The sequence below is a fragment of the Orcinus orca genome, chromosome 13 (assembly GCF_937001465.1).
Source record: "Orcinus orca chromosome 13, mOrcOrc1.1, whole genome shotgun sequence".
Classification (NCBI taxonomy): domain Eukaryota; kingdom Metazoa; phylum Chordata; class Mammalia; order Artiodactyla; family Delphinidae; genus Orcinus; species Orcinus orca.
Genome location: NC_064571.1, coordinates 1,662,702 through 1,806,880, shown reverse-complemented (window position 1 = coordinate 1,806,880; position 144,179 = coordinate 1,662,702). Strand labels below are relative to the sequence as shown.

The following is a 144,179-nucleotide window of genomic DNA, read 5'->3' as shown; positions in this document are numbered from 1 at the left end:
TCATTCCTTTTTATGGCTGAGTAATATTCCATTATATATATGTGCCACATCTTCTTTATCCATTCATCTTTTGAAAAAGAACCCTTAATTCTTAAGCTCAGAGGCACTGGTTTTTTTTTTTTGTTGTTACTGTTCTTCAGGATAACTATCCCAATATTGAAGTAAAATAAAATAAAATTAAAATCTATTCAAAGGTAAAAAAGGAATTTGAATTTTCCCTTAAAGGAATTGAGAATTTATGCTGAAAATATTTAGCGAATTGACAGAGAGATTTCTATTCTCATGGAAGTCTGTGCCAAACCCAGTATTAGCTGTTTTTCAGTATATCTGTTTTCAGAGAAAAAAGTAAAGGCTATTCTAAGAAGCAAAGATAATTTTAGGTCATTATCATCTTATGATCTGGGGAGAAGAAAGACATAAATCTGACAGATAACTCTTTGCAACCAAGAACAGTTACCCAGGGCAGCACTTTCTAGAATGAGGGTAAGTGACATAAAGAAAGAGAATTACGTTAGACCAAGAATTTTCTCCTGAGCAATGTGAAGAGTATGGACTCACCTCCTACACAGATACTGGCTCTAGAAACTACTAGTTTAGAGGAAAAGTCATTTGTGTGTCAATGATCTGAGACTGGCTTTCTACAAGTCCAGTTGTGTTGACATTGGGCAGGTAGGGGCCGGAAGGAGGATGGGTGAGGTGATACTAATCTTATTTGCCCCGTCATTTAGGTCACAAGTCCTCATTACTGATAAACACATACCAGGCAGAGTTGCGGAGTGCCTGGCCGGACAGTTTATCATGGGCCGTGCTGGCTGCAGAGCCAGGGCACCAACCTTTTGGCATTTGGACTCATTCATCTGTTAAGTGGAGACTCCCATCTCTTAGGATTGCTCTGAGGACTCAATAAATGAGGATTAAAAAACTAATAAAGTACAGCGCTTGGGACATAGTAGCTACTATCATTGTTCTGCCTTTTTTTCTAAAGGTTGACCAAAAACGATCCTAAATTCACCCAACCTGAATTACTGGGCAAAGTAAGTAAGGTTTAGATGTCAAAAGCCAACTCAGACCTTAAAAATGGGCATAACTATATTTAAATTTAATGAATGTGTATATCTTTCCCTATTTATAGTTATTTTTATAGCAAATTCAAATGTTTTACATGCAAAATAGGTCCCTGTTCTTTTAAAAACCAAGTGAACCTCTGCCCCACAAATAAATAGCAAAACAAACAAGCAAACAACAGCTCCCATCTGTGAAGCAACAGACTCTACAGGTGACTTAATTCTGTAGTAAGCGTTTTTAAAACTGCTCTGGCTTAGATGTTCAGAAATTCTCAAGAGATAAGAAAAGGAATACAAATGTGAAAATTTGGTTTTGATTTGATTTCCAAGACTTAATCAATTTTTAGATGGAAAGTCTAGGTGAGCATAGATCATTTCCATTTACTTTGTCTCACTGAACAGGTAAAGACTGAAGTGATCATCTGTGGTGTTACACAGTATTCATCAAAATGATTGAAATAATGAAACTTTGTATCCTGTATCTGTGAATTTAAATTTTTGTTAGATTTGTTAAATTTTGCTTAACCTATTATTTCATATATACATGTTTGGATTACTATTTTTTTAATATATGTGTGTGTGTGTGTGTGTGTGTGTGTGTGTGTGTGTATAAATTGATGGTTCCTAGAACCAGCGCCTGTGAAAGAGGTGAATCTTCTCACTGTCATACAGAAGAAAACATACTCCTTCTAAATCCTTGGTCTCATATACTTTTTTTTCTTTCAAGTGCTGACCCTTGCTCTGGAAAGCAACATCCTGGGTGATTCTCCCTGTCTGCAAAGAATCGTCTCTCAGATAGACTGATGTCTTTTTTCCCCCTGAAGCATATGACTTGAAATAGTGAAACCTTGAGTTCAGAAGGTGCTTTCTTGTGAGTGTGACAAAAATGCTAAAAAGCATAAGTACCCTAAGCAGCTGGGATGGTAAGATGGAATCCTTTGTTATGGAAGGAGGGGCTGGGAGCAGGGTCACTGAGGTGTAGGAAAGTCATGATGATGATGATGGTGACGGTGGTGGTGAGGACGATGGTGGTGGTGATGGTGGTGATGGTGATGGTGGTGAGGGAAGCCAGCTGCTCTCCTGGGGACCCTTACTGTGCCCCTAGCCTGTGCCTGACACCAGGTCTACATCAGTGTTCCTTGGTCAGCACAGTGTTTCTCAACTGGGGACAGTCCCAACTCTTTCCTCCGTGTGACATGTGACAATGTCTAGAAACATTTTTGTTTGTTTCTGGGGGAGGGGCACTGCTGATGTCTAGTGGATAGAAGTCAGGGATGATGCTAAACGTACAGGGCAGCCCCCAAGAAAAAGAACTTTCCAGCCCAAGTGTCTCTCATGCTGCAGTCAGGAACCCTGGCCCTAGTGTGGGGCGCTGGCCCCCATTGTGTGGGTTAAGATTGTGAGGTAATAAAAGACATCTGGGCCCCAGGTAAGCCCTTTAGGATCCCTGTAATGAAAAGATACAGTTTTTCACTCTTTGCTCTTTTTATTAGTGTGTCCCCAAGATATGAAAGCTCATAGCTTTTAAAGGCTTTTTTAGGGCTGTTTTAGAAGGCATCAACGATCTTTTTTTTTTTTTTTTTTTTTGCGGTACGCGGGCCTCTCACTGCTGCGGCCTCTCCCGCCGCGGAGCACAGGCTTCGGACGCGCAGGCCCAGCGGCCACGGCTTACGGGCCCAGCCGTTCCGCGGCACGCGGGATCCTCCCGGACCGGGGCACGAACCCGCGTCCCCTGCATCGGCAGGCGGACTCCCAACCACTGCGCCACCAGGGAAGCCCCCATCAACGATCTTTTTAAGAAAATTGCACAAATGAAACAGTGTGTGCTACTAATGTTATATGAATAACCTAATATGAGCTGTCATTCCGAGTGAGCCTGTTAGAAATAGTGTTCTCCTGCCCATCAAACAAAAGAGGAGTGTTTTTTAAAACCAACGTTCAGTGGAGGATGTGCTACTTCGCAGGCTCCGGGGACATGCTGGTAGGTGAAAAGATGCGTTCGCTGACTTAGGGGAACTAGTAGTCTCAGCGCAAGGACACCCTTGACTCAAAAGCCTTGATCTGTATAAAGTTGCAGCGAGCCAGGTGCTGTGACGGAGAGAACACTGGTCTCCAGGAGCAGAAGGTGGAGAGATTTTGGGTGGAGACAGACGAAAGCGCAGGTCAGGAAGGACCAGTGTGGCTGGGGGGGCGGGGAGCAGCTGGAAGGTAGAGCTGGGGAGCAGAGGGGCAGGCCCTGCTAGGACTGGCGATCTTTATCATAAAGTAGGAAGAAGCATTAATTTAATTGGAAGCATGGCATAATTGGTTTTTTCTTTTTTTTTTAATCACTCTGGTTGCAGAATGGAGAATAGATCGAGGGAAATCGTTTTATTGTTCTTATTCCCGTTATATAAGTGATATCCAGTGTCTCTCCCCAAACAGGCTTTGGTCAGATGATGGAGAGACCTCGCCTATAATATCCTGGGTGTGATTGAGGTGGCTTCTTAACTGGTTGATGTTTGGAACCAACGCGCAAATTCTAAACGCAGCGTCCTGAAGAGGGAGCGACGTCTGAGTTGGGGCAAGTGATCCAAAAGCAAAAATCCAGGGTTTAGATGAAAAGCGGAAACCCGGGTGGGCACTAAGGCAGGAAACTCAGTGCTGGAGGACAGGAAACTCAATGCTGGAGGACACATGAACAGCGGAAGAGGAGAGCCTGGAAGGGTCCGACTGTGGCGGGCACGCTCCCCGTGACTTTCCCTGGACACAGCAGGGCAGGTTCCCTTCCCTCAGACAGCCTCTGTCTCACGAAGGGGGAAACCAGAGGCTCCTTGGGTTTGAGCAGCAAATCCTCTTACTTAGTTCTTGTAAATTTCCAAGAACTTTACAAGAATGTGGAATGTGAATTTCCCAAACCACCATCCCAGCCAGCGCCCTCCCCACTGTGCCCCTGCAGGACCCGGCCATGGTATCACCATGTAGAAACAAATAACAGAATACAAATCATGTGAGTTGGGGTCCAGGAGTGTGGGAAGTATGGAGGGAAATTATTACTAACCTTTTTGTCCTGTTTGGGAAGACAATAGAGATATTGATTTATTGATTTATTTCCTCTGACCTTTATTATTTCCATCCTTCTGCTGACTTTGGGCTTTGTTTCTTCTTTTTCTAACTTTTTTAGGTGGTAGGTTAGGTTGTTCATTTGAGATTTTTCTTGTTTCTTGAGGAAAGCCAGTATCGTTATAAACTTCTCTCTTCAAGTTGCTTTTGCTACATCCTATAGATTTTGGAAAGTTCTGATTCCATTTTCATTTGTCTCAAGGTATTTTCTGATTTCCTCTTTGATTTCCTCATTGACTCCTTGGTTTTTTAGTAGCATGTTAATTGGTCTCCACAGGTCTGTTCTTTCCCCCATTTTTCTTTCTGTGGCTGATTTCTAGTGCCATACCATTGTGGTAAAAAAAAAAAAAAAGCTTGATATTATTTCTGTCCTCTTGAATCTGTTGAGGCTTGTTTGTGGTCCAGCATGTGATCTATCCTGGAGAGCATTCCATGTGACTTGAAAAGAATGTGTATTCTGCTGGTTTTGGTTGTAATGTCCTGTAGACGTATATTAACTCCAACCAGCCTACTGTGTCATTTAAGGCCACTGTTGCCTAGATTTTCTGTCTGGAAGATCTTTGATTTCGGTAGTGTGTTAAAGTCCCCTACTGTTACCCTACTATTATTGTCTTATTGTCAAGTTTTCTCTTTATGTCTGTTAGTATTTGCTTTATTTATATATTTAGGTGCTCCTGTAATGGTTGCATATGTGTTAACACGTGTAATATCCTTTTATTGCATTGATCCCTTTATCATTATATAATGCCCTTCTTTGTCTTTCTTTATGGCCTTTATTTTAAAGCCTGTTTTGTCTGATATGAGTATTGCTACTCCTGCTTTCTTGTTGTTTCCATTTTCGTGAAATACCTTTTTCCATCCCTCGCTTTCAGGCTTCGTGTGTCTTTAACCCTGAAATGAGACTCTTGCAGGCAGCATTAATAACTATTAATGCATTATTATTAATAATAAACACATACCTTTATAATATAATATATAATTGTATACCGGTACAGTATACACATTTTCTTGAGGGCCTTTTATATGAGTTGGGAGGAACATATCTTTACTGTGTACGTAAAGAATTTGAAGCTACGGATCTAATAATGAAACAGAAGACGGAATAGGTACACCTGGTACATTCCAAACATGGTCTGTAAATCACTTGTTTAAAATTTAGCATGTATTTTTCCAAAACAAAAATGTTATAAAAAGCTGTTGGGTTCCCCAGCTAACTCAAAGACACTAATTAAGTTGTTAAGTTTTGGGAACTAGAGTAAAGACTTATTAAACCAGACTAGAATGGACTATAGAATTGGAAGTACTAAAATCGAATTACCCTTCACAACAATTTATTTTTAATATTTATTTATTTGGCTGCGTTGGGTCTTAGTTGCGGCACATGGGTTCTTCGTTGTGGCACGCGAGCTTCTCTCTAGTTGTGGTGCGGGGGTTTTCTCTCTCTAGTTGAGGTGCGTGAGCTCAGTCGTTGTGGTGCGCAGGCTTAGTTGCCCCATGCGGCATGTGGGTTCCTAGTTCCCTGACCAGGGATCAAACCTGCGTCCCCTGCATTGCAAGGCGGATTCTTTACCACTGGACCACCCGGGAAGTCCCACAACAGTGCTTTAGATTCCTGCGGGGACCAGAAATTGATTTCTGCTGACACATCTTCCTTCTTCTTTGTTTCCTGATGAAAGGCAGAGACGATCCTTTGGGGTGTATTTTCTTGCTTTGGAAGGAAAAAATGAGACATTCTCAATGTGGGAGAGGGCTGGGACTCTGGCAGCTGGGCTAAGAAAGAAGTACATCTCACGGTCCAAGTGGTAATTTCTCATTACAGGAGTGACCAAGTAGAATAAAGCTGTGGTGAGAATCGTGAAATAAGAAACACCAAAAGAGGACTTACCTGGTGGCGCAGTGGTTAAGAATCTGCCTGCCAATGCAGGGGACACGGGTTTGAGCCCTGGTCTGGGAAGATCCCACATGCCCTGGAACAACTAAGCCTGTGAGCCACAACTACTGAGCCTGCACTCTAGAGCCCTCAAGCCACAACTTCTGAGCCTGCGTGCCACAACTACTGAGGCCCGTACACCTAGAGCCCATGCTCCACAACAAGAGAAGACACTGCAATGAGAAGTCTATGCACCGCAACAAAGAGTAGCCCCCTGTGGCCGCAACTAGAGAAAGCCCACGCGCAGCAATGAAGACCCAATGCAGCCAAAAATAAATAAATATCCTTCTGGAAAAAAAGAAAAGAAAAGAAAAGAAACACCAAAAGAATTGAAAAACAGTGAAGTGGCTCAAAATATGAAGTATGAGGAGTAAAAGATATTGAGCGACTTTCTGGAAGCAACTATTCCTTTCCTTACGAGGTGGTAGAGATTGCCAGTGAAAAGCTCCTGTCGCGCAGAATACGGTGTACGGTTCCGGAGTTTCCTGGTTTTATGAACAGAATTTTGTAGCTGCATCACCATTTCTATTTTAGAATGCACACCTGTAGAGTAATTAAATCTTATGAAATCAGTTTGAGATTCTTGGCGGTTGTAATTGTTGGTTTCTAGGCACTGTGTAAAGTCTTATCAAACCACAGGCTTCTATAAGTGTGTTTTAGATGCCTCTTTCCAGAGCGCACACACAGAGTCGCCGACACCAGGGTGTTTGGAGCCTCCACTTCTTCTAGGCTTGGTCTTATAGGACCAGACACATAGCTGATTTGACTCTCCAGCAGAATAATGAAGTGAATTCACTTCTGGATGACTAGCAACTTTTTGTGGTGACTATATTGGCTTAACAAGGACGGGAAGCCGTATGTGTGTGAGCATCTGCATGGATAGAGATTAAGAAAATGGGGGAAAGCGAAGGCTGTGTTATGAGACTGGACTGTTTTGAATTCATATTATCTTCATTCCACTCCAAGCAAGAGACTGGGCTTTGAATAGCTCAGCTAATCGGCTTAGGTAATAAAGGTTGTGAGTACTTATCTTACATTTCATTCTTCCAAAACAGAAGTAAACAGCCGTGCTGCACCCTATTGTAATTATCCACAAGAGCCCAAGAATCTGATGCAAGTGAAAATAAATGACAATCAAATAACAATATCATTTTATATTTTCAGCAGACAGTTGGGGAAGACTGTATGGTACATTTTCTCTCAAGTTTCTAGAATTGTAAAAATTTTATTGACTCTTGACGAAGCATGTTGTTATAGACCTTCCATCCTTTGATATGTGACTATTTGATTATTTATTGCCATGTTTGGCTGTGCGTATGTTCTTTTCTTTTGTAATCTCGTGGGTGGATGGGGAATTGGTTATAATTTCGTCACCTCTAAGACCTTGAAACAAAATGGAGTCCCTGGTGTTATAGCTTGTTCTTTTCTTATTTTTTAAAAATTGAGATATAATTGACGTATAACATTATGTGGGTTTAAGGTGTACAATGCACTAATTTGATACAATTATATATTGCAATATGATTAACATCTTAGTGTTAGCTGGCACCTTTATGGGGTTATGTAACTGTTATTTCTTTGTTGTGGTGAGAATAGTTAATATAGTCGCTTAGCAACTTTATAGTACAGTATTGTTGCCTGTAATCACTACGCTGTGTTAGCCCTTCAGGACTTATTTTCAACAAACTTGCAACTAGTAGATAAACGAGTCCTGTTTATTTACCAAATAGTACTTCTAGTTTGCTTTTACATTCTTTTTCCTAAGCATTCTTATTTTGACATGTTGTGTGTGTGTGTGTGTGTGTGTGTGTGTGTGTGAGATAGACACTTGAAACAATAATTTAGTCGGCTCTGAATACAGAATCTACCTTGTTAATGTAGGAATTTTCTCAATTTCTTCTGTATTTGAGTTCCCTTCATGTTTAACAGGGCTCTAATTGTGCTAAGGCTTTATTTATTTATTTTAAAAATAAACTTATTTTATCTATTTATTTTTGGCTGCGTTGGGTCTTCGTTGCTGCACGCGGGCTTTCTCTAGTTGCCCCGGGTGGGGGCTGCTCTTTGTTATGGTGTGCGGGCTTCTCATTGCAGTGGCTTCTCTTGTCACGGAGCACAGGCTCTAGGTGCGGGCTTCATTAGTTGTGGCACACGGGCTCAGTAGTTGTGGCTTGCGGGCTCTAGAGCTCAGGCTCCGTAGTTGGGGCACACGGGCTTAGTTGCTCCGCAGCATGTGGGATCTTCCCGGACCAGGGCTCGAACCCGTGTGCCCTGCATTGGCAGGCGGATTCTTAACCACTGCGCCACCAGGGAAGTCCCTGTGCTAAGGCTTTAGAGGAAGAACATTCCTCTGGTACAAGATGAAAGAGTGTGTATTTGTGTTAGGGCTGTGTCTCTGGCCGGGGCCATTGAATTATGCATATCCTGTTACACCAAGGGTGAAAGATTTATTTTTTATCTGTTAAATTGCCACCATATTTCTTTGTGACATATTAAATGTTTAATATATATTTTTGTTTAAAATGTAAATTGTGGCCTGAGTTAGAAGCCCAAAGGATTACATACCCATTTTTCTTGGGGTGGGGGGAAGGCATACATTCAAGTCAAGAAGTAGAGTCTCAAAAAAAAAAAAATAGAATCTCTCCAGCACCCCCCCAAATCCACCCACCTTCCACCACGTGCTTTTCACCAGTCACCACACCACCCACCCCTCTAGATGTGACTGCTGTCCTGAATTTCATGGCAATCTTTTCTTGCTTACAACTGGATAAGCTATGTATAAATCTGAAACCAAATAGTTTATTTTGGAACTTTCTATAAGTGGACCCATGCTAGATGTATTTTGTGTATCTCGCTCCTTTTAAAGTTTTCTTTGCAAGTTTCACCCATCATTGCATTATTGTATTGCATGTAGCTGTGGTTCATTAAATTGTATTCGATATTGTTCCATTCTGTGCCTTTACTGCAACTCAGTGGTTCTCTTGTGGGTGCACACTGGCCTGGTTTCCATCTTTTGGCCATTATGAGCCCTGCAGCCGTGAACATGCCAGCAAAGTACTGGCCCCGGCTCCTCTTAGGTTGAAGAATTGGCAGCCGTGACAACCACTATTTTGAATGTTATCTTTGTCGTATCTTTGATTATCTCATTACATTTCAAATTTATTTCACCTCCCTATCAATGATGTGATACTGTGTGTTTACCTTTTTTTAAATTAATTTTTATTGGATTATATTAATTTTTATTGTATAGTTGCTTTACAATGTTGTTTCGTTTCTACTGTACAGCAAAGTGAATCAGCTATACGTATACATACATCCCCCTTTTTTTGGATTTCCTTCCCATTTAGGTCACCACAGAGCACTGAGTAGAGTTCCCTGTGCTCTACAGTAGGTTCTCACTAGTTATCTATTTTATACATAGTATCAATAGTGTCTATATGTAAATCCCGGTCTCCCAATTCATCCTCCCCTGTGTGTTTACATTTGCTTCTTATGTTTTTCTCTCAACTTCATCTACAATGTATACAGTTGTTGTTGATTTGTTTTCACTGAAATAAATTATTCTGTGCAGATTACATTTTATGACTACGATACAATTTTATTCTCCTGTCCAGGGACATTTGGATTATTTGCAGGGCTTTTTTCCATTACAAATAATTTTGCTATGAACATTCCTGTGCATGAAAACGTTGGCACCCGTTCAAGAGGCCCTCAGGATGGAACTATGAAGGAAAATGGCTTTTCAGTGTAATGCTTGGCTTTCGGCAGCAGCACAGGATGATGGGCTTAGGTGCTCCGTTATTTATTTTTTTAATAAATTTATTTTATCTATTTATTTCCGGCTGCGTTGGGTCTTCGTTGCTGCGTGCAGGCTTTCCCTAGCTGCGGCGAGCGGGGGCCACTCTTCGTTGCGGTGCGTGGGCTTCTCATTGCGGTGGCTTCTCTTGTTGCGGAGTTCGGGCTTTAGGTGCACAGGCTTCAGTAGTTGTGGCCCGCAGGCTCAGTAGTTGTGGCTCATGGGCTCTAGAGCGCAGGTTCAGCAGTTGTGGCGCACGGGCTTAGTTGCTCCGCGGCATGTGGGATCTTCCCGGACCAGGGATCAAACCAGTGTCCCCTGCATTGGCAGGAGGATTCTTAACCACTGCGCCACCAGGGAAGTCCCTGATTAGTACTTTCTTTGCCACCCTTTATTTCTCAAGTTTCTAGTTACGGGTAAGTTTGCTCCTGGTGCCCATGATGTGCCGCTGATCCATTTTTCTGTCTCTAAGCTGACGTGACACCATTTTCACTATTGCTTTAATACATCTTGGTATTTGGCAAGTTCTCTGATCTTGTTCTTCCTCTTGGTCTGAGGGAGGACATGGCATATTTTGCAACTTTATTATAACTGCTAGCATTAACCTGTCAAGTTCCACGAAGAACCCTGTGTGTCGTATCTTTCAACATGGACACACCTGACAACAGCATTCTAATTTGAGGTGATGGGTACTGACTTGTACTGACATCATAACCTCCTGATAGGATGTGCTCTCTGATCCGTCAGCCTCCTGTGTTGCCCCATCCACACCCTTCCTTCCCTAAAGCCGGTGGTTCCCTATGGCCCGTTAGGAATCGGTTCAGAATCCTGAGTCTGTCCCTTCAGGCCGTCTGCGGTAGACCTCTGCTTATCTCTCCAGTCTCCCATCTCCTTCCCCCTTCTCCTCTAGCCACACTTTGAGTTCCTTCCACTCCTGCTTGGAGCTCTGTCATGCCTCAAGCCCCCAAGTTCCCCTCTGGAAGAGCTGGGAGACTGTTGGTCTTTCTTTAAAGCACCTCCCGTCTCTCCTCCGTCCTCCTCTCTGCTCCCTATCTCCCTTGTTTCTCACACTACAGCCTTGTCCACCAGCAGGTGCTCTAAGGGTCTCATTCAGTTTGGAAACAGGATTGTAAGCAACAGGATACCAATGAAACGTGGCTTCAACAATTGGGATTTGTTTTTCTCACAAAATAAAAACCCCATAGGTTGGTGGACCCAGGGTTGAATTCAGCTGCTTGATGATGTCAGGGTTACGCTTCTTTCTTTTCACTGTTCCCTCATGGTGACAAGAGGGCTGCCAGTGACAGGAGGGCTGCAGCAGCTCCCTGCATCAAAAAGAGGAAAAAGACCTTCTCTTCACTATAATTCCTTTTATCAGGGAGGAAAAGATTGCCTCAGAAATTCACCACGAGACCCTCTTTCCTGTGCTATTGGCCAGTGTCCCAACTGCAAGGGTGGCTGGGGCAGTTTGGACTTGATATCACACACTGATGCCAGCAGGGAGGAGTGGACATTGGAAATAGTCTGACTCAGGACCTTCCTGCTTGTGAACACAAATGGGCCTGAAGTTCACAGATGAGTTTGCATATTACACACCTTTGGACTTGGGGTGCACTGCATTGAGCGTGTGTCAACTTTGCTGCAGTACAAAGAGCTGTGTGGAACCGTTGAGTTTACTGTTATACAATAATTGAGTTTTACTTCCTTTTTTTCATACTTATACATTAGTAAGGATAACTTCAACTCTACAAAATTTTTTGTACTTTTTTGGGAAAAAATATGTGTTCCTCCTTTTTGCTGTTCTCTTTCTGGAAATCCTATTACATGTTTGATCTTTGGTGTTCATCCTCTATGTCTTATCTGTCTTCTCAAATTTTGTGCCGTCTTGTCTTCTGGTCTATTTGGTAATATGTACTACACTGTCCAATATGGTAGCCATAGACACATATAACTGTCAAAAATTAAATTTAGATTAATTAATATTAAGTAAAAGTTACAATCAGGCGTCTTAGTTGTAGCAGGTCATATTTCAAGTATCAATAGCAACAGGTAGCTACTGTGTTGGACACCACGGATGAGAAAGATTTCCACTGTCAAGGAAAGTTCTATTAAATATCACTGGTTCAGAGCCTACTTAGAAAAGCTTTCTGAGCACGGATCCAGACAGAGTCTGTGAGAGTGTCTTCAACAAATATTTACTAAGTTAAAAGAAATCAGAAAAATTGTGTAAAATAGATTTAAAACACCGGGGTCCACCGCTCTTTGCTCTGCTTCGTTATAGGAAACTTTGTTCTAGTAAATTCCCGTTAATAAGTAATCATAAAATCAATCACATGACATATTTTATATCTGCTTCTTCTACTTTGTTATTTAGTAAACAGCAATTTTAAGTGGTCATGCTTTTGAAAGATTTAAATACAAAATTAAATTGTCAAATAGTGGTGACTTGTATTGCAAGCAGAATTACTGTAAAGATATATATATATATATGACAGTTAATTATTCAGAACACTTAATGGGTTCCATTAATGTGAGCAAATTCAACTCATTATTTTCCCAGCAGTTATCCTTACTAATGTGTAAGTACGAAAAAAAGGAAGCAAAACTCAATTATTGTGTAACAATAAACTCAATGGTTGCACACAAGCTCTTTGGACTGCAGCAAAGTTGACACACGCTCAATGCAGTGCACTGAAATCCAAGAGTATGTAATATGCACACTTTGTGTCTTCATTATTTGTTTGACTGTTTTACTTTTAAAAACCTTAGTTTTAGGGACTTCCCTGGTGGTCCAGTGGTTAAGACTCCATGCTCCCACTGCAGGGGGCATGGGTTCAATCCCTGGTCAGGGAACTAAGATCCCACATACTGTGTGGCATAGCCAATAAAACAAAAAACAAAAGAGACCCCCAAAAACCTTAGTTTGGAATCATTACAGATTCACAGGAAGTTTCAAAGACAGTACAGAGATGTCCTATGTACCCTTCACCCAGATGCCCCCAATGGTTACCTCTTATAGAACAGTATCAAATATTGATAGTTACAGCATCACAACCAGGAAGTTGACATTCGCACAATGTGTCATTTCATCCCATGTCTAGTTTCACGTAGTTGCTATAATCAACTATTGTACTAGATTACACATTATACTATATTAAGGCTATTCCATCACCACAAGACTCTATTGTGTTAGCCGTGTGTGGTCCCCACTGCACCCTGACAACCGCTAATCTGTCCTCCGTCTCTGTGACTGATCTCGAGAATGTTACGGAAATGGAGGCTGACTGTGCAGCCTTCCATATTAGCTGTTCACTCGGCATACTACCCTTGAGATTCGTTCAAGTTGTTCCTTCTACAAAAGTTTCTTTTTATTCCTGAGGGTCACGGTATGCATGTCCTACACTGCGCCTAACCTTTTGTAGGACGTTTTAGTTGTTTCCGGTTTTGGGGCAATTACAAATAAAGCTGTGGTGAACATTCTGGTAAGGATTTTGTGGGAGCCTAATGTTTCAGTTCTCCAGGATGAACGTCAAGGAATAGGACTGCTGAGTTGCGTGCTAAGTGTACATTTAATCACTAAAGAAGCTGCCAAGCTATTTTCCAGGGTCGCTGTACCATTGTACGGTCTCAACAGCAAGGTGTGAGAGGTCCGGTTTCTCCACATCATTGCCAGCGGTAGGCACTTTCACTGTTTTTAATTTCAGCTACTCAGTGGCTGTGTAGGATAGCTTGTCATGGTCTCTATTTGCATTCCACTAAGGGCCAGATGTTAAACATCTTTTCACACGGTTCATTTGCTATCTGTACGTACCCCTGGTGAAATGTCTTTTAATGTCTTTTGCACATTTTCCAACTTGTTTGTATATTTGGTTTTTACTGTTGAATTTCTAGATTTCTTTATATATTCTAGACGCAAGTCCTTTGTCAGATATGTGGTTTGAAAATACTTCTTTCACCTTCTTAACAGGGTCTTGACATAGCAAAAGATTTTAATTTTGGTGAAGATCAATTCAGAATTTTTAAATGGAGCATTCTTTTTGTATCATGTCTGAGAATTCTTCACTAAGCCCTAGGTCCCAAAGCTTTTCTCCCATGTTATCTTACAGGAATTTTTTAGTTTTATAGGTTGATATTTCATATTTTAATCTATGATCCATTTTGAGTTAATTTCTATATAAAGACTAAAATGTATTGAAGTTCATTTTGGTGCTGATGGAATTACTCTGGCACCATTTGTTGAAAAGACTATCCTTCCTCTGTTGAACTGTGTTTGCACATCTGTCAAAACTCAGTTGACCATACTTGTGTGGGGCTATTTCTGGGTTCTCTCTTCTGTATCTTTGATTTGTGTGTCTATACCCTTCACTAATGTCACACAGTCTTGATGACTATAGCTTATAGTAAGTCATGAAATTGAGGATACTTTCTTCTTAGATCAAAATTGATTTAGTTGTTCTAGTTCCTTTGCCTTTCCATACAAATTTTAGAATAATTTCGTCTATATCTGCAGAAAGTTTTGCTGAGATTCTGATAGGAATTTCATCAAACCTATATATCATCTTGGGGAGAATTACCCTCCTTACTACATTGAATTTTCCAATCCACGAACATGGCTCGTCTTTCCAATTATTTAGATTTGGATTTCTAAATTACTAATGGATTTCTTTCATTAGTACCTTACAGCTTTCAGCATGCAAATACTGTATGTGTTTGGGTAAGTATTTTTAAGTATTTTAAGTATTTCTGAGCAATAATAAGGTGTGTTGTATTTTAAAATTCCACATGTTCATTGCTAACATATAGAAATACAGTTGAGTTTTGCATATGCTGATCTTCTGCAAGACTTGATGAATGCACTTACTAGTTCTATGAGTTTTTGTAGATTTCTTGGGCTTTTCTACACAGATCATGATGGCATCTGCAAATGGATATCTCTTATCTGTACACCTTTGTTTTATGTTTTCACCATGTTTCCAGACCTATGTTGCGTGTGGGTGGGAGAGCGGACACCCTTGCTTTGTCTTGTTTTGGTATCAGGGTCATACTCACATCACAGAATGAATTGGGAAGTGTTCCCTTTTCTTCTCTTTGCTGGAATACATCATGTAAAACTGGTGTTAATTCTTCTTTAAACATTTGGTAGAATTCTTCATTGAAGCCATCTGGACCAGGAAATTTCTTTTTTAGTATCTTAAATTATGAATTCAATTTTCTTAATAAGACTCTTCAAATGATTTCATATTGGGGAAGTCATTCTTTCCAAAAACGTGCCTCTTCCTCTGGCCTCTGTTGCTTCCAACAGGAAATTTGCTGTCATTTTAATAGCTTTTCTTCTATAGGTCAGGGGTCCTTTCTCTCTCACTGTTTTCTTTATCTTTAGTTTTCAGAAGTTTGACTATGATGTGTCTTGTGTGGATTTCTCTAAGTTTATCTTGCTTGGTAATTGCTAGGCTTCTTGAATCTATAGGATTTTGGCTTTTATTACATTTGAAAAAATTTCAGCAATTATTTTTTAAATGCTTTTCAGCCCCAACCTATTTCTCCTCTTCTTCTGGGACGTCAATGACATGAATATGAGACTTTCTGTTATCAATCTGCAGGTCTCTGAGGCTTTGTTCAGTTTTTTCATTCTACTTACTCTGTGTTCTTCAGATTCGGTCATTCTTATGTCTGAACAGACAGCAAGGGTCACCAGACATAGGCGGAGGTCTGCAAAATGAGAGAAAAGCGAACAGAAAGAGAAAAGCAGAAAACTAGTAAGAACTTAAGGAAATGATTCATGAGTGAGGGAAATCCCAAAAGATATTATGTCCATTCAGTAAGCAGTGGGCGCTATAGAAAGAAAGGACAAGAGAAAACTCATAGAACTTAAAAATATAATGGTCAAATAACCAAATTCAGTAGGAGCCTGGAAGGTAGATTTAAGGAACTCTCTCAGACCAGAAGATGAGAAGGTACAAAATCAGAGAAAGAAGATAAGACATCAACACCAAAGATCAAAAGTGTGATAGGATTTCTGGAAAGAGAACAGCAAAAAGGAGGAAAATATATTTTTTCCAAAAAAATAATACAAACATTTTTATATAGTTGAAAGTAGCCCAATTTCTCAACTGGAAGGAACCTACCATGTTTCAAATAGAACAAAAAAGCCACAGGCTTAGGCGCCTCAGAATTTGACTATCAGGATAAAGGCTTTTTCAGGAAAGAAGGTCACCTGAGAATCATTTCTGACAAGAGTTCTCATCAGGACATTAGCTGCTAAAAAAGGGAGGGCGCTTCCTTTTTGTTTATTTCAAGATTTTGCTGGTGTTGTTCACTGTTTTGTCTGTTGTTTCTGAACTCTGAGGAGGGTCCATGAGTACTTGAACGTCCTTTTAACAAACAAATGAATGCAGGAGTTGAGTGAGGGCGGGAGAAGTGTACACCTTCCCATCAGGAATGAGCTTCTTTGTCAAGCCAGCGTTCTTTAAGACATGTTGCTCCCATGGTTCCCCCTCCTGTAATAGGGTGTGGGTCTGGCTGGAGTTCGCTGCTGGGTGGCTTGATGGGACAGTGTTGCCGGTGTCCGTCCTGCTCTGAGTGTAAAGTGAAGAACCTTTGTATCCTATTACCAGTTAATCACTAAAGGGACGTTGCCTATAAGCTTGAATTCTACACAATGGCCCATCTCGGACCCTTGCCTCCAAGAGATTAAGGTAATGAGCATTCAGCAAAAATACCTGTGTTTAGCGCCCAGGAAACCTCCTAAACAGGCTCACCTGTGAATAACTGCTTGAGGGAGAAATTAACACCCCCCCTCCGGAGGCTGCCGGGAACCAGGAAGTGCTTGGCTTTAGTCCCGCCCCTTTTGGTATAAAAGGAGCCTGAATGCTGACTCAGCTAGATGGTTCTTTGGGCGTCTGGCCCGCCATCTTGCTCTGCTGGCTTCCCAGGTAAACTCACTCTTCTTTGCCCCGGGAGCTCGGCTCTCAATTTATTAGCCTGTCGTGTGGCGAGCAGTACAAGCTTGGACTTGGTAACAAATTTTGATGAAGCCACCCAGGAGCCTTGCTGCTCGTGGCCTGCCAGCCCTGGCTGGGGAATTCTGGGGTAAGACCCTAGCAGCTGCCGGGACCCCTTGTCCTGGGGATCTGCCTTCAGAGTTCTCTGAAGCAGCACCGGCCGCCCCAGCGCTTGGCAGTGGAAGGAAGGAATCACGTTTGGGAGCCGACGGGCTGCGTACGGTGGGGTAAGTGGCTCCGGTGTGTACAGCCGGGAACTGTATTCCTCTCCGTTTGGGGCTTTTTGTTTTGTTTTTGCGGCGTTTGGGGCTTTTTCTCTGGAACAAGCCAGTTTGTTTCGTATTGGAGTGGGGTGTACCCTGTTGGAGAGAGGAAAGAGTTGTTGGACTTTGACCCGATTTGTGAACTGGTTCGTTTGCTTCTCTGAAGGCTAGCACTTGTATGTGCTGTTTGTGTTTTATCTTGAATTTCTGTTTCCAAAACTGGGGAATGTTTACTACCAACTAAAGATTCTAAAGAACATCCATCGCCCCCGTTCAGTAGGAAATAGCCCGGGCAGCCTTTGTGCCTCTTCCCACAACTGTGGACTGGACGTTGACAGTGGGTAACGGTAATCGGGAAGAACCTCTGTATCCTGTTACCAGTTAATCACTAAGGCGAGGCTGCCTATAAGCTTAAATTCTCCATAACGGCCCATCTCTGGGACCCCTGCCTCCCAGGTAATGAGCATTCAGCTAAAATACCTGTGTTTAGCTCCCAGAAAACCTCCTGAGCAGGCCCACCTGTGAATAACTGCGGGAGGGAGAAATTAACACCTCCCCTCCGGAGGCTGCCGGGAAGCAGGAAGTGCTTGGCTTTAGTCCCGCCCCTTTTAGTATAAAAGGAGCCTGAGTCTAACTCAGCAAGATGGTTCTTTGGGTGTACGAGTCCGCCATCTTCTTGGTCTGCTGGCTTCCGAATAAAGCCGCTATTCTTTGCTCCAGCAACTGGTCTCTCGATTTATTGGGCTGTCGTGCGGCGAGCAGTATGAGCTTGGACTCGGGAACGTGAGGTCTGAGAAGAGCGTCTCACGGCAAAGGTGAGAACCGAGCTGAAAGGGGGCTCAGCAGAGAGGCGCACCTTGGCCCCCGGTGCGGTTCCCACAGCTGGGCCAGTGAGCGGGAGCTGGCTCCAGGGAGGAGGCAGAAAGGACCCCAGGGGTTCCTCTTGGTGCGGGGAGGTGGTTGCGGGGGGCTTCCTTTCACGAGGCCCTTTGCATTTTAAGGGCATTGGAAGGCGGTTTTAGGGGGTCGTGTTTGTTCCACGTGTCCACCCGTCACACAAGGGAAACGCTTCAGGAGAAGAGCAGGGATGCTCAGCTGAGGCTGCCGGAGAGGAGGAGCTGAAGCCAGTGTCTCCCGGCCAAGAGCCGTAACATCCAACCAATGAATGACAGGCACGGGGCTCTGATGCCCACGTCTAAGTCTTTCCAGTGAAGACCCAGTGAGGCCTCAGCAGGTAGTGATCCCTCTTCCACTTCGGTGCAGATTTATTTTATTACTGCGTAGTCTGGGTTTTGTTTTGTTTGTTTGTTTTTTTGCTGTGCGCGGGCCTCTCACTGTTGTGGCCTCTGCCATTGCGGAGCACAGGCTCCGGACGCGCAGGCTCAGCGGCCATGGCTCACGGGCCCAGCCGCTCCGCGGCATGTGGGATCTTCCCACATGCCCGGGCAGCCTTTGTGCCTCTTCCCACAACTGTGGACTGGACGTTGACAGTGGGTAACGGTAATCGGGAAGAACCTCTGTATCCTGTTACCAGTTAATCACTAAGGCGAGGCTGCCTATAAGCTTAAATTCTCCATAACGGCCCATCTCTGGGACCCCTGCCTCCCAGGTAATGAGCATTCAGCTAAAATACCTGTGTTTAGCTCCCAGAAAACCTCCTGAGCAGGCCCACCTGTGAATAACTGCGGGAGGGAGAAACCCGTGTTACGAACCCGTGTCCCCTGCATCGGCAGGCGGACTCTCAACCACTGCGCCACCAGGGAAGCCCAACTTTGCATTTTTATGTAGGTCTGTGACCCACTTTGCACTAAATTTTGTGGAAGCTGTGAGGGCAGTGTCTAGATTCTTACTAATCGTTGTTTGGTCCGTGGATATCCAGTTGTTCTGGCACATTTGTCGAGAAGACACCCCACCCCCCGCCTTCTCGTTCTGCTGCCTTTGCTTCTTCTCAAGGGTCAGTTGACTACTGCTTGTCACTGGGTCTGTGTCCAGGCTCTCTGTCCTGTCCTGTCCGTTTGTTCCGTTCACGATTATGTAGCTCTGCAGGACATCTTGAAGTCAGGTCCCACTGGTCCTCGTTAGAAGCTTTGGTTCCTCGTGTGTAACTCTTGTTTCATTCTTTAACCTCTGAGATGACCACAGGGCGCTCGGTGCGGCTTCTTTTTTCTTAGCTTATTTCCCACTTTTTATTCCATGGTTAAATTCCTTGTAGATGTGTTGTTGCAATTTTAATTGTGGTGCCCACCCCTGCCTTACTGCGTGGTTATTTCTTCACGGTCGGTTCGGCAGGTAGGTGCGTTTTCGGAATGGACATGTCTGAGCGCGGCTGTCGTGAATGGTCTTGGACAACCTCAAACAATTTCCTGTGTTTGCAGAGGGCCTGCGTGAACGTGGCGGTTTAGCATAACCAAGTGTAAATCAGCAAACTTCTGCAGATGAGCTGCAATATATCCTATTTCCTTTTTGATAGTTGTGTTTCATAATATATAATACTATTATTATTTAAATGACATCGTACATGTTCATAAAGTACTATTGCATACCTAATGTTAATATAGACAAAAATCAATGATGTATTCAAATTTGAAAGGGATGGAATATGAATCTGATTTCTGGGGCGATGACAAGATGGATCAATAAAAAGTTCCAAAGATGGCATCACTTCACTGATATACTCCATGTTACTCAGAATAGGTCCCGCAGTTTTTGAGACACAGATGCAGATGCTAGAAAAGCCTGCTGAGATTTGCATTTTAATATTTCCTGAAGATTCAAGTACATCCAGCTAGAATTTGCAGGAAGAGACTTTTGTTTGAGCTATGCTTTATCCGATGGTCCCTAGGCCTTCAGTGTTAATAATTGCTTTGAACGTCGCTGCTCTCTCTCCAGTTGCCTTTTTAATCACCATTTGTGCAGCTGCATCATCATAGCTATTTGTCTGCTGCTCTTTCAAGCTGGAACACTTCAGGCCCTCTCTTTTTATTTTGTTTTTCAGAGTCAGCTTTGTGTTTGCAGTGTCAAGATTTACATTTGAAAGAGACAGGCAGGGAAAGGAGAGAAGATAAAACCCTCTTTTCAGAGACCCCTCTTTTTTTTTAATTGAAGTGTAGTTGATTTACAACGTTGTGTTAATTTCTGTTGTACAGCAGAATGATTCAGTTATATATGTATATATGTATATTCTTTTTTGTATTCTTTTCCATTATGGTTTATTTCAGGCTACTGAATATAGTTCCCTGTGCTCTACAGTAGGACCTTGTTGCCAAGGGGGAGGGGAAGTGGGGGAGGGACGGACTGGGATGGTTAGGGGTTAGCAGATGCAAACTATCATATAGAGAATGGATAAACGACCTCATTTTCTTTGCGACGAATTTCACAGTGACAAGGATGTTGGGCACTGCTCCTTTTCACTTCTGGAAGCTTTCAAGAGTGTGATTTTAACAAGGTCTCGTTTTTCTTATTGTCTTTTCCTTTTTTTATAAACATGAATGTAGCCGGGTTAATTATTTCATTCTGTCAAGTGAACATGCAGGACCAATGCCTGGATAACATGCTGCAGAGTATTTTCACAGGGATGTCACCTGTCTTTCAGTCCCTCAGGGTGACCAGGTGTGCTTTAGCGAGTGATGGTGTTGCTTCTCAAGGATGCCATTTATACCACTGACAGCGTGGGTTTTCCTATTTTTATAACCAGAGTTTTCCAGCCGGTGGAGGTAGTATTTTACCCTAATAAGATTAATGTGTCATGGGACGTTTCCAGTTGTGGGGGTAAAGTGTCTCATGCAACGGGCGCCTCTTTTTAAATCTGTGCAACTAAGGGGGTGATTCTGGCCATCAAGGTGAGGCTCACTGGAGGCAGAACAATTTTGGAAAAAAGGAAAGTTCTTGGGTTCAATTTTTTTAAAATAAATTTTATTTAATTTTTGGCTGTATTGGGTCTTCGTCGCTGCACGCGGGCTTTCTCTAGTTGTGGCGAGCGAGGGCTACTCTTTGCTGCGGTGCGCAGACTTCTCATTGCGGTGGCTCCTCTTGTTGCGGAGCACGGACTCTAGGCGCGCGGGCTTCAGTAGTTGTGGAGCGCAGACTCAGTAGTTGTGGCTCGTGGGCTCTAGAGCACAGGCTCAGTAGTTGTGGCGCACGGGCTTAGTTGCTCCGCGGCATGTGGGATCTTCCTGGACCAGGGCTCAAACCCGTGTCCCCTGCATTGGCAGGCGGATTCTTAACTACTGCGCCACCAGGGAAGCCCGGGTTCAATTCTGATCTGTTAAAATTGTGCAGTGGCAAAGTCAAGAGGACAATTGAATATATTCAACTCACATTCGGTTAGAGATGAAGATATAGGAAGAAATATCACCTAGACAACGACACTGATGTGGTAGCGGATGAAACCCCCCAGGGGCAGAGTGTAGAGTCGCAGGAGAGGTCCAGCATTGGAGGAAATCCGGAGTTTCATATGGGCCTGAGGAGAATCAGCCAGAAGACTGGGGGGGGGGGGGGGCGACCAGAGTCAGGAAGAAGGGTGCAGGTGTGTGATTTCAGGAAAGTCAGGGAAGAGCGAGCTTCCAGTGGGAAAGAGGCATCCTAAGTGTGAAGGCTGCTGAGGGGCCAGGCTGAGAATGGCAAAGGGTCCCCAGCATTCCGGAGCCGCCGTGAGAGCCAAGATGCAATGTCCTGGGAAGTGCCTGAATGGTGGACAAGGGGAAACTCTCAGAGACAGTCACCTGGGGGGGAAGGAGAGTGAGGGGTGGTGACTGAAGGGGGAAGGGGGTCAGGGGAGTGGGTTTTCTAAGCGATGAGAAAGATTGAAGTAGCTGTTGGGAGACAGCTCCTTACGGCTCTCTCAAATGTCTCATGTCTGCAGGCAGAGGCGTTGGCTGCCTTTGCTCTGAACTGAGTAGTGAAGAGCTTTGCAAGGCGCAGCATTTTCCTCTGAGCCAAGGACACATCTGTCCAGTGTCCACTACAGAAGGTAATGTCTCCCTCTGGGACAAAGCTCAGGCAGGCGTCATGCCCATCATAAAATACCTGGGCTCCTGAAATGCATCCTGTGATGAATGCAGGTATTACTTGAGCCTCTCCACCTGGCCCTGTGAGAATCGGGGTTTGGGGAACAAGGCGAGTAGGCCAATGTTTATGTTGCCTGCTGTGCTCTCAGTGATAAAATCATTTGTCTTGGACCCAGGAGTTTGTGTCTTCTTGCATCATCTGTAAAACTGTGGAAAGCTCGTTTGTTTGTAAGACGGACCTAGTTATAGAAAGCGTTTGGCATTTACTACTTCAAAGAAATAATTTTCCCTCAAAGTCTTATGTCAGTATCTGTGTGTGTATGTGAACTTCTCATTTTCCGCCAACCGGATTACTCTGAAGGAGGCTCTCTTTCATGTATTGCACATTCTGCTCTTGAATTAACTCTTCAGCCACTGTAGAAAACAGTATGGAGGGTCCTCAAAAAATTAAAAATAGAATTACCATGTGATCAAGCATTTCCACTTCTGGGTTTGCATCTGAAATAAACAAAAGCACTAGCTCAAAAGGATCTCTGCGCCCCCATGTTCATTGCAGCGTGATTCGTAATAGTCAAAATGCAGAAACAATCTAAGTGTCTACCAGTGGCTGAAAACACACACACACACAGATATAGATATATAACATTTTCTTTATATATATGAATATTATTCAACTATAAAAAGGAAAAAATCTTGCCATTTGTGACAACATGAATGGAACTTGAGGGAATTAGGCTAAGTGAAGCAAGTCAGGGAGAGAAAGGCAAATACTGTATGATCTCACTTATATGTGGAATAAAAAAGAAAGAGTTCATAGACACAGAGATAGGTGGTCGCCAGAGGCAGGGGCTGGGGGAAGGGGGTCAAAAGGTACAAAATTCCTGGGGCTTCCCTGGTGGCGCAGTGGTTGAGAGTCCGCCTGCCGATGCAGGGGACACGGGTTCGTGCCCCGGTCCGGGAAGATCCCACATGCCGTGGAGCGGCTGGACCCGTGAGCCATGGCCGCTGAGCCTGCGCGTCTGGAGCCTGTGCTCCGCAACGGGAGAGGCCACAACCGTGAGAGGCCCGCGAACCACAAAAAAAAGTACAAAATTCCATTTACAAAATAAATAAGTCATGGGGATTTCATGTACATAGTGACTATAGTTAATACCATCTTACATATTTGATATGCTAAGAGAATAAGTTTTTGAAAGTTCCCATCACAGGAAAAAAAATGTCTAACTATTTGTAGTGACAGCTGTTAACTAGGTCTATTGTCGTGACCATTCTGTAATATATACAAATATCAAATCATTATGCTGTGCATCTGAAACTAGTAATCGTGATCCTGCAAATTCATTCCCCCACAAAATTTATCATTTGCCTTGAACTGAGAAGTACTGTCATAATTTTCAGAAAAATAAACTTTTTTGTTCATTTTCAGTCAGAAAAATAAACCATTAAAAAATTTTTTTGCTTTCAATTTGGAGTTTATTTATTTAGTTATTTAGTTATTTTTTGCGGTACGCGGGCCTCTCACTGTTGTGGCCTCTCCCGTTGCGGAGCACAGGCTCCGGATGCGCAGGCTCAGCGGCCATGGCTCACGGGCCCAGCCGCTCCGCGGCATGTGGGATCCTCCCAGACCGGGGCACGAACCCGTGTCCCCTGCATCGGCAGGTGGACTCTCAACCACTGCGCCACCAGGGAAGCCCATAAGTTGATTTTTCTTACTTGTGAAAAGTATATTCAGTCACTCAGTAATACTGATTTCTGTTCAAGAACCCTATAGTCGAGTTGGAGAGAAAAGATGAACACACAGGAGGAGAGGCAAAGAATTTTCCTCTGAAAACTGGTTGGTATAGCGTGCTCTAGGATCTCAGGGAAAAGAATCAACAGAGGGTAGTCCTGGAGGGCTTTACGGAGGAGGTGGGAATTGAGCTTGTTCTTAGCGGATGGTTAGTATTGGAGCAGCTGGAGAGAACAGAGGGAAGGTGTTGTAGATGTGGAACAAGATGGATAAAGCGTGGAGGTGAGTAGAGGGCTGCGTGCTTGTCCTAGCCAATCCTGATGAACTCAAGTGATTAGTTCAAAACCGCTCCCATGGGGGTGTCATCTCCATCCTCAAGGACCCCAGGAGTGGAGGCAGAGGACAGGTGGTGAGGAACGAGCGCAGCCCTGTGCCACGGGAAAGGTTCACCCACTGCACCCGGATGCCGAGGGGGAGGGGCTCCGTGGAGGGAGGGATGCTCAGGCGGGGACAGCGCTGCACAGATGCAGGGAATGGGGGCGGGGCTGGTGTGAAAGCTATTAGAGCTCAGCCCCGCGCGTGCCCGCACAGAGAGAGGCTGCCCCACCTGGGTCCCTGCGCAGGACAGGCAGGTGGAGAGGGCCAAGCCAGAGACGCACGCCCAGTACTAGGGCGCGCCCCTGTATTTCATTAATCCTTTAGCACTTCCCCTAAACAGGTCAAACCCCTCTCCCCCAGTCTGCGGGGTTTACCGATTTTTGTGGTACAGAATTCTGCTGAGTTACTATAAATCCATTTCCAATTTATAGGAGCGAGATACGAAACAGCTGTCACTCAGCGTTTCTTTATTGACCGAGGAAGTGGAAAAAAGCCTTCAGAAAACAGAGGAGAAAAGGAAGAAATTGCGTGAATTCTTCAAACCGTAGACCGTACAGACAAAGCCTTTTTCCTGCTCCACTTTCCAGGTGTTTGGTGGAGGCCAGGAGATGAGGTTTTGTCTGCTTCCATTTCATTTTCCCTGAGTCTGTTTGACTCGGGTGCTAGAGGTGGGCTGAGCTGGTAATTTATGCTTTTGGAAGAACATCAAACATCAAGTAGCTCGTTCCCTTCCGTCTCTGAAAGGACCAGGCAGTTCATTAGGATGGGCCTGTGGCTTTGATGTGAAGCAGGGAAATCTTAAGGAATTCAGGACTGTTCAATACAGAGAATTTTTCAGAAGGAGATCTGGTTCACAGTTGTGCTGTGAGTGGTTCTAAATAGCAAAACCAGCTGGACCATCAAGGCCACTGATCTGAGAAGTGCGGCTTCAGATGTGGATGGCGGCCTGAGCGCTCATCCCTGAGGCCCCCTCCACCTCCAGCCCCCTCCCTGTGCGAGCCTGTGGTACTTTGTTGTGTCGGTGTATCGGGCTGGTACTTACATCACGGGAGAACTGGACACCGAGACGCTTCCTTGGAGGCCCACAGCTTGGGACAACCGCTTGCCCATGGGCCGGCTTGTCCACTGCGGCTTGTAGAGTGGGAATTGCCTAGCCTCCCAACACTGGCTGGTTTCTTGAGAGATGGTAACAGCTGAGACTATTAATTCAGGGCTACATCCAGCTGTGAGTAACAGAAATCTGATCTAGGGCGGCTTAAACCAATTAGGGGTTACATTTCCCCTGTAACGAGACGACCAGAGGCAGCATCCCAAAGCTAGTCCAGAGATTCACGATGTCATCAGAGACTCAGGCTCTTTCCGTTGCTCTGGTGACCTGCGCAGAGCAGGTGACGGGCTTTTTCCCTGTGCTTAGAATGTGGCTTCTCTGCCTGCAGCATCGGGTACCATTCCTGCTGGTAGAAAGAGTAGGGAGCCAGCACCTGCCAGCGATCTTGTCCGCCCAGCACTCCCACTCTCACCCGCCGGCCAGGACGGCGCCTTCCCTCCTGAGGCAGGCTGGGAAACTTGGTGCCTTGGGGGCGCACACCAGTGCCCCCAACAAAATGAGGCGGACACAGGGAAGGCAACTAGCAGTGTCTAACCAAAAAATAAAAGAACTCACAGAGCCAAACGCAGGCAAGAGGGAAACAAAAAGCAAAAGCACAAACCCCTCCCCTAGCAGATGTGGCCATCAGAGGGGGGAGGCTGGGTGAAGCACTTGGGCGGGGGGAGGGCTGCCACTGAAACTCAGCCGGTAAAGACGTTACAGCTTTCGGGCAACAGGAAGGACCAGGAGCGATTCAGGGGGTTTGATTAGGTCAGAACAGAGGGTTCTCGAGCTAAGACACATGATTTTTAAAGGATTTATTTCATAAAATGCAGGAGAGGCTATTCACGTTACTCAAAAGAACTGGCTAGAATTTGAGTGTTCCAGAAGAGAAAAGAAGGACTTGGGGCGGCGTGTGGAAAGGGCTTATCAGCTCCCAGTAGGATGAACTTCTTTGGAAAATCCTGAATCACAAAGAAAATCTTATAAAAACAAAGATCTGGACAGAAAAAGTTACTCACCAGGACAATGGCCTTGGGGAAGCATCTGCAGGACCGGAAGCCAAAAGGTAGTGGGTTCACACCTGCAGGCCTCACCCCCCTATCCTGGCGGGAGTGAAAAGGGCTTTTGCAGATGTGAAAGGATTCCAGGAGGATATCATGGAATATATTTAGGGAAGTACACTAATCAGATCAACTGCTTGTTTCATAATTAGGAGAAACTAGAAATTATGAAGATTGTGAGTTTAAACTAGCAATTACAGTAAAAGTAAATCATTGAGGGACTTCCCTGGAGGTCCAGCGGTTAGGATTCCACGCTTCCAATGCAGGGGGCACGAGTTTGAACTAAAATCCCACAAGGTGCACAGAGTGGCCAAAAAAAAAGAAAAGAAAAAATAGAGAAAAAAAAATATTTAGAAACTTCCATTGATCATTAAAGGGGAAATACAGTGAAAATTTCAGTATTGCTCTGAGATGTTTTTACAACCAATTCAGTTGAAGCTTCCCACCTAAATTAATGGGACCGTTTCTTCATATGCTCAGATAAGAATTCTAGGGATTCGCTGTGACAAACATTCAAACAGAGAAAAAGCCCTCAAAGTCAGGGTGAATGAAGAGCACTAGATTGCAGAGGTTCGTGGGAGAAAATGAAATGCAGAATTTAAAGTAGGTAAAAGACGTAAGGGAGAAACATAAGGGGAAACAGTTTCATATTCATCTGCTGGTCTTTCCCGAAGACCTGGTCCATGTGAGGCAGGGAACGGGCAGGAAAGGAGAGGTCGAGGATCAGGGGAATTCAGGGGCTTGTTGATGGCTAGTCACCCTTGACGCGGGGTTCTGGAGATCCCAATTGGGGGGTTGCATCTGAGGAGCTGAGAATAGGAGCCGTGATGGCAGATGATGCAGGAAGTGTAGGCTTTAACGCACAGACGATGAATGGCAAGTGTAGGGTACACCTGCTACCACAGCCCGCACCAAGTCCAAACGACGCTAAGAGATCACAGAGCTCTTTCCGCTGAGCCCAGTCTTAGCCTCAAAGTCCTTTGAAACACGTGTCCAGGCAGCCCCTACTAATTGGTCAGAATTGGCACAGAAGATGAAAGATTGACCACAGTTGCTATAAATGATGGGCAGCCACTGAAGATGAAAAGTGACACAAACACATCTTTGTCTTCACTACGTTGGTCCAAACTCATGGCATCCAACTTTCCCATCAAATGCAGAAGTGCTGGCCCTCTGCCTGCTCGCCCTGGGACTGGGCCACCCCCTGCTCTGCATCCCAGGGAATCATGTTCCCCAGGTCTCCCTTCCTCTGGCATTTATGCAGGTTCAGCCAGTGGGAGGCACCTGCCCGAGACTGGAGGGCAGGTGGGGGGTTGGGCGTGATGCCGGGGTGTTTTCCCTCCTCCCCTCGGCTTTGTGGCGTTCCTGGCAGGACCAAGTCCCCTCGATGGGCCTGGGCGCCCTGGGAAGGCCCCGGCTCTGTGGGCTCAGGTCTCACCTGCTGGCCGGCTGCAGTTCTGGCCTCTGGATCCTGGACCCCATCCGTCATCCCTCTGGCCCAAGGAGGGACAAACCGCCTGGTTTGTCTGACCACACCCACGCTTTGGGTCCTCAGCTCTTCTACTGCCCGCGTAACTGATTCACAAAGTTCAGTGCCTCTGTTTGAAACGTCTTCTCGATGACCCCTGGCTGATTCACCTGTGTCATTCCTCCCCTGTCTGGATCCACTTTCCTCTCTGCTCACCGGCAGGTGACCTCCCATCACGCGTCAGTACTGAGTCTATCAGTGTGTGCAGTTGTGGGCCCAGGAGAAGAGGGATGGATTAGGGACAAGAACAAGATGGAGGCTGGACTTGAGAGAAAAAGACTTTTCCATCCCTGTTGACGTTCCAGGCAGTGGCTCTGGACAGCGTCCCTCAGTGGAAGTTTCCTTCTGAAGACACGACGCTGTCACCTTCCCCTCACTGGCCCAGGCAGGCTGGAACTGTGATTAGTGCTCTACATGAGCAGAGAGAGCTAATGAAAATCTAGAATGTACTGGGGAAAGGACTTTCCATTCCTCTACTTGATGCCCATTTCACAACTTCTTGGAGAAAGACAGAGTAGTGGGGACCATGGTGTCAGCTCATAACTGAAAACTGTCTTTCTGTCTCTCTCCCTCCACCTCCACCCGCTTATTCCATCACAGCTGGAAAGGGTCCGAGATAAAGGTAACAAAGACAACGGCCTAGACGTTCTTCAAGTCCACCTGGAAATTTTCCTTCTGGTTAAAAAAGCCCACAGGAAGGGCGATGACCTTCTGGTATCGCGTTTCCTTCTGCGTCTCTACGCGGTTCTGATTGTGTGCAGATAACTTTTTAGTGGGTTTTGAGGCACCTCATATTTTATTTGCTAACATATAGAAATGTGGTTTCTAAAAATTCATTATCCCTAAAGGATGAGGTTGACGATGTCAGCTGACTTTGATTTTAGGCAACAGTGAATAATTCTGCTACCTCAGCTTCTGGAATGATCCTTCATATCTGCAAATTCTCTTCTAAATCAGTTATTCTCCATACAAGAATAAGTTTTGCTTTATTTTTCATTTTAGGAATAGCATTTCTCACTTAATAGAGCTTTCCTTTTCACACGCATTATTCTCACCCCCCCCCCCCCCGCCCCAAAATCAGAGGGACTAGGACGCTTGAAAGAGGAAAATCGCATTTGTCTGACTCATCTCCTGAGGGCGTTTCTAGCCAGTGTGGCTCAAGGGCGAGGGAGCTCCTGCAGAAGGTCTTATTGGGCTGAGGAATCAAAGGTCAGAACTTGAATATTGGAAAAAATTCAGTTTATGTTTGCAAAATTGAATTTGAGATACTTAAATAACATGAAAGAAGTAACTTTGTATATGTTATGGTTAAAAAGGTCCCGAGTTGTGTGTGTGTGTGTTTTGTTTCGTCATTGGGCTTTTTTTTTTTTTTTTTTTTTTTTTTTAGTCAAACTGATCTGGTTTTGAACCCCAGTCATTTTGCCAACATCTCAAACATCACATATGTGCTTTTCACACTCATTCTGCTAAATTCTTCTGGGATATACAGCCAGGTGTCTGTGGGAATTTGAATCCAGGGGGAGCGGGGAGCAGCTTGTAGGAGCCCTTGTAACTTTATTAGTAAAGGTCTTTCTCCCTTCTGTTCTTTTATCCACTTACGGGACATTAAAATATTGACATATATCATCAGCTTCAAAATAGCTGATGATAGTTTCCAAACAGCCTTTCTAATGAGGAATGTGACCCCAGGTGCTTGCCACAGGGCGTGATGGCAGCTGGCGGTGACAGCGCTGGGTGCCGGGCGCTGAGCCAGCCTGTACTGCTGCGAATATCTGGGGGCTCTGACCCCCTGTCATACCTGGATCACATAAATGAATAAACACAAAGCAGGACATGGATTTTCTTCTCTGCCCAGCCACTCTGTCAAAGCCCATCTCTTCCCACTAGAGCACAAGACCTCCTAAATACTTTTAAAATTTGCTTTTTGTAATTATATTCAATAGATCTTTTAAAAATGTGTAAAATTAAGCACAATTAAGATAAGTAAGGTAAGATCATAAGATATAAACCACCCATTTTCCCACCATGCAGATAATCGCTTGTTCTGATTATTTTGGCATATTAAAATGTTTTTAAGTCATCTGTGTATTTACATATGGCTCATATGTGCATATGTATATAAATGTGTAAGTAATATATGCGTATGTGTGTGTACATACATGAGAAAGAGATTTTAATTATACAGTTTCTGTCCTATTTGTTGACCTTAACATTATACCATGAACTTTCTCCTATCTTATTACTTGTCTTTTTAGCCATGGTTTTCATAGCTGTGTGGAATTCCCTGAGGCTTTGTACTCGATGGTGTGTCAGCAAAGTTGGGTTGTAGAAGAGTGAAGGACATTTCCTTGGAAATACTATGAATTCATGGTGAATGTCCCCATGTCTTCTGCATAGGGCAAGCCCCAGTGTTTTTCCTTGGAATTCATTTTGTTCCTTAGACAGAAAGGTTAGGTGAAACAATTACAGACTTTGGGTTGAGAGGACCTGAACTCAAACCCTGCTCTGTCACGACGAGCTTCGTCCAAAGTCTCCTGGGGCCTCAGTTTCCTTGTGTATCAAGTGGGGGTGAGGATCCCTCCCGAGGGTGTTGTTGAGGATTCACGGGATCACACTGGCCCAGTATCTGCTACACAGCGGGCGCTCAGCGCCAGCTTCAGTGCTGATTCCTTTTTCCAGATTTCTTTTTCCTTGGGGAAGGGTGAGGGTGGCTGGTTTTCAGAGTCTGATTATTTGTCTCGTGACGACCGTTAAGTGTGGTGGCCCAGTGGGCCTGGCAGCTTAGTGGGGTCCTAGCGGCCTCCTTCACGCAGCCAGTGACACAGAAGCATCCCAGCAACATGAGTAAGGGCTGTGGAACCAGCGGCTTGGATCAGATCACGGTCCTGTCATGGACCAGCTCTCTAATTCTTATTAAGTTATTCTGCCTTCCAGTCTCTCGGAACCACGAATACCCCTTCTATCTCAAATTTCATTTCAATGTATCAATATAACAAAATTATTGAGATATTTTACATTCATCTTTTCACACTAAGTCTTAGAAATCCAGGGTGTATGTTACACTCCACGTCTCAGTTCTGATGAGACTCAGCTGTTCAGTATCCTCCTGTGGCTTGTGGCTGCTGTGTTCACAGCACACACCGAAGGGTCCACTAGTTTAATGACAGCATTATTTTTATTTTTTTTTTTTTGCGGTACGCAGGCCTCTCACTGCTGTGGCCTCTCCCGTTGCGGAGCACAGGCTCCGGACGCGCAGGCTCAGCGGCCATGGCTCACGGGCCCAGCCGCTCCGCGGCATGTGGGATCCTCCCGGACCGGGGCACGCACCCGCACCCCCTGCATCGGCAGGCGGACTCTCAACCACTGCGCCACCAGGGAAGCCCTGATGAAAGCATTTTTGTTTGTAGTGGTTCACAAAAGACAGGTGCATCTCATGCTGAATGATGTCTTAGATTAGATGAAAAATGGTAGTTTTCACCTTGTGTTGAGAAGGGGATTCAAGACAGAAATTAAGTTTAGTTACGGAGAAAATAGTTACAGTTCTTTTTTTTGTAACCATTTTTAAATGGGAAGAATAGTTGGTTTGCAATGTTGTGTTAGTTCCAGGTGTAGAGCAGAGTGATTCAGTTATATGTATATATTCTTTTTCAGATGCTTTTCCATTACAGGTTATTACAAGATATTGAATATAGTTCCCTGTGCTCTCCAGTAGGTCCTTGTTGGTTATCTATTTTACATATAGTAGTGTGAATCTGTTAATCCCAAACTCCTAGCTGACCTCTCCCCTCCCCTCCCGAGTCGCATTTCTTCTACCTACCTGGGGTGTAGTTAGATGACAGCTGTCCAGATGCCTCTGCCTGCCCGTTATTCCGGATGAGCTCCGAGTCAGCCTCTCTGGTCCCTACAGAGAGGCGGCGGCTGTACCACCTCTGCTGGCTTTTCTTCTCCTGGGGCCCAGCGTGGCCGCCAAGGCCTCCGAATGTCTCCTCCGGGTTTGCCAGTGCCCTGCTGGGCTCCTTCAAACAGGCTTCGTAGATGAGAGCAATCCCGCACCCCTTCGTGCCCGCATCGCGTTACAGCAGACAAGGGCCACGCTGCTCTTCTAATCCTTTTTCCTCCGCCCTCCTGTGTACCAGTAAGGCAGCCGGGGCAGGAGACGATGTATTTTCAAAGTCATTGACTTTTCTGTCCCTTTGACTTTTGTGATCATTTCACACCTAGTGTCTCATTTTCCAAGTCTGCTTCTCCGGCACGACACCGTGTAGTTAGGACGGGAGCTGGGAGTGGAGTTTATGGAAGCCAGTCCCCTGTGCTGGCTTTTTCTCTGTGCACAGCAGACCTCCTCCTTCCACTGGGCTGTGACAAACAGAGACTGGCTTCTGACCGCAAGATAGAAATTGCCCTTGACACGTGCTGCTCAGATACTGTCAGTGTCCCGGGGATTTAGAGAACTCTGCTCCATAAATTTCAAAGCACAATTTCTCAAAATATTCAAAGTATAATGAGCCTCCCAGAGCTGAGCCCTTGGAGTCCGTGGGGTATCTGAGAAGCAGAGCAGTGCCTCAGGGAGAGGCTGCTTTAAGAAGCCCGTCCACAAGGACCTACTGGAGAGCACAGGGAGTACTAATCAAAAATCTGTAATGACCTATATGGGAAAAGAATCCGGACGAGAATGGGTAGACGTACATTTATAACCGAGTCTCCTTGCTGTACACCGGAAACTAACACAGCATTGCAAATCCACTATACTCTAACATAAAATAAAAATAAAATAAAATAATTTTAAAAAACCTGACATAAGGGTTCCAAGCAGGGGCTTTGAGTCAGACGGGGACTGCAAGCCGGGCTCTGCCTTTTCCTGGCTGTGGGATTGCAGGCTGATGGATAACCTCGCTGACCCCAGCTTTCCTGCAGCTAACATCATACCTACCTTAGAAGGTGGTTTGTGAGGACTGCCTGCCGGCCATCTGCCACAGGGCTCGCCTAACTGGTCTCATATACTGTGTTTACAATCGGGGCTCCGCAGATCCTCTCTGTAAAGGACCAGTTAATAAATACTTAGGCTTGGCGGCTACACGGCCTCTGTTGCAACTGCCCGACTCTGTATAGCGCAGCCGTGGCCAGGATGTCAACACGCGAGCATGGCTGCGGCCCAATAAAACTTTATTGACAGAAGAAAGCTGTGGCCACAGTTTGCCAACCCCCGCTCAGATGAGGGGTCAGCGGAGGTTTGCTGCCGGAGGGCCTTTCTGCTGGATTCTGTGCACCTGGGGTTTCGTGAGCACAGCACGGAGCGCCCAGGGCCATCACCCCGATGCGTCGCCAGCCTGAGGCAGAGGTACTCAGCCCCCCTGCTCCTCTGTTTGCTGCCGCATCTCCTGTGCACACACCTCGATCCCGGGCTGCCGCATCCCAGCATCCTTCCAGGGGCCCCATCTTCGGTGCTTGTGAATCCGGCCTGCATCTTAATTACCTGGAAGCAGGCATCTTGCGGGGAAAGAAAAATGATGGCAAGCCAAGGTGTGGGTGTCCCCTCTGAGCCAGCACGTCCTGCAGAGGGGGTTTGGGGCCCCCGGCTCCCCAGCTGCTCACATCCTTCCTCACACAGAACCCTGGACGCTCCCCTTCAAGGATTCCTCACATTCTAACCGGAAACAACAAGCCTCTGGGAATTCCCTTCTAGGAGCCTAATTAACTGATTTCCCTTCACGTGGCAAGTGTGAAAATACCAGGGCTAATGTGACATGGTAGTGGGTGAGTCTTCCCTCTAATAACTTACTTATATTCTCTAAGCCTAAGAGCTCTGCCTCGCTGGCAGCACCCCTCAAGGCGATAAGTTACTCAGAAGCTGGCCGACTAAGTCAGCATCAGGACCTGCTAGCCTAACTTTGCCTTTTCTGCTGGATTTCACTGTGGCCTTTCTCCTGGTCTGGTAGTGAACCCTTGGGTGAGGAACACTGACCCAACCTCTGTTTCAGGCCGGGCTGTGTCCACACTCAGTGTTTGAAGGCCTGCTGGTGGTGGTATTTTTTTTTTTTGCGGTACGCGGGCCTCTCACTGTTGTGGCCTCTCCCGTTGTGGAGCACAAGCTCCGGACGCGCAGGCTCAGCAGCCATGGCTCACGGGCCCAGCTGCTCCGCGGCATGTGGGATCTTCCCGGACCGGGGCACGAACCCGTGTCCCCTGCGTCGGCAGGCAGACTCTCAACCACTGCGCCACCAGGGAAGTCCTGGTGTTACTCTTTTTTACAGTCTTCCAATTAGGTCTCAACTTTGTGCCATTTTTTTTCTAGGGGTGGCTCATTATTTTGTGCAACTTCTACAAATTAAAACAGAAACTTCTAGACAAATGAAAACGTTTTATTTACAAGAAAAAAGTCTGTACACTGTGTACACGTAAAAATATACAAAACCAAACTAGAAAATATCCAAGTGTTAAAATGTGTACAAACACTTTTAAAAGGTGACTCCTGGAAAACCTCAAGCCTTAATTCGTTTGAAGAGTACACATCTCAATTTTAAAAATTATACAAAAAAATTCCCTAAGCTGTTAAAAAAGTTCACTGGTTTCCACCGGAAAAGCTTCATAAGGATTTTATCTAGAGTAAAACAGGCTGTGTGGTATCATGAATGTTAGGTTTTAACAGTTCCGATGCAGTTAATTTGTGTGAAACCTACCAAGTAAGAAGACTATTTTCCATAGAACCAAATAAGTGTTTCTTCCCCTAATCTTGCAAAAGCCATGAACTCTACATCAATTACCCATCAAAGGTCAGAGTTCAACTAGACTTCTGGCAATGATACAACCTTCAGGTCATAGTTCTACCCTCAGCACCTTTTCAATATTTCTGCCAGACCTTTAAATGTAGCCGGAATGTGTGAAATACAGTGCGTGGGAAGACTGGATTTCTGTTTGACAGAAGGACATGTAACATTTGCTTACTTCCCTTAAAAAAATTGGTGTTTGCATAATTAAAACAAAATTTATTGTAAACGTTTCAGAAATAAAGTTTGATGAAAAAAGACAATATAAAAGCAACCATGTGTGTAGATATGTATATATACAATTATATAACTATATCTACATGCACACTTTTTATAACGAGTAAGAACTCTAGCAACGTCTTTAATTCTTTAAATTCCATTAGCCCAAAGCCTGTAGAGAAATTTGGTGGATTTCCTCTTACTAAAAAGTCTTCACTCACTTAATAAAGCAAGAATCAGAACTTACAGTTTATTTCCTTGAAAGATAAATACCTTTCATTTACCAATTGTGTAAAATAATGCCCGAGAGATAGAAACATGCAGAATAATTTCACAAAGGAGATATCTGGAGTACAAAGCACGAGCCTGGACTCAGGTACACTTTCCCTAAGCACTGAATTCCTACACTCAGCTGCCCTCGTCAGCTGTGGAACCACTGGGCAAGAGTCCTAAAGGATCAGAAAGTGAGAAGTCGACACAGACAACCTGAGTGAATGTATTCAGACCCCATCTGGCCTGTGCATTCAGTCACGTGTTCCTCGATAGTCACCCCACCTCCCAGCTCCGTTTCTTCCCACAGCTAAGCAGCAATGAGACCAGGTCACTTTGGCTACCGGTCTCAGCCACGCACGGTGCCTTGATCTCTTAAGAGAAAGGCTGGAGAGAGAGTGCTTTCATTATGTCATTTGTGCACACGAAATCCCTCCATCACCTACCATTACTCACGTGAGCCCGATCCCACTTCCGCAGCCAGATGGGACCTAATTAATTCAGTGATTGTAAGTGGTCCTGCCCGGAAGGGTCAGCCCACAACAGCAGGTATTAATCTGTTCCACCAGAATGAACCGGCTCATGATCATGTAACAGAGTAACCCGGGGCGGCTTTAAACCCTTGACTTCATTTCCCGATTTGGAAAAGGCTAACGCTCGTTTCAGCATTGCCTTGTGCAGATGCTACGGCTACCATGACAGAGGATTACTGGGGAGCCCAGGGGGGATTGAAGGTCGGGCTGCCGGCCGAGGGCGAGGGACACGTGGGGAGGAGGGGACCGAGGTTCCTTGAGCCCTGCGTCCCGCAGACGAGGGTAGACCCCGGGACGGACCAAAAGGTGAGCCTAAGCCCCGCGCGGGCTCTGAGGGGAGAGGATGCTTCCTTGCAACTCCTACCCGCCAACCCGCGGGCCCTGTGCCCTGTAAGGTGACACACAGGACCAGCACGGGTGTCCCTGGGGACAGTGAGGGCGCCACATCTGTTAGACCTTCCGCTTGTACCTGGGCAAGGGCTGGGGAAGGGCCTGGATGCAGGCGAGTTGTTATTCTTGGTCCATGTTTGTTTCATTGTGGCAGTAGCAGCAACAGAAGATCGAGTGAAGTTGCCTCGAGATGTGAAGCAACGTGACCTCCTTCAGTCCTGAGAGTGAAGGCCACCTAACGGCTTGGGCTTATCAAACATCCCTCCTCAGCAGAGGGTGAAGGGCCTTGGAAGAGGCGAAGCCTGGAAGAAACGCAGCCGGGCGCCGTTCCCTGTAACTGGTCCGCGGAAAGCCGGGCGTTTATTGCCGTTCGTGGCATTTGAGGGCTTCGTCAATGTCTGGGAAAACACTGCCTCTTAGGGCCGATTTCATTCATTCTAGAAGCAGCCGGCACATCAACTAAAACCTCCTAACACTTTTAAGGAGTTAAACAATTTAAACTTTTAAATAGGAGAATGCCCAGCCCGCGTTGTATTAATACGTGTACCCCATTTTCTCAATGTTTAGCAGACCTTGGTTCCCAAGGGTCTTTAAGGCCATAATAAATCCAAAACTTTTAATAAAATTTTCTTTACTCTCTTCAACCTTGTAACCTTGGTGACACTGAAAGTATGTTTTAAAAGTACATGTGTCACAAAGGGTATCAATACTTAAAGATCTTTGCAGTGTTTTCTGGGGCTTTTGAACTTGAATATTTACATTGACCCCCCCATAAATTTTCTTCTACCCATGATCTCATGCCATCAGAGGGGGCTGCCCTGGACATAAGGAGGCCAGTAGGGAAATCCAGTAGGAAGATTATTACAGAACCTTCAGCGTCATGGGCCTCTGAAGGCAGAGCCTGGAGGGTCTGGGGGGGAACAAGGGTGGCTGGACTGCTCACCCCGTATCAGCCACTTCCCAGTGCCCAGAGTCACTGAAATGTTACTCACCGGACACTGGACAGGAGCACGCTCTTTCAGGAAACCAGGAAGAAAAGTGGCCTGGCCACATCTCAGACGTAAGCCAACGTGCTGAACAGAATTACCATCCCTCCTCACAGATCCAGAAGCAAAGCTCGCAAAGTGGGCTTTGGTGGATATAGTCAGGATTGAAGTTTTTCAGTGACACCCTCCTTCACTGTAACAATAAGCTGTAGGAGATGCTTGGGACCCAACCCGATTTCTGCTGAGTCGACCAGCCAAACACAGCGTCTGGTTTCTGTCAGCCACTGTTGCTCAGGAAAAAACCCATCCTGGAACAGAAAACCCTGCGCAGTAAACTCTCCTGACGTTCACACAACTGCGAAAGACGACAGATTTAATTAAGCTGCTCTCGTCATGGCCAAGAAGTCTGAACTGTACCACTCAGATAGGTTTTAGTTATAGATTGAAATCGCATGTTTAACTAAAAGGTATTCCAAAGTGTTTCTGTTTCACTACATTTACAGCCAAAAAAATATATTATTTTTTGATGTATCAGTGACAAAAGTTGAGATCACAACAAAAACAACTGACCCAGCCAACACACTGGGATGACACTCCTCCCTCTCCCTGCCTCTCCCTCTGAAGCGTGTATTAATACTTATTTTCCTATTTGTTAAAGAGCGATGCTTTCACACAACTGTATTTAATTACATGGCTTTGTTATGTTGCTGACATAAAACAGGTAGGTGAAAACAAGGGTGGGATTCCTAAACATCTGTCTGTAGGAAGAATTAGTGAAAAACCGGTGTATCACCGTCAGGATCCCAATAGCTGATATTAACCTGCAAGAAAAAAGCATGAGAGAGACAGGTGTGCATCCCCAGAAGCACAGGGTGAAGCTAGAGGCTGGAAGCCACCCCCCACATCCCCCAGGGGTGTCCTAACCGTCAGCGCCTGTGGTTAGAAGGCTATGGGGAGGGCGGGCAGGTGAGGCGGCCAGAGAAGTGGCGGCCCGGGGCCGTCCTGCCCTGGGCTACCCTGCAGCCCCCGATTTTGCATTTACCTGCCAGGGATGTTCCTGTCCACCTGGGGGCGTTCCTAGTCGAGAAAGGAAATATTGCAGGAAAACAAAGTGCTTCCCCTGTGCTGCTCTTCCGGGTTGGCTTTTTCTTGGATTGCGCAGGAGGAAGGCTTTATGGTTTTAGAAATGTGTCTGATACACAAAGAGCAAAGCCTTCGGTGGCAGCTGGGAGCAGAGATGGGGATGCCGAGGGCTAGAAAGCCCTCAAAGGATATACCGCGGATTCTGCTGTTGGTGTAAGCATGCCTGGGCGCTAATCCAGACGTTCGTCATCAACTCTAGGCTCTTTCGTGACAAGTGCACGTACAAGTGGCACAGTTGATGGGACATGTGCTGTCCCTCAGCATGGGTGCTTCCAGGTACAAACTGTGTCATCTATCAGGTGTATCCCTGACACCTGCTGCTGAAACCAGCCCTAGTAAAGAGAAGACTAACATTTTCGAGCTATTTACCCATTTGTTATACATTTGCTTTTTTCCTAAATATTCTTTACAAAAGTTTTTTGCAACTTTCTTGAGTTTATTTCTTTGAGTTCCACTTCTATATTCAAAGCAGTCGTAAATACTCAATGGCTTAGAAAGGGAAGGACCCCCGTGGCCACCACGAAGTCACAGCTGGCGACCGAAGGCTGCGCCACCTCCAGGGCACCTTCCAGCATCTCCAGGACTCGGAGCCCGGCCAGCCCCTCAGGCTCCCGGTGGGCAGCGCACGGCCCGCAGCCCGGGCAGCACGACCTTGCCCTTGCGGTGCAGGTCGCCCTGGGCGCCCGTGTTGAGCCGCTGCACCAGCAGCTTCTCGTAGAGCAGCGGGTGGTAGGCGCCCAGCGTGCAGGCCGCGTCGTAGTAGGGCTCGTGGTAGTGGCACAGGTCCGTCTGCCTCACGGACGGGATGTACTCGTACACGTGCACCTCGCCGCACAGGCTCATCATAAGCAGGATGCCTGCAGGAGAGACCGGAGCCGTGAGCAACGCAGGATCCGGATTCCGCGCTCGTGTCTTCCCTGTCTGTCTGCGCATCTCTGTGTCCTTCTGACCGTGACACTGGAATTGTCTGTTTACAGCCTGTCTTTCCCACCAGACAGCAGAGGATCTGAGGGTTAGGGCTGGGCCTCGTCCATCTTTCTGTCACTAGTGGCGAGCACAGTTATCTGGTGGAGAGTTGGGGGCCCGTGCTTGTTGAATGACTATATGACCTGCTTTCTTGCTTTTTTAAAGGTAATGAGGTGGGGGACGTCTTTGAAGGGGCGGGGGCAGAGGGGCACGGCTGGGGCAGGAGATTCCTGCTCTGTGCCCCCTTCCTTGTCGGCTTCACTTTGTGGCTCTAACTTCCAGTGAGGGGCGTGCATGCGGTTTGGGGGCTGGGGGCGTGTTAAGACGTGATGCTATGAAACATTCACTCGTCCACTTGACCGCTGGGGGCCCAGGAATGTGAGAAGAAAAGACAAAGTGATCAAACTTAAGGAAAGGACAGTCAGCGCCAGATCTGCTTCCCCAAGTCAGAATATCATGTACCACCTTCGACATGCAGGTCCAACTAATGTGCAGCAGGACTGTGATATAACAAAGAAACACATGTTATAAAAAAACAGATGCAAAAATAGTTGCTTCAACGGAAAGAGATGGAGATACAGAGTTCAAAATTAATATTAAAATTATTTTTCTCACTGGAACTGTCAATATTAAAGTTGCTTTCTTTTTTTTTAATGTTCAAGATAGCTATAAAACCATATGACCATTGAGCAGATCTCATTCTGGATCTATACTAAAGAGTTTTCTTTTCCTAGCTCCACCATCATCTTTGTTAACATTCTTTAAACTTAAAAAACATATGGACTTCCCCGGAGATCCAGTGGTTAAGACTCCATGCCTCCAATGAAAGGGGTGTGGGTTCGATCCCTGGGTGGGGAACTAAGATCCCACATGCCGCGTGGTGTGGCCAAAGAAAAAAAAAAAACCCCAAGAGGAAAAGAAAAGAAAAAAATAATGCTTAGCACTTTTATGAAAGGATATCCCTTGTTATGAAAAATACATGAAGTCACACAGCTCCTGTTACAGACAAGGCCTCTCTGCAGAGGACGATTGTATTTCTAATTAATCAACTGTGCATGCAGCATGGAAATCCCCACAACTGGAGAAAGTGCGGCACGAGGGGCCCAGGGGAGCAGTGGGAAGGGCCTGGTTTGCCTGGGGATCCAGAAAGGTCCCCAGGGAGGTGAGGCCTGAAGCCGCAGGGACCATGTTGGGCGGGGCGGGGTGGGGGGAAGAAGAGGATGGGAAGCAGAAAGGACGACAGAGGGGACCCTGGGGTCCCGCTGAGAAGACGTTAGGATGCGCCTTGCGGGCCACGAAGCTGCTGTGGCTGAGAGTAAACCACGCTCCTAACGAGAGATTCTTCAGGTCAAGGGCTAGGAAGTGACGCTGTTCCCAGCAGCTGCGTCGAAACTTCAAGCCCCTGCTCAGTCCCTCTCTTCCTCCCAGCTCTGCGGGCTCCCTTCCCCCCTCCCGCGTCCGTGGGCCCCGCCCACCGTGACCGTGATCCAGGAGAAGCCAAGAGAGAACCGAGGACCAGCGCCTGCTTCAAGTCACCGAGGGGGTGGGCACCAGTCCAGCCTCGCACAGGCGATAAGATCTCTGCCTCTTTTGTTTTTTTAAATTCTTTTTCAAATTCTTTTCCCACTTAGGTTATTACAGGATACTGAGTAGAGTTCCCTGTGCTCTACAGTCGGTCCTTATTGGTTATCTCTTTTAAATATAGCAGTGTGTACCCGTCAATCCCAAACTCCCGAACTATCCTGCCCCCTCCTTCCCCCCGGTATCCCTGCTCTGTGTACGTTTCTCTTCATCATCACAAAATCACCCGTGAGGAATTGACACAGTGGATGAGAAAGCCACGTGCCTGGAGAATTACATTCGTTTATTCCTGTGACTGTAAACCTTTGATGAGCAAGGCCGCCTCTGCCATGTGTGTCTCTGGGTGAGAGTCACAGGCCTGTGTCTGTGGAGCTGAGGACGCTTCAGTGTTTGCCCATCAGGGCTCGCGCTGGCTGGCCGCCCGCCCTCCCCTCCCTTCCCTTCCCTGGGCATGGCGTGTGGCCAGCTGTGCCCGAGGAACCACATCAAAGCATCCCAGAATTCTTCATGAAGGATTCATCCCTGAACGTCCTCCCTCCGTATATTTATTACAACGGTTTTCCTGCAGCGCAGTGAAGAGGCTTCAAGGGTATCTTTTTTTTTTTCTTTTTAAAATATATTTATTTATTTATTTTTGGCTGCGTTGGGTCTTCATTGCTGTGCACAGGCTTTCTCTAGTTGCGAAGAGTGGGGGCTACTCTTTGTTGCAGTGCACAGGCTCTAGGTGCGCCGGCTTCAGTAGTTGTGGCACGTGGGCTCAGCAGCTGTGGTTCGCGGGCTTAGTTGCTCCGTGGCATGTGGGATCTTCCCGGACAAGGGCTCGAACCCGTGTCCCCTGCATTGGCAGGCAGATTCTTAACCACTGCGCCACCAGGGAAGTCCCCTTCAAGGGTGTCTTTTGCACAAAAGCTTCTGATAAATGAGCGTGGAACTGTGTCTGGAAACCACACTCCCGTTACTGTCAGCCCAGAACACAGCCTCATCCACGGGGGCTGCGACGTGCGTGCACTAGCCGTCGCCTTTGCAACTCTGGTCTCCAAGTGGGAGAAGCCACTGTCATTCCTGAGAGACGTTGTTATCCTTCCTCAAAAGCAGTTCTCAGCCTTCAGCGTGAAAGGACGACCTGGCAGCTTGTTAAAATGCAGATTCCCGGGCTTGTCCCCGTCCCTAGACACCTGGGTTCCCTGGTGTATGTTGGGGTCCAGGAAATGGATTTTTTTTGGCCATGCCACGTGGCATGTGGGATCTTAGTTCCCCTGACCAGACCAGGGATCGAACCCATGCCCCCTGCATTGCAAGGGCGGAGTCTTAACCACTGGACCACCAGGGAACTCCCAAGGAAACGGAATTTTTTTTTGTGGTACGCAGGCCTCTCACTGTTGTGGCCTCTCCCATTGCGGAGCACAGGCTCTGGACGCGCAGGCTTAGCGGCCATGGCTCACGGGCCCAGCCGCTCCGTGGCACGTCGGATCTTCCCGGACCAGGGCACGAACTGTGCCACCAGGGAAGCCCCGGAAACGGAATTTTTAACAAGCATTCCTAAGCAACCTGTGGTGAAGGGCCATTAAAAAAATTCCCATCCATCACAGACCAATACTTCTGTAAAATACGCGAACAATGAACTACGAGAAGAATGATCACATATTAGGTTGCCATGCTATGTCAAATTGCTATAAAACCTTCCAAATACTTTGTTTCTACAGTGATCTAGTCGTAGACTAATAACAAACGTTCCTGGACCAGTGCTGGTCTGCTTACCATGCTTGGAGGACCGGGATGGTCTCACACACGTATTTGAAAAACTCTGCTGTAAGGATCCCGGAAGTGTCTCCTTAGTAGCTGACCATTCTGCATGTTAGACAACTAACCTGGAGATGAACTGCTACTCCCACCCAAGTAAGAAGAAGTCTGAGTAAGTTCTCTAGGTGTCCTTGCCATCTACTTGGCCTCAAAGGTCTACTAAGTGCTCGAATCTGGTTACTGTTTTCTGGAAAGTTTTCCAGAGACAACGTTTCCTCTTACTGCTAGTGAACTACTATCAATACATTTTAAATCACGTATTTATTAAATAGACAATATAGATTTCGTCCTATGACTGGGCAAAAAGTTATGGTTTCACTGTGAGTAAATAGGTATATGTTTGCATTTTCGTATATACTTTATATTTTAAAGTGACTACTAGAGCTTCAGAAATACTGACATTTGCTAGGTAGTTCACAGCCGTCCAAACTGAAGGCCGACAGAGGTTCAGGAAGTGTCTATTTTGAGTCATCTGTGTGCATCCTCCTGGCTTTTGCATCTCATTTTGTGCTTCCATATGAACTTGTGGGCTCCTATAACCATTAGCCTTGGTCCAGAGCATCCTAAAATTTAAGTTAGAGCCGAGTCTGCTCTAAGTGATCAAGTGACGGCCAGCTGTAGTACTGACAGCAGAATCGGTGTGGCAGCACCTTCAAAGGGAAGGGAAATCAGTTTATAACTCATTGGTACATGTGAAAGGGGGACAAGGTTTATGGACGCAAAGGTGGAGGATATTTTCTCTTATTTACATTTCTGTAGACGGCGTGGTCATTGCATTTGGCACACGCGTGCTCTGCTTATTAATTTATTAAGGCCAACATCACACATAAACTTGAGTTTAGGTTCAGACTCTGCCATATAATAAATACTGAAAATCATTATTAAATGTGGTTATATCTGCACATCACTTTTCCTAGGAGTTAAGAGTACTTAGTCACACACAGAATCCTGAAGATGAAACTTCTTCATGTATTGCAAAGGGGGCCTAGGCAGACCTCAGTGTCAGGAGGGGTGTAACAGTCCTGGCACAGCTCGGGGCATGTGTGTGGGGAGGAGAGACTGTGGGACCTATAGGGTTGGGACCAGACTGGGAGAGACCAGAGCTGTCAAGCACGGTTAGAAGCCTCTTCAGTTAAACTCACACGTGTATTCAACTGGGCACAGTGCTGAAAACTGGGAATTTGGAGAAAGTTTCTTTAAGGAAAAAAATACGTAAATCCAACTAAAGAATGAAACTTTAAGTTTCACAGTAGGTGGCAAGCTCATAGCCTACAGTTCTTAGGACAACTTGAAGAAAGCGTCTTAACTACCGTACTGAGAACAACGTCTGATGTGCTGTGATGTTGGGCCTGTCATCCACAAGTGACGTCAACACGAACACGTGGTCCTCAGATGTTCTCTGAGGTACACTGACAAGGTACCGTGCTGGGAGGCCCCAGCTCACCTCTGGGTTTGATGATTCGCTAGGAGGCCCCACCAGACGCAGCACACAGCCGCTGATTTCTTCCAGGCCTGCTGTGCCGGGCGCACACCAGCATTCCAGACTCCGGAAGGAGGCAGGTGCTGGGCGTGGACCCACTGCCGCATAAGCATCTGGGCACACTGACCCACCCTGGCACTTAAGGGGGCCTCCCCAAACCCAGGCTCCCAGATGCCAGCCAAGGGCCAACCCTGCAACCCTGCAGGCAGTCAGGCCTGCGACGGTGGCTCTTTTCTGCACAGATGCCGTTTATACCTGGAAATTCACAGTATCACGTTAGCTCCTAATCATTTCCCCATGCCAAACCGACACGGGGAATTCACAGCTGGTTATGCTAAAAATGTTTTTTTGTGTGTTTTTCATTTCCTTTCTTAGGACTGCTCAGGATTACCCAAAAAGCGAAATGAATACAGACCATCTAAGGCTGTGCTATTCAGTAAAGAATGTTTTTAAACCACCACTTAAGGAACTTTTATGTTACATAATTTTGTTTATGGACTACCAAAAAGTAACTGCTTTCATCACTAATAAAATTTTACTGCTTTCAATGCGGAGCCGGACTTTTTGATGGGCGGATCAATACTGAGACACTTTCTAATGTATTTTTCGAAGCCAATCAAAATGGGTGTGCAGCCAGTGCTTAAAAATCTTTGAACATAATTCATAATTCAATTAATGTTAAGTTTTTACAAATGAGGGATTCATTTGAAGAAAAAAAAGTGCAAATTTTCCTGGGCAATTATGACTCAAGAGGCATTCATTTGCCAAATTATGGGTTTTAAAATATTGTATAATTCAATATAATTATCAAACCAATTAAAAAGCATTTCCACTGGTCTTAATAAAATGTCACATGCTATGACTCAGCATAACAAGCAGTATGTACACTCGTTTATTTGTCCAAAACCTGGATAAAAAGCAAACTTCCACCCATGTTCAGATGATCACAGATCCTGAATGAATGAGGTTCCCTCTAAAACTCTACTGTGCACATATAGAGATGCCTTTGATATGTGTCAGAGTCCAGCAGAGTTTAATCATTGAGCCTTTACCTTAATTGTGCTCAAACGAAAATTGTCTTACTTTGCACCTGGCAAAATATTTAAAGTAACAACACCCCAAATCGTTCACAGTAAGAGAATTTTTTCCTTGATGAACGGATCCTTTTAACGTGGAGCAAAATAAGCTATGGATATAAACAGAACCTAATGCAAGTGACGGGAAAAATACTGGCTTTCATCCATTCCAGGTAACACTTGAACATAATCACATGTGAGGTAAACTAGAAATTTCTGAGACTGTCCAATAAAACACTGCAAAATATGTTTCTGAATGAGGGGTGAGGGTGAAAGGTTAAGCGTATCGAATATGCTGATCTAATGGAAATCTAGCAGGTATTCTGTGGTTTCCCCATAAATTCATCATAAGATGGAAAATTATGAGAACTATATTTAAGATTATTGAAGGAGCACAAATGACATTTTAAGTGATAATTCCAGAAAATATCTGTAATTAAAAGATGGTTTGGAAATTTGCATTTCATGAAATAAAATAATTTAAGAAGCATCTACTATATTAAGTAAAATCATATAATGTGTAAATAATACTTGAAAGCCAAGCTTTTAGCTCATTTATATTGTATTATTCGATCAGGATTCACTATTTAATGTGAATAGTGAATTTAAATGTAAAGTGTAAAAAATGTAACTAATAAACTTCCTGATCACCGTAATGTGATCGATTTGACACACTCACAAATATGGATGTTAAGTGGCTTATTAGTTTGGGTTAACGTGTTACTCTTTTGTGTTAACATCTGAGTTTGGATGATATATCGGAAAATTAGAACCCCAAACTCAAAATAAAATGGAAAGGAAAGGAAGTTATGACTGGTTTTTAAGCATATTATTCTTGTGCATGTATTAACTAGGCTGAAATTACAGCGTTTGCATCGGTGAATTCTAGAAACACCACTTATGATATAATCAGTAGAGGCAGGACGAGGCGTTGGTGGTTTGTACAATAAAGGCCTTGTCACCTGTAGGCTAGAGGAGTGCCTTCTCTATGCTGCTGGTCGGGCCGGTGCACCAGGCCCGTCTGCCTGAAGACGCTCAGCCCCGAGCCCCAGGGGGTGAAGCTGGGCCTCCTGCTTGGCTGGAGGCCCCACCACCTCAGGTGGCAAAACCATCCGGCCAGGCTGCAGGACCCCAGACGAGCTCACGGACCTTCTAGGACAACATCCGTCTGGATGAGAGCTACACCGCAACAATGGGATTCCAAGGAAACGATTCCCTGTCCTCAGGCAGGCCACGGTGCGGTAAAACCCACCTCCTAGTACCAAAGAACGAGAGAAGACCTCCAGTATCCAACTGGGGATGAAAGAGAAATGTCCCTCATGTGTGAACAAGCAGCTCCCAGCGGGCTAAGGGTGAGGGTCCTAACAACGTGAAGGAGTTGCTCCAGAGAAACTGGTCCCACGGAGCATCTAAATCGCCTGGATCCGCGCTACTTCCTTCTAATTTAAAAAATACACGTGCAGTGCCAGAGGGGTAAGAATCCCTTCACTGCTGCTCTGGAGAAGCGGATGGTTCACGGCATACGTCTCTGATGCACTTACTATTGTAAGGCTGTCCTTCTGTGACCCGGAAGGGCAAATATGGCCTCTGGTCAGAATTCAAAGAAAAAGCGGTAAGTCGGCGCTTCCCAACGATGATCGACACGCCATACCCTTTGCTCAGCACTCATACTCCTGGGAGTTTATCTTCAGGAGATCTGATTGATGACAGCAAACATCTTCTATCACGTGTGTCCCCACCCACAGGGCAGTGTCCAGTGGGACCCTGGTACCTTCTCCATGAGCTCCCTTTCATCTTTTTGTGGTCAGCAGGACGCAGCGGTGCTGTCCTTTACAACCTTCCCTGTGGTGGAGACGGTCTCCGTCTACACTGCCTAGGACTGAGCCACCGGGAGCACGTAGCTTTGAGAGTTTGAAATGGGGCTCGTGCACCAAGGAAGAGAAGTTTTCCTTGTATTTAATCCTAATTAACTGAAATCTAAGCAGCCCCCTGTGGCTAGTCGCCGCTATACTGGACAGGACGGTGCTAGAAAATAACGATTGCGAACGGCCCGATAGAAAGGTGGTGTTATTGACTCCCTTTTCTCCCAGGAGCACAGGGACTTTCACACGAGTAAGTGACTCGCCCATGGTTGGAAACCCAGTGACAGCAGAGAAGGACTGTCGCTCAGCCCAGCCGCCACCCCTGCAGTGACATCCGACCGCAGTCCCCTTCATCCCGGAAAAGATGCCACCCAGGCAAGCAGCAGCCCCTGAAAACTCCAAACAAACGCTCAGCAAATAGCTGTGAAAGGAAGCTGTCCACAGGTGGCAGGATTTCTTTCAACACATGAGGAAATAGTGTTCTCCAGCTGCGACTATGTCAGTGGAAACTTGCAAACTGCAGGTCGACAGTAAGGGTACCTGACAGCCCTCATTGGTCTCCCAAGCTCCTGCTGTAATCAGATATTGGCCACAGGAATTCACGGGGAGGCACGGATGGGAAAGAGGCTTGATCAGGTGGCCGCGTCCTGTTATGCTGTCTCAGCCTCATTCCACGCCCGTTACACGCGCTTCCCGAAGTCCGCAGGAGTCCGTGAAACCGCACAAAAGATACAGCACTTGGGCTTCCCTGGTGGCGCAGTGGTTGAGAGTCCGCCTGCCGATGCAGGGGACGCGGGTTCGTGCCCCGGTCCGGGAGGATCCCACATGCCGTGGAGCGGCTGGGCCCGTGAGCCATGGCCGCTGAGCCTGCGCGTCCGGAGCCTGTGCTCCGCAACGGGAGAGGCCACAACAGTGAGAGGCCCGCGTACCGCAAAAAACAAAACAAAACAAAACAAAAAAAGCTCCAGCACTTAGGGTTTCGCAAAGTGACTTGGAAACCAAGCATCTTGACGGCATGACATAAAATGGGTGGGAGGAGCTACGCTTGAGGAACACAGCACGCAGCGTCGTTAATCTGTCTCGAATTCTGCGTAAAATATTTCACATTATTATAGTACCTCGAACCCGCTTCAAAACCCGCATGCCTCGCTTCGGATACTCCGGCGCCTTGCATCCCTCACCACCCCGTGTCACCTCCACAAACGCTCCTTTAGTCATGGGGACCTACTGTGCACCCGAGTTAAGGGGCAAGGTGTAAATTCACCGAAGTTAGGGTGGAGAACATTAGCAGTGGTTTATGGACAAAGTTACTACCCTCTGGTTCCACTGTAGCTTTCATATGGCCAAGGGGATCTAAGACCTCCCTTAATATTACCCTATTCGGGTAAAACCAAGGAAATGTTGGGGCAAGAGGCTGAAACACAGGAAGAGAAGTGGGTTAAGACCACAAACTTGTGGATTGGAGCCTGGCTACAGAAAAATACACAAGAGCCTAGTGTGATGCCCTCGTTACAGGAAGTCCATTCTCAGACTGCAGCTGGCGGGTCTGCTGGAGACAGTGGGACATGGCTCTAGAATCCGGCTACGCAAAGCCCAGACCTACCAGGAAACTTGCAACGTCTGGGGTGTGGTCCTCTGGCCACAAACTCCCATCCTTCATCCGGGCCCACGTCAGCAATGTGCACGCAAGTGGGTGGTAGGTCCCAGGTGGCCCTGGGGTCTCCGGCCCTTGAGTCTCTCGGTGACCCACAGAGAGTCCCCAGGCCTCCACCCTGAGAAACCGCAGCTTCGACTTCCTGTCATTGGAACACTTGCCAGGAGCCCTGAGCTTCCGTCAAGGGTCCAATTCCTGCGAGGCCACCGCCTGCAGGCACACGGTCACCAGTCCAGCTGAGCCGGCCTCCCAGCTGTCCCCGCCGAGGGGCCAGGCAGGGGAGTGAGGCCACCCCATGCCACAGCTGAATACCTGCACGTGACCCCACGAGGCCTGTGGGACGAAGGGGTCACCCAGCCGGGCCCATCCTGACCCGCCCGTCACGAGGGAAGGTAAAGCAGTCCTCGTTTCACCCTTGGAAATGTTGGGCTGGGGGGCGTGTTACAACCCACTGGGAACCGGGACAGTGTCATGCGCTGTTCTCAGTTCATCTGTTTTCCCTGTAAAGCCAGCTTCTAGGCGCTCTTATCATCTAAATGAATGTATACTTGTTAACCCTAAGCTCACCCCGCTGCCCAGCCATCCCACCTTCCGGCATCCACCTACCGAGGAAGCCCGAGGACGGCGGGTTCGGCTGGATCTTCTCCTTCGTGTTCTCCTGGATGATGTCCCAAAGCTGCCAGATAAACTTGGGGTGGAGAATGTAAAACGGTTGGTTTGGGTTTCTCTGCCGGTGCTGAACATACGGAGTGAACAGGTTGTAATCCGGCTTCTTGTACCACTAAGAGGAAAAAATAACAGAGGACCACGCCGTGAAAAGCCGGGCAGCGCCCACGTCGCGGGGTATTTAGAGGCTGAGGGGCCGGGCTGGGAGGGGATGCGGACCCCCTCTTCTGCAGGCATTTCCACACTGGATGAGGGGGTGAGTACAGAGGTGAGGTCTAGCCTGGGGGACTGGTGCCTTATTCTTTAGTAAAATGAGGGAGAAGGGCTAGGGCGGGGTCACTGGACTTTTCTGGAAAGGGCCAGATAGTAAACACATCAGGGTTTTAGAGCCATAGAGTCTCTGCTGCTACTACTGGGCTCTGCTGTGTATTTACTTGGAAAGCAGCCACCGAGGGTACAAGATGAATGGGCGAGGCTGTGTTCCAATAAAACTTTATTTACAAAAACAGGGGCACACCCCCCCAAAAAAAGAAGAAAAGAAAAAGAAAAAACAAAAAGAAAAAAAAGGAAAAAAAAGAAACAAAACCAAAAAAACATGGCCGGATGGCCCACGGCCATAGTTTCAATCTCTGTATTTCAGAAATATGTTTTCCCAATCTAATCTCTAGCGCAGAAAGATGTCAGTAATTGCCTGGGTCTCGGGTCGGGTCTGGGAGACGGATGGGTGGGCACAGGGGACTCTGCAGCAGCGGAAAGATTCTGTTCCTTAATTGTGGTGCTGGATACAGGACTGTATACACTTGCTACTACCCATCAAAATGTGCACTTACATCGGTTACACAAAAATTACTGTAAGGAAAAAATAAACAATAAGGTTGATTTAAAAAACAAGGCTTCAGGAGTGTTTCAGGCGCCACCGAGAAATGGGATTTGGAGGTGTGTGGGGAGAGGCTCAGCTCACGGAGCTCTGACAGTCCTTTCAAACAGACACCTCGGGCAAAGATGGGCTTGGATGAAGATTGCAAGGCATAGCCCCTGGTTGAATGGGGTCTGTGGCTTTAAAAATTTTGACAAGGGGCTTCCCTGGTGGCGCAGTGGTTGAGAGTCCGCCTGCCGATGCAGGGGACACGGGTTCGTGCCCCGGTCTGGGAACATCCCACATGCCGCAGAGCGGCTGGGCCCATGAGCCATGGCCGCTGAGCCTGCGCGTCCGGAGCCTGTGTTCCACAACGGGAGAGGCCACAACAGTGAGAGGCCCGCGTACCGCAAAAAAAAAAAAAAAAAAAATTTTGACAAGGACGGGCCAGATCATCTTTAGTGAACTGTGCCCCCAAACCCCGGGGCAGGGAGAGGGAAAGCAGGGGCCAACAGCCACAGCCTCTCGTGGGTCCACCAACAGCAAGAAAGCTGTCAGAACTTAAAACCACAGAACCTCAGGCTGGAAGGAAGCTGCAAGTGCAAACACCCACTTGATGCCGGTTCTCAGTAGACGGTGTGTAGGAGAATCAACCAGAGAGCACTCTCGGAAACACACGCGGGGGCCTTCCCTGGTGGCGCAGTGGTGAGGACTCCGTGCTCCCAATGCAGAGGCCCCGGGTTCGATCCCTGGTCGGGGAACTAGATCCCACATGCATGCTGCAACTAAGAGTTCGCATGCGACAACTAAGGAGCCCACCTGCCGCAACAAAGACCCAGTGCAACCAAATGAATAAATAAATAAATATAAAAAAAAACCAAAAAAACCCCACACATGGAGGCTGGATATGCCCGGATTCCTGGGAAATGGGCTCTGACGGATACTCTGAACAGTGATGCTGATGTGAACCCTTGGCTGAGAAGAGTTATAATCACGCCAGGTATGTGTCCAGCCTCTGTCTTAGGCTGCATGGTGACAGAGTGCTCCTTCCAGAGGGACCATCGGCTGTGGGAAGCTCTCCTGGATAGGTACCCTCTGGTGGGGTGAGCTCTGTCCCCACATTCATCTTAGGAAGCTGGCATCCTCTCGGGTCACGGCAGAACGAGTCCACAGACACTGGCACAGCTGACAGCCTCGCTCACGGGGCTAAACTGTAACCGATCTTCCCAGCCCCCTTTCAGAACAAGTGCGCTGGCTCTCCGTGCCAGGTTTCACCAAAAGTAGAGAGGCCGTGAATGTATCGATAACTTGCTTATATGTTGATGGCTAGTAATAACCTTCTTTACACTGTATCGTATAAGATTAAAAAGATTTGGAGGCAGAAGCCAAGAGTGGCACACTCAGGGAAAGCCCGTGACACGTTCCATTTCAATAATAAGGATTCGCAAAGGTTAGCCTTTCTTGCCAAGAACTTCCCATGTATTTCGAAAGGCCTTTAACTACTTGAAAGGTGATGTAACCATCTCACAATGGAAAAATTCGGAGTTTAAGCAGCCCAAGCTCTGGTGTCGCTAGGTCTTTCTGAACATCTAGACATTGTACATTTGTTTTTGTTTTTTAAATCCTCCAGAAAAACACTTTAGCATCAGAGGGACTTCGCTCAGCAAGGGTGCTACTGCAACCGGGACTCAAACCGTGTGAACATATGTGAATTTAATTCGCACCCACAATTGGTTTCATTCTGCCAGTCAAAGTTTAATCCCTGACTTACTCCCATTATGTATCGGTCAAAGGCGCTGTCTGACCCTCAAGGGTGGGGGCACCAAGGAAGTACTCACCAGGTGAAGATTTGCAGAATACGGAGCTGGGTCCCAGGCCACCAAGATGACATCTTTATACAACGAACTGTCAATGAAGTGATGCCTGGGGTTGGTCAGAATCTGCAAATACGTAGCAGAATCATTTCAAAACAAGGCTTTGGGCCTTCACAATTACATTTTAAAAAGAGGCAAAAATTTTAAAAAGGAGTTTTGGAGCAAGAAAAAACAAATGTTCCTCAGACTTTCTGGGGGAGGAAGAGAGGCAGGCTTTACACGCTGAGGCACTCGGGAGATATTTAGACAAAGGAGGGCTTTCTTTTTTAAGAAAAGAACCAGGGATTTCCCTGGCGGTCCAGTGGTCAGGATTCTGGGCCTTCACTGCCGAGGGCCTGGGTTCAATCCCTGGCCGGGGAACTAAGATCAGCGCCACCAAAAAAAGCAGCAGCCCTGGAGTCACCTAGAGGCACCAGCTCCCGATGCAGCTCCCGGCTGAGTAGCCCCCGCCAACGACAGCTGCAGGCCTAGAAGGCCTACCGACTGCCAACCTCAGGACAAACTGGGCCCAGAGGCCAGGAGACATGTCCCCGCTCTGGGGCCCTCTCTGGTCCTGAGTGAGTCCTTCAGTCTCACCTGCCAATCAGCTTTTGTCAACTATAGTCTGGGGGGAAAAGGATGCATTTGACTTGCTTCATTTTTAAGATGGAATTTTCCCACACTGTTTGAGATGCCCTCTTTTGCTTCGCATTTTAGTATCTCTGAAGTTAGGGAGTATCTCACAAGGGACCTGTATTTTAATATCTCTGAAGTTAGGGAGCATCTCACAAGGGACCTGTATTTTAGTATCTCTGAAGTTAGGGAGTATCTCACAAGGGACCTGTATTTTAATATATCTCTGAAGTTAGGGAGTATCTCACAAGGGACCTGTATTTTAATTTGCTGGGGCTTATCACCCCCTCTCTTAAAAGCTGTCATCAGACAGATGAGGAATCTTCAATCAGTGGCGTCTCTGAATTCAGGAAACCGGGGCCTGTTTCTCACCTCTGTAGGCTGTGAGCCCAGAGCCCGACGAAGAAAGCTGATCTTTGGTTCTGCAACAAACTCACCCTAAATCGCTCATCACCCCATTTTTTTTATACCGTTTGAAACTCTAGAAATTGTTGTGGTTTGTTCTGAGGCTAATTTTGCTATGAGTTTTGGAAAACATTGAGAACATACAAAAAAGAGATATTTTCCTTTTTAAAATGTTCAATAACAAAGTAAAGTTTCTGAGCTGTTCTTCTGACCCTTGAATTCTGTTCCTTTGCTTTTCTCCCCTCCATCCCCATGATTTACTCCGTTTACTTTCTTTTCCTCAGTTCACAAAATGCAATATGCATATATATATTTGTACCTCTACTCTGATTTTTCCTTTTGATCTTATTTACTCTTTTTTCCTACTCACAGCACACACGAATTCCCATTTCTCTGCATTTTTCCTCACTAATTCTTTATAATTACAAGACTTTTAGAAATAAGCAAGGTCGTGGTCATGGATAACTGGGTGATTTCTCTTCATTCACCCAGTTAAGCTATTTACCTATAAAACAGTCCACCCATCTTACCTGGGAATTAATGATGCGGACGGTGGTTTTATTTCCAACATCCTTCTCGTAGCCACGTGTAGGAGCAGAGTTAAATCTCAAAACTGCATCGTGGGAATCTGAGGGCACATAAGTGACAAACTTACTTCTTTTTTTCCCTCTGCATAAAAATCAGCATATAATCTAGGAAAATATCTTAAAGCAAACCTTTCAATACCTGAAGCTAACTAGACCCCAACAAGATTCAGATACCCACACACGCACTGTTTGGCATCCTATTTACTTAGGATGAGATCCTGGCTGGGGGCAAATAAACATAAAAACACATCAATCCATTACAAGTGGCCCTATATCCTCTAAGTTATATTTAGATACTTGGTATGTGCTCACGGTCTTTAAAGACATGCTTTACACAGGAAATTTCGAGACATATGTGTGTATCTAGACTGCTTTGTGGAGTCTAATATGTTTCCCAGAAACAGGGCTGAAAGCAGAGTTAATCAGCGATAGGGAATTTCTATGCAATTTCTTCAGCTTCAAAAACCCCATGCACGTTCCTAATTTAACTTGGAGCAAACAAGAAAGCCCGTCTGTGAGAGAGTGAGAAGTGAGATCACATATCTCTGATTCGTCAAACACCCAAAGCAGCGGTTCTCACTTTTTGGTCTCCGGACGCCTTTACACTCTTGAAAATTACTGACAACCCAGAGGCCTTTTGTTTATCTGGATTACAGATTTCAGAATATATCACAGTAGTGAGTAAAACAGAAAACTTGTAAATGTTTATTAATTTATCTGTAAAATACATTTTTATGAGAAATAACTACATTTCGAAAAATAGTGAGAAGGGCACTGTTTTAAATGTCTGCAAATCTCTTTAACGCCTGGCTTTTTAGAAGATAGTTGGTTTCATATACCTGTTTCTCTATTCAATCTGCTGCAATATATTGCTTTAGTTGAAGTATATGAAGACTCAAGATATATCGTTGGTGGGAGTATTTCAAGAGTCTTTCCAGATGACTAGGAATATTCTCCTCTGATACTTCATCGTAACTCCACAAGAGCTAGTTTCTGAAAGGTTAGTGGCAGTGTGGAATGTGAAACAGTATCAATTTTTGTGCTGTTACATTAAAATCCATTAGTTAATCTTGCTCTTAAAATGGATGATTCATAAAAAAAAAAAAAAAACGACCCAGTCAAAAAATGGGCAGAAGATCTAAACAGACATTTCTCTAAAGAAGACATACAGATGGCCAACAGGCACATGAAAAGATGCTCAACAGTTGCTAATGGAGAAATGCAAATCAAAACTACAATGAGGTACCACTCATACAGGCCAGAATGGCCATTATGCAAACGTCTACAAATAAGAACTTCCCTGGTGGTCCAGTGGTTAAGACTTTGTGCTTCCACTGCAGGGGGTGCAGGTTCGATCCCTGGTCAGGGAGCTAAGATCTCGCGTCCTGCACAGTGCGGCACGGCCAAAAGTTAAAAAAAGAAAAGTTTACAAGTAATAAATGCTGAGAGGGTGTGGAGTAAAGGGAACCCTCCCACACTGTTTGGTGGGAATGTTAAGTCGGTGCAGCCACTATGGAAAACAGTATGCAGGTTCCTTAAAAAACTAAAAATAGAGTTGCCATCTGATCCAGCAATCCCACTCCTGGGCATTTATTTGGAAAAGACAAAACTCTAATTCAAAAAGACACACGCACTCCAATGTTCACAGCAGCACTATTCACAATAGCCAAGACATGGAAGCAACCTAAATGTCCATCGGCAGATGAATGGATAAAGAAGATGTGGCACGTATATACAATGGAATACTACTCAGCCATAAAAAGAATGAAATGATGCCATTTGCAGCAACATGGATGGACCTAGAGATTATCACACTAAGTAAAGTAAGTCAGACAAAGACAAATATATGATATCACTTATATGTGGAATCTTTAAAAATGATGCAAATTAACTTACAAAACAGAAATAGACCCACAGACAGAAAACAAATTTATGGTTACCAAAGGGGGAACGGGTGGGGGAGGGATAAATTAGGAGTTTGGGATGAACATATACACACTACTATATATAAAATAGGTAACCAACAAGGACCTACTGCATAGCACAGGGAACTATATTCAATATCTTGTAATAACCTATAATGGAAAAGAATCTGAAAAAGAATATATATATATGTATGTATAACTGAATCACTTTGCTGTACAGCAGAAACTAACACAACATTGTAAATCAACTATTGCGTTGGCCAAAAATTTCCGTAAGATGTTATGGAAAAACCCGAACGAACTTTTTGGCCAACCCAATATATTTCAATTAAAAAAATAAAGGATGATTCATCCATGTGTATTTTGTAACACTGTACAGCGGTCATTTGGAAGCTATCAGTTCAATAAGTAATGCAGATCTTTCAAATACTGAAGCATTTCATTATAAAGTATCAAATATCATTAATGTCGCCACGGATCTCATCACTTTTTAAGCTTGGGAAGCCTCCAAGCTCAGGGTTGAAAGCTTTAATTTTATCACTGGCAACAAACACTGTCAGTTATTTTCCTGAAAGTCGAGGCTTCCTTCCTTCCTTCTTGAGAAAATGCCTGCCAAATGCCTAAGTCTAATTTAAGTGCGTCCATCAGTCAGTCTGTTTCAAGTATAGTTGTGTTTTGTGACAAAAGCGCCTAGTGCCGCTCACAGCTCAATCACATCGGTGCCCTTCCGTCGGGGGTTGGTTGGCAGAAATGCTTTCATGTTATTTCCCATTTGGTCTTAAAAACACATGTACTTCAAAGGCTGAACTCTCATCAAACTAACCATTTGTACTGCTTCATTAAGGACATCCATACGTGGAGCTGGCATGCTTTGCTTTCACTGCTAAGCTTGGCAGGAAAACATCCCGTGAGGACTAGTATAGTGGGTACCACTGCCTCGATCTGTGCTAAGAAGCAGTTTTATCCACTGTTGCTCCTGCATCATCCGTTCCGATGTCAACAGTTAAAAAGACCTCCGAGTACTATGATGAAAATTGTTCTCACCTTGTGAGTCCCCGAAAGGTCAGACACTATGTGACCTGCTTACCTGGGGCAACTCTCCCATAGGCAGGGAGTGAGGGGGGCCCAGACAGTGGGGTGGCCTCCCGGCACTCAGAGGTAACTAGGATAGCACCAGGGCAGGAAGCAGGATGCTGGCACTCCTGGACCAGTGCTCCCACCGAGCCACGCCACCCTTAGATACAGCCTCCGTCTAGAGGTAAGGTGAACAAACTGAGGTTGCCAAGCAGTGGGTGCATTTCTAATTGATTATGTAGAAATTCCTAATGAATCGTATCACCCCAGACAATGTCCCAGCTTTTAAAAGCTGATGTTCTACACTAAGGTGTGTTTTAAGCCTTAGAACAACTTGACAAAGGACAGGGCGCAGAAAGGTAATCTAGGTTCACTCCTTTGGAAGTCGTATGAGGCTGAAGAGTTAAAAGGTCCGTTTCATGGAGGACACAGAGAGGTAGGTAGGGACGGGGCTGCTGTGGATGAGACTGAACTCCCCCCAGCTGGCCAGGAGAAGGATGGACCAGGATGGGAGGGGGCGTGTGGGGACGACGAGCTGAGAGAGCCCGTCACATGGACACATTCGTAAATGCGCAGCTGGGTGTGCTTCTCCCAGATGACCACCTGCGAAACTAAGCTGTCCGGTCACATTTAGAGAGGGAGGAATGATCAGACAGCCAGCACAGGGGAAGAAAGCAAAGCGTCATTTTTGGAGACGGCATCTCCAGGCTAGAGCCATTTCCCGTTGACCTTGAGAGCAGAGCCAGGCTAAGAGCATCACTGAGGAAAGATGAAAACCCTGCAAGGAGCAGCCAGAAGGCATAGCAGCACGAAACCCCTGCCCAGCCCTGGGCACTGCATCCCCACCGCTCCCTTCCCTTCCCGAGCGCAGGAATCTGCAAGGGCAGCCAGCGCCTTGTCTTTGGGGAATGGGGAATGGCCTGCCCAAGAGATGATTCTCCTCTCCCCCAAACCCACCGCCCTGGTCTGTCTCACCTCACTGGGGCTCCTGCAACGTGCTTACTCCAATCTAGGCTCTGGAGCAATCTTTCCAAAATGAAACACTGACCCATCACTCCTCTGCTTCAAAGATTTCAGTACCTCTGCACCGCGAGGCCAAGGGGCCAGAGCTGGAGTTTCGGGGACCCAGACTGGAGTTCAAATCCGGCTCTACCCTCTGTGTCTCTGGGTACCTTGGTTTCCTTACCCATAGAACAGGAATAATCGTGTCTGTCACTTGGCATCGCAAGGCTTGTTCACAGATAAAAGCACTGAGGATGAGAACTTCCCTGCAGTAAACACCCTCTAAGCGCTATCTATTATTACAATCATTACGAGAAGTCTAATTTCTGGGGAATGACATCCAAGAGCATGAAGTGGCTGACCTCCTGCCCACCCATCCAACTTACCTGTCTGCTCTCTACCCCCAGCCCATAGTGGTCCCCAGCCCTTATCACCCACACACTGTGCTGTTTCTCATCCAACTCCTCTGCTGGCCTTTGGCCTGGATTCCCCTCCTCAGACGTCTGCCCTCGCGGTGGGGTGGGATTCCGCGGTCATGTCTTCCCTGTCTGTCTGCGCATCTTTCTGTCCTTCTAACCGTGATATTGGAATTGTCTGTTTACAGTCTGTCTTTCCCACTAGCAAGCAGAGGATCTGAGGGTTAGGGATGGGCCTCATCCATCTTTCTGTCACTAGTGGCGAGCACAGTATCTGGTGGAGAGTTGGGGACCCATGCTTGTTGAATGACTATATGACCTGCTTTCTTGCTTTTTTAAGGTAACAGGACGCCAAATCCCAAGCTCGCTACGGGAAGATGCCCCCTCCCTACACAGCCTCCTCCCTACCCTCCCATTTCCCACACACTTCCCAGAATCCTAGTTTCAGGTAACAGATCCTGACCTCCCATTCAAGGTGACAGCTGTAAGTTCAGAGTACTTTTCTCATCTGCAGTGTGTTTCCACGGGGTTGCTGCTAGTGATCTCACTGCCAAATTATTATTATTTACAGGAATGGCTGAAAAAAGATCATCTCACCACTCTAGAAAAGAATGTTCCATGTTTCCAAAACAGTTCAGTTTGCTTTTCAATAACATATTCAAAGTGGAGGTGTTTAAACAATTACAAGGTATGACTCAGTCTAACAGGACTGGCAGGAGGGGGGGGCAGGGGCTGAGCCCTCAGGCAGGGAGGGTAGGGGGGGCAGACAGGGGGCAACCCGCAGGAACTTTTCTAGCTCTGCCCTCAGTTTTTCATAAAACCACGACCTCGTGCAAGACTTCTAATCTTCACTTAGCCGATTCACAAGTAGATGCTTAGGGATGAAGACAGATTTAGCTAAATAGTACAGCATGCCCGCTTCCGAGTTTCCTGAAGGACTCTGCTACGTGAATTTGTTCTCACTAGGAGAGGTGTTAACAACTGTGTGCTGATAAGCCTCTGTATGTTCAGGGGAGTCAGAAGGAGAAATGTCAGCACATGGCAGGCACAAGGGCTGATGCTGAGAGATGCCAGCTTATAAAAAAGCGAGACTTCTTGTCTTTACGAGTTGAACTGTGCTACGTTGCATACTCTTAAAAAGGTATCGATGGCTATAAAATTGGACTCAAAGGAACTGAGGCAAAACAATAGAGAATTTAAAAAATTTTCTGAGTGTGTTTGTTCTTCAGTTACCTTTCTACGATTCTAACCGTGAACCTTTGCATAAGTGCAGACGCTATCAATTAAATGCGGATACTAGAAACTAACAAAGAGATAACTGACGTGTCATGTTCCCCAGAAATGGGGAACTCCCAGTCTCTTTCACACTCTCTTCCAAATTCTGAATAGAGGAGAGTTTACAAGACGCCGGTCAGGGGTATTTACACCAGAATAAAGAGCAAGGGAGTTCTCCCAGGCAGGTGAGCGCAAGGCAAATGTGCAGCTATGATGCAGTGGGGCTTCAAGCAAAGCAAAAAAAAAAAATCCCAAAGCAAGTCACCACCTGCTCTAAAGCTGCTTAAATTCCTTCTGCCGTGATTAATCATGGTCTTCGAAAACCAGGGAGAAGTGTGGCTTTACTTGGCCCTGGGGGCCTCTGAGCCAACGCTCCTTCCTAATTGGTAGCAGCCGCGACTCGGCTTGGCCGCAAGCTTGTGTGACACACACACAGCGTGATTACGGGTCTACTTAACGTCAGCTCGGGGACACTGACACCCCAGGCTGCAAGTCCAGACCTGGGCCTTGTTTTTTCAACTTCTTAAAAATTTCACATTCAGCCTCATTCCCAAGAGCCAGTGGGAGGAGGTCTGGGCTGTGCAACCTGATAAGGGTGTCGCCCCATCTCAAGACGGCTCTGGAGTATCAGCTACTCCTCGAGGACACGGGACAATGAGTGGGCCCCAGAAACAACGATTCCTTTCTATCAAGTGGGCAGTGCCCCCGGAAGGTCACGTCCAGGTCAGCCACCTGTGAGAATGTCTGAGGGCTCTGTTTTACATCTGGACTCGAGGCAGATGCTGTGTCTGATCCGCGCTTGTTTCCTTGGTACCCAGTACGGAAGCCAGCACAGAGTGGAGGCTACGTGCGTGTTTGCTAAAGGAGCCTAAGGGGTCACGGGGGCAGCACCAGGGTGGGCCGGGCACTGAGGGGACTCAGGGGCATCAGACTAGACTGCAGGTTCCCGGGGAAGCAGGGCTTCTGCCTCCAGATGCAGGGGCCCTCGCGAGCTGCCAGCCCCGCAGATGTGGGGCTTCAGGCAGCAACATCAGCTCTCATCTGCATCTCCAGCCAGCCTACCTTCCTGCCCTGCAGACTTCAGATCTGCCAGCCGCTAGGACGGCAGGGGCAAGGCCTTAAAATAAATCTTTCTCTCTACACGTATCCCACCGGTCTGTTTCCCTCGAGAGGCCAGACTAACAGGGGTGTTCTCCAGGGCTCAGGAATGGATTTGAAGACAGTACAGAAGGGAAGATGGAACCCAGGCTGCAGGTGGGGCCCAGAGGCTGGGTGTGTGCCAACCTTGGAGGTGATGGTGCCCACCAGATCAATGCTCTCACCAGCTGTCGGGCTCTCCGCAGAGCCCAGGGACAGGGATTTAGTCCTTGAACGAGTGACAATTATCATCCTGCAAACTCCTGTTTGGAGCTGCCCCCTAAGGCTCGTCGCCCGGTGGGGTTTCCCCTGCGCTCCTTCCTGCTCCTGCCACATTAAGGGGTCATCAGGGGTGCAGGCTCGGCTGGGAGCTGTCAGTGCACAACGTGGGCTCTGCAGGAGGTGGGTCCTGAGACCTGGCCGGTGAGAGGGCCGCGGGCTTCCCTTTCCCGGGCCCCCAGCTCCTCGGAGGATGCCTGTCTCTGCTCTGAGTCTCTGCAAAGGAGACCTCTGCTGGGATTCCACCCGCCGGGGGTCATTCAGTCCCAGGGAAGGAAGAAGACCTAAGACTTTCCGGAAACACAGTGCAGGAGCGGCCACCCTGGGGGCGGGGGGCCGCGGGGACCCACCTATCTCTTCGCCCAGGGACGAGTTGAGGATGGCGCCGGCCGACGTGACCACGGCGCAGGTCCGGAGCCCGCGCGGGAGCAGCCGGCCGAGCGGCACGGCGGGGACCAGCGCGCGCCAGCCGAGCGCCGAGAAGGGCGGCTCGCTGCCGTCCAGGGTGCGCACCCGCACGCGGCCCCGCAGGGCGCACAGCAGCTCCGCGCGGCTCCGCCCGGCCGCCCGGCGCCCCCGGAAGTTCACGCCGTGCTTGTTGGCGCGCAGGTAGGCGCCCATGGCCTTCTGCAGGCGCGGGTGCAGCATCCGCGCCGACGCGTCGCCCTTCCAGAGCCGGCGCAGGAGCGCCCGGGACGTGGACGAGTACAGTCGCTGCCCGTCCTCGCCCACCCCGGGCGCCGCGCTCCGGCTCTGCCTCCGGGCCCCTCGCTTCGCCCACCGCCCCCGGGCGCGGCGCGCAGACACAGCCCCCTCCGGGCCCCCCGACGTGCCCGGAGCGGCGTCCTCCGGCGGCAAAGCGCTTTGCGATGTTCTCCCCGTCTGGGGCGAAAGGAAGTCGTCTTCATTTTCAAAGCCGTCTGGGGCCCACGCCCGCAGGTCGCCTGGCCCCGCGTGCAGGGGGCCATACGGGTGTCTGCGGGGCAGCCCCCTGCGAGCTTCCGCGCCCTCGGGCAGGCCCTCCGAGGCGCCCATGATGGCCCGCTGCCTTCCCTGCGCGGGCAGCAGCCTCCTGGTCTCCAGGAAGGAGAAGGAGCTGGGCGCGGGCTGGGCAGGGTTGCTGTCGGTGAAGTACAGGAAGATCGCCAGAAAGAGGAGACCCCAAGCGAATATCCCGCAGAGCATTCCTTGTCTCCATTGCTTCAAGTGTGGTTTCATGGCAGGTCTGCGGGGTCAGCACCTGGCGTCCCGAGGCGGCGGGAGGCGGGATGGACCTGAAAAACAGCCGGGTGTCACGGTGAGGCACGCGGGACAGCGCTGGGGACAGTCTCTTTAGAGGGTGTCGGGAGGGTTAGAAGGGGCATCAGAATCCAGGGTCATCCGGAGCTCCGGCCACATTCGGGGGTCACACGCCCCCCACCCTCACATCTGCAAGACAAGGGGTCCCACTGAGGCAGGACGTAGATGCCGCCCCCCAAGGTAAGCAAGTGGAGATTTGTCCCCTGGGGCCCGATACTCCCAGACGAGAATAGCAGGACAATCGAGACAGGAGGCTGGGCCCTGCCCAGAGAGAAGGGAAGAGACCACAGATTCCTCATTCTGGAAGTCAGGAGACCTCCCTGACTAGAAAGCTCCTTGGAGGTCAAAACGGGAGTGATGTCAAGTCTACCCATAGGCCTCTCCGCTAGAATCCATCTCGGCTAAGAGATGCACACACACACGGGGAGGACCCTGAGATAAACCAGATACGGACTCAGAGCCAGGCAAAGCAAGATGACCGGCCAAAGGAAACCCGGAAGAAATGCCCCATTTAAGTGATTCAAACTGCCACGAGGGCACGACTCTCTCTCTGAGTCCGCCCGTGTGTCTATCCACGCGTACTTTACCCTTTTCCTCCTAATAAACACTCTACTTGTTTCACTACTTTCTGTCTTTGTGGGAATTCTTTTCTGCAAAGCTGAGGGGCCAGGGCCTCGTCACTGACCACAGGTCTCGTGGCTTGGAGTCCGTGCTCTCACTGCCACGGCCCGACCTCGATCCCTGGCTGGGAACCGAAACCCTGCTCCAAGCCGCTGCCGGCCGAGGCCAGCCGAGGTCACCGCCACCTCAGCTGAGGGTCTTGGGAGAGGGGAGACGCGGTGGGTGCACCTTGGAAAACCTCTGGAGGCGTCTCAGTGATGTGTCCACCTCCCCACCGAGGGCTGCTTAACCCGGGCCCATCCCAGCAAGTCCCATCCCGCAGCTGGGTTACAGATTCCAGTTTGGCGAAGCAGGCTGGAGGGCTCAGCGGAGTCCGCCCTCTCGCACCTCTCATCAGACCACCACAGGCTCACAGCTCAGATACTGTACAGCAGCACGGCGGGCTCTGCGTTTCACGGGAAACTTCCAGAAGGGCCCCAGTAAGTGATGACCCAGGAACTGCGGCTGCAGGGGAAGGTGATGTCGAGGTGTCTGTGAACCTCAAAGCAGCCCCCAGATAATCGCCCTCACCGTGAGCTCTGATGGAGTAAAAGGGACAGATGTCAAAATTCTAAACAAGGGAGGAGATGAGAGAGCTAGGCGAGCCTCCAGCTGGGAAAGGGTGAGGAAGGAGGCTGAGATGAAAGGACAAGATACAACAGAGTCAGAGAGAAGGACCCTCTTCTCCACTCAGTGGCTCAGCCCACGATGATCGCCTTTTTGTTACTCAGGTAGCAAGCACAGTGCTTGGCGCTAAAGGAAACAACAAAATATCAATAAGAAACGCACCTAATGTGGCTGAGAGCAGATCACGGAGTCGTCATAGTGGCCCTCGCTCTTTCCCCCGTCCCTATATGAGCCAGTCTTCACAGGGGGCCTCTCCTATCAGTATGGAGGGTCCTCAAGAACTAAAAATAGAGTTGCCACATGATTCCGCAATTCCACTCCTGTCAGGAAAAACTCTACTTAGAAAAGATACATGCACCCTTATGTTCACAGCAGCACTATTCCCAATAGCCAAGACATGGAAACAAGCTAAATGTCCATCAACAGATGAATGGACAAAGAAGATGTGGTACATATATATAGTGGAATATTACTCAGCCATAAAAAGAATGAAATAATGCCATTTGCAGCAATATGGATGCAACTAGAGATCATCATACTAAGTGAAGTTAGTCAGAAAGAGAAAGACAAATACCATATGATATCACTTATATGTGGGATCTAAAATACGACACAAATGAACTTATCTATGAAACAGAAACAGACTTGCAGGCATAGAGAATAGACTTGTGGTTGTCAAGGCGGTACGGGGAGGGAAGGATTAGGAGTCTGGGGTTATTAGATGCAAACTATTATATACTGATCTACATATATAGTAATGCAAGCAAAGCCTTGGAAAAGGACAAACATAAGGAATACTAAGTGAGCTGCGGGAGCTTTAAGCTGGACAGCCCAGAGCGCAGCACAGGCCGGCCCTGAATAAGTACTGGCTGAAAGAATGATGTGTGTGTGTGTGTGTGTGTGTGTGTGTGTGTGTGTGTGTGCGCGTCGAGGGTGGGAGCTGTGTGTCTGCAGGTGTGCATAGCTGTGTGTTGGTGACGCTGTTGGAAGAAGTGGGGAGACCATTTGGGGGGAAACCAGGCTGGGAAGCTGCCCTTCCAGCCTTGGGGGTGGGGATGGGGGCCTACTGGCAAGTCGGGGCCACGTGCTGTGTGAGGTGCTGGTGGCAGGGGCTTTCAGGGGAGTGGGGGGCAGGGAGGAAGGAGGGAGGAAGTGGAGTAAGGGGGGCCTCAGCAACAAGCAGACACCCCGGAAGCCCGTCTGATGGGAGGGGCTCGTAGAGGGGACCCTCCCCCACCTCCAGGCCTCCAGGAAAACCAGGAGGCAGGTGACGACAAGACCGTAATGCAAGGGCAGGGGTTTTACTCACATAAGAACTGAAATCAAAGTGGGTGATCCCTAGGGCAGTGTAGTCACCTGGGGACGCTATACACCGTCTCTGGTGGAAAAGAAGATGTGCGAAAGTGAGAAGCCCACATGCCTGTTACAGACGGACACGGGTCCTTTGCCCTCTTCCCATGGAGAGGTGAGTCTGTGTCTCCCCGCCTTGAGCAGGGGAGGGGCTCTGACCGGGTACCAGGCCCAGGTGCAGCAGCTTCCACATCCTGCCTTTAAAACGCTCACGGTGGGGGAGGTAGCCACCAGCAAAGACAGACGTCTCTCTCACCCGAGTCCACCATGCAGTGAGGAAGCCCGAGCTAGCTGCGTGGGAAAGGCCACGTGGACCGAGAGAGGTCCAGCCAAGCCCGGGCTGCCCAGCTGCCCCAGCCTCTCAGTGCCCCGGAGTCCAGCCCAGTGGAGCGTTCAGATGACTTCAGCCCTGGCCAGCCTCTGGCTGCAGCCACACGTCAGACCCCAAGTGAGAACCCAGCGGAGCCCAGTTAACCCACAGGACCAGGAGTGATCGTGACAGGTCGCTGTTCTGAGCCACTAAGTCTGAGCTGATCTGCTGCATCAGAAACGACGACTGGAGCAATGCCAGATGAGGGGAACCCAGAGTGCATCCAACAGTCCAGCCCCTCCGAGGGGTTATGTGAAAGCAACATTCAGTGACCTGTTTCACTTGTGGCTACTTAACAGTGTTTGCTTTACCCCGTAGTCACGTGAAAGCAAGCCTGTAGATTTCCCTCGCAGTCAGACATCAAACCCATATACAGAACGTGGTCTCACGAAGCCAGAAACAACGATGCCAAAAAAAGAACGTACAAGAAATAATGCCAGGGACTTCCCTGGTGGCGCAGTGGTTAAGATTCCACCTGCCAATGCAGGGGACACGGGTTCGAGCCCTGGTCAGGCAAGATCCCACATGCCGCGGAGCAACTAAGCCCGTGAGCCACAACTACTGAGCCTGTGCTCTAGGGCCCGTGAGTCACAACTACTGAAGCCCGTGCGCCACAACTACTGAAGCCGGCACGCCTGGAGCCTCTGCTCTGCAACAAGAGAAGCCACCGCAATGAGAAGCCCATGCACCGCAATGAAGAGTAGCCCCCACTTGCTGCAACTAGAGAAAAGCCCACGTGCAGCAACAAAGACCCAATGCAGCCAAAAATAAACATAAATAAATAAATAAATAGATAAATAAAAAAGAAAGAATGCCAGCAGTTTACTTGCTCCGTGCCAGACCCTGTGCTCACTTAATACTTCTTCTGGATTATCTCACTTGGTCTTCCCAGCACCTAGTAAGGTAGGAAATACTGCGATGTCCATTTTATAGATGAGGAGGTTGAAGCCCAGAGAGGTTAAGTAACTTGCCCAAAGCCACAGAGATAACAAGCAGCAGATAGCACATAAAAACCCATCTGCTCACTTTTTTGTGTGTGTGTGTGGTACGCGGGCCTCTCACTGTTGTGGCCTCTCCCGTTGCGGAGCACAGGCTCTGGACGCGCAGGCTCAGCAGCCATGGCTCACGGGCCCAGCCGCTCCGCGACATGTGGGATCCTCCTGGACCGGGGCAGGGACCTGCGTCCCCTGCATCGGCAGGCGGACTCTCAACCACTGTGCCACCAGGGAAGCCCCATCTGCTCACACTTTTAACACTAAGTTCTGATTCCATCTGACTGTACCAGACGAGGCCATCTATTCTAAATACGCCTTCTTAAGCTGTCTGTGGGGAAGGATCATTCTCGCCCTAAACTGTCGCAATCTGAATACTTTCACATTTCCATTCCTGACCGTCTCGGCAATGTCCCCATGCTGGGAAAGCTTCTCAGGGCTCACCAAGTTCTGTCCATAGCTCATCAATGAGCAGTATGCAGGCGGGCACTGCCTGGGGACCACACTTTGAGCAGAACCTGCTAAATGATCTTCCTAAACCTGTCCATTGAGGAGCCAGTGCTTCAAACTGTGATGCTCCAGCCTGACGATCTAAAAGCTGTTTCCAGGATTTCAACGTTTGTGTTAGAAAGCACAAAATTACATTTAATAGCAGTTATCCTGCTTCCCCCGCAGCTGAGTGCCGTGCAATACAGCTCTGACACCAACCACTGCAGTTAGCGGGCACCCCACGGGGAAAGGACTCAGTCCCAAGAGACTGCCCCCCCACTTCCGACACCAGCCTGAAGCAGGGTCCCCAGGCCACCTGCTCTTCTTGCAACGGGGAAGAGTCAAATCTGACTCCATGTTGGCTCTGTTTCTTTTACTTTCATCTTCACTTTCTGCTGTCTTTGTTCACTGAAAGGAGACTGTACACAGTGGCCTGCCTTGGGGAACCCCGCCCCTCTGCCTGAAGGTTAAACCAAAGTGCCTTTGTTCAGGGAAGCATCCGGACCCTGTCCACCTGCGGATGGCGGCAAGAAAGAAGAAATGAACACAAATTAACACAGTCTCCCCGAGGCTGGCCATTCCAGGGGATATCTGCAAGTCTTATGGCCTTTTCACTTTACTTCCTCATCTCCTCCCGCTCTCTGTGCTATTGAAGAAACTGGCATCCAAACCCCGATAAGATGGTTATTTTGAGACACTAGTCTGCTATCTTCTCGCTCTGCCCGTTTTCTGAATAAAGTCGTATTCCTTGCCTCGGCACCTCGTCTCCGATTCATGGGCCTGTCGTGCAGCGAGCAGAGCTTGGACTTGGTAACATTCTGACTGTGTGGCTACCAATTTGGGGGCTTCCCCATGACACCCTCAGGTTTGAAAACTTGCTAAAGAGACTCGCAGAACTCAGGAAAGCGCTAAACGAATGATCACAGTCTTTTGGGAAGGGCTACACAGAGTCCAAGGTCTGGGTGGGGCTCATCCCAAGGGCAGAGATTCCATGTCCTCTACCCTTGGTGTGGAGGAACGTCACCCTCTTGGGACATGAATGTGTTCACCAACCACAAAGCTCTCCTGAGCAGTGGACCCCCGAGTTATGCTGGGGTTTCATCAGGTGCACATCATGCAGCTAATCGCTGGCCATGTGACTGAATTCACACTCCAGTCCCCCTCCCATCCCCAGAGGTCAGGCTGGCCCAAAGCCCCTCATCACAGGGGGGTCACCAAGAGTCACTTCATTAGCATAACAAAGACACTCCTGTAAGTCAGGAAATTCAAGGGTTTTAGAAGCTCCATTCCTAGAACTGGGACAAAGACCAAATCATTACAGCACAGCAAGGTTGTAGTAGCTAATTTAAAAGGTGGTCTTTTCTGGCTGGAATCCTTCTTACCTGGCTGCCTGCACTGAGAACAGCTCTGAGGCTCATCCTGGTGGATCACTAAAGAATAAGAAACAGAGGTTTCTTATTCCAGCATTCGCTTGAGAGACTATTTTTAAAATCTCAAAGTGGGGCGTGTACCCAGGGCTGTGGTGGGGGAAGCCTTGACCTGCCGGGAGGAGCTGGGGGCCAGCGCACCCTAGGCCAGCCGACCCCCAGCTGCCTCCATTCAGTGGGGTCAGGAGGCCACGGGAACTGGGCTGGGAGGGGACCCGCCACATCTCAGGGCAGGGCTCAGAGCCTCACACACAGAGCCTGCTTTATACGGAAACGCCTGGCTCCCAGCCGAAGGCTCGAGAGCTGTTTCCTTCATGGGGGGATGAGAGACATGAAAGGGAGCGAAGTAACGAGAGGAGGTATGGGGACTCAGAGGGAGGAAAGGAAAAGCCCTGCAGGACGGATGGGGCTGTGAGGGGCCAGGACTCTGGGGGAGACGGGGTCCCCTCCACCTGGTGCCCTGAGAGATGGAAAGGGCAGGGTCTGTGAGGCCTTGAACGCTGAGAAAAGAACAGCATACCAAGGCACAGGATGCCTTCTCATCAGGTGAGACCTGCCTGGTGCTCGGTAATAACAGGAAGGCGTGGGCTCGCAGCCCCGCTCCGGGTGAGGCTTCAACTGTTAGCAGCACCCTCTGTCACCGCAAACCTCGCCTGTCAATTACGGGAACATCCTCCCAAACGAGGAAATCTCAAGGCAGCGCAGATCCTCTGCTAGCAAAATGCTGTAGGAATCATGACATGTATCACGGCCCCAGTCACCAGCATTTTTGCAAAAATCCAGGACACAGAGAGGTGGAGGATGCCGTCAAAGTCCGAGCCGTGGACCAGTCTTTTCCTTAAAATAACCGAAGAGCCTAATAGGACCCGTTGGATAAACAACAGAAAAGACACCCCTTTCCCCACTAGCACAGTACATCTGAAATACTGTAATGATACAGCTCAAACAGGTAGCATCTGTTACACTTGCCGCTCCATTCCGTCATCAGCAGGGGGACATAAATTGCATCAGGGAGATACAAATAGAGGCCCCCAGGCGATGATGAAAATGGGCCCCCGATCACGGGTTCATGCAGCCTCGTCGGGGATGAAGACAGTGACTGAGGCTTCCGAGGTCCTGCCAGGTTCCCGGGAAGAGGACTGGCAAGGTTAGATGCATCGCCTGTGTCGTGTGGCTTTCTCTTCTCTCCCATAGCAATTCCAACATTACCACCCGGCCGTGCTAGGGCACAGATTTCAAGTGGATGGTCTCTGCCTACTTGAACCAATTTTCTCTGATCGCACCTTTCTCCCACTTTCCGTCGCCCTTCTAGCCAAGCCTCTAGGAAGCCTGTACGATAACACAGAGACAATGATTAGAGACAAAACAAAAAAGTGACCCACTGTGAGAAATCATTTTGATGGTTCTACCTGCTCCGGAATTCCGCTGCCCAAATCTTAGCTACTAACTCTCAAAGAAACGCGTCCCACTGCTGCATAGATGTTAGAGGAGCATGAGAGCATTTAAGTGTTTCTTCAAGTCATTCAGAAAGAAATCACATTCCCCAAAAGGCACAATTTATGACAAGCTGTCCAATGAAATTATGAAATGTAAGCACCACCACAGACAGACATTACGTACGATGCAGCTGTGGATTAATCCCTTCTTATTTCATTAAAGGTTAGGAGAAGTTACTTCCGGGCTGCCCCGTTTGAATGATGTCCTTCCTACACCCTGAGGTTGACAAGCTTGGTCACTGGTTTTCTTGAATGTAGAGTTTTTTTTTAACACACGTTGATTGATGTGTCTGCTACAACTGCCATCTGGCCAGCTTTTCTCTTGGTTGGAGAAACACTCGTGCCTTTTTTTGTGTATAGAAGTTGTCTCAGTTAAATCTAAGTATTTGTTTTAACTCTGAAATAATAATAAAGAAGATTTAGTGTGTGAGCTATAGTGAGGCACTCATGGATCTTAATAGCCTTCAGGAGTCATTTTCTTTCAAGAATCACTTTTCTAAAATTAGCTCTCATCACATGTCCAAGAACACACTCGGCCTGCAGAGCACGGGGAGGGTGCCGTCCCAGCCTCTTTACCGCCTCAGGGGGGTCCTTTCACAAAGGACCCAGTTTCTTTTCTTTTTTCATTTTCTATAAATGCAAGGAGTCCTCAAGGCCACTAAGGGTCCCCTCCCTAGTGCATTCCCTCTCCATCCCAGCCCATTTGTAAGCTAACGTCTACAAGAACAGAAAGAAAACGTCAGCAGGGTCGAGCAGAGCTCAGTGGTGGTGGGAGTGTAGCCCCTTCTCTGCACCTCCCGCCTCCGCAGGACTGCAATTCATCCTCGGGGAGGAAAGGGCAGCCACAATGCTGGCAGCTTCTGGCCAGTCTCCTCGTGACCCCAGGCCCCAGCAAGAACGGAGCAGTCCCGGATGGGGGGGAAGGATGCCGCGAGGGCTGGACCACTTGAGGGAGGTCGCTTGGCAAAGGTATAAGTTATAAAAAGTAGTGCCAGGCTTTCCCTTAGTTCAAAATTTGGATGCTGGGGCAGTGTCAGTGCAGACGAGTGTGAGCTACTTGAAGCTGTGTGAGCGGCTCCCAGCAAAAGTAACTGGTGTCGTGCCCTCGGGTTAGGTCAGGTCGGACTGGGTTGGTATCATGAACGGTAGCTGTCAGGGTGGTGGACCTGCCGTCACCAGGTGCCCCCACGGGCCAGACACTGCACCCAGGGCCTCACCTACACCGTCTCATTTTAATTCTTCATTGTTGGTTTACCCGTTATAACAAGCTCCTTACACACATTATTATTCTCATTCAGCTCTGAGTGGTCCTTCCCCGTGCGCTGTCCCAAAACCCTGTCTTTTTGTGCTGTATCTTGAAGCCAGGGAAGGTGCACCACGCTTAAAGTTTTAATGCAATTTTTTCCCCTTCTGCCACAAAGTACCATATGCTGCATTTCAGCCTAGCTCCGCGCGTTGATAATAAAATCCCGTTTTCCCTAACATCCCTCTTGACGTTCAGTGGATACACGATCCTCCCAGGTGGGCCTCAGAACCACACAGCTCCGCGCCGGCGGTCACCGCAGAGAGCTTCGCCTGGCGCGTCAACCACGCGGCTTCTGCCCGGTCAGAAGGGGAGGCCGGCTCCCTGGCATTGCCAGAGAGGCTCCAGGTGTGAAGGCTCGTGATCGCAGGGGATTTGCTCTCTTGGTAGGAAGACAAACGATGACTCTGACTGCCTCCTCTGTCCCAAGGTGGGTGAGTGTACAGAGGAGCGACCAGGACTGAAGTCATCCTGGGCTGCGTCAAAGGGGAGGGGACCAGAGGCGGGCACTGAGGGACAGCGCGCTGTGGGAGGGGGTAGCCACCTCCAGCCAGGGCAGTGCCTGAGCCAGGGCTGCCTGGTGAGCAGACGGGTGAGCAGCAGCGACGGGATCTCCAGCCAGACGAGGATGTGCCCTGTCGTTGAGGTCCTGAGGCCATCTTTCTGGGTCAGTTGGTCAGCAGTCCAAGGTCTGTCCTCGGGTGGCAGGGCAGATGGGAAAGGGTTTAGAAGGCAAAGGCGAGCGGCTCTGGGCAGCTTTTAGCTTCCGGGGCTTTCTGCAGGGAGGCGGCAGGGGCTCCAGGGCAGGGGGAGGCGTTCCTGATGCCCGTCACTGGCTGTGCAGAGGTGTGCAAGCTGCCCGCCAGCTGGGGTCTCTGGCTGCCTCCATCACAGCCGTCTGTTGCAGACACGGTGGTCTGTTTGTTTTGCAATCATTATTAGTGGAATATTTACGCTTTGTACCAACCATGTGCCACAAAGGCTCACGGCTGCAGCAGTAAACTAGCTTCACACTCATGCTGAAGCGTCAGGATGGGAGACTGCGTACCTGCCACTGAGATGTAAAATTTCCCCCCATCCCTCAAATGTAAGTGGGCTTCGCAGTGGGGGTGCCGGTGTCCGGCAGGCGGTTCTTACAAGGAGGCCTCTGTACCAGCAGAAGCCCCCTTCCTTAGGAAGAGCGGGCCTCCCCTTCTCGCCCGAGAGGCGTCCAGAGCATCACCGTGGGCAGGCAGGGAGTGCGACGCGGTGGGGAGGGGTGCTGGTACCACGCAGGAGGCAGCTCAGGGCCACCGTCCCCGGCCACACTCTGCGCGTTGCACAGTGAGACGGATGCCTCTACAGCGTGTGGCTGACCACGAGGCCCCGGGATGGGACAGGCTGTTCACATCCTCCTTGTCACCTTGGGTAATCCTTTAAGCCTCAGTGTCTGCATTCAGCGAGTGTCATACACAGCCTGGTCCTCATGGGTCTACGAGACTTAGCACAGTGACTGGCTCACAGTGAGAGCTCAGGAAATAGTATCTTTCAGTCCAGGTTTTGGATCTCTGTAAAAGTAACCCAAGCCTGGATTTCACTGTGTGACTATTGGTCCCATGTATATACCCTCGAGGGTTCACTGGTGGGCATCCCTTCAATGACCCCAAATGGATGTGCCCTGGTTTAGATAAACACCTGGCCCCGATCAAGCGGACAAGCACTAAGTGAGCCCCCCAGTGAACCCCCTGCCTGACGTTTCGGTCGTAAAAAGTAGGCCCATCATGGACTGAATACCTGAGGAGCATATCTTCTAATGGCTTCGTCCTGCTCAGAAGTTTTTTCTAATTTATGCAGCTGTAATTCAACGAATATTTATTAAACCTAATGTCAGATTGAATAGCTATCACCTGATCCTTTGCCCTTGAGGAAATAAAGTACATTCTTGGGGGAGCATTAGATTTAAATTCTTGGGCAGCAGACCAAGGAACGGAAAGTATACTGAAGATTCAAAATCCAAAATCTCTCTGCAGTCTGGAACTGGGGCATCTCACAAGAGCCCAGAGGCGAGAGGCTGCTTCGGAGACCCCCTCTCGCGAGACTTCAAACACCCCACGCGGCACTTGAGTCCCGTCAGAAGGAAAGTGTCTTATGTGGGCAAAAGCCGCCTCTTAAAAAACCAAGCTCACTGCTCGAGCTTCATCTCCAAAGACCAGTGCGGATAAATCTCAGAGAAATGTTGACGGGAAGACAGGAGCTGCAAAAACAAACACAGCACGTCCTGCTGTTTATGTAAACTCTGACAACCCGATACAAGCTACAGCTAGAAGCTCCTCTGGGGAGGGAGGGAAATAGCTTGGGTGACAGGAGGGGCAGATCCTGAGTTATCACTCAAATACGTTCTGTCTCATCAAGACAAGATCTGGAGGAAGATGGCAAAATATTCATATCTATTCAATCTGGGTACCAGAAACTCTCTTACTATCTTCTCTACTTTACGCAGGCTTAAAGTACTTATGATTTTAAACATAACAAAAGTTGTCAACATAAAACTTGTCCTGAAAGTTGTAAAAACAAGAAAGAGAACTCATTAATTGTGTTTATACTTATGTCTCTATTTCCTAATCCCTTTAGGTCATGATTCCTGCTAATACATCGGCACAAAATAGAAATCGAACATTGTACGCCGGATGCCAGCTTGGGTTAAAACTTTCATGTGACAATGTTATCAGTCTGGAAAAGAAAAACTTAAAAGCTAAAGTGATTTACGAAGGCATAAAAGAGCTCGGAGCTCACAGTGGGCTGGGAGAAACACATTAATTTTTGTGTTTGAAAACACCTATACACACATATCACGGAGTGAAATAGAAAACCAACCCGAAGATTTAATATAAAACATGAGACTTCAAAGACAATTCTCAGTGTGGAGCTTTCAACTCTGCCCTGTGAGCTTCAAAGCCAAGTTCTCCATCCGCAGAGCCCCCTGTGCAAAGGTGTGAGGGGCTAGGGTGGACTCAGCGGACATCAGGACAGCCCAGACATGCTTCAGATGTTTTCTCTCTAGCTTGCTTCTCCAGTTTTCATTTTCAAGACCAGTAAAAAGTTTCCAGGTTATGAAATCATTTCTGAAGTTTCTAACTCTGAGGACTGGCCACTCATTACAACATCCCCTAATTGTCACCCACCCCGGGTCACGGCCAATCACCGGGTCACTGTGCCCATGTCAAGAGCCAGACAATTGTTTTTGTATCTGGTGTGTGTGTGCCCACGAGCACAGCGCTGATCTTCCATTACTTCCTTCATTCGTAAATTCCACAGATGTCTGGACACCTGCTACGTGCTGGATTCCAGGTGTACGATGCTGAGCAAATCAAAGAATAAACCCCCCCCACTGAGCCTAAAGTGATTTGGGAAAGACAGACACCAAGTACGTAAGTAAGTCTGGCAGGACACTGTGCATCCTAACTGATGGTTTCCACTTTCCCTTTTGCCCCTGACTTTCCTCCCTTCACAGGGACAAACAGAAGACTTCCCATGCCCAAGGATGACAGTCACAGAGGAACCAGGAGCCCAGTACGTAAATTCTTGGAGTTTAAGTTCAAAAGCTGTATTTCAAGGGGTGGGGAAGGGGAGGACAAAAATTTGGAAGGATACTTGCTGAGCCGGTTTCTCTTGCCCAAGGGGAGATAAAAACTCTCTCTGGGCTGATGGAAGGAATTGAAACAGAAGAGTGAGACACATGTGCTGTGCTTCTGTTTATTGAAGTCTAGTTGATTTCACTATTGTGTTAGTTTCAGGTTACTGCACAGTGATCCATGTATATATATCTCTATCCCTATATGAATTGAGTAGAGTTCCCTGTGCTATACAGTAGGTCCTTGTTGTTTATCTATTTTATATGTAGTAGTGTGTATCTGTTAATCCCAAACTCCTAATTTATCCCTCCCCACCTTCCCGCTTTGGTAACCGTAAGTTTGTTCTCTATGTCTGCAGGTCTATTTCTGTTTTGTAAATAAGTTCATTCGTATCAGTTTTTTAGATTCCACACATAAGCAATATCATATGATATTTGTCTTTCTCTGTCTGACTTACTTCACTCAGTATGACAATCTCTAGGTCCATCCATGTTGCTGCAAATGGCATTATTTCCTTCTTTTTTATGGCTGAGTAAGATTCCATTGTATATATGTACCACATCTTTATCCATTCATCTGTTGATGGACATTTAGGTTACTTCCATGTCTTGGCTATTGTGAATACTGCTGCTATGAACATTGGGGGGTGCATGTATCTTTTCGAATTAGAGTTTCATCTTTTCCGGATATATGCCCAGGAGTGAGACTGCTGGATCACACGGTAGTTTTATTGGTAGTGTTTTCAGGAACCTCCCTACTGTTCTTCATAGCGGCTGCACCAACTTACATTCCCACCAACAGTGTTAGGAGGGTTCCCTTTTCTCCACACCCTCTCCAGCATTTAACGTTTGCAGATGTTTTGATGATGGTCATTCTGACCGATGTGGGGTGATACCTCATTGTAGTTTTGAGTTGAAATTCTCTATTAATTAGCGATGTTGAGCATCTTTTCATGTGCCTGTTGGCCATCTGGATGTCTTCTTTGGAGACAGAGTGGAACTTTTTAATGGAGATTTCATGTAGCTGGTTGCTTGCTCTCAACCCTCCTTGCTTCCTCCCCCTGTAAGACACGTGCGGTCTTGACCTCCACGAGGTACACGGCGTGCGTGTCCTGCTTGTCTCTCTGACCTCACTTCCCACACTTGGCTCAGGGGGCCCTGAGCACCAGGAGGCAGACCTGTCTTTTCTAAATGCTTAACCACTCGGGGAATGTAAAGAATGAAGGACTGGGAGACCAGGGCTTCAGGGCACGGCTCAGATGGGGGGCCTGGGGAGGTCCTGTGCAGGCAGTGAGGTGTTAGCCCAGGATAAACTGATGATGGGGAGTCAGGTACCCAGCCGCCAGGTGCATCACACACCGAACAAGAGCTGTGGAGGCAGGGCAGGGAGGAGTTAGCATGCTGAGGACTGAAATCTGGGTAGCCTCTGGGTAGATCACAGACCTCCCATAAAGTTCAAACCACCTGTTCCTTAATCTACACACACACCGGCCTCTGTGAAATATGCTAACAAGAACTTGTGAGAAACACTATAATTTTAGTGTCTTCATCACATCCAGTGACAGCAGTAAAATGCAGTGGGTTTCAACCTCCCCGTCCGAGCTCAGTAAAAACCTTCCCTCGCAGATAGTTTCAGCTAAAACCGAACGACACACAACTGAGATTTGGGAACTCAGACGTACGACTTCTGGACGTTTACTTTGTGACATACGGAACCAGGAAGGAGAGAAAAGTGAACGTAATAATATATCTACACGCCCCAGCCTTGACCGACGGCTCAAAAGTTTTGCAGGGCTTCAGCGGGACGGGGTGGTGGCACTGAGGGTGCACCCACGCCGAACGCCGGAACCCAGACCCGCCCCGGCGAGAGGCCTGCCCAGCTCAGGAAAGGTCAGGCGCAGAAGTTCAAGGAAGACCAGAAGGGTGAGACCGCAGCTGTGGCAAGTCATCGGAATCTGAACCGAAAGCCAGCTAGGATGACAGGGGAACAGTCCAGCAAAGGAGAGGAAGGATGCTGTCTGAAAACTGCGAGTTTCTGAGGTGATGGATGGGGTCACATCATCTGAATCCTGGTTCACTATCTGTGCCAAACAAGTATCTGGGAATCTCCCCACCCGAGCCCAGCCCAGCCCCTCCCTCCTGCTACTGTAATTTCTCTTTGGCCTGGAAAAGCTTTCTTCTAGCTTTCTTCTAATTCTTATTTAAGTCTGGCATATAAGCTGCCCATCCACTCCTGATGGGAATTCACACACACACACACACACACACACACACACACACACACACACACACACACAATGTATGAGCAATTATTATATGTCCAGGCACTGTGCTAGACGGTGGGGATTAAAAGGACAATACGACACAGTCTTACCCTCCGTGATTCTATAATTTAGAGAGAATAACCGCTAACACTGTCTTCATGGTGCCTGTGTCAGCCAAGAGTATTTCATTATTAAGTGGAAATGATGTTCATTTCTTCTTCTTTCTTACTCTATGTAAATACACAAATACTATTATAATTAGGGTCTCTGTATCTACTTTCCATACTAAGTGAAAGTTCTGTAGCAGAGAAAAATAAAATCACTGCTCCAACATTTATTCACTCATCAAACGTCTCTTATAAAAAGCACTCTGACCTAAGATTATTAGCAGTCATACCATATTAGTACATGCAGCTTAACCAAGACGCCAGCACCACGGCACCACGGTGATCAAACAGCTCCAATCTTTCCTTTGCCTCGCCTGCCAGTATGCATTTGTTCATTTTATTTCTGCTCTTGGCGAGATTTAAATAAAGGCTTTTTTCTTTGTTCTACAAATGTTTGCAGCAGCTATGTTACAATGACTTAACACGGCATTAACTCCAGTATAAATATACACTCCCAGATTGCTTTTTGAAAAAGGAAAATGTTTACAATCTTTATCACAGAAACACTGAATTCATCGGCCTAAAATTTATTTAAAATGTCAGATGAGTTTGATAAAAATCTGTATCGGAATTCATTTCTGAACAGTGTACAGTTATTACCTTGAATTCAAAGGAAAAGAATACACTATGTTCTGGTTTTCTCAGAATGTCAAGTTCAAGTTCAGCCATGTATGGCCCCTGTGGGTCTACTCTGCATTACTCGCTAAAAAAGCACCTCTCACTTGGTTGCCCTTCTCATTTGAGTATACATTTTTAGTCCCACTTCTACAGTAAAACAAAGTATCAGTTGTAAGTGAAGACAACTGCGAAGCGTGGACCGAGATGAATGCAATTTTATTATCTTTTACATTTAGTGCCTTTACGCGGGGACTAAACAGGTGGGTCACATAAGAAGAACGAGTTTCTAGAGGGATGCAGAGAAGGGCAGGAGAGAAAAGTGACTCAACACTTGAGAAAATACATCATTGAACTACTTTAAATCTAATTAATTTGATGAATAAAATATATTTCTACTTTACCCCCCCCCCAAATAGAGGAACACAATGATAGAATGATGAGTTCATTGTTCACAATGTAAATGTGTTGTTTGTCTTGGAAAAGCCACAGAACATGAAATGCGTGCTGATAATTTTTTCCCCTCCACCCGGGAGACTTGGGAGCTTTCACAAAAGCTGGGGGAGACCTTACAAAAACTCCCACTTCCTCTTTCTTGCATTGAGGTACCCACGGTCTGGGGACAGGCAGTGCATCATCTGCGGCTACAGAGCTGGCTGGTGGTGGACAGAATGAGAACACAGGTCCCCGGGCTCAAGCTCACACCCTCATTCTGTCTTGTTCTCTGTCATTAAGAGATGGAAATAGATGGAAATACCTAAAACCCACAGAAATCTCTTCTACTAGCATTACACTCCTTGTCATCTAATGATACTAAATAGATCGGATCATGGATTTTACTTCCACAATTTTATAAAGTTCAGTAGCTGAACAGAATGCTGCGGGAGTTGAATAGGAGGAACATTGAGAATCAAATTACTATGCTGTAAAGTCTGTAGAATCATCCCAGTGGAGCTCAAGACATCTTGGGGAGCCCAGGTGGTCCCCCGTTCAAGGCACGGTGGTTCTGAGGTTGGCCTCGGAGCAGACTGCCACGAGGTGGCATCCAGGGCACACAGGCAGGACTCCTGGGGCCTGTGTCCCCGAGGAAAACACACTGGCAAATGGGGAGACGTGTGGGTCCCCCAGGTGCCATGGCAGGACCTGCGCTCCTTAATTAACCTCTGCTGTCTCTGCTCTCTCAACTGTAAGATAAGGAGTAACGACGGCCCTGAACATCTCAGGAGGTGATCGTGGGGACAGATGGAGACTGGGTGTCAGAGGGCTGTGAAGCTGGGAAGAGCCTTATTATTACCGTGTGTGTCCTCTCTTCCTGGTGGTGAAGACACTGAAGTAGAACGATACTTCTGTGTGTGCTGCTGCACGTATGTTAAAAATGAAACCTCCTGGGCTCTGCTCCAGACTTGCTGAACCAAAATCCCAGGGGCAGGGACCACACACCTGCATTGCAGAAGCTTCCCTTTGGATGTCGGCCCTCGGATGGGTTGCGTGAGTGACTGAAATCCAAGGGCGGGAGACAGGACAGGCCCTGCACCCCTGCCCCACCGTGCGGTCAAGAGGTGGTTTCGCAGCAAGCCCCAAACTACCCACAGAACTACCCATAGACGCCTGTCTGGCCACAATCTCACAATCCCCGTCCCCTTTCCCCAAACCAGCCTCCACCTTGACACCTGCAACCCTGCACCCCACACGCAATGCCCGGCTCACATCTAAGTGCCTCTGCAAGGGCTGTTTCCTCTGCAGGAAAACTGGGGCTGTCACCTTTCAAGAACCAGCCTGGGCATCCTTCCCTGGCCACTTTCTGGGCTACCCGGCGCCGCACGGGTGCCTGCTTCTCCTACAGGCAGAACCAACGGCGGAACTTTCCATGCCTGATGCACAGATAAATGAATGAAAGGAAAAAGAGAGTGTAATTATACTTAGAAAAATTTTCCCAGAGCGCTGAACACTATTACCTTTGCAAAACATATTCAGATTTCCATTCTACCGAAGAAAGATGTTAAGGAGCTGAGTCACAAACACCTAAATTCAAATACTTTTCCGACATGCATGACTTCACTGATAAGCTGTATAAATAAGGTCAAGTTATCCAACCAGAGACCAGGTTCCTCCCCTGCACGGCTGAGGTACCATCGTGCAGCTCAGCCGGACTTCCAGAGGATTTTCATTAGATTCTATACCAATCAGCGTACTGCCAGCAAGGTGCTCCAAGAACGTTCATCCCCTTCTTCCTTCTCCCCTTTCCCACACTTTCTAGTGGGTCTGGAATAGTCCACAATAGACACAGCTTGTAACAAACCTTCCAAAAGGAACTTCTCTGAATCTCATCCCCATTCAGTAATGTGCTGATAAGAGTTTTAAAATCGGCTCTCGGGGAAGGGGGTTGGGGGGAGGAGACCTGATTTTTTTTTTTTTTTTTTGCGGTATGCGGGCCTCTCACCGCTGTGGCCTCTCCCGCTGCGGAGCACAGGCTCCGGACGTGCAGGCTCAGCAGCCATGGCTCACGGGCCCAGCCGCTCCGCGGCATGTGGGATCCTCCCGGACCGGGGCACGAACCCGTGTCCCCTGCATCGGCAGGCAGACTCTCAACCACTGCGCCACCAGGGAAGCCCTGATCTGACTTTTAACATCTGCCCCTTTCTGTGGTGTAAGTATTTCCACCACGGCCAATTCCAAACTACTGACGTGTCGTCACTGAACTCAGAGTTGGGAAGAGATGCACAGAAGCTCATCTCGGGTCAGTATTTGTATCACACAGATGCAAATAGATGTAAAGGACTCCTGGAAGAGAGAGGACAGGAAATGGGACGAAATCATTAGGAACTGATGAGTTTTGAGAACTGACTACCTTTGTTTTTAATATAATTTAATAAGTGGCTCACGAAGTTCCGGAACATTGACAAGGAAGCTGTAGCAAACACCTCACCCCACCCAGAAAAAGCCGACTGTGCAGTGTTTACGCCAGGGCAGCCTGTTGGAGGGCTTTACACACGCGGGCTCCTTTAAACAAACGCAGGAAGTACAAGCTCAGACCTTCTACGTGGGTACGATACAGCTACAGACAGCCGGTGTCTGGATGGCAGTGACAGGCGCACGTGGGCATCGGTTCTGCCGGCAAAGCCCCGGCTGTGGGGAGAGGGTCTCCAGCTCTACCGCTGCCAGGGCCCAGGCAACAGGACGGCGATGATAAAGCTGGTTTACTGGTGCCCATCACGTCCTGTTGTATACACTGCTATGTCTTTGCTTTTATCTTAGGTCCAGTCTCCTTGTAAGACTGGACCTAAGATAAATGATGTCCAAGTTTCAGGATCCACTAAGCCTCTGAGGCTCTCACTTTGCAGGTGAGGATGCTGAGATGTAGAGGAAGAAGCCAGCTTCCCCGGGAAAGGGACAGGGACTGGAAGCCAGGTCTTGTACTTATATGAAACCGCTTGCTCTTCAAAGCACTGAAGGCGCTCTATTTTTTTTTTTTTTTTTTTTGCGGTACGCGGGCCTCTCACTGCCGTGGCCTCTCCCGTTGCGGAGCACAGGCTCTGGACGCGCAGGCTCAGCGGCCATGGCTCACGGGCCCAGCCGCTCCACGGCATGTGGGATCTTCCCGGACCGGGGCACGAACCCGCGTCCCCTCCATCGGCAGGCGGACTCCCAACCGCTGCGCCACCAGGGAAGCCCTCAGGCGCTCTATTTTATTTGCTGTTCATCTGTACAGACACTGACTCATTTCCAAAGGGCAATGAGATTTATCCTCCGTGACTTACGGAAGCCTCCGTGCAGCCTGCTCAGTTCTGGACGTGACACCGAGTGCCCCAGGCTGCATCATCAGGCCGTCTGTGTTTGAAGCCTCGCTTGGCAGTTGAGAGGGTAAAGTCCACCGGGGCCAAGTGTGCCACTGTGTCAGCAGTAAATGGAGTCACTAAACCTGAGGACAGCCTGTGAGTTGTAGGTACTGTTACTGCCTCGATGTTACAAAGAGGAGACAGAGGCTAAGAATCCGTCAGACATCACCAGGGCCGGCTTCACGGGCACGTGGCCGGTAGCCCCATGGGAACCCACATGCAAAGGGCCAGCCTTGGTTTTCTGCTTCCCTCTCCCTGTCTTGGAGTTCTTCACAGCTGTGTCTTTGAGTCTGTGTGTTCTAAGTGAAGCTGGATGGGAGAATGGGACCACGAAGCATGTGCTCCAGCAGAACAGACGTGCACAGCACACGTGTCCCACGTGTGACCACCAACCCTTGCGCCTCGTCCACATGCAGCAGCCGTGATGCCCCTGGAGCACGGATCCCCGGGCGCCACTGTGCCCAGCAGTTCAGCAAGACTCAGAGTGCATGCACGGTGACATGTCACCTCTGGAACTAAGTGGGGGACCCCAGAGCCCCGGGCGGCCAAGCTTCCTGTTAGAACCAGAGCTTGCTCCAAAAGTGGAAAGAAACGCAATCGACCAAGGGCCCATACCATGTCCTTTCTCATCTCCCTGGGGTCCCTCAGCCGGCCCACTGTCACATGGCTGCTAAGTGGCAGAGTCAGGGTGGAGCCGGGCTGACCTCACATCCCACTGGCTTTGGCAGCATCTCCCTCAGCCTCCCTCGAAGGGCCGCGGGATTCGCGTAGTTTCAGAAAATGTTTGTCGTGATTCCACCGTTAGCGATCTGGACACCTGACCCTTATGTGTGTACCCCCTTTGACTTTTTCCTTTTTTTTCTTATTTTCTCTGCATCATTGAAGCTGCATTTTCTCCATTCACTGAGCAAATCATCACTCTGACCCAGGAACACACAACTATGTCACCCAACGGAGAATTAGCAAAGCGTCTACTTTCAGAGACAAGGATGGCTGAGGCATTTCTAAAAATCCTACTAAAAACAAAGAACTGATGAGTTTCATGTAACTTCCAAGTCTTTCTGCTTCTTTTCCCCAACACCCATACTCTCAACTGAGGGCCATGTGGATTTCAGATTAAATGTCCAATTCTGACCTCCCTTACACTGCAGAGAAACTTCTCACAGGTCATAAATTGTTAGCACTTGCCATAAGAAACCAAGTATCTGTGTACAAGTCCCAAAGCAGAGATCAGTCCCTGGAATCCCCCGGCCGCGTCTCCACAGAGCTTGTGTTGATGCGGATGCGATGACGTGATGTGTCGGAGAAAGACAGAGAGAGAGGCTGAGGGGAGGCGAGGACAGAATCCAGGACGAAAAGCCTCGCCCACCCACCCTCAGGGTAGAGTCTGGGGGCTTCAGAGACAATCACAAGAAGCCAACTTGCTTCTCTTCTTAAGAAGGAAATTTCTAACCTCAGAATGTACCTGTTCCCACATGTGTTAGTTATGGCTGAAGAGCGTGAATCAGGCAGTGGGTGCAGTAAAAAACGACCCTATGAAACGCAGAATTCCTGAAGGAGAGCCATCCATCCCTTTCTAAGACACCTCAGCCATGGGACAAAGAGTCGGTGGGTGGGACTTCCCCGGTGGTCCAGGGGTAAAGAATCCACCTTCCAATGCAGCGGACGCGGGTTCTATCCCTGGCTGGGCAACTAAGATCCCACATGCCGTGGGGCAACTAAGCCCGCGTGCCACAGCTACTGAGCCCGCGCGCCACAACTACTGAGCTCTCATGCCTCAGTGAGGAAGCCCGCATGCCACAAACTACAGAGCCCGTGGGCCACAACTAGAGAGGAGCCTGCGCACCACAATGAAAGATTCCGCATGCCTCAACGAAGATCCTGCGTTCTGCAAGCAACTAAGACCCGATGCAGCCCAAAAAATAAAGAAAACAAACAAACAAATAAATATTTTAAAAAATCATTAAAAAAAAAAAAGAGTCAGTGGGTGGAGCTCCATGCCCGCCATGAAAGGAATGTCTTTGATTCAGCAAATATCTACAGGAGGAATTTTCCAGCCCCTGGTGACACAAAAGTAAATTAGATAAGCTCCCACATCTAGGAATGGTCGGTGGGGGGGTGTTGGAGAGGATTTGGGGAGGTGGCCAGGATACCCACAAGCACAGGACGGTCCACAGGAGAGGTGAACAGCGCTGAGACAGTCCTGGGGAGGGAGGTCCCAACTGACTCCCTAGGATTCTGGATCTGGATCAGGGTCTGGGTCAGGATCTGGGTCTGGAAGGGCACCGTCCTGCGGGGGCGGCCGGGGAGCAGGGGAAGACGGCCGCGTGTCTGGAGCTCCCTGCGCACAGAGCTTCGCCCCTTCCACTCAGACACTCCGGGAAATACCAAACCCAGGCGACTCTGTTCATTTCCTCCGGCAAACAGAAAACACATTCTGCCTCCTCTTTCCATCTTTTCCTCCAGAAGCCCCTAAACGACACTTGCCCGTTGTACTCTGTGCTGTGCTGGTCCCGGGGAGCCCGCTGAGATGGGGGCAGAGGGACCCCTCCCCTGTTTTCTAGGTCAGGGAGGGAAAGGCTGCGTTTACACAGGGCTGCCGCCCCTGCCGCCGTCTCCCGTCCCTGGGCAACTTCAGAGCTGTCAGTCAGACCCTTCCAGAAGGCGGAAGAACCCTGGGGAGGGAAGAAAGGATCTCTTTGCTTTTTAGTGCTTCTCATTCACTCGACTGACAGCCAAGGCTTTGCTCTCAGCAGTGCAGGGATCTGAGGCTGACGCTGAAGCCCCCCCCCGCTCCGGGGGACCCCGCTCCCCGACACGCAGGAGGTCTAGACACAGGGGATGCCGGGCCTCTGCGCCTGGGAGACAGATCACCCTTATTTACCTGTTTGTCAGGACTGCGCTGGGGCCACCGTGCGTGGAGCCAGGTCCCCCTTTGCCTGGTGTGGTCAACGGGCTTGGGGTGCCTGTCAGGGGGCCCGTCTGCAAAACGGTCAGTGGGGAGGGGTAGGGAGAGCCACCGGCACAGCCACCTGGGGGCTGGGGGTGTCACTCGGCCACCGCGTGATGAAGAACCCTCCCGACCGCCCCACAGTGAGATGCCCCACCTTTCACCCGGCCGAGAGCTGAGGCCAGCGTGCGTATCACCTCCTCCGCCGGACCCAGAACAAGGCCTTTCTTTCCAAAAACAGAACGGACGCGATTCTTTTGGTGAGCAAACACAGTAATTCACTAAGAGGGCCTCAAATGTTGAAACTTCCACCTACTTCAGATATTCCTGAAGTGTAAGCAAGGGAAAGGCTTTTGTTAGATCCGAGTTATTCATCATCAGTTTCTCGGAGGTCACAAAATCGTCCTGACTTTGAGGCTCCCTGCCTGAGAGTAAAGTTCTCAAGGAGTCAACATCAGTTGGAAAAAAGAAAACCAAACAAATAAACAAGCAAAACAGCTAGCCCGGTACCGAGGTCTAGGCTGAGGTCGCACCCTCTCCTAAAAGCTTGGGATCCACTGGACACCCGTTTCACTACCCGACGGTTCTGAGTCTCCGGAAGAGCACAACAGAAGCTGGGTTGGTTTCATCACAGGGTTAGGCCTTCCTGGCTGGCACCGGAATTCCAGAAACCGGTAACAGAATGTTCTAACCACATCCAGTTATCAAAAACCTGGCGCAGGACAACAACATAATTAAAAAGTGCAGAGAAACCAACCGATAACACACACCTTACTAAGATGGCAGGAAAGGAAAATTAAAAGGGCTCGAGGGTGTGCAGAGAGCTAAGGTCCTTAAAAATGGAATACTTTTCACAGATTTTTCACATTGTAATATATTACCATAAATGTCAGTAACACCCGATGCTCTGGGACCCAACCCCAAAAGCCTCCTCTGCCGGGTGTGTGTCTCCAGGACACACCTCAGTCTGTGTGACTTTGTGGAGACCCCGGGCAGTGGGGAGAGGGTGTCACCAGGTGGAACCGCCAGGTGTCACAGCCAGCAGCATGGCGGCTAATAGCCAACACACAGGAAATCATTAAAATCCACTTAACTAGATTATGAAAGCGATTGAAAAATTATTTCCTTGGGTGAGAGGAAAGCCAGTTAGGTTCCTCTCTCTTCATTTGCAAGTGATATCCTGTATCTGGAGCATACGTAAGTGGAAAAAGAGAACAGTACGTTCAAATGTCCCATGTATTTTTTTTTGACACTCCATGTGTTTTCATGAAATTACTGCAGTGTTCTACTTCCCACTGAGAATCACTTGAAGTCCCTAAATTCAACCACTGGTAATGTGTTTTTTTTTTTTTTTTAATGAATTTATTTACTTTGGCTGCATTGGGTCTCCGTTGCTGCGCGTGGGTTTTCTCTAGTTGCGGCGAGTGGGGGTTACTCTTCGTTGCGGTGCGCGGGCTTCTCATTGCGGAGGCTTCCCTTGTTGCGGAGCACGGGCTCTAGGCACGCGGGCTCTAGAGCGCAGGCTCAGTAGTTGTGGTGTATGGGCTTAGTTGCTCCACGGCATGTGGGATCTTCCCGGACCGGAGATCAAACCCGCGTCCCCTGCATCGGCAGGTGGATTCTCAACCACTGCGCCACCAGGGAAGCCCACCACTGGTAACGTTTTTAGTTTTAATTCTAGTTGGGCTCAGAGTGAGGGAAAGGGTCCCTTTAATTAACTGACTCACCCAGGCCTGCCGCGAGCTCTCACTTGACCTTTTGGGAGAGAAATGCACAGCGCTTAGCACACAGGATGTGAGTCCAGGATGATGCTTTGAAAATACAGGAAGCGCCGTCTAAACTCTAATGACCCAAATACACGCTGTCTCTCTGTCACTGCAAGGTGCCCTCAGCCCGGGTGGAAGCGCTGGCAGGTTAAGGTCGCGGCCACGTCTGGCGACACACGGGAGGGGAGGCACAACACAGCACCGTCCTCGGCTTCCCACCAAGAGTGTGTGTCAGCTTCCCCACATGCACCTGCTGGGTCTGAACTCAGGGTCAAGGCACTGAATTTACAATTTTTCACAGACAGTTGATATTTTATGCTTTCCCCTAGAGGGACATTTTCCAAATTTTAATATCTATTCACAGATGATTTGTGGGCAGGCAGGAAAAAACACGGCCCAAACACAAACACCACCGAGCCCATCACTGGGGAGCAGCAGCCTTATTATCACAGCAGGTGCTGATAACATATGTGGCTCTAACTGTTAGAATTTTATACATTTATGAATCCGAGACAAGTGCTTTTATAAACTCTCCGTGGGCAGATCCTACCCAATTTATTTACTAATTACTGACCAATTACACATGTCCCTCACTTCTGAATACTTTGTTAAAAAAAAAAAAGAACAAAGATGTTCAACTACATTTGTGATAATTATGAAAAGGTGAATTTCAGGTTTTCTCTTTGAGATTCACAGAAGCATAAAAATAATACGGTTGAATGGTTTAACTCTGACTTCCTAACATAGCTCGTAAATGTGCTTCTCCAAAGGGATGAACTGCACCTCGAAAGATAATGTATGTACAGAATGGTCCACCCGACCCACGGTCCCTCGTCCTGACAAGGTCCTGTTTACCACTGGATCGCTAGAACCGAGGGAGTTGTGTACGTGGGGATTCAACTCGAAAAAAAGACATAAGATCCTGCCCTTTCTCTGCTTCCAGAAATCACGTTTAGGGAGCGGACGGTGGTCCTTTCAATCTGATAGGATCTTAGCTGCCGTCAGCTGACGTGCGTCAAGCATGGGAGCTCAGTCTGTGAGGTGTGCTGAGTGCTCGGGGTGCAGCTTCAGGGCTGCCTGCGAGGACCTCACAGTAAGGAGGAATGCGAGAGCTGTAGACGGAAGGGCACCACTCATTCACTGTGTGTGTGTGTGTGCGCGCGCGCACGTGTGTAACGGAAGCCTTGGTGATGGAGGGAGAAGAACCAGGGTTGTCCTTACATCCAGCCTAATGTGGTCGGAGCCTAGAAGTGGGAGGGCGGAGACCATAAGCCGGGGGCCAATCCAGAAGCACACGATGCTCTGAACGTCCCAGACGGTGTCCTGGAAGCAGTACGGGCTCCTGGGGCAGCTAAGCAGAGGGAAGGTCACGATCGAGCTTTGGGTTTGTCCAGTAAGGACGATGGACGGGGGTGCAGGAGGCGAGCGAGAAGGGATGAGACACCTGTGAAACGCATGCTAAGACAAAACGCTCCTTCCACTACCAACACTGCAGGTTCCTCCACTTTTCTGTAAAGAATATGATAGACACCCTTTACCCTCCAGATACTGTAAAGGCCACCGTCTCCATCAGGAGGGAGATTCCGGCGGGTACGCGAAGCAGAGTCACGCATTTTGAAGCCACTGACGCAGCACACGCCCAGGGGCGCCCCGTAGAAAAGCCAGCATTGTCAGGGGCGCAGCACACGCCCAGGGGCGCCCCGTAGAAAAGCCAGCATTGTCAGGGGCGCAGCACACGCCCAGGGGCGCCCCGTAGAAAAGCCAGCATTGTCAGGGGCGCAGCACACGCCCAGGGGCGCCCCGTAGAAAAGCCAGCATTGTCAGGGGCGCAGCACACGCCCAGGGGCGCCCCGTAGAAAAGCCAGCATTGTCAGGGGCGCAGCACACGCCCAGGGGCGCCCCGTAGAAAAGCCAGCATTGTCAGGGGCGCAGCACACGCCCAGGGGCGCCCCGTAGAAAAGCCAGCATTGTCAGGGGCGCAGCACACGCCCAGGGGCGCCCCGTAGAAAAGCCAGCATTGTCAGGGGCAGGTCCCTGCACACCCTCTGGGCGCGGCTGCCCCACACCACCTGGCTCCATCGGCATCTGGCTTTGGGTTTAAGCCGATCTCTTTGGCTTTAGGGAAATCCCGAACTTATACAATACCGTCTGAGTACATCAGCTCTTTATGAAGCCATCAGCCTGTTACCCTTTTTACTTTTAAAATCACATTTCAGTTACTTATTCTCTTCTTTGCTACACATTTGAAGACATCATTCTAGCTTTTCTTTACATCCCTTTGAACCTGAGCATCTGGTGCAGCGGAAACCTCTCTCAAAGTTGGTCCGGGTACTCCAAGTGCAGCCCAGGCCACTAAGAGCCTGTACTGAGGTTTCAGCTTTCTCTAGTTTTTAGATTTTTATTTATTGTTTCCAAATTGCAGTGTAGACTATCTCTGTGAGGACAAAAAACCCTGAAGAATCTATAGAACTTTAATCTTCCATGTCTTGTGGAATTTTCCTTCCTTCTCCTTCCCTTTCTTCCTTCATTTCTTTCCCTTCCTTTGTTTCTTCCTTCCTTTTTCTTTCCTTCCTCCCTCCCTTCCTTTTTCTCTCTTCTTTTCCCTTTCTTTCTTCCTTCCTTTTTCTTTCCCTTTCTTTCTTCCTCCCTTCCTTCCCTCCTTTTTCTTTCTTTTTCTTTCTTTCTTTCTTCCTTCCTTCCTTCTCTCCCTCCCTCCTTTTTCTTTCTTTCCTTCCTCCGTCCCTCTTTCTTTTTTCTTTCTGAAGTATAGTCGATTTACAACATTGTGTTAATCTCTGCTGTACAGCAAAGTGACTCTGTTTTACACATTTATACATTCTTTTTAAACATTCTTTTCTATTATGGTTTATCCCAGGAGATTGGGTGTAGTTCCCTGTGCTGTACGGGAGGACCTTGCTGCTTATCCCGCTGAACTTTCCTACAAGCTGGTTCCTTAAGAACATTTCCTAAGAGAGTCTAATGATATCATTTAAAATGTTTCCTAGAACTACCCATCTACCCGTGTCCACTTGCAATATTAAAGTATACCAATTCACAGTTCAGAGGCTACAACCTGCCGAATGAAATTAAGTACAGTTAGTAAGGAAAACTTCATTTTAAAGTTTTTTTTTATATAAATGCTACAGAATCACCTTTATTTTTATTAAACTGAAATATGGTAACATATGTCTTCAAGGGTGGAGCACAAGGCACTCACTAGCTTTTAGCAATTTTAAAATTTATGCTGGACCCTGTGGTTGACATGAATTGAAAGAAAGGTCTGTAGCGCCCAACAAATGGCAAAACCAAGCTCCTATGTTATTAACAACAAAATGCACATCATGCAGCACAGAAGTTTCAAGGATGAACATACGTCAAACTTCCTACTTTAATAGCATAACAAGTATTTCATCCCAGGTTCACTCTGCCTTGACTCCAGAAACATACACTAAATTGTTAAAAAGTTACTTTGTTTAAACTTGAATGTAAGCAGGTGACACACAGCTGATCTATTCTGTTGGAAATCAGGGGAGTGGTTATCTTTGGGGGACAGTGACCAGACAGGGGTACAAGGAGGTTTCTGAGGTGGTGGTAATGTTTCTTGATCTAGCTAGTGACACACATAGATTCCGTTGACAGAAAGTCACAAACTTTACACTTCTCATCTGTGTGTGCACAGCTGGCATTGGCAAAGGATTTAATAATTCACTTTCCTACGTAGCAATCCTCTGGTTAGAGAGACACAGCTGAAGGAAGCAGGAGTAAAACTGAACCTAGGAGAAATGAACAGCCTCCTCCCAACTATACACATGGATGCGGGAAGCCCAGGAATGAAGAAGAAAGTCAGAGTTTTGAACTCTTGGGAGGAAAAAACTAGTGGCAGCGGGAGGTGGGGTGAGATGGGGATGTCAGGTCTTTATGCACCTCTTTTCTTTTCCCAAATCCCACTAGATGTCACCCACTCCTGCTTTGAGGACCAGTAAGGAAAGAGGCATGAAGGCCAGTGTCCCAAATCAGGATGCTTCGGCAAGTCTTGTGTGGCCTCTCCGATTGGCAAGGGGACCCTAAGCTTGCTTCTCCCCATCCTTCTGAGATCCCAGGAGGTGGCTGGGGACATTGTTGCCCCTCGATCTTTTGTACCTGAGGTTGATGAAATCTGATGCATGAGCATACATGAAGCTGACAGGAACAACGTCACAGGAAGGTCAGCGTAGTTTTGTGAATTAAAAAAAAAAGTTGAGAAAAGACAGACATGCTCCAGACCCATTGTGTTCCATGTCATCCCCCCCCGGCATCTGGAGTTCAACAAACGCATGAGGCTTTGAGCGTTCCTTTTCCCCGTTCTCCCCACACAAGCAATGGGGCCACGACAGTCGCTGTGTTTTGTCCACCCTGCACACCGCCGGCTCCAAGGGAAGGACATTTAATTTTGAGGTACACGGGTGACTGGATGTTCCAAGGCACTGGACTTTTTCTCTAAGGAAAAATGTCCTTGGCAAGTACACAGGGTAACAAGGGGAATGTCTGCATACCTAATTGTAACCATCAATCCCGCTTTTACCCACGGTGTAAAAATACAATATAAAGCAAACCAACACACACACCTGACCTTCCTCCTAGAATCCTGTCCTATGTCCACCTTTCCGCACATAGAGAACTTGAATTTTCACTTGAGAGAAAAGAGTCCGTGGGCTTATAGGAAATATATGCCCTGGAAAGCAAATTAATCAATCCATGCGCGCCTTTCAGTTGGGCGAGCAATGGCTCTAAGGAATGGCCCTCCAGCCAAGCTGCTGGGGTCCAGGGGTGCAGGGACCTGGCTGCCGGCTGGAGCCGTCACCCCAAGCATGTAGGGCTGTCGCCCTGCATTGCATGGGCACAGTTATTCCCAAATGTGTTGGCCACCATGCAGGGTCCCTTCATTTTTTCCACGTTATAAACTCACCTCTCATTTTCAATACGGTGTGATAAGTTCAGTATAGATCTTATTTGGGCAACTGAGAAGCAGGGACCCACATGGAGGAGATTTGGGGTGAAGCAAGTTTCATTTTGCCAGGAAAATACGCACACCACGCATCTGATCACACCCACGGAGTTCCATGTGATAACTGGGTTCCACGAACCATCTAGAAACACAAAGGCCCCCTGGTCTCGGATTCCTCTATTCCTTAAGCGGCACAATAATTAATACAATTTAAAGTTGTTTTTTTTTTAATCCACTTCTGGTTTTACATCTAACCTTATGCTTACCAGTCATGAAAAACCTCTGAGAAAAACCTCAAAGCAAAAATTAATTCTGCTCCTCCTATGTTTGTATCAGATAGCAGTATGTGGGGTATTACTAGGATATGATTATATTTAATACAGTATGTTTGAATTTTGCGGTGTAAAGTATAGAGTGAGGCCAGCAGAGAAATGCCTGGGTGTAACTTACAGAAGTCAGCACACCTTACAGACACGCTCCTACTATCAACACAGTTCTGACACTCACTCTCCCCCCTCAGAGAGTTAATGAGATCATCTCTTTAATGGCCCTCTCTGAATTCGGTCTTTATAAAGTACCAAGCATCGAGTCAGGTAAATTACTTAATGAGCTCAACTCTCCCAGCTACTAAATTTGAACACAGGGCAGAGGAATACAGTTTGTAACCACACTATTGACTCAAAGGGGGAAAACTGCCCTTTGGAATATTGAGATTATATACTTCATACACATTACATACATGTACATACACGTGTATGTTAACATCAAGTAAGCCATGTTGCACCGTCAGCTTCCCATTATTTGTCATTTGCTCAAAAAGCATTAATACCTTGGGAATTAGCGGGTATAGTATTTTTTTTAAAAAAGGAACAAAACACTTTTGCTTATGGTCTTAATTCTTTTACCTAAAGTCTGAAGTGATTAGAGGACTTTACGATTCAGGGTAACTTGAAAGAGTTAGCTGTTCCCCAGGAGAGAGAAGGACTTACATCCACTTTGGTCAACTTCAAGTTGACCTGGAACACCTAAAATGGCCCAACCTCTTTCACGGTAGCCAGGAGCTAATTGATACCAGGACTCCAGTCACCTGGCCCGGCCCAGCGCCCCCGATGCCCTGCTAGAGATGCCTCTGGTGGTCAGTCCCCAGGATCAAACATATCCTGCAGGCCACCCTGGGTACCTGAAGACTCTGACGTTATAAGAACACTCACACTGCACACACACAGAAATAAGTGTGTTCCCACACATGTTCTACTTATAATAAACTAAGAGTACAGTTTAAACACTAAACATTTTTGAGATCTTCCTACCCCACTGGTAATTTGGAATTCTCCAGAGATTAGTGACATAGGATAAAGAACGCTCTCAGTGAGAAGGCCAGTGTTCAGTCCTTCCTCAGTTTGTTTCTCAACAGCTGTGAATCCCAGCCATGAATACTTACGTGTCCCAATTCAAGTTCTCTCCCCTCATCACTGATGTAAAAACATATCAATGCAGGGATGTATTCCTGCACTGAAGTGTGAGTGTGTGCAAATGTGTGTGTGTGTGTGCTCGTGGGGTTCTTTTAAAAGGCAGTCCTTTTATTTTGTATTGAGATTTCTCAGGGGATATAGTTTTCCCGACTGTGAAGTATAATTTACATAGTAAGATCTCTCTTCTACTAGTAAAAACAAATTCATTCGTTTAATCATGCACCTTGAGTCTGACACTGTCACTGTGTTAACTGTATCAGTTAGAAAACAAATCCTGTATTAATTGTACTTTTTTCTACCTATTTGTGGCCAGAGGTACAAATATAGGCTTTTAACACATAATATACTTATGTTTCAAAAAAGTCACCAGCACACTTTCGAGGAAGCTGCTTTTCACATTGATTTCTTTTTTTTTCTTTTCATACATTTATTTATTTATTTATTTTTGGCTGCACTGGGTCTTCGTTGCTGCGCACGGGGTTTCTTTAGTTGCGGTGAGCGGGGGCTACTCTTTGTTGAGGTGCGCGGGCTGCTCCTTGCGGTGGCTTCTCTTGTTGCGGAGAATGGGCTCTAGGCGCGCGGGCTCAGTAGTTGTGGTTCAAGGGCTCTAGAGCGCAGGCTCAGTAGTTGTGGCACTTGGGCTTAGTTGCTCTGCAGCATGTGGGATCTTCCCGGAACAGGGCTCGAACCCGTGTTCCCTGCATTGGCAGGCGGATTCTTAGCCACTGCGCCACCAGGGAAGTCCCCACATTTATTTCTGAATCAGGAAAGCTATTGGATTATCTACGAGATTTACTCTTTCCCAAATTTAATTTACATGCAAGTCATTTTAGAAGCCACAATTACCAACATGCAAGAACCTCTACTTGAAAAATTTGTATAATTTGAACATGCAAAACCAATTGTTCTAAATTTATTAAAGCATTTTCCTCTCAGGCTCAAATCCTAGAAGCAGCCTAGCGTAGGACTAGATGTGTGAATTATAAACTTCTGGAAACAGAGGCTTCTGATCAAGACATTGCAGGATTTTTCTGTACAGTGTTTTCTCTAATGCTTTAGCCAATCCATTTCTAAATGTCCCAGGAGACTACTTTCTAAGCTTGTGCTCTTCCCTTTCCCAATAACTCAAAGCACAGGGGTAATTCTCTTGAATCTTAGCTTAAATTTTTCCTTGGAAATTTCACTGCTGTATCATCTTGTGAGCCTGAATTTCATCCTAACACTGCCAGCCTGGCTATTCCAAGTGGCAGGAGCCACCTTTGAACCGCAGCTCAAGCCTCCCTCGGCCTCCAGGTTCTGGAAGACATAGGTTCCCCTTCCCCCACCTGCAGCCTGGAAAACCTTCTGAGGCTGAGGCTGGGAGCTCCCGGTCAGTCTTCATCTGGCTCCAGGACAGCGAGACAAGTCTGTCCCCTTCCTCTGCGCGGCGGGACCTCATCTGACTGCACGGCCTTTGGAGACACAGGAACCCAAGCTCAAATCCCAGCTTTGCCACGTTCCCACTCTGGAGGCAGCCACTTCCTCCTTCTGAGATCAGTCTCCTCATCTGTAAAATGGGGATGATAACCCCCGCCCCCCAGGTTGTGGCCAAGGTACCCCTTGGTGCCCTGTGCAGACCCCGAAGCAGTGGCTGTCATTATTCTTGGAAGCACTGCTCTCCCTGGGGCTATGTGGTGTTGGCAGGGATGTCCAGCATGAAAACTAAATGCTCGTTCTCTTCTGTGCAGGGGAATCCGCTTTTCGGTACGCCAGAATACACCGTTATCAATTCCACGCCATCCCAGCGCTGGAGGACACCTTGCAGAAGGTTTAACCTGAGTCTTTACCTTGCAGCCCTGGAAACCACGCGCCGGTCACTGCAGGACTTGCGTCCAGGAGGCCTCCTTGCTGCTTCGCTCTGAGAAAGTCCAGTGCAAATCCGCAGCCCCAGTCCTCACACCCTTGTCAGAAACAACATCTGCCTGGAACTGGGAATTCTTTCCTCAAGAAGACCACAGCGGGCAGCAGAAACCAGGAGGGGCACAGACAGGTCTGTGCACACAAGTCCCTGAGAGTGGGCAGTGGTCTGACGTCATTCCCATCCACAGGGCAATTCCTCCCCAAAGCAGGAGGGACTTGGTGCTGGGGGACAGCCCACAACCTGCACGCGGCCGAGTGAAGACAGTAGCCAGACCACTGCTGGGGCCCAGCTTTTACCAAGTGGCAGGTCTAGGACGGATGCGAGTGCTGGACCAAACCACTAGCTTAGGACGGCCCAGGCCACACCTCACCCCTTTATACTCTGACTACCACTGCACCCGCAGGCCAGGTGGGCTCCAAGCCTTCTGAATTGCAACTCTACCCCATCAATTCGGAGGCGGGGCTTGGAATTTCAGATCATGATCGGATTCGGGGAGAGTCATAATAAATCCATGTTGCTGCCCGTGCACTATGTATTTCATAATATTTACAAATTAATCTCTCAAAGGTAGAAAACTGGCAGATGTATTAAATCGAGAGTCTGATGTTTACACACTAACAGTAGCTGGTCACCTTCTACAGCACATTCAGGGTTTGGACTTGACACCAGTCTGTTAAGAACGTTGAAAACTGTTGTGTAAATTACACCCGCACTGTACTGATTCCAAAATTAGTATCTGATTCTATGTAATTATATCTCTTACTGTCAGTTGTCAATTTCATCCCATAGTTCTTTTTTAAGGAGACGCTTTCAATGCTTAAAATCTCAAAGCTTAACATACACCTGCCTTGCAGGCACTATCTTTCACTAAGACATTTAAGCAAGTAGTTCACTTAATTAATCAATTAAAATTTAAGATCATATAACAGAAGGTCCAGGAGGGGGAAGAACACTGTACACTTAAAGAGACGTGAATATTAAAACAAAGACTGGGGCTTCCCTGGTGGCGCAGTGGTTGAGAGTCCACCTGCCGATGCAGGGGACACAGGTTCGTGCCCTGGTCCGGGAGGATCCCACATGCCGCGGGGCGGCCCGGCCGTGATCCATGGCCGCTGAGCCTGCGTGTCCGGAGCCTGTGCTCCGAAACCAGAGAGGCCACAACAGTGAGAGGCTCGCGTACCGCAAAAACAGACAAAAAACAAAGACTGTCCCAATTATCAATGCATAAGATATTTCTATTCAAAATTAGAATAGAAAATTCACCAAATCCGAAAATTAATTAAAAGTTTCTCAAAGAGCAAATCTCTCCAAGTTTCTGGAAAGGAACCAATCATTTGCTTACCTAAATGATAGGGACAGAAGCCTAGAAATGAGTTTGTCACTGTAGGGCGGGCTGGAGTACTTGAGAAACGCTTGGATAAACTGTAGACCCAGAGTATAAAATCTCAGTTAGTATAACCATTAGATCAGATACTCACACACTTACATCATCTCAGGAAGAGGAGAATCTCAGAAAAAGAGCTCCAGAAACAAACATCTACAGGAATTTCTCAGCAACCACTTCCCTATTTAACCAGTCTCGCTGGCTACCCACAAATCCTTCCCCAGACCCAACTTAAGTCTTCACGCCTTGAGGCAACCCTATCCCTCTTAATTACCCTCATCAGAGACCGAGAACAGTTGATTGCCCTTCTCTGCATAATAAATCCATTCACATTTTTTCAAATATTAAATTATCTCAGCCTTGAATCCTCCGGTCTAAATGTCCTCATGTCTTTGTCTTTACTTCCCAGATCGCGTACGTAATACGCTCACCAAATGCTGGTCTCCGCTCTGAACTCTCTTCCACCATCTCCCCTTCCTGTCTAAACTGCGGGGCTCAGAACCCCACCAAGACCCGAGGCTCACACCACAATCTCTACGGAGATTCAGCTCAAAGGTCCAGAAGCTTCAACTGCACCAAGCAAAGAGGTAAAATGCTCGTTTCTATCACGCACAACAAAAATTGTATCAAGAATTCCAAATGTTTCAGTGACTTTTTTGTAACCTAGCTGTAAAATTCAAGGCAATTATTCACCCATTATTTTAGAACACTCCCCATTTTGATCACAATATCCTTCCCCTGCTGTCAACAGTTTCCCTGATGCATTAGTGGGAAATGCCAGCCTTCAAGTGTTGTAAACATTTTGGTTGCCAGTTTCAGAAAAATAACAGGGTAAAAATAAGTTCAAGGCCATCACTTCTCCTTTGAAAAGAAAATGTTAGCCCCGAGTTTGCTACAACAGAGTTTCAATGTTTTGAAACTCCTGGGTCACGAATTTTAGTTCAATATGGCAAAGTATGTTGACCAAAATGTCAAAAAATGTAAATATCAAGCAACCCGCGTGAGGCTTTTTAAAATGTTCAGAAAGTACTTAAAATGCCTTCCGAGTCCGCCAACAATGTCCTCACCAAGCAGACGGCCCGCCGCGTTGAGGATCAGCTGGCCCCTTCACCGTTAGAACAGCAACCGCACAGAAAGCAAAGATTTCGACCAAATATGGTTCGTCTCTCCTCAAATTTTCAGCATGACCACTAAAAATACGTTCACAAAAAATCCAGCCAAGCATTACTTTTCTCCCAAAGTGCTTCTCGGATTATAAAACAGCTTTGAAAGTTCAGCCTGACAAAACAAATATGGTACTAGGAGGAGAGACCTGGAAGGCGATCACAAAAAGTCTCATTTAAATTCCTGGAAAGCACGGCTTCTTCGAACAGCTATTCAGATCGCTTTGGGAGGAGACATCACTTGCTTCCCTCAAGCCAGGAGTTTAACTTCACTCTGTCCCCCTGCATCGCAAAATCCGAACGAGATGGATGTTCCATTCCGTACCCCCAGTGCATTAAATCTCCCCTCGGCACACGGTGGAAAGTAAAACAACTCAAAAGCAGTTTTCCTCGCGCCAAGGGCGCAAGAATGAATACCCGGGTATTCAGGATTCTAAAGATCCCTTCTGCCCCTAAACGCCTCAGCTATAGAAAACTAGAAATCAGTGGAACGCACTTTAAGCTTTAAGAAGCTCAGTTTTGCCTGCGGGCGGGGTCGAGAAAGACAATTACAGACCTCGATTCCCCTCCAGAGCCCAAAGAAAAGATCACTGTTACTGAGCCACTGGGGCACACTGGGTCCTCCTGTCCCCGAAGCGCAGGCCTGCCGGGGGTCTCACCTCTTTAAGAATTTCCTGCTTCTCCCCCGCAAACCGCCCTCAACATCCCGCCCACAGGTCTGGGTGCGGGTCGCCGAGTCTAACCCGGTGCTTGAGCTGCCCCCGGGCTGCGGCGACCCCGCGGCAGACGCCTGGCACCGCCCGACACCGAGCCCCCGGTCGCCCACCTTCTCCGGACGCCGCGCCTCCTGGCGCCCGACCCCGAGGCGCTGGAGCCGGGGACGAGCGTGTCACATTTTCCTCTCCGGCGGCCGCTCGGGCGCGCGCCACGCGCTCCCACAATCGCGCCAACTGGAGCGGAGACCCGGGGCCCGGGCGCCAGACGCGCGCGGCTCAGCGGCTCCCGCCTGCCTCCGCCGAGCAGCCTCCCGACGCCGCCCCGGAGCCCCGGCGAGCCGCCTTCGCGGGTCCGGATCGCTCGGCGCCCGGCAGCGGCGGCGGCCGGCGCGGAGCTGCGCTCAGCCCGCGCCGCGCGCCTCATTGTTCCCGGCGGCAGCTCTGGGCTCCCGGCCCCCGCGCCGAGCCTGCGCCGCGCCCCGCCCCCAGGCCCTTCCGCCTCCGCGGCCGCCTCCGGCCTCCCCTCCCGGCCCCGCTCACCTAGCGGGCGGCCACCGGCCCCGGGAAGTTCCCCGTCGGCTCCCCACGCCCCCGGCCCCGCTGCCCTGCCGCGGCGGCGCAGGGGGTGCACGCCGAGCCCCGCTTCTGACACAGAGCGATCGCAGACTCGGGCGGCGCGGCGGCCTCAAAAGGCACGCCTGTCCCCGCCGCCGCCTCCTGCCAGCCCCGGTCCTCCGGGGGTCACCTGCACAGGCTCCGCCCGGCACGGCGCGTGGCACCCGCGGGCACTCGGGCCCCGCCGGCGGCAGGGATGCAGGGATGAGGACGGGCTGTAAGTGGCAGAGAGGGTGTCGGGGCGCCTGGCCCCGCGGAAGTGAGTCTTTGTGCGCCCCTCTCCGGCACACCCTCCCGCGGCGCCGAAGGCCGGGCTACCTGCGCGCGAGGCAGAGCCCGGGAGCCGGCCGGGTGGGGCGCAGCCGGGCGAGCGCAGCATCCTCCCGGCCCGCTGGCTCCCTTTGTTCCGCCCGCTCGGCCGGGGCTCCGCGCCGCCGCCCGGCGCTCGCTCCCGGGAGCTTCTCCGAGGCGCCCGGGGTCGGGGTTGGAGCGGGAGTGGGCCACCTGCCCCCGGGAATTCCCTAGTGCCGTGTCTGCCCGGCCTCCCCGCCGCCCGCGCCCGGCCCCGGGAGGGCCGGCAAAGTTCTCGGGACCGCGGCACCCGGGCTGCTGGCCCGGCGCGCGGAGAACCCGGAGCGGGAGCCGCGGATGGGGCCGCAGATCGGATGTCCGTCTGCCCGCGTGCGGAACGCCCGTTTGTCCCTGCGGCCCTCTTCCCTTCCGAGGGGACCGCAGCTGGTCCCGGGACGGAGACCGCGCCGCCCTTTGTTTGCTGGTGAACACGCGTCTTTGAACTTAAAGGCGCTCCCAGCGTGTGCGTGGGAGGCGGTGGGCCGCCGGCTGCGCGGGGGTCCTCCCGCGGACCGACAGAGCTATTGGGGTGCGGGTTGACGGGACCCCCGGGTGGAGCAAGGTTGTGTTGAGGAATTGAGTGACACTACCAGGTAGTGCCCATCTCAGAGGGACAAAAGTTACCGCTGGCCCCTCCATCCCTGGCCGCTGCGAGGGCTAACATTTTGGAGACACAAATCCTTCATTAAAAATACTACTTTAAAATTCGTATGTATTTACGTTCATTGACCTCACTGAGGATTCTTAGGAAAAAAGCAATGAACTAGATACCCAGTTCATTCAGTATTTGAGTGCCCGCTATGTGCTGGGGACTCTGGGTCGGGTAGTAGCCACGCGAACGTGAGTAGAATCTCTTTCCTTATCCTCTAGAAGCTTGCAGAAATGTAAAACGTCACAGGGGTTCAACCATTGATAAAACCGACTGGGCAAAATGCGCTGCCCTCAATCAAAAGTGGGGGCCGAAAACGCTTCCTCAGTGTTTCCCCAATTCTGGTGACAGTTTCTGACACCTGGAATTCGGAGGAACTGCATTCAAAGGACAACTTGGCACACAGACTTAAGGAAGAGTGTTTCGTAACAGTGAAATAGGAACAATACGGCTACAGAAAAGTGGCGTGATAGAATCCTGGGGCTAGAGGGCATGGCGGTAAGGCTGAAGAATCCGCCCCATATACCCCGAGGGACGCCGGGCAGGTCGCAGACTCTATGGGCCTTGGTTTTGTGTTTTGTGTAAGGCGCGTAACAGTACCTGCCTTCAAGGTTTATGGTAAGAGTAGAGGTCAGGTGTTGAAATGTCTCCTTAGTGCCTGGAATGTGATATTTAATAATTGTAGTAATTAATAAATAATAGTGCCATTATTAAAACGCCTTAACCATGAAATAGAAAAATAATTTATATGCTCTTCTTTTAGTGTTTAAATGCTGCAGAAGTTGACGCCTTGATTACCTTCAGGAAAATTTAATGAGAAGTTCAATAAGGGTGGCCAAATAACTTTATGCTTGTAGAAGAATTACCACCTGCGGGCAAATATGCAAATCATTGTTGTAAAATTTTAAGTGAATTTATTATTTATGGTTGGGGTAATCAGTGAAGTGGGGCTAAATGGACTTAATTTCTGTCTTCCTAAGGAAATCACAAAGATAGTTGATATATATAAAGCTATCAACTGATGATTGTTTCTGTGCAAATGTATGGCAAATAAAATGTTTTGACATCCTTTAATTGCTTAGAGGCACCCGAAGTAGGAGCAGATTATTTAACTTTTTTTATCAGTCTACGGATTTGCTAGGAATTCCCAGCCTCTTCTGTCACTTTAATATTCCTTTCTTAAAATAACAACAAAAACCAAAAAACCCGAATAAACTTATTCCTAAGCATCAGAAACCCACTTGATATTATCCATTTGCTCCTAATAACCTGAATTTCCTTTTCTGTTTTTAAACTCAGCGTTCACCACTGTCTTTTTCAATCCACTGTTGACGGATGATGGGCTGTGCTCACAGGGAACATTCCTTCTGTTTTCTGAACCTTGTCTTTGGTTAGCAGTCAAATTGGGAAGTTCCGTGAGTCTCCCAGCTCTGAAGTATCTGGGTTTGTGTAGGAAATGAGGAAATATTTTCTAACGGTACCATAACTGAATCTAGGGTATTTGTTTTCACTTAACTACGGTTCATAGAAAATATTTCTCTCCTATTATTATGCCATTCAGCTCTCACAATAAGCCCCCAGATTATTTTACAGATGGGGAAACTGAGGCTGACATATATATATATGTGTGTGTGTGTATATTTATATTTATATATATATATATATTTTTTGGATCATTTTCCCTAAGTGTAATGTCTTCAGGTTCTGATTTACCTGAGTTGCCATTTTGTAAATGAAATTCGTACCTCAGGGAGGAAAATAACCTACAGACGTGTTCTTCATACTTAATCAGTGAAACAAATCTGTTAGTGGGCAGTGCAAACATGAATTTCAGATACTCACTTGTTTGTGAAGAAACATTTTTTTCCCAGCCGACTCATAGGTTTTCTTCTCTCAAATTGTCATGTAGTCTTTAGAAATGTTAATGGGGAGATGACCACTATTAAGAAAAAACAGGCTCAGGATCTTGGGTGCACGTCGCGGCCAGAGCCCTGGACGTGCAGGAGCTAACACCAGCTAATAACACCTACAGTATTTTCAGATGGGGAGAAAAAGATCTTTTTTAGCATCAGATGTAAGTTAGATGCCTTTTCAGCATCCGATACAGATGAGAAGACACTGAGGTGTGACTGGCTGTCCCTAGGTTGCTGTCTTCCATTCCACACCTCCCCATCCTAGGGGTCCACTGGGAGGCAGACCTGGCCTCCGGCGGGGTCAGGGGTCACAGCCACACTTGTAGGACTGAGCCGGTGGAAAACAAGTCCGGCTGTGAAAGAAATTCCCCTTTCCTAAACTTTCCCTTGTAGTCCACAACCTAAAGTGAAAGGGACAGGACTCAAATCTGGGAGATCTGGGTTTTCCTCCAACCTGTCACCTTCGTGAAGCTGTTTGAACCTTGTGTTGCCTCAATGACCTTGTCAGTGACGCAGACTAAGCCTGCTTTACAAAAACCTACGAGACCCTGAGCTCACATCACAAGCTCACAGACATGCACAAGGGTACAGCACTTCACAGTTTATGTAAAGGCTTTTGCCCCGCAACTCCGAATTACCAAGTGAAGGTATGAGGGTTAAAGCCATCTAGAGGTGGCCCTGCCACTTCTGAATTGTGTGACAGTAATAACACCTAACACTGACATTTTAAGGCCTATGTTCTAAGTCCTTTATAAATATTACCTCATTTACTACTCATAACAAGGGTGGTTTTTTTTAACTTTATTTTGGAATAATTTCAGACACAGAAGATTGGATAAGCAATACCTTCCCCCAGATTCCCCAAAGGTTGGCACTTGACTAGGTTTGCTTTATCATCCTTCACTTCTGTTTTGTTTTGTCCTGAACTGCTGGAGGGCAAGTTGCTTTGTCCTGCCCTTTTCCCCCTAAATACAGGGATCCCCCGCTTTCCATAAGTTCGCTTTAAGCCACTTCGCTTTTAGAAAAAAACCTACATTAGTGCCTGTTTTCACTAACAGGAAGAAATCCTAGGAGGATTTCTCACTTTTACAAAAAAGAGGCAAAAAGTGAAAGTTGCGTCCAGGTGTTTTGCACGAGTGGCCCCGCCAATCTCCTTCCTGGAACCACACTCAGCATCCAGCCCCCAGGGCTGTGAAGCACATCTGTGAGCATCTGTGCTTTTTCTCTTTATTTTGTGCACCAGCTAGCAAGACCTGTCCTAAGGTAACTTCTTTGGCTCACGAAAGCTTCCTTGGGAATGCTCTACTTTCAGAGAGTGGGGGGCGGGGCGGGGCAACTGTGCTTTATTTTATTTTCCTAATAACAGGGGCATTCTCTTACATAATAAGGGAAAAAATATTGTTATACTATGATCTAATCTCGGACTTTATTCACGTTTTACCAATTGTCCTGTGAATGTCCTTTACAGCAAATAATAATAATAAACAATAAAGCAAGCCCAGGACCCGATCCAGAATCATCTGCTCTATTTAGTTATTTCTTTTCTTCGATCTCTTTAATCTGGAACAGAATTTCCTTAACCTTAACATTTTTGCAGAGTTCAGACTATTTCTTGTGTTAAGTGCCCTCCATTTGGGCTTGTCTGTTGTTTCCTCACAATCAAATTCGGATTAACCTCAGATTATGCTCTTTTCTTTTTGGCCAGAAATAACCCCAGTGTTATATCCTTCTCAGAGCATCTTTTCAAAATTACATACTGGGTTCATTTGTTCCAATACTATGAGCTTAACTTTTATTACATGGTTAAGGTGGCGTCTGCCAGGTTTCTCCACAGTGAATTTACTGTTCCTTCCTTTATAATTAAAAGTAATTTGTGCGGAGATACGGAGATACGTGGAGAGTATGTAAATGTTCCGTTTCTCCTCAAACTTTTACTCGCTGGTTTAAGCCTCTGATCGTGATTCTCGCCTGCAATGACGATGATTTCCTAGTTCCATTCTCCCTTTGCACGGAGTGGTTGGCATTTTGCCACAAGGAAGAGCTTTTTACATTTCCCCCACTTCTTGATTTCATAACAAGCTTCTGATGCCAGTGTTTTTTTTTCCTCCCTCTTTTGAAAGAGGAAACTGAAAGGTCACAGACAAAGAGAGCGTACTGTCCTGGGTCACACATCCAATGATGGAAGAAACTTGGCAAGATAATAACTCGGAAACCATCTCCTCATCTGTAAAATTAGTATAATCATCCCTAGGGCTGTTCAGTGTGACTTCAAAGTGCCTCTACCCCGATCGCACATCTAGTAATTGTTCAGTAAACGGCTGTTGTTAGGAGGGTGGAGTGTGCTCATTTGTAGATAAGAAAAGCCGGTGGTAGAGGGTGAGAGGGACGCTTGTTACAGAAGAGCATTCTGACCCAAGTCCTCTCCTTCAGCCACTGTTTGCTGAGTGCCAGCGCTCACCCAGCCAGGTTCAGTTCCAGACCGGCAGACACAGACGTCGTAACAGAACAGGTGCTTCTGTTTTTTCCACATAAGACTGAATATACAAACCCATGACAGCAGACCATATATGACAATGAAACTCTGCCCCAGCATCTGCAGCACCCCGACCAGGAAGCCAAACCCAGCCTGTGTACAGTCAGGGCTTAAGAAGAGCCAGCTTCTCAAATGTTTGCCCTCACTTCCGACGTACAGCATCCCTAGAAAGCCACATATGCTCCCCTAACCAACCACAGAGGATGCCCCGTTTCTAGTTAGCCCATGACTACGGGATAAATTCCATGCCCGTAAAATTTGTACTGTAAAGCCTAAAACCCTGTACCTCAGGAAGTGACTGTATTTTGAGATACGGCTCTTCAAGAGGAGATTCAGTTACAAGGAGGTCGTTAGGGTGGGTGTTAATTTAGCATGGCTGCTGTCTTTATAAGGAGAGGAGATTATAATACAGAGAGACCCCAGCGATACCATGTCACAGAGAAAAGACCACACGAGGACACAGCCAGGAGATGGCCGTCTACCAGGCAAGGAGAGAGGCCCGAGAAGGAACCAGCTGTGCCGACACCCTAATCTTGGACTTCCAGCCACCAAAATGTGGGAAAATAACGCCCACCCTGTGGTACTTCGCTACGGCAACTCTTGCAAACGAATGCACCCACATGCAGCCTCCCCAGACCAGCAGTCTCCAATCAGGGCATCCCTGAAATCTTCCATTTTTTCCACTGTCAAGCTCTCCAAGTCCTCTGCCTGCCTTTGAGTCTCTGTCAAAACCAAGCGATGGTGGCTGACTCCCTCGCTATTGCCAGCTCTGCGTATCAGCCTTTGCTGGTTCTCATTTGTGTGGTCTTCATTTATTTACACACAGGGAGAGGGAAGACCCATCAGAAAGTTGCCAGGGGACACATAATTCCATCCTTAATCCTTAGGAGGATTTGGAGATGGACTGAAAACTAGTCAAGAAATTCCCTTTTTAAAAATAGTCTTACGAGAACAAATGGCCCATATGTGATGTTTCTTTGATTACCTTTCCAAAGACCTCTCCTAACAAGCAAGCAGTATCTTAGTTAAAACCCACCTCCACTGCTGAGTAATTTTCCCGTTGGTGAGCTCTGCAGTTTGTTTATCTTTCACAAAACACTCATCATTTTAAGGTGAAGCAGGCTGTACTGCACACAATTACCACCGAGTTTAAAACAGCATTCCATTTCTGAAGTCTAAATCCTACAGCAATTCAAAATTTTTTCAACCAGTGATAGAAATGGTACAAAACAGCTTTAGTTAGTAGAAACTAATGGGTAATAATTGCACGAATTTAAGAGACAGCAGAAGCATGAATGCAAAGTGGAAACTTTGGACCATTTTTAAAACCCTATTAGTTTTTTTTTAAAGAAGTACTAAGTTTTCCGATACTTCTCTTGTTCTACTCAAGCTCTTCTTTCCAACATATTTCTAGGTCTCCTTTAACACAGTTCAAAATCAATACTTGCATCCGTATGCATCAAAGGTATTGGCCTGTAATTTTCTTTTTCACTAGTGTCTTTGTCTGGTTTTGGTATCAGGGTGATGGTGGCTTCATAGAATGTCTTTGGGAGTGTGGAAAAGAACATGAAAAAGAATGTAAATAGATGGATAACTGAATCACTTTGCTGTATGGCAGAAATTAACTTTGTAAATCAAATACACTTCAATAAATAAAGTTAAAAAAATCAATACTTGCTTCCCAAGAGAATTCTCACAGAACTGGGATGGGCGGTAAGTTATATATTCAATAGCACACACATTTGGATAGCCATACATTTCTTAATTCGAACAGCAACAAGAATCAAAAGGAATTGCCAAGATAAACGGTATTACATTACATGCAAGAAATAAATTTTAAAATTTTGAGTGACTTATCTGAGGGGAACCAATTATCCTGTGACGTGAAAAAATATTAGAGGGACAGATTGATCTCTTTTGCCTTTTAGTTCAGCTGTAACTTACGGTGGCAGCATTGATGTCATACTTGTTCTGAGAATGTTAGCACTTTAAACATTTCATCTTCTTTTTCTTTATAGTTTACGTGGGTTGCAGAGGATGTTCCCGATGTATTGAATCACTGAGAAATGATAAAAGGAAAAGTGATAAAAGCACACTCGTGACTTTACTTTTTTTTGAGAATGATAACATCCACTTATGAGCCTTCTTGGAGGAAGAGTTCAGAGCCATCAGCATCCTGGGTTGTCCTTATGCAGGCAGGTTGTCTTGCACGGACACCTTCCCACATGAGAGCAGGAGACCCTGAGTGTGGCTCAGGTCTGGGGGCCTCAAGACCCTCTCAAGAAGGGTTCCTGAGGTCAAAACTATCTTCGTAATAATGCTAGAGATTAGGTTCCTTTTTAACTCGCGTTCTCTCGTGAGTGTATGGTGGAGTTTTCCAGAGGCTGTGTGGCGTGATTCTGCAGCAGATTGATTGCAGAAGCAGCTGTGAAAATTCAGTTGTATTTTAAGCCAGACATTAAAGCAATTTGCAAAACTTAAAGCAATGTGACTCTTTTTCCTAGTTCTTTTGTTTTGCTTTGTCTTGGGAAACAGTTACATTTTCACAAAAGCGTGTGACTTACGTGAACAGGTGATAGCTTATTGTTATTGTTATTTTTAAGTGAATTCAGTGTTCTAAAATTTTCTTAGTTTTAATTATGGGAAATATGCAATAGATATAACCCACATAAATAAATATGGTTGAAATGCATAGGTCTACCCATATAAATAAAAGCTCTCTGGGATCCTCAATAGTTTTTAAGAACAGAAAGAAGTCCTGAAATGAAAAAGCTGGAGAATCCCTCTGCTGGAGGGCTGGAGGCTGTTTGCCCATGAAAATGTTCTCGAATGCGGGGCTCCACCGCTCCCCGCTCCCCCCCCAACGGAAGTGCCCCGGACCCTGCCCTCGCCCCTCCAGGCTGGCCTGGCCGTCCTGCTGCGTCCCCTCCCCCGCTCGCTGTGCCTTCTGCCTGGTGTCCGCCCTCCGCCCCCTGCAGCCCTTCTTCTCATCCTTCACATCTCAGCTTAGAGAAAACTCACCGACACCCCAGACCAAGCTAAGTCCTTTAAAAGTATAACTTCATGCCACATAGTGCTTTTCTTTTGTCACACGTAACAAAACTGTAATTACATTGGTCAAATGTTAATGCCGGGACCTGTTCTAGATGCTCGAAAACGATCACAGAAGGCGTCCCAGGCCTCGTGGAGCTACCGTCCTGGTGCAGGGTGCGGGGGAGACAGACCAGAAGCAAGGAAATACCTACATTATACAGTGGCCGGTGATGACGAGAGCCATAGGGACACATAAAGCGGAGAAGGAAGAGAGAAAAGGCTGGGAACGGTGCTTTCAGGCTGATGACGCAAAGCCTCGCGAGACTGTGAAGGAGCAAATCGCGCAAAACCCAGCGAGAGCAGGACCCGGACCAGGGGGAGAGGCAACAGCGAGTCGCAATGACAATAAATACGGTAAGGACGTGGATACTCTACCATGTACTTTCTGTGGCATCTCTACATAAACCTTGTCTGTATGTGGACTTTCTGTACATCTTTTGTGTGTGTGTGTGTGGTACGCGGTCCTCTCATTGTTTTGGCCTCTCCCGTTGCGGAGCACAGGCTCCAGACGCGCAGACCCAGCGGCCATGGCTCACGGGCCCAGCCGCTCCGCGGCATGTGGGATCCTCCCAGACCGGGGCACGAACCCGCGTCCCCTGCATCGGCAGGCGGACTCTCAAGCACTGCGCCACCAGGGAAGCCACTTTCTATACATCTTGAATCAACAGAAGCAAGGACGCGTGTGTCGCGTTCAGCGCTCCGTAAACCTCTGTTGGGGGATGCCACGTGCATGCGCTGTGCCCGGACTCCGCGCCCCGCATTCAGCCCCGTGCCGCGCATCTTCACGGTCACCAACTGCTCGTCCTCTTGCTCCAGAATCTGGCTGCTCTTCCTGTAATCTCTCTGGGTCGTGCCCCTCAACGCATCCTTGAATGCAGGCTCTCCTCACTCAGGGGCTGGTTTGGAGTCTCCGGCCCGCATCCTCAGGGCACCAGCAGCGCCGGTAAGATGATGCTTCCTCCCTCACCACTGACCTCTTCCCCAGGCCCGCCCCGGCCACGCGCCTGCCCTCAGGGTGTCTGGATCTCCTCCTGCCTACGGGTCAATCATCATTCTTATCTTAGTCACCCCGGTGTTACCATCACAACACTACCATAGACTGGGCGGCTTAAACAACAGAAAGTTCTTTCGCACCGTTCTGGAAGCGGGGAGTTCAAGATCAAGGTGCCACGGACGCAGTTCCTGGTGGGAGCAACTTCCTGGCTTATAGCGGCTGCCTTCTTGCTGCGTCCTCACAGGGTGGAGAGAGGAAGCTCTGGTCTCTTTCTCCTTATCAGGACACTCATCCCATCAGGGGCTCCACCCTCATGACCTCATCCACCCCTAATTTCCTCGCAAAGACTCTGCCTCCAAATGCCATCACATTGGGAGTTGGGGCTTCAACCTGCGGATTTGGATCCAGTCCAAGCAATCCTCCCCCCATAAACATGCTCCTTCCCCAAGGTGACCCATCCCTGTTTTCCACGATCAGAGTCTGTGCTCCTGAGGGAAGATGGGTTGTCCCTGCTCCCCCTGTGAGCCAATCTCGGAACAGTTGCCTCAGTGCATTCACTGAGGGGCAGAGATTTGACTTAGGGAGGCTTGACTTAAAATCTGAAGATGGCCTGGAATGTTCAGGCTTAGGTCTCTCAAACTCTAAAAGCAGCAGTGTTTCAGGCCATCAGCACTAAATGGGGGTTAACACTGACAGAAGCATGAGGGTGGTGGGTCTCAGCAGTGGTGTGACAAGCTGACGGGCACACAGGCCAAACCTGAGCTTACCTCCTCCGGCTCACCCATCACTAGGGCAGGAACATCTAAACCCAGCCCAGGCGAACGGCATCCTCTTCCATCCAGTTTACCCCAGCTAGGAAGCTGGACGTCAGACATCCCCCCCGAAGGTCCAGTTAAATTCTGCACTGTCTCTTAAAAACGTATTGCTTTGAGTTGGATTATTGCCATCTCGCACTGAAACCACTGTACAGTCTGGTCTTCCTGATCTCAGAGGGACAGCAGTGAGTGGTCCTGAAGGGAGATTAGTTCCCTCCCAGGACCTGAACCTGGGTAGCCTGGATGAAAACCAGGAATCCTTGCCACTAGACCACGAGGGGCTACAGGCTAGAGGTAAAGTTTCCCTGGCCCCCTGTTTGAAAGCAAGAATGTTTCAAGGAGGCAAAAACTGTAAAAACAGGTACAAAGCTTACTGTAGAGAGACAGCACAACCTATGGGAGAACACACAGAGAAGCAGTTTGTTTAGTTAAGACAGAAGCTAGGCAGAGATGCACACCCGGAGAGAAAGGGTGTGGGCGTCCCCCCAGTAAGGAGCCCAGTAATAGGTGATTAAAATCACTTACATGGGACGGTCCTTCCAGGTCTTTGTTTGCCTTTGGCCAACTATCTTGCTTCTTTTTTCACACCCGATGGGTCCTAGGACCCTCCCCAACATGTGTGCGCAACTTTGTGCTAAGATGGATCCCACCCCAGTGGCCTGTGGATGCATGTCCACTTATTATGGGGTGGCGCCCCCTCCCTTTCTGACCCCCAAGGAGCCTTCCTGCGCATGTGCAGACAGGGAAGTTTTCCTTGACCTCAGGAGTGCTCATCTTATCCCTTTACTTCAGCAGAGCTCAGCTTCTGCCACTAGCTTTGTCCTTGGAGTGTCTGGGTGAGAACAAATCTTCAGTGTTAACGCCACTTGACAAACACCAGCTGTCCGGCCCAGGGGCCCATCTATCTCCTACCTCATTCCTACCTCTAATTTATCCCCAATTCAATCTGTCCTTCATGGCCACCACGTTGTGTTCCTAAAAAATACATATATTTATATTTATTTTATTTATATAAATATATAAAAATACATATATTTATTTCTTTATATAATTATATAAGCATTTATTTATATACTTATGCAGGCATTATTTATATATTTATATATTTGTTTACATTAAATATATACTATTCATGCCTATTATGTTTATATTATACACAAATATATATAAACTTATCTATCTCCATGCATAGATAAATCTACATATCAATATTATATAAACATTATGTACAGATTTGCCAACCTGCCTTTCCCTCTTTAAGGCCATCTTTGGTTCTTTAATGCCTTCAGAATAAAAGGTAAACACATTTAAAGTGTTGTTCAAAGCCCTTCATCTGCTAATTCAAACCTCATTTCCCAGCCTATTTTCTGCAAAAAAAAAGGAAATGCAATTTTTTCCATATTGGGAAAAAAACAAAATTTGTTCTTTATTAAATAAAATATTCAATTTCACTGTGTCTTTATTCTTTCCCTGATTAGACCCGTGATTCTCCAACTGTGTGGAGGTGACCCGGACAGCACAGAAATTCACTGAGAGGCTGCAGGATAGTTTAAAATTTCAAGGGAAACACAGTGATACTTGATGCCTGTGGGATAACACGGTTTGACAGCCTCAACATTACAGCGTGCTACACTGTCACTGACGATATCATATCTCTTAGAAATTGCGGTTCCAGAAGTTGTTGTGATTAAAAGCAAGTATCATGTGAGAACCAAAGTGGAAACAGAAATGGAGACAGCCTTCCTCCATCTGATCCCAAGCTTGGGAAGCCATGCAGCTGCCAGCAGGCACACAGAGTATTAAGTAACGTGGATGTTTAGGAACGAAGCAAAAGTATTTTTCTCTTCCATCCATAGGTATTGTTTTTCAAATAGCTACACTCGGTTCTCAGTTATTTGTAGTAGTAATGTTTTAGAATGTCCCCACGAACCGTGGATTAGCAATACTGAATCACAGCGCCATGTGAAACACAGGATTGGGTCTTGCAAGTTCCTGACCACAACATTTTCATGAGCCGATCAATTGATAACCTTTTAAATTTGTGTTTCTGTTTAAAGACATCTTGTTTAATATATATTGTCAACCCATTAACATTGAAGCACAGCTGAGCACGTCAGGCACACGCCTGAAGGAAGCAGTGTCTCGCACATGTTTTTAGTTTTCAAAAGTTTGCCTATAATGTGTCTTAGCATGTGTTTCTTTGGTTTTATTCTGTTTGAAGATTGCTCATTTCTTGATCTGTAGGCTTACACTTTTGGGCAAGTTTAGGAAGTGTTCAGTCTTTATTTCTTTAAGTATTTTTTATTTCTATCCTCTCTTTGATCTCCTGGGATTCCAGTGACATACACGTTAGACCTTTTGTTATAATCCCACATGTCCCTGAGACTCTATTCAATTCTTTCCCATCTATTTTCTCTCTGTGTTGTTTAGATTTGGTAATTCTTATTCTTCCGTGTTCAAGTTCACTGATCCTTTCTTATTTCCTCTCCATTCTGTTGTTGATCCCATCACTGAGCTTTTTATTCTGGCTATTTCATTTCTTAGTTCTAAACTTTTTACTTGGTTCTTCTTTATATCTTCTACATCTTTTCTGAGATTTTCAATTTTAAAAATTTGTTTCGACGTTTTCATATTTGGTCAGCTAAGCATTTTTATGACGGCTGCTTCAAATCCTTGTCCGATAATTCTAACATCTGTGCCGTCTCGGTGTTGATGTCTACTGATCGTCTTTTCTCATGTAGTTTGAGATATTCCTGAGGTTTTGTATGAAAAGTGATTTTTAAAAAATTAAAACCTGGATATTTGGGGCAGTGTATGGTTCAGGATCTAACTTTAAGTCTAGTGTTTTGGTAGGGCTCCTCTGATACCACTCCAGTGGGGGTCAGGGGGTGTTACCCTGTGACTTCCAGGTGGTGGTGAAAGTCTAGATTCTCCACCTGGCCTCCTTGGGGGCAGTGTTTGACTCCTTGGATTTCTGGGTTGGGGGTGAGGGTTTAGTCCCCCTAGGACTCTTGCTGATACCACCTTGGTACCTGGTATACTGTTCTTTCTTGGTGTACTACAAATGACCTAAACTATTTCTCTGTCAACAATCAACTCACAAGCCAAGGGGGAAACCATGTATTTAGACCAGCTAACCATCCTGGCTGATTCTTTCTTGAGAGAATACGATGGTGCTGTGGACAGAGAGCGCTTTTGTGAACGCAGAGCTAGCAGCCGCTAGGCAGAGGGCAGGTTCTTCTTACAGATAACTTTGCCGGTTGTTTTAGTTTGGTTTCCCCAGAAGCAGACCTTGAGACAAGTGCAGGTTTTTCTGGAGGAGAGCCCAGGAGACATCCGTAGGAGGGGGCTTGGGGAAGGAAGGCCTGTACGCAGAGGCAGCCAGTAAAGAGTGAGTTGTCAAGAAGATAACCAGTGTGGGCACGCGGAGCTCAATCCTGCGGGGCTCCCGTGGGCACCAGCGTAGTACACTCAGCTCAGAGCGTGATGGAGCCAGGGGTTTTAGGCTTTAGTTCCTGCCAGTCTCTGTTCAAGGGCTGCGTGGGGGAGGGGGTGTTAATTCCTTGATGCTGCCTAACAAGACTCCAGCTGCCAGAAGAAGTCCCTGGGCACAGGGATGAAACGGTGACAGTCGGAAGTCAACCTGCTGCGCTGACGTGGCCAGGTCTGATGGGTACAGGCAGAGTGCTGACAGCATCCTCACCACCGGCCTAGCAGGCACCTGGAAGGGACCTAATGCTGCCCTGGCGCATTTGGGCACAATCTGAAACGCCCAGTGAAAAAAATGCCTCTCTTAGCTGGGGCCCTCCCTCCATGTTGTTCTTCTTCTGTATTTGTTGCAGGAACACGGTTCGGGAAGATGCTTATCTTCCCTGGGTCTTGTTTCAGCATCTCCACTGCCCTTGTGAGAACTTTCCCTGTTCCCATCTTCTTTGAGGACAGGTCCCAGGGCTCTCGAGTGATCCCAGGTCTCCTCTCTCTAAGGCAACTTCAGACAATGCCACGCTGAGAAGTTACCACTCCACGCTGAGAAGGGAAGGAACGCGTGTCTAAGGGCAATTCCAGGCACCGGAGCCGCTGAGAGAGGCTGCCCGCTGCAGGGTGGGAGGGGAACAGCGGTAAGTACAAATGGGTCTCCTCCTACAGCTGTTCTGGGAACAGCCTCCTTCTGGCTTCGGTTGAAGGACAAGTAGCGCCCCTGCGAAGATCTGATTCAACAGGGGAGCCATGTGAATGAATAAATTCACACTAGATCCTGGTGCTCTAATACAGATCCCTGAGAGGCAGAGGTCTGTCCTTTCCTGAGCCACTGAATGCTTTGGTGGGAAGTAATTTTGAGCTGCCACACTCGGGCATTGTAAGAATCAATTGAAAATACAATTGTTTAATTTTCCCTATAATCAGTGGGATGCTTCCCTTGCTGGGAACCATGTGACGCTTTATAAGAGGGAAGTACTATTTCTGCTCCTTGGTTGCCAGAGCCTTAGAAAAATGTAAAAATATGAAGAAGCCAATTTAAATGTATGGAGGAGACTGTTCTCTATTTCCTGAAAGGAATAATAGCAATTTTACCCATTCTCCTTGTTTTATCTTGGCCTGTAATATAAGAATATGAAAACCAAACAATGGAAATACTTTTTTTTTTTTTTTTTTTTTTGCGGTATGCGGGCCTCTCACTGTTGTGGCCTCTCCCGTTGTGGAGCACAGGCTCCGGGCGCGCAGGCTCAGTGGCCATGGCTCACGGGCCCAGGCGCTTCGCGGCATGTAGGATCGTCCTGGACCGGGGCACGAACCCGCGCCCCCTGCATCGGCAGGCGGACTCCCAACCACTGCACCATCAGGGAAGCCCAATGAAGTTTTTAATTTAGCATTTATATTAGTTTCCTTGGGCTGCTGTAACAAATGACCACAAACGTGGTGACTTACAGCAATAGAAATGTAGTATTCTTTCCCAGTTCTGGAGGCCGGAAGTCTGGAGTGAGGTTTGGGAAGGGCCTCTCTCAGTCTGAAGGCTCTGCGGAGGTTCCCTCCTCACCTCTGTTTCTGGTGGCTTCAGGTACTGCTTTCTGTGGCCGCACCACTCTGAAGACTGTCTTCACATGGCCGCCTCCTCTGTGACACGGTCACTGCATTTAGGGCAGATAATCCAGGATGACCTTGAGATATTTAATTCAACTACCTCTGCAGAGACCCTTTTCCCAAACAAGGTTACGTTCATAGGTTCCGGGGGGGTTAGGACTTAGACATATCTTCTTAGGGACCACCGTTCAATCCACTAGGGCATCTCTCTCTTTTTTTTAAAGACGTGTCACTGGATTAAAATTGTAGTAAAATGAGGCTGTATCAGAAAATCAAACACCTTTTCATTCTTTATTTACATTTTCCCTTTCCAGCATTTCTGCTCTTTGAGAACACGACATTGTTTAAAGACTTACAAATCCGTCTGAAGGTTTCCAAATGCCTGCTGTTCTCTGCTGGTGTAGTAAGCATCCTGCAGGCGGCAGGGAGCAAGGGCTCCAGGTTCTGAGTCGGGATCTGGGGTCGGGTGGTGGTGAGGCCTCCGCGGACTCCCCTCAAGGCTGATTGGCTGGTCCAGTGTCACGTGACTGCCCCGTAGCCTCTGCAGGGGCCCGTGGAGCGAGTCCGGATGCTGAGCAAGGAGAAGACGGGTTTCCCCAGGTTCTGAACACAGTTCTCAGGTGAGGGATCCAGGGGAAGAGGGGGTCAGTTACCAGAAGAAGAGTAAAGGAGAGACTTTTCCGAGCGGCTCCGAAGCCAAACCCCCGAAGTTGATCAGCTCCTCTGTTCCATGTGTTGAGACCCTGTTTCCTTGACATGTCTACACGGCCTGACAGTAATTCCTTTCTGAGGCTGTAGACACCCCAGGCCACCACTTCACTCTCCAAGGAATAACTCTGATGCCACGTGCACAAATGAAATTCTGATGTCTGGGCTTCTCGTGCAGCTCGCCAAGGGGGAGAGAATTCAGCAGTGGGGCTGACATAATTTTGTGGTCTGCTTGACTGTAAATATGAGAGCTGGCGTGCTGGCTGCATATTTCTGTGCCCTGTGGGCTTTCTAAGGCAGAACCAACAAGCCCGGTTCTGCTCGTACTTCAGGATTCATGCTTCTCACTTCCTGTTACACTTCTCGAGGATTAATTTAATTACGGTACTTCTGGTCCTGTCACACTTTACAGTTACTGCTTTGGGTCACCTATACCTGGTGACGGTGCGGGGGGTGTCGCTTTTTATAGGGCAGGAAATTACCTTAAGAAACATCTCTTTACCCCATTACCCCTGTTACTGCTGCTTATAAACATTCTTTATTTTTTTTTAAGTATATGGAAATACAATTTTAATACCTAAGGGGAAAAGTGGGACTGAAATGTTTTAAAAGGTGGATTGTTAAAAAAGAAGTGGATCTCGATTCCCAAGTATTTGTGTAATGAATACGTTATGATTGTTAGTATCACATTTTATTATAATTGTGTATGCACATGCATTATTTCTTCAGCTGTATTAAGTGTTGTGAGGGCAGGATTGTGTGTCAATAATCTCAGTTTTGGGCACAGAGCATGCTGAGCTAAGCTTGCTGTTCTAGATCAAGGCTGCCCAACAGAACTCTGCGAAGATGGAAAGAGCCTGTATCTGTGCTGCCTGACACCACGGACAGTAGCCAGCAGGTGGCTGTTGAATCCGTTGAAAGTCCTGTTGTGATTAAGAAACTGAATTTTAAATCTAATTTATTTTTAATTACCACAAGTATAAATTAACATGGCCACGTGTAAAACAAGGAGGAATGGGGAAATTGATGAGGAATAGAATTAGAAAAAAATATTGTTAAACTTTGTGGCAGAAACAGTAGGTTTCCTAGGCCTGTGCACCCTCGTCGGCAAATGCAGGCCTTGGGGAAGGAGGTGAAGGCCTGGTGTGATCTTCCGTTTGGACGGAGTGAAAGAGCAATGCAGAAGGACTCCGGCCCACTGGTGCCTTTGCGTTGGATTGGCTTTGGCTGTGTAGCACTGGTTGCTTCCGGCGGGATCACTGGCTATGCAGAAGCAGGCAGTGTCCCGTCCCTGGCTGCCAGGCTCCCCTTGGGTGGATTAGTGGGCCTGGGTGCCTATCAACTGTCTCAGGATCCAAGGAGCATTTGGGTTTTCTTAGTTACATCTGGAACCTTGGCTGGCATTACGGGAATGAGATTCTACCACTCTGGAAAACGTATGCCTGCAGCCTTAATTGCAGGTACCAGTTTGCGGACGGTCGCCAGACTTGGAATTAGTGCGTTGGGTTAGCCCCGTCAGTGGGAGTCATGGCCCAGCTTGGACTCATGAAGAATTTTAAATTTTCACTATTTTTAGCATATCAAGATAAATTAGTACAGCATTTTCACATGTTCTGACATTTTACCTAAAACAAAAACAAACCCAAAAAACCCAACTTTGCAGAGAAAAAAGTCAGTTATTATCATTACAACCCTAAAGGGGTGGGTAGAGTGTAACACAAGAGCTTCTTCCTAGAGTAGAAGCATACAGTTTGATTCTTGTACGTTGGTGTTACCTTTTCTTTCTGAATCTGTAGGTGAAATCTCCAGGGATAAAATGTAAGGTGTCACCACTGGGGCCCCTGATAAACATCTGGATGCTGAGAACACATGTTAGACCAACGAAATCAAAATCACTGGGGATGAGACTCAGGCATCAGTATTTTTTAAAGCTCCCCAGGTGTGATGATTAATCTTATGTGTCATCTTGGAGGGTGTTTTTGGATGAGATTAACATTTAAACTGGTGAACTTTGAATAAGCAGATTGCTCTCCATAGTGTGGGTGGGCCTCATCTAATCAACTGAAGACCCTGAGTAGAACAAAAAGACCTGCTTACCCAAGCAAGGGGGAATTCTCCATCAGACTACCTTTGTTTTGTTTTGTTTGTTTGTTTTGTTTTTATAAAATAAATTTAATATCATCTTTTCAATATCCCCCCCAACACAGCCTTTTAATAATTTGGTAGAATATTCCTCTAAACCTTTCTCTGTATTTACACATATTGTTTCCTTATTCTGTCTTTCATTCTTTAATTTTTCAACAAAAAAGTTTACAGTCCGAAACTCCTGGAATTGATTTCCACAGTGTATGATAGCTTGTTCAAATAATAGGTGACTTTTACATTTATAGAAATTGTTTGACTATTTTGCAAAAAATTTTGCAATCCACACTTTCCAGATAATAGTGGACATGCCCTTTTCTCCCCAAATTCTCTCCATCACAGAATACCATGGATTTTTTAAACTTTGGCTAATCTGACCATCAGACTACCTTTGGACTGGAACTGTACCATCCTGGTTCTCCAGCCTAGCAGCCCACACTGCCGATTTAGCATTCACCTGCCTCCATGAATGTGTGACCCAATTCCTATTTACACACACACACACACACACACATTACTGGTTTTGTTTCTCTGAACAACCTCAACCTAATATGCCACGTAATTCCAATGTTGGAAGTTTAAAAATCAGTAGTGAAAACCAATTAAGTTCATGCCAACCTCTGACCAGAGATTGCTGTAGGAAGGCAAATGTGTTTCTGCCCATTTCTACAGCAATTACCAGTACGAGGAACCATAGCTGTAAAATTCAAACCTATATAACTTCTAATAGATAACACTGAGAAATTCTAGATAGCCTTAGGTTTGGTGATAACTTTTTTTTTTCTTAGAGTTTTAAAGTTTTATTTCTTTGTAAAATACTTATCAAGAGTTTAAACAGTGCTTGCATTTTTCTCATTGTATAACTTATTTTTTTAAATAGATCTTTATTGGAGTATAACTGCTTCACAATACCGTGTCAGTTTCTGTTGCACAGCAAAGCGAATCAGCCATATGCATACACATGTCCCCATATCCCCTCCCTCTGGAGCCTCCCTCCCACCCTCCCTATCCCACCCCTCTAGGTCATTGCAGAGCACTGAGCCGATCTCCCTGCTATGCTGCTGCTTCCCACCAGCCAACTATTTTACATTCGGTAGTGTATACATGTTGATGCTACTCTCACTTCGCCCCAGCTTTGCCCTCCCACCCCATGTCCTCAAGTCCATTCTCTATGTCTGCCTCTTTATTCCTGCCCTGCAACTAGGTTCATCAGTACCATTTTTTTTTTTAGATTCCATATATATGTGTTAGCATACGGTATTTGTTTTCCTCTTTCTGACTTACTTCACTCTGTATGACAGACTCTAGGTCCATCCACCTCACTACAAATAACTCAATTTCATTCCTTTTTATGGGAGAGTAATATTCCATTGTATATATGTGCCACATCTTCTTTATCCATTCATCTGATGATGGATGTTTAGGTTGGTTCCATGTCCTGACTATTGTAAATAGTGCTGCAATGAACATTGTAGTACATGTCTCTTTTTGAACTATGGTTTTCTCAGGGTATATGCCCAGTAGTGGGATTGCTGGGTCATATGGTAGTTCTATTTTTAGTTTTTTAAGGAGCCTCCATACTGTTTTCCATAATGGCTGTATCAATTTACATTCCCACTGACAGTGTGGGAGGGTTCCCTTTTCACCACATCCTTTCCAGCATTTATTGTTTCTAGCTTTTTTGATAATGGCCATTCTGACCGGCATGAGGGAATACCTCATTGTAGTTTTGATTTGCATTTCTCTAATGATTAGTGATGTTGAGCATCTTTTCATGTGCCTTTTGGTCATCTGTCTGTCTTCCTTGGTGAAATGTCTATTTAGGTCTTCCACCCATTTTTTAACTGGATTGTTTGTTTTTTTGATATTGAGCTCCATGAGCTGTTTGTATATTTTGGAGATTAATCCTTTGTCAGTTGTTTTATTTGCAAATATTTTCTCCCATTCTGAGGGTTGTCTTTTTGTCTTGTTTATGGTTTCTTTTGCTGTGAAAAAGCTTTTAAGTTTAATTAAGTCCCATTTGTTTATTTTTGTTTTTATTTCCATTACTTTAGGAGGTGGGTCAGAAAAGATCTTGCTGTGGTTTATGTCAAAGGGTGTTTTTCCTATGTTTTCCTCTAAGAGTTTTATAGTGTCTGGTCTTACATTTAGGTCTTTAATCCATGTGGAGTTTATTTTTGTGTATGGTGTTAGGTAGTGTTCTAATTTCATTCTTTTACATGTAGCTGTCCAGTTTTCCCAGCAGCACTTATTGAAGAGACTGTCTTTTCTCCATTGTATGTTCTTGCCTTCTTTGTTGTAAATTAGGTGCCCATATGTGTGTGGGTTTATCTCTTGGCATTCTATCCTGTACCATTGATCTATATTTCTGTTTTTGTGCCAGTACCATACTGTCTTGATTACTGTAGCCTTGTGGTGTAGTTTGAAGTCGGGGAGCCTGATTCCTCCAACCCTGTTTTTTTTCCTCAAGATTGCTTTGGCTATTCAGGGTCTTTTGTGTTTCCATACGAATTGTAAGGTTTTTTGTTCTAATTCTGTGAAGAATGCCATTGGTAGTTTGATATGGATTGCATTGAATCTGTAGATTGCTTTGGGTAGTATAGTCATTTTAACAGTATTGATTCTTCCAATCCAAGAACATGGTATATTTCTCCATCTGTTTATGTCATCTTTGATTTCTTTCATTTTTAAAGTGTTTTTAAAATTTTATTTATTTTATTGATTTTTGGCTGCGTTGGGTCTTTGTTGCTGTGCGCGGGCTTTCTCTAGTTGCAGTGAGTTGTGATTTCTCCTCTTTCATTTCTAATTTTATTGATTTGCGTCCTCTCCCTTTTTTTCTTGATGAGTCTGGCTAAGGGTTTATCAATTTTGTTTACCTTCTCAAAGAACCAGCTTTTAGTTTTATTGATCTTCGTTTTGTTTTCTTCATTTCTATTTCATTTATTTCTGCTCTGATCTTTATGATTTCTTTCCTTCTACTGACTCTGGGTTTTCTTTGTTCTTCTTTCTCTAGTTGTTTTAAGTGTAGGGTTAGATTGTTTATTGGAGATTTTTCTTGTTTCTTGAGGTGAGATTGAATTGCTGTAAAGTTCCCTCTTAGAACTGCTTTTGCTGTGTCCCATAGGTTTTGAGTCATCGTGTTTTCTTGTCATTTGTTTCTATGTATTGTTTTATTTCTTCTTTGATTTCTTCAGTGATCTCTTCGTTATTTAGTAGCGCACTGTTTAACCTTCATGTATTTGTGTTTTTTACAGTTATTTTCCTGTAATTGATTTCCAATCTGATAGAGTTGTGGTCAGAAAAATGCTTTATACGATTTCAATTTTCGTAAATTTTCCGAGGTTTAATTTGTGACCCAGGATGTGATCTATCCTGGAGAATGTTCCACGTGCACTTGAGAAGAAAGTGTATTCTGCCACTTTTGGGTGGAATGTTCTATAAATATCAATTAGATCTATCTGGTCTGTTGTGTCATTTAAAGCTTGTGTTTCCTTATTTATTTTCTGTTTGGATGATCTCTCCATTGGTGTAAAAGGGGTGTTAAAATCCCCCACTATGATTGTGTTACTGTCGATTTCTCCTTTTATGGCTGTTAGTATTTGCCTTATGTATTGAGGTGCCCTATGTTGGGTGCATAAATATTTACAATTGTTATATCTTCTTGGATTGGTCCCTTGATCATTATGTAGTGTCCTTCTTTGTCTCTTGTAATAGTCTTTATTTCAAAGTCTATTTTGTCTGATATGAGAATTGCTACTCCAGCTTTCTTCTGATTTCCACTTGCATGGAATATCTTTTTCCATCCCCTTACTTTCAGTCTGTATGTGTCCCTAGGTCTAAAGTGGGTCTCTTGTAGACAGCATATATACAGGTCTTGTTTTTGTATCCATTCAACCAGTCTATGTCTTTTGGTGGGAGCATTTAATCCATTTACATTTAAGGTAATTATCGATATGTATGTTTCTATTCCCATTTTCCTAATTGTTTTGTGTTTGTAATTGTAGGTCTTTTTCTTCTCTTGTGTTTCCCGCCTAGAGAATTTGCTTTAACATTTGTTGTAAAGCTGGTTAGGTGGTGCTGAATTCTCTTAGCTTTTGCTTGTCTGAAAAGCTTTTGATTTCTCTGTCGAATCTGAATGAGATCCTTGCTGGGTGGAGTAATCTTGGCTGTAGGTTTTTCTCTTTCATCACTTTGAGTATATCCTGCCACTCCCTTCTGGCCTGCAGAGTTTCCGCTGAAAGATCAGCTGATAACCTTATGGGGATTCCTTTGAATGTTATTTGTTGCTTTTCCCTTGCTGCTTTTAATATTTTTTCTTTGAATTTAATATTTGTTAGTTTGATTAATATGTGCATTGGTGTGTTTCTCCTTGGGTTTATCCTGTATGGGACTCCCTATGCTTCCTGGACTTGAGTGACTATTTCCTTTCCCATGTTAGGGAAGTTTTCAGCTGTAATCTCTTCAAATATTTTCTCAGACCCTTTCTTTTTCCCTTCTTTTTCTGGGACCCCTGTAATTCAAGTGTTGGTGCGTTTAGTGTTGTCCCAGAGGTCTCTGAGACTGTCCTCAATTCTTTTCATTCTTTTTTCTTTATTCTGCTCCTCAGCAGTTATTTCCACCATTCTTTCTTCCAGCTCACTTATTCGTTCTTCTCCCTCAGTTATTCTGTTATTGATTCCTTCCAGTGTATTTTTCACTTCAATTATTGTGTTGTTCATCTCTGTTTGTTTATTCTTTAGTTCTAGATCTTTGTTAAACATTTCTTGTATTTTCCCAATCCATGCTTCCCTTCTGTTTCCGGGATTCTGGATCATCTTTACTATCATTACTCTGAATTCTTTGTCGGGTAGGTGGCCTATTTCCTCTTCATTTAATTGGTCATGTAGGTTTTACCTTGCTCCTTCATCTGTGACATAGTTTTTTGCTGTCTCGTTTTTTTTTTTTTTTATGAGTGGGATTGTGTTCCTGCCTTCCTGGTTGTTTGGCCTGAGGCTTCCAACACTGGAGTTTGTAGGCTGTTGGGTAGAGCTGGGTCTTAGTGCTGAGATGAGGACCTCCGTGAGACCTCACTCTGATGAATATCCCCTGGGGTCTGAGGTTCTCTGTTAATCCAGTGGTTTGGACTCAGAGCTCCCACCACAGGTGCTTCTGCCCGACCCCAGGCTCTCAAACCAAGATCCCAGAAGCCGCGTGGGGTGGCAAACAAAACAAAACAAAAGGACAAGAACAAAGTGAAAAATAAAATCAGACGAGGAAACTAGCAGACATGCCAGAGAGAATGTAAAAGTAAAAATACAGATGAATCAACAACCGGAAGGCACATCAGTACCACAATAGTAAAAAAGAGGAGGAGGGAAAAGAAAAAAAAAAGAAAGAAAGAAAAGGGGGGGGAGGCCTTAGCTGTGGGGGGCGGGGCCTAAGCAAGGGTGAGGTTTGGGTGGTGGGTGGGGCCTATGCTCAGGACCCACAGGGCTGGAAAAGTTCCCGGGGGTGTCCGGGATGGGGCTTAGGCTCAAGGAACAGAAGGGGCCCAGGCGTGTCCCCCACCCCTGGTCTCAGAGGGCAGCGGACCTCACCTGGGAGCCCAGCAGGCTTCCTGGGCTCGAGTGGGCGGGGCAAACGCCCTCCTCTCCTCTCCTGCTCCTTCGGTCCCGGAGGGCCCCTCCCACCTGCCTCTCCTGATCTCCCTGGCCTCCACTTCTCCTCCCCCCTTAGTCCCCCCACGTCCTACTGGTTCACTTTGGGGTTCCTCCCGTCTCCTTGGGCGTCAGAATTCCCCACCAGCGGCCGGCAGGCGCCCTAGTTGTGGGGAGACGCCAACTCCGTGTCCTCCCACGCTGCCATCTTGACTGCCCTCTGCGGTGATGACGCTTTAGATACAAGATGAAAAGCATGGTTCATGAAAGAGAAAACATTATTAAGGTGGACTTCTTTAAAATTAAAATAAAATTAGCTTTGTGAATGACACTGTAAAGAGAATGTAAAGACCCCCTGGGAGAAAATTTCTACAAAACACATATCTGATAAAGAACTGGTATTCAGAATATTCACAGACTTTTAAAACTTAACAGTAAGAAAACAAGGAATTCAATTAAAAAAATGGGCCAGAGTTCTGAACAGAATTCATCATTGCTGCTGCTGGTGGTGGGTCTCTGAAAAGGTTTTCTTCTTTATTAAAAAGTGGTGCAAAGGAGGACCATTCTGTCCCGAGGTCTTGGCTACCGCTGTGTGAAGATGCAATGCTCACTTCAGCGAGTTGTAATCTTTTTGCTGGTAGAGGGGCTTTGCCTTGAAGCCGATGGCTCCTGACTGATCAGGGTGGTGGTTGCCAAAGGTTGGGGTGACTGGAAATTTCTTAAAATAAAACAACAATGAAGTCTGCCAAAAAAAAAAAAAAAAAAAAGATGGAATGCTCAGACCTGCTCAGCCTTTCTGCAGTCATGAGGGGACAAGCATGTGGGTAAAAGACAACCAAATGGTAAAACAGAAGGTGGAAAGAACATAGATCTCTGGGGAAGTTGTTGTGACTCTGTTTTCCAATTGTCAAACCACCTGACCCCTGATTTCGCACTACGTGGCATAATGCATCCCTTTATTGTTAAAGACAAACAATTCAAAGCATAAGGATTTGAACCATTTTTGGAAAAATGGCTTATGTTGCCTTGGTTTTAACAATTAAGTTAGAAAAACATCATCATCATACACTAGCAGGTTCAGAGCTGTGAAGTGTCGGGGTAGCTGCTGGCCTAGGTGTTGCTTCCAATCCCTTCTCTAGCTGAAGGGATGATTCTGGTACCACCTCCCTTGTCATCCTCCTGCTTTCTTTACAAATGGGGAGGTCAGATGACAGTGTTAAACGTAGTTCTCTACTCACTACTCGCGTTGCCTTTGTTGTCTAATTGGTTATAGTGAGCTGGGATGCTACCTTCTCCAGGTCAATGAACTCCTGTTCCCAAGCTTTACGTGAACTGTGAAAATCTGAGGTTGATATAAATATTTGAAAGACATTTGCAGAAAAGATAGATAGTTACGGCATTGTAATGAAATAAGGTTCTCTCTAAAAGGTCAAACCAGAAGGTCTCATCCTTAGAATGAAAAAACTTGTATTAATGTATTACAGGGTAAAAATACTAAATGCTAGAGCACCACATGCTAACACTTAAAAATGTTTTCGTAGGACCTACTGTAGAGCACAGGGAACTCTAGTCAGTACCCTGTAATAACCTATATGGGAAGAGAATCTGAAAAAGAGTGGATGTATTATGTATAACTGAATCACTTTCCTGTACACCTGAAACTAACACACCATTGTAGATAAACTCTACTCCACTATAAAATTAAAATTAAAAAAGAAGTTTTAGTCGCCAGGATCATGGTGAATAAAGTAAGCAGCAGAATCCCCCTCCTCTGCATTTTTCTGTGTCCTTCTCAGTTTATTCATTATTGCTGACAGCTAGTAGCTGAGCAGTGGGATTGGGGGTTCTGAGATGTATGTAAGCGGAGAGCAGAGGAAAAGAGCAGCTGAAATGTTCGTGGTCATCAGATGGTTTGTGTCTGCATTTATAAACAGGACCCATGAAAGAGACAAGACCGACAGGGCACAGGCTCCGTCCTAGAGCAATAAACAGTAGTTATTCAGCTAGTCACGTGTTGGGTGGATGGAAGGGATCCCCGGACAGAACACTCCAGACTGGAATGCTGCTGGTTTTCAGAGACCGAGGGGACAGGTTCCACACGGTCGCCCTCTGCAGGACCACCCCTCCACACGGCTTCAGGCGTGTCGGTTGGGTGAGTGGATCTCTGCAGGTCTCTGCCCTCATCTAGTAAGTGGGACTGATTTCGTAGGTTGCCATAGGGCTAAATGCATAGATGTAAACATGAAGTGCTTAGAACAGTTCTTGATATACAACAATCAATCAGTAAGTCATAGCTGCTCTTAGCAGTAGCGTTAGCAGTATCCTAGGAGCAGTACAGATTACATGCCGGGGGTATTTAGACGCTTAATGAGGTGAATTACTTGGCCCCCACCTGTTGCAGTGAATCCTCAGAGATGTTGGCTGTCAGTCTGTCTTTGGTGGTGTGTCCTAGTTCACCTCCTGTCTTCTTGCTGGAGGACAGCCCAGCCCCCGAAGTGCTCTCCCCACGGCTGTTCCATGTCTCTGGAACTCTGCGCCATTCTGTGACGTAAGATGCTCTGACTTTTTAAAAAAAGTTTTATTGGAGTATAGTTGATTTACAATGTTGTGTTAATTTCTGCTGTACAGCAAAGTGATCAGTTATACATGTATATACATATATATATTCTTCTTTTCCATTATGGTTTGTTACAGGATACTGAATATAGTTCCTCGTGCTATGCAGTAGGACCTTGTTGTTTACCCATCCTATATGTAATAGTTTGCATCTGCTAATCCCCAACTCCCAATCCATCCCTCCTGCATCCCTCCTCCCCCTTTGGCAACCACAAGTCTCTTCTCTGTGTCTGTGAGTCTCTGTTTTGTAGATAAGTTCATTTGAAGACACTCTGACTTTTATGTAAGAAACACAGGGCAGTTTTAAAGAGAATTTTAGCTCTGAAGAGGGATCCACTCATCAAAAGGTGGTGTTTGATGTCTCCGAAGACCTGAGTGTCTCACTTCACGACGATTCAATGACAGGTAATTTGCTTGACTTTGCTTTTTCAGTCTCCATCCAGGTGTTTGGCTCGGCTCCACAAGGAGAGAGTCTGAATGTTGCTCCCTTGTCAGTGTCGAAAGCTATTTGCGATTATACTTGAAATCAAGTAACAAAGATGTATTCTTCTGTAGCTCTTCCTCTGACTACCCAGTCATGTGAGTATTCTTGAAGACTTTGTGTTTTACAAAACAAGCCGCAGTCATCAGGATGGTAACTTACATCACGTGATCACGAGTCCCAGGCAAGCCTGATCCTCTGCGTTCTAATCTTATCTCAAACATACCTGAGAGGTATTGTTTGCCATATTCCTTCCCTACTTCCTCTGTGTTCATTTGAGCCACGAAATGAGGTTATGAAGAAAGAAAAATGAGGTAAGAAAAAAGCTAAAAAAAAAAAAACACTAGAAATGAGATGGTAGACTTGAAAATTATAATATATGTCCACAAACTGGTAAGAATCCAGGGAGACTGATTTTTTTCCCCTCTCACGCTCAAGCCTGTCTGTCTGCATTTGGAACAGGGAGGCTAAGTCATGGTTAAACAGTAAATGCAAATGTCATGCTTGCTGACTTCATTTAGCCTCGCTGCATTTATTAAAGCTTATGTTTAACATCTTGGCTATCCAACATATAACATATGGACATGTGGGTGAGAGTGCTATAAGAACCTTTGCTTGTGCAGTCTTTGACTGCAAAGGCTTCAAAATAACCTGAATGTTAAATTGCTATTTTTTAAGAAAATGACTTTTTAAAACCCTAGGAAAAACACCATAGCCAAGAATTTCTTCAAGTCTCCAGGACAGGCTAACAGGGCCAGGAAACCTCTGGAGAGCTGGTGGCGGGGAGATTCTGAGATGCCCGAGAACAGGAGAGGATCTGGGGACAGGGGCAGAGTGAGTGCAAAGACTTCCTGAGAGGAAGCATGAGAGCTTCGCTGCCCTTGAACTCAAACAAGGAATTTGTTCCAGCCATTGGTGTGTGTGTGTGTGTGTGTGTGTGTGTGTGTGTGTGTGTGTGTGTGTGTTTAAAACTTGAGAAACAAACAAACAAAACAACCTCTTTATCAGCATCTCAAAAGGAAAACCTCCACTGGCACACTTGAGAATCTAGCCATTGTTTCTGCACTGCCTCTAAAAAGTTTGCGTCTTTTGAAAGGAGACAGCCAATGAGCTTAGGTCAAAATCCACTGGAGAACAAATGAACTTTTATCATCTTTTTAGTGTATATTTTGAGTCAGTTATATTAACAGGCTTTGTGTGTGTGATTTTGATTCCCCAAATCTTCATGCTTCTTTTTAATGGAATCTGTATAAAGAAAGGCTGTGGCCAGGAGGAACAGGTAAGGTCCGCCAGAAATAGAGGACACAGCAAGTTGTGGATCTGCGTTCATTCCAGAAATAAGCTCAGCCTCATCTTAGTGAGAACTTGAAACCTAGAACTTTTATATACCTTTAAAATGTGTTTAAGTAATAAGAATAGTCTGTTTTAATTATAGAAAAACTATATTCTCTACTTTTGAAATAGATGGAACCGTTTTAACCCGAAGACTTCTTTCTTTACAGACGTGCAATGGGTTGCATTTTGCTGAGATCATGAATTTGATAATCGATCATGAAATGATAATTTCAGTGCAGTTGCTAATCCAAGCTGTTTAATTCCATCATACAAGGTTTCTTCTCATCTTTGGGTGACAGATTTCCAGAGTTAAGAGAATATCAAACGTCATATTGTGAGTGGAGGCTAGGGTTGTTTGGTCACTGCAGGTCACGGTTGTAAATACACACAGCACCTGTCCTGAGACACCGGCTCCAGTCCTGGAACTGAGCCCAGGGCTACTGCAAGTGGGTAGACCTGGACTTGACATTGTCTTTTCCTCCCAGGAGCCTTGTGTTCTCAAACAAGACAGTTTGCAAACTTGCATCACTGTTTCTTTAGGTGTAAACTAGAAATGACAATGCCTGCTTTGTAGTGTGCTCTTTGAGCATTAAGTGAGGGGGTCAGAGCCTCACTCACGGTCGTTGTGGAGACTGAAGACCACGGTCCCTTCTGCTCCTCCCTGGGCAGGCTCTTCGCCCAGCCTCCACTTTCCTCTGCCCTAACTGATGTGAAAATTTGCGCTTCCTTCCTTTGTGAATGCAGGCAACAAATCACATCGCCTTTGAGGTTGGTCCAGAGACAGAGCCTTGGGCTGAAGTATTGGATTCGTTGGATGTTTCTAAGATGCTCGTAGCCCTTTGAGGTGTTGACATTCTATGTCAAAGGTAGGTCTGTGGCTGGTCTCAAAATCCAGCCCTCTGTCTGTTTTTGTGAAGGAAGTGGTATTAACACAGCCATGCTCGTTTGTGTTCTGTTGTCTAGGGAATGCTCTGTCTGAAAAGGATAGAGTTGAGTAGTTGCACCAGAGACCCCGTATCCTGCACATGTAAAACTGACCATCTGTCCCTTTAAGGAAAACTTTGCAACCCCTGGTATATTAAACACACCACTGCTACCTCGGCCAGGTCATTGCTGACTCACGTGTAGCTGTTTCTCAGATGGGAGTCGACAGCCTAGGAAACATCAGCATCGAGCCCTACTATGAGCCAGCTCCTATGCTACACACCAGGGATGTAAAGATGAAAGAACGCAATTATTGCCCTAGGGTCTTTCTAGTTGGGTGGTGGACACCTAAGAAAACAGGCAGCTGCACACACTACGGGAAGAGCTATGATGTAGGAAGACATAGGCGCTTCACGAGGACTTGTGACTGTGGTCAGTCCAGTTGTGTTGCTACCACAGTGAGTGGTCCAGGATGTACATCTATACTTCTGCCCTCAGAAAATTAACCGTTGCTTGAGGGATCTGATATTAACTCATGGAACCCTAGCAAGACCAGGGACAGTAGTTACTTAACTATGCATCAGACAGAACATGGAGTTCAGGGTCATGGGCTCTCGTGGGCTGTGAGGGTGATACTGGAGGCAAGCAGAGAGCTGAGTGTGCTTAAAGGATCTGCACCAGCTTCAAGGAAGAGGCGGGATGTGGATGGGAGCCGACCCTCAAATATCTCAGTTTTTGCCTCTCACTGTGGATTTCTTACTTACTCAGCTCTTGGTCAAATTGTTTTGATAGCGGGACCTTGGAAGAAACAGAGGCAACACTGTACTTAGTAAGTATCAACTTTACAAATAATCTCCTAAGATGGGCTCCTTCATGGTGACCTGACATGTCTGTTTTGTTATGATTGTTTCCATAGGGGACATTTCCTGACCTTGACTTTAAGTTTCAATGACACTGAGTAACTTACGACGTCCTTCTCAAAGGACAAAAATGTACTGGTTAAGTCTCTGCTTGCCCTACTCAGATCCTTTCTGATTTTATAGGTATTTATCATCTTAATTCCCAAACTTGTTTTTTTTTTTTCTTGTGGTAGTAAACAAAGGTCACTGAATGAAAACAGAGGCTGTTTTTTTATGGCTGGGAGTTAGGCACTGTCACTGTGTTTCGGCAGAGACTCAAGACTCGGAGGCAGAGAGAGGAATGGGGAAGAGTTATGGTGGAATAAAGTGCAGGGCTTGGGTGCTCTGAGAGAGGCTGTGAGCCATACGTATATGACATTTTCTTTATCAGTTCATCCATCGGTGAACACATTCCACATTGTATCTTGGCTATTTTAAGTAATGCAATGGACTTGGAGGTGTGGATACCTCGTCATGTTAATGATTTCATTTCCTTTGACTATATACCCAGTAGTTGGATTACTAGATCATATGGGAATTTTATTTTTAATTTTTTAAAGGAACCTCCATACTGTTTCCCATAGGAGCTGAACCAATTTATATTCCCACCAATCGCGCACAAGGGCTCCCTTTTCTCCACACCCTCAACATTCGTTGCATTGGCTTTAACTTAATTTAATTTTAGTTCAATTTATGTTAGTTGAGTGTTGTCTATGTTAGTTTAGTTTGTCTTTGTAACATAAGGAGTTTATATTGACTCTTCATCCTTATTGGGGATTTAAGAGCTAAGAACCTGTGGTCTAAATAGAGTGGGTTTTTTTAACACTTGTAAATAGCAAAATAATCATGAACCATGCTTACTGCTTCTTCAAGGGAACCGTCTCCACTCCTGGCGCTTTTTGAGGAAACGTCCTCGTCCATTCTTGTGCAGCGGGAAGGCATGTTTCTCAGGCCCTGACTGAGTTGGGGTGAGCACTTCCTCCAAATCTACATGCTTTTTAAGTGGCTTATGCCAAAGCTCGCTGGACAAGTCTGAATCGGTGTCTTGGGAATTTAAGCTGAGAAATACGGAGAAATACAGGTAGCTGGAATCAGGCTAATAGGATGCTTCAAGAAAGGCCATGAGATAGACTGTGAGCCTGGAGGAAGGTGATATTCTGAGAAACAAACATTATGACTAACCAGAGCCGTGGTGGAGAGCCAGTGTCTGGGTGGAAGAGGAGGAAAGCCAGCTGTCAGAGGGCGGGACGTGCCATAGATGTGAACGGGAGCAGAAGCACAGTGGACACAGTGCAGGCAAAGTGGAGACAAACTCACATTTCTGAGCATATATAATTTCCTAGGATCTTTGAGATTTTATATTGTAATGTTCTATACAAAAATATAAATTAGAAGAATGCAAGCAGATGAGGTCAAAGGCTTTGATTTGCTAGTGTGTCCCCAAGGCCTGGCATAGAGCAGATGTCAGATAAATATATGTTGAGTTAGTAAAAAAGGTTTATAATTTTATGATTTTATACAAGTCATTTTTATTGGTTTGGAGCTTGTTCTTATCTACAGAGCAGATCTTAGGCAGGTGTGAACCAAGGGATTTTACTCTGCAATTTAAAAATCATTGATAAAAATAACAGATAAGATAGAGTTAGAGTCCAGGTCCATTGTTTAATGAGCCCAATACTTAGCCTTTTTCATCCACAAAATCCATTTCTAGTAAGTTGCTTGAGTTTGAGGAAATGTAAAACATATAAGGATATATATTAAGTAGCCTTCCCATAACTTCCCTGTTAACGGATTAGCCCAAGTCTTTCCCAAAATGAATAATTTGAGATTAAATGCTGAGAATAAAAGGTGTAATCATAAAAAAAGACTGGAAAAACCCACTAATGATAATCAAAAGCATGTGATTCTACATATAATATGATAATTTTGAAAAATATTAAGTTCTTTAAAAAAAATTATTTTATTGAAGTATGGTTGTGTGTTAATTTCTACTGTACTGCAAAAACTAAATTCTATGTTAAATAAAATTGAGGCTAGAAGTACAAATCAGAACCTGAATATTAATAAAACATACAACCACAGCTAAGAAGAAACTCACATTGTGTTCATGTGTACATATGTGTGGATGCATAGCTATAAAGTCTGCATCGTCTCATCTAAAAAGTTGTAGAGAGTGTATCAGGATAAGTTAGGTCGTGCTGCACTACAAGCAACCCCGCATCTCACCGGCTCACCACATCACAGTTTATTTCTCACTACACTCATTTCTGACACAGTCAGCAGATTTGTCACATTCGCTCACATATTCATCCCAGCAGACTTTGATTTCAAACAGCTTGTGCTTCCTGAGGTGGAGGGGGGATAGCGTTGTGATTCATACACTGGCTTTTAAAGCTTCTGCCCAGAAGTGATACTTATTCCACTCGCATTTCATGACCAAAGCATGTGACACATCCACACCCAGTTTCAAAGGGTGAGGGAAGTACAGTCCTACTGTGTCATTATAAGGAGAAGAACCAGGATATTTCTAAATGGCGCTAATGGCTGCCACAAAGTGTATTTTTACTTTGGCTTTGAGTGAAGGTCTGTAAACAGGGTGGAATGGTTAGGTGTAGGAGTCAGTCCCTGGTTACTCCCCGTTCCCTTTCTGACACCCTTCTTCTCTTCAGGATAAAACTGTCCTGGGCAAATGCATTATAGGTTCTAAGTTTTTTCTGCTCAAGCCCTTTTACATTTATTTAGTTCATAGCTTCCTGGATTGCATATTGAGTTAAAGTGCTTTTTCTCTGTCTGAGAACAAAGCAATGTTAGAAGAAGACAGGAAAAGAGACAGAGTGACCAAAAACAGAAAAGAAAATAGAAGAGGCATAACAAAATGGTTACCTTGACTTAACCTTATCAATAATTACTTTAAATGTAAATGATATAAACACTCCAATTAAAAGGCTGAGATTTTCAGACTAGATACAAAGCAGAGCTGACTCTGCTACTTAATGAGAGAAAGCAGACAGAGCAGGAATCACTGAAAATGGAAACAGGCAAGTGATAAAGACAATTGGCCAACTCAAATGTTGCTTCTTTGGAACCCACCTCAGTGACCTTGGCTGGCCCAAACTCCATGTCTGTCCTTTAAGCTTAGGGTGCTGCTGAAAGCTTTACTGGCTTCTCAGCCTCCCAACACCTTCCCACTGACCAGCTTCTCACACTCTTGCCACGAGCCATGGATCGAAACACGTTTTGAGAAGAAGAGCTACGCGCAGACAGGTAAGTACCCCTTAAGAACTTCCCTTCTCTCCAAGATCTGGCCACTCAAATCTTGTCACAGCTGCTCCCCAGTTCCTTCAGAAGGATTTTTAAATGAATTTTAATCCAGATCTTGTAGGCAAGGAGGAGCGTGGGTCTGCTACAAACCAGAAGTAGAACTTCTCTGTAAATGATTATTGGTTATTATCACTCATGGATTTGCCCTAGAAAGTACTGTCCATCCTCTACATATGTAGAGTTATTTGCAATAGAAATGGTGGTAGTAGAAGCCTTTGAAATTTAACTCAGTTTTGGATCTGGAATTCATTGCTTAAGATATATTAAAACATAAATTTACAACTATAACTTTAAGAATACAACCACTTCCTATGCCAAAAAATGCCTGTCACCTTACAGGCAATATAATCAAAGGTTGTAGGAATTGCCAGGAGTCTCATAGTGGGAATTTGGGATGGTTGGCATAATGAATTCATATTCCTGTCACTCAATGAACATCTGTCTGTCAAAATGTCAGGAAGAGCTGCTTAACTTTCAGCAAAATATGATTCAAGTCAGACAAAAACTTAAGCTATACGTTTAATCGTAGGAAATTCAGACAAAACCATAATGTTATTGGACATGTTTCAAAATTATGCTGTTGATTCTAAAACAGCTAAATGGGTCAAAAACACTAACAAGGATGGATTTTGTAAGACAATGTGCCACCATAATCTTATCTATGGCTAGTGATGACCAAAAGTCTTCTAGAATAATCTTTCACTTCTGAAAGTAGGGAAACTTGTAACAACAGAAGGAAAGAATAATGAGTTAGTATGTGGTATGTATGTTATTTTTGTTTAGTCAAAAAATAAGCACAAAACCCAAACATATGTACATTTTTTTCCTCCAAAAGTCTGTTACTAAGTTGATGAAGCAGCTTCTTTTTGAGGGTGTCAGAGAATCAAGGAAATAGCAAACATCTGTATAATAAGGAAGCACAGACTCTTGTAGTTTTTATTTTCCGGTATTTTGTCTATAATCATTTTCTTCTAAACTCAAATCCCAGTTTTCTGATCTGTTGACCTCACTGACCGAAGGGGCTCCGTGGCCTGCCCCTCCCAGCTCTCTTGTTGCTGCCTTAGCAAAGAACAGTTTATAGCTAATGTGTCTCTTGCTTGTGTTGTGACTGAATCTTTCAGAAATGTATTTTTGTGATTTTAGATGCAAATTCAATCCTGTGGGAGAGAAAACATTTGGAAAAACCTTGCCCCTTGCTTTGTGATTTGCATATTGGGATGACTCATGATCTGAATTTCGGATGTTGGCTGACCACAGCTCACATGATGTGCTCTGAACATTTCATAATTAAAATGGATGACTTTTACCTCTGGGGTGTCACTGAGGTTTTCAGTATATCCAATTAACTTTTACCTTTGAAGCCAAAATTACAAGAAGCAGAACGGTACATTGGATACTAGGACTGGATTGTTTGAAAATATTTAGAGATTATTTAGGAAGATAAATTTTGTGTGATAATGCTCTTTTTAGATGTGGCTGAAGTTAGCACCCTGTAACAATTTCTAAATTACATGCATGTTCTTGAAGTAGTTTTGAGCACACACTTTTTAAAAAATTTATTTTACTGAAGTATAGTTGATTTATAATGCTGTGTTAATTTCTGCTGTACAGCAAAGTGATTCAGTTATACACGTATATACGTTCTTTTTCATATGCTTTTCCATTATGGTTTATCCCAGGATATTGAATATAGTTCCCTGTGCTATACCGTAGGACCTTGTTATTTATCCATCCTATATAAACTAGTTTGCATTGAGCAGAGACTTTTTAATAGTACATTAAGGGCCAGTTAATTAAACTCAGTCAATGCGTGTCACCACTGAAGTGACACTGACAGGTGACAGTTTTCAGGTTGAATGTTACATTCCCCATTATTTCCTCAGGTCGTATTGGATATCTCATCTAAATAAACACCTCATCTCCTCCTCTGAGGATTATCAGGTCAGTACCATCCCATGCATTGTGCCATTTTTCTTATATCTGAATATCTGAATATTAGCAGACACATGCAGGAGAGAATTAGGTCCCCAGAACATCAAGATGAACATTTCTGAGCAAAGGAGAAAGCCATCCTCAACCTCTCAGAGCGAGTGACTGACCAGGCAGCTTACTTGAAGGCAAGACCTCCAGACACATGTTGCAGACTGTGTACATCCTCTGCGTACAGGGGATCTGTCAGACTCACCGGTCTCCAGGGAGCTGGGCGCATTGTTCCTGGTGCAGCCATGTAACCATGTGATTTGTCATCCATCCCCAAACATTTTTTTCAACCAAAGGAGGTGCTTTTAATAAGTACTTTGGGACCGAAGACTCAAATGGGGAACATCTGGGGAACCAGGACGGACGGCCAAGCTAAGTCAGCACAAAGTGGTGATTCCTGCCTGCCCACCTGCAGCTCTTATCAGGGCTAGCCTGTCTACTCTGAGGTGTAAGAATCATGGCCTCGGCTTGGAAATGTGAGAAAGTACCACTGGTGGGGCAAAGCTGTGATCACTGGGGAATGGGAGCCTGCGCGCTGTCCTTCCTCTTCCTTCCCTGACACATGTAGGAAGAGGGCCCCTCCAAGACAGTGGTGGATGAATGGACAGTGGAGCGAGCTTGCTGTGGAGCCGGGCAGCTCTGCCATGCACTCTGCTGGCCTCTCCCCCGTTCCCTGCTTCCTCTTCCTTTTTCCCACTCCTGATTCCAGAGATCTCACTTCCTAACAAAGCAGTAACACATAAGCTCTCTGAGGAACCAGGCTAAGGGAATTCTGAACACTCACGTCCGTAAAAAGCACGCTCGGACCTGTCTTAGGGGAATCCATTGAATGCACTTCAGTGAGTTCCCTGGGAAAAAACTACTAGCTGGTGGCAGCATGCAGCTGTAAACATGAGTGGCCGGGCTCTTAAGAAAATAGAATTTTTATGAGACCAAGCCTATCGATTTAACGACCTGTGGGTGAATGTTCGCAAAGACAGAGCCCAGTGTCAGCAGATTTTCAAGAGGCTCACAAAAGTGAAGTTTGAGGATATGTGGCTCTCACCCTGAGGGAAAAACTGTGAAAAACAATTACAGGAATAAGGTGACACAATACAAAGAAAAGCAGAGGAGGTGGACTGTGTGTGGAACTGCACAGAAACAGCAATTTTGCAGGAGTTGCGTGTGGAGGCCAAGGAGTAGAGCACGTGCTTTGTGGAAACACACCCGCTTCACCCTCACTCAGTCCTGCAGGCAACTGGCTCCAAATGCCCACTCACTTGACCAGCATGATGGAAAAAGAAGGAGAACCTTTCTGTACAGCACCCGTACAAAGATGCTGCAAAAGAAAAAAAAGACAGTGAAGACAACCAACAGAGGAAGGGGATTCTCCAGAAAAGCATTGCTTTGGAAGAGATGAAAATTGTAAAAAATAAAATTTTCATTAATTTAAAGTAAGTGCTATTTTAAAAGGTATACAATGAAGCAGAAATGTAAGAACTCAGGTGAAAGATGATGAAACACAAATCATCGCCAAAAGGAGGATGGAATTGGATAGAGTCTAAGAGCAAATAAACACTAAAAAAAAATGAAGTGACATGAAGAGTAGAAATGAGAAAGCTCAAAAGAAAACAGGGAAAAAAGTGTTAAAAACATTACAGGACAAAGGCGAGCAGGAAACTAGCCCAAAAAACTTTGAACACAATATTTTGACTATTTACCTCAGCCTGAAGATAAAAATGGTATATACATATGGAATCCTGATTAGTGACTGTGTTTTTCACGGTCATTTCGGTTACTAACTCTGAAACTACCTCTGATTATTTTAGGATTGAGAAAATAAGTAAATATCTTGAGGATACTTGGCCTCAACCTTCTCCTCTCCTGTTGGATGGCTGAGCTACAAGTACAGAGAGGGTGGAAATTAAAACGGACCCCATTGTGTGCAGAGGAATCGGAGGTGTCTGTAATCTCACGACTGTGTGCATGCACACGCACACACACATGTGCAGGTGCACACGTGTGTGACTCTATCCATAGAGTCCCCAGCTCTCTCAGCACCAGGGGCACCCACATCTTGAGCTCTGCAAACCATCCTCTAACAAAAGGCTTGAAAAAAATGGTTTCCTTGGAGAAGTGGCTGATTCTAGGATTGCAGCAAGGAAAGTACAAGATGAGGAACAGAGCATCCTTTTGTGCTCAGAGTAAGAAAGGAGCCAGAGAATGGAGACCCGCCAAAAGGCCCTACGAGCCAACTTACACACACATTCCCCCTGGTCCATTCTGAAACCATTTGAGCGTCAAAATAAATAACAAGGGAAAGAAAGTATTATCCATCCAATAAGCTGAGAATCAGTCAATCCCTGAATGAATGAGAAGGAAACACTCCTTCTTCATGTAGAAAACCGACAGAGAAAAGAGGAAGGCACAGTGGCCTTAGGAAATCACTGTTGGACAGCCATTGGCTCGGGTCAAAACCAGGGGGAGAAAGGTTGAGCCTGTAAACATCTTGTTTCCATCCAAGTGTCTCCCCACAAGACACTTATTAGAGACGAAGAAACCTTGCAGACACCATATTCCCTGAAGGATGGAAGTTAACTTCGCACCAAAGCGAGATCAAGTACCTCTTGCTATGATTCGCTGCGAAGATCACAACATCACTTCTGTGGTGTTTCTGCCCCAAACGTGTAAAACCTGCCACTAATCACACCAAAACATCCAAGTGCCCACATTGAATGATATTCTCAAAGACAACTGGTCAAAGTTATTAAAGTGAAGTGCAAGAATGCTTCAGTTTAAAGGAGACGCAAGAGATGATGATGAACTATGATGTGTGGCCTTTTATGAAACCCTGGGCTGGGCAGGGCTGGGGGGCGGTCTTTATGATAGACATTATTGAGACAGTTGATGACCTTTGAACAGAGACTGTGAATTACATAACTGTATTGTATCAATATTAAATTTCTTGGATTTGAACATTGCTTTGTGGTTTTATAAAAGAATAGCCTTGTTGTCAGGGAATATACTGATATATTTAAGGTAAAGGAGTGCAAATAAAAATATATGTGAGAGGGGCTTCCCTGGTGGTGCAGTGGTTGAGAGCCCGCCTGCCGATGCAGGGGACACGGGTTCGTGCCCCGGTCCGGGAAGATCCCACATGCCGCAGAGCGGCTGGGCCGGTGAGCCATGGCTGCTGAGCCTGCGCGTCTGGAGCCTGTGCTCTGCAACGGGAGAGGCCTGCGTACTGCAAAAAAAAAAAAAAAAAAAAAAAAAAATATATATATATATATATATATATGTGAGAGAGAGAAAGAGAGGAGAGAGAGAATGCACAAACCATAAGGCAAATGGGGCAAAATATTTAAAAAATGGATGAACCAGGGTAAAGGGAAAATAAGAGTACTGCAACTCTTGCAACTTTTCTGTATGCTTGAAATTTTATCAGAAAAAAAATTATAAAGAGAAAAATAAATATAGATGAGAGGCAAAAGAGATCCAACATGTGAGTTGCTGAAAAAGGAAACCAAAATAACAGAATTGAAAAATGTATTTAAAAACATAACTTCAAGGGTAAAGAAAGAACTTTTAATGCAGCAGGGCAAACTAAGACATAGGGGGAGAATGAAGTTTATTTTGTTCTTTTCCACAGGAACTTTTGCAACAGGACAAAGACATCCAAAGAAATGAAGAGTGAGCTAAGGATTTTATACTCATTGAAATGTTAAAAGAGAAAAGGAAAAAGAAATTGAGAAAAATTAGCTATCTTATTTGTAATAACTGGAGTCCAAGGATCACAGTTTTAAAACTGACATATTTAGGAGTAGACGTAAGATACGAGGGAAAGATACAAAATTGCCCATGGAAAAAAATTTTAAAAAAGAATTTGAGGAAAACTCTGAAAAAGAAGACTGATGGACAGGAATTATGCTTAGGAGACATAAAAAGTTACTTGTAAAGCCAGATACATTAAAACAGCATGGTATTGCTGCATAACTAGACAGACGAATGGAAAACAAAATCAGTTAGAAAAGAAACAGTCCAGCACCTGACCCTAATTCAAATTTTGTGTATGGTAACTGAAGAAAGACAAACTACTCAACAATTTGAGATGATACTACTGGACAAGCATCTGGGAAAAAACAAAGGTAAATCCTACAACAGAAACAGAGTAAAAGGAGCCCTAAAATGGCAGGGGTTTAGTTTAATCTAACTGAATTGAACAAAGGTTTATTACTCATTCACATTATTTATCCATCATTGAGCAGAGTGCAAAAATTTGCAGTTTTTAGGTAAATCTGAAACTATTCTAGAATTTTTAAAAGTTTATTTAAAAATCCAAATACCATATTCTCCCCTGAATTGCTGCCTTCTCTGAAGTGGGTGGGGAGCCCCATGGTCTGACGATGCCCATCTCCTGAACTTGCCCTCCCTCTGGACAGACTCTGACTCTTGTATTGTCTCCCCCACCTGCCCTTAGTCAGCAGGAAATGCAAAGGCACGAGGATTAGGCCATTGCTGTGGGTTATTGCTGTTCCTAGATCCGGAGGCCTTTCCAGAAATCCCTGGGGATCTGATCCTTTATTCCTCACCAGCAGCCAGGCCTCCAACCTCCTCTAACTCTGATCACCCAGCTCCTGGCCTCTGCTTTGACGTCCTTCTTGCCTCTCACCATTTGATTTATTTCTGAAGAAGAATCAAAGCCTGTTAGTTCTGGAAAGAAACTTAGACTGTGTAGTCAGATCCTTTTGAGTTGTATAAAAAATGAAACAGAGACAGAGAAACGGAGGGCTCAGCGCTAATCCTGACCTTGGGGAGATGTGCCCCGGCCCACCCCCTGCAGACCAGTCAAGGTTGGTTTTGGCCCTTCTCGACCAGCTGGACACTCCTGACAGCAGCTCGGTTTTAGATTTCGTGTTATATGTCTTGTGCATACACACAGAACCACAAGTGTGCGTGTGTGTTCGTGTGAAGTTTGAGGCTGAAATCAGCTTAGATCTTCCTCGTGTTTTATACACAATGTTTTCGGGAAAAGGTTAGCAGTAGTAAAGGAATATCAGTTGGCTAAAAAGACATACTTCTAATTTTTGAACATTCTGAACTACTTTTTCAATCTTTTGGAGTAAATGTAAGATAAAAGCTTTGGCTGGTTTCTTTCTCCTCAGATGTCAAAGCTCCTAAAACTCCTTTTCAAAAGAAAAGGTCATCTAGGTTTGATTCGTTAGTTAATGCAGCAGAGTGTCAAACGTAGAATTAATTTTGACTTTTAAGCCTTGGTCTATATCTGCCGTTAGAGGCAGAGCTTGCATTTTTCTTCCTGGAAATGAGCTTGAGACGATCGTGCGTTTGAATGATGCGGTGACCACGTTAAGCTCTCATCTGGATGACGTGGGGAGGTGTGTGGAAGCATTTCCCAGGAAGCAATCTGAAAGCAGAGCTGTGCTTTGGGTAAGATGTTGCAGGCTCTCAAGATAATGTGTTTGCTCGAGGGCTTCTGCAGATGGTCCCAGTACTACCCCAGCAGTAATAAAAATGGGGACTCTTCTGAAAATATGCTCCTGGTACAGAGGCATGGAATTTCTGCCTCTTCCGACCGGTCATATATTTGAAAATATGCATGCTGGCAGTGTGTTTTTTTTTCCTTTCAAAAATCATTTTAGACCTTCTAGACTGAAAAAAAAAAAGGAAGACGGAATCAATTAGCACCTCCTTGAAACGGTTCCACCAAATCTGAGGGTGGGTTTCAGAAATGGAAGAAAATATACGGGATTTGAACGTGTTGTACACAAAAAGTTATGGTGACTTTTGAAAATACTGTTTCTCAGTGCTTTTCAGTGCTCAGAGGCAATCGTGTTTGATGTTTATTCTAATCCCGTCAAAGCAACACGACAGGAGTATCATCACTCACATTTCAAGGAAAAACACATTTGTGTCACCCCACCCCCACCCCCACTCTCTGTTATCTTGTTTGATTTTCAGCTTTGAGAAGAAGTTACTTTGAAAATTGTAACTATTTCCTAGAATGGGTCATGTGAAAGTAGATCCAGAGCATCTTTTTAATGGAAAGGATAGATCAAATGCTGTATCGGGATGAGAATGAACAAACTATCATTACAAGCAACAGCATGGAAGAACAGTTGAGTTGAAGGTGCCACACACAGAGCACAGTGTGTGAGTCTGTTTGTGTAAAGCTCGCAGCAGGGGAGCTAGTTTATGGGGTCAGGGTCTGGTTGCCACTGGGGAACGGTGACGGGGAGGAACACAGAGGTCCCTCTGCCTTCTTGTTCTGTCTTACATCCTGTTTCTTCTTCTAGGTGCTGGTTACACAGGTGTTGAGCTGATTACACTTAGGTACATGCCTCTACCTGAATATAACATGGTTCAATGAAAAGGTCATTGAAATAGATGACTTTTAGCTTAGGTTTTTTAGTAAAGCCAATCCACATTCAATCAAAGAAGCTTAAGTTATAGTTATAAACCCACTAAAAGGTTTGCCTGGATTTTAAGATTGTTCCTTCAGACGCTGGCTGTGGGTTACGTGATTACCAGGGTCTTCTCCAGGCAGGATCTGAGGACACCACTTGCTCCAAATTCCAGTAATTTTAGGCATCTCACTGCATTTTTTAAAGGTTGGGTGTCAAAAGCATTTTAGATGTATTGAAGTCAAGGGTATTTTGCATAAAACTCAGAGAATTGAATCTTGGTTGCCTGGAAATGCTACTGTAGTATGGGCATTATTCACTCCTGTGTCAACCAAAGTGAAATTGCTTTGTGGATACAGTATTTTCTTAAGGGAATGAGTCAAGTATATACAGCAAGTGAAGGTCAAAGGCATCCCACTGTGTTTTTACTATGTTGATTTCTAGAACCTGTGCAACTCCTGGCATTAAATTCACCTCGGAAAGAACTTCCTGTGATCTAGGGCTACTATACTTTTTCATTAATTCTGTCCAACCTTCCTGAAAGCAAGTAAGCAGAGCTGCCCAAAGAATGGGAGTTTTGACTTGACATGTGAATAAAACTGGTATTAGCGCAAATGGTTATTTAGGACTAAAAACAGTTCAGATTGTCCATCCTTTCAATTTTTTTTTAAAAGAAAAGCATTTAAAATTGATCTTGAAACATAGCATTTAGTATCTTTCCACAGTGTACACATTTTAGGAGGTTTGAAAATGCTTATTGGATAACCCGGAAGCGCTTATCATCCCAGACCCCTGCACATTCAAAAATCTGTCCATCATCTGGTGGTTGCTGCAGCAACAGCCTAGTTCCAGCTGGAGAGACCAGATCCCTTGTGTTGGCTCACATGGGACTCTGAGCTTGCTTTCCCCTCCCCGTCCAGCTATAAACCATCATTTCTAGTGGGGCGTGTAACATGGTACCGAAATTCTGGTGGCTTGAATGGAAGGCATGTCCTTGTTGCTGCCTCTTGTTTCCTTCCAAGTTAGTAACGATGCCTTACCAGGTAGATGCCTTGTAATTACTTCAGATGCCTTGGTTTTTGATCAAGATTCTATATTAAGACAAGCAGTTTTACATAATTTAAGCATAATTTTTGCCCTTTCTCTTCTGCTGGAAATCTTGTTAGCATCTCCTGGTTGTCCTCAGGCCCCTTCATGCCTGGAGGGGAGTTTTGATGCTACCAATGGAAATTCCTGCTAATGTTCTCCAGATGGGATGGGCTGATGGCGGTTTCCAGGCCGGAAGCTTGCTCTGCGTGGTTGGGAAGAGGCCCTCTTTGGCATGTCTGATACTGGCCCACTGTCCTCGCATGTTTCAACATGTGGCTTTAATTCCGAGTCAGAACACTTGCAAAGATGTCTGTCTAGGGTCCTTTGTAAGAGCTCAGGGTCAGATACTGGAATAAACCCAGCAGGCATTGCAAGTTTCTCTTTAGATCTACACAGCTCTTGCCTTCAAGTGTCTTCAAAACTATCCATTAAGAGTAAAGACAATAGAAATGAATCTTTCTCTGACTGATCTATGAGTTGTGATATTTTTGTCTCCTATTCCATTTTCTACAACCATGACATATTAATTTAATAATATAAAATAATTATACCTTATTATTTAAATCATCCTAATTTTTAAACCCTTCATCTTGAAATAATTTTAAGTTTACAAAAAAGTTGTCAAACTAGAACAAAGAGTTCTTGTCTTCCTTCATCAGACCTCTCAAATGTTAGCATTTTCTGTAACCACAGTACAATTACTAAAAGCTCACTTATTAATTGGAATTCTACAGTAAGGAGGCGTTTTTCCTCCCCCTCGTTTTCCTATCTATCTATCTATCATCTGTCTATCATCTGTCTATATCATCTATCTTTATGTCAGTATGGACTCTCGGATATGTTTCATTCAAAGCACTACTTCTGCATGTAATGCTTATGAAATTAAGAATAAAAATATGTGCAAAATGAAAATTAAAAAAAATTTTTTTAAGATATTCAGAGTTCATCTTGACTTTTCCCTGTCTCAGTCCCTGGAATTCGACCCCTAAAAATACCTGGTTTCTTTTATTGCAGAATAGTATTTGGAAAACAAAGTCAGAGTGCTAGGTGAATTCTACTTTATCTATTTTAAATCTCAGAGAAAATTTTATGAGTTCACACTTTTCTGGCTGTTAATAGAAATTATGCTTTAGAATCAGAATTTATTTAAAAACTGTATTTCCAATACAGAATATCAATTTTTTTGAAAACATGCTTGCTATTTCTTTTCTGATTACAAAAGTCATATATGTGCACTGGGGAAAAATTTTTAAATACAGATTTTAAATACAAATTCTCATTTGCAAGTGCTAATCACAGTTGATATTTAAAATATTGTTTTCCTTTGGATTTTTATTATTATTAAAATAAATAAGAAGCCATACTGTACATAATGCTATAACCTACTTTTTTTTTTTTTTTTTTAAGGCTGTGCTGTGCGGCATGTAGGATCTTAGTTCCTGGACCAGGGATTGAACCCAGGCCCCCTGCAGTGGAAGCACTGAGTCCTAACCACTGAACCACCAGGGAATTTCCAATATAACCTACTTTTTAAAACTTAATATAATTTCGAACATTTTACCACGTTAAAATTCTCCTAGGGCTCCCCTGGTGGCGCAGTGGTTGAGAGTCCGCCTGCCAATGCAGGGGACCCGGGTTCGTGCCCCGGTCCGGGAAGATCCCACATGTCGCGGAGCGGCTGGGCCCGTGAGCCATGGCCACTGAGCCTGCGCGTCTGGAGCCTGTGCTCCGCAACAGGAGAGGCCACAGCAGTGAGAGGCCCGCGTACCGCAAAAAAAAAAAAAAAAAAAAAAAATCTCCTAAAACTCTCAAGAGTGTATAATATTGCATTGTATTAACTCTTTCTTGAAAATTTATGTTTTCCATTTTTTTAATCATATGTAATCTGACAACAGATATTCTTATGTATAAATATTCGAGCTCATCTCTGTTTTCTGCAGATTACACTTTAAAATAAAAATATTTATTTTCTTATTTTTCCATACACTGGTTTATAAGTAGCATGTTTTAATAACTTTTAATTTAGGGAAGGGAGCTTTCCAGAATGCTATATAAATGAGTTACCACTTCTTAGTAGGCTGTCAAACTCAGAACCTAATTAGTCATACATCTCTAGCCTATGCTTACCAGGATACTATATATATTCAGGAGGCCACAGTAGATATATATAGTACCTAAACCATATTCTACTAAATCATACTATAAGAATGGTTTTAGATAAGATAGCAATTCAACTTGGGTCAGCATTGAGAGAATTCACATCCATTATGATAAAAATTTCACAATTATTGTTCATAAAATAAATTGATAGCATTGTGGGCGAACTCTCTATTCTTGATACATTTCTGAATGATCAGAAATTCATTTTTAATTATTTGAATATCCCTGAAGTGGAAATTCCATAGCTGGAGTTCAGTCTTCAAGAGATATACAAATGGGTTGGGCTCATGGTAGCCGTGCTTAAAACCAAGTTTTATACAATTCAGTGTTTGAAGGAATGCTGTAAACTCCGGGTGCCTAGGAATTTTAGAGAGAGAGCATGTGCGGATTGCACCTTCCTGGGTGGCTTCCTTGAGGCAACTGAACGTATATGGTTCCTGAAATACAGCTCAACTTTCCTCTGGCAGTATTGTCTGTTCTTATAGCATCACAGCAGGAATTACACGGGTGAAGGGAATCAGGGAGATTTCTTGAATGGGGAGGAACAAGAGTTTCTTAAGTGCTGAGCCTGGTGAGAATCATATCCTGTGTGATATTCTCTAAATAATCTTACTTAGACCTGAAGAACTTTCTCCAAAGATGGGTAGGTCGGAACCAAATGTCAACTCTCGAGCCTACGGCAGAGTTTTATCTTCTTCTCTAACAATGAAAAGTCTACAAGACCTGGGTTATTGGGAGACTAGACATCGCTTTTTGTCATGGATTTTTGCAGGCTGGTTGATTAGGTAGATACTGTCAGTAGAACATTACCATCAATTGCTGTGATGAGAT

General features: G+C 46.3%; 2 protein-coding genes across 2 annotated transcripts; one reads left to right on the top strand and one right to left on the bottom strand.

Annotated features, from left to right (window-relative positions):
- Nucleotides 1–34,283: 34,283 nt before the first annotated feature.
- Nucleotides 34,284–98,055, bottom strand: ST6GAL2 (ST6 beta-galactoside alpha-2,6-sialyltransferase 2). Its single transcript, XM_004277720.3, has 6 exons — nucleotides 97,728–98,055; nucleotides 61,128–62,051; nucleotides 53,613–53,710; nucleotides 52,030–52,131; nucleotides 49,276–49,450; nucleotides 34,284–39,107 (listed from the first exon to the last, which is right to left on the bottom strand). Exons 2-6 carry the CDS (start codon nucleotides 61,993–61,995, stop codon nucleotides 38,854–38,856), a joined length of 1,497 nt encoding a protein of 498 aa, XP_004277768.1. The 5' UTR covers nucleotides 61,996–62,051; nucleotides 97,728–98,055; the 3' UTR covers nucleotides 34,284–38,853.
- A 17,489-nt stretch (nucleotides 98,056–115,544) lies between these two features.
- LOC101275193 (transmembrane protein 14C-like) lies at nucleotides 115,545–115,877 on the top strand. Its single transcript, XM_033401642.2, has one exon. It carries the CDS (start codon nucleotides 115,545–115,547, stop codon nucleotides 115,875–115,877), a length of 333 nt encoding a protein of 110 aa, XP_033257533.2.
- Nucleotides 115,878–144,179: the final 28,302 nt, after the last annotated feature.

Excerpts from the sequence above, each read along its gene's own strand:
- ST6GAL2 (XM_004277720.3), bottom strand. The coding sequence starts at position 61,995 with ATGAAACCACACTTGAAGCAATGGAGACAAGGAATGCTCTGCGGGATA. Across the intron at positions 53,711-61,127 it reads GTCCCTGGGCGAAGAGATAG|ATTCCCACGATGCAGTTTTG; the intron begins GTGGGTCCCCGC and ends ATGTGCCCTCAG. Across the intron at positions 39,108-49,275 it reads GCCGTCCTCGGGCTTCCTCG|GCATCCTGCTTATGATGAGC; the intron begins GTAGGTGGATGC and ends TCTCTCCTGCAG.
- LOC101275193 (XM_033401642.2), top strand. The coding sequence starts at position 115,545 with ATGCAGAAGGACTCCGGCCCACTGGTGCCTTTGCGTTGGATTGGCTTT.